Raw genomic sequence first — 100,987 nt, forward strand, 5'->3', positions numbered from 1 at the left:
CAAAATCCACTTAAAACAATTTACGACGGAATGTAAAATGACCTCAAAATATAGAAATAGACATAAAATTGCCACAAACGGGAAGAAGGGGAATTAGATATAAAGCGACTATAAACATGCAACAAGCACCAGAAAGATATTTAAAGAAAGCTGAAGGTGCAAAACATCCAAGGAGGCGAAATAACCACACAGAGGCACATAAAACCACAAACGCATGTAAATCAATGCAAAGGGACACAAAACAACCGCAACGAGAAGCAAAGCAGCTAAAAGTACATGCTGCGTTACTAAAAAGTCATAAAAACAAGAAGGAAGAGACAAAAAGATGATAAACATGTTCATGTCTCTTCTGGGTGTTTTGCTCCCTTGCACAGAGGAATAATGTGTCTGTGCCCTATGCTCAATCTTCTCATAATTCATTAATGATCGGGGAAAGTTATTTGGAAAATAACATTTTCAAGTATAACTTTTTGTGTAGTCCAAGTCAATTTTTAATTTAAATAGGTCATAAAAATAAATGGGGTGAACTTATCATGCATCTGAAGCAGACAACGCCAGACAATGTGTTTGGATTTTAGAGTGTAAAATCTTTTGTTTCATGAGACCAGAGAATCTTTCCCCCATTCTCTCAGAATCATTCAAATGCTTTTTTGGAAAAGTCCAAGGAACCTTTCATATTACACACTGAGTCGTTTCCATCTAGTCATTTTACTATAAAGTCTTGATTGATGGAGTGCTGATGAGAACATCATCCTTCTGGGAAGTTCTCCCATCTTTGCAGAAGACTTCTGAGGCGCTGTTAGAGTAACTTTTGGCTCCTTGAGCACGACTCTTCTTGCCAGGTTGCTCATTTTGGCTGCACAGCCAACTCTAACCACTAGTCATAGTGGTTCTTGGTGTATTTTTCCTGACTTACAATGTGACTTGTGGGACCTTAGAGGTATGTGCTTTTTTTAAACTATGTCCAGTCAGTTCAGTTTGTGATCGGTGAACTCCGTTCAACTTCTTTACACATCTCAGGAATTAAAACGAACAAGATACACCATTGTGGAGAATGGTGCGTCACAGCAAACGGTATATTCAATTTATCATGATGGGTTAATGAGGTGAGATCAATGGGAATTAAAAAAAAAAAAAAAAAAAGAATTTATAACAGCTTTTAAAGTAATTACTGGGAATTCAGGGAACGTCATTGATATTCAAGTAAAACTTGTTTGTGTAAATATTATGTTTTTAACTCAAGAAAGCAGGGAATGACGTAATTCCTCCTGGCTCAAGGGGATTGCATAATGTTGTGTTAGGGTTACCTATTACTTATTTGCCCCCGTTAACCAATATAACTGACTCTGGTGGGTCAGAACTGTTCCCTGATTTGTTTGTATTGAATGTGTCTCAAAAAGTATACCAAAAACTCAGTCTAGGACAAAGACACTAAAGCTAGTGGAAAGGAGAAAGGAGGAGGACTGGCATTATTACTGTCAAGGAGAATATGTGCTGTCCAGACATTGAATTATTGGCAGTTGGTGTGACACCATACTATGTACCAAGAGAATTCAGTCATATCATAACAATACTTGTGTACATTCCACCCAAGGCAACTGATGAAGTTCCATGTGAAGTTCTCCATGAAACTGTTGTCAGGATACAGAGTAAACATTATGAGGTACTTGTATTAATATCTGGAGATTTCAACCTCTGCTGACTGGATAATGTTTTGTTTTTTGTTTTTCACATTTTTTATTTTTATTTTTATTTTGATGAGCACCTGACTAGGTGAATTTCCCCTTGGGGATCAATAACGTTATAACTATCTATCCATTTAAATAGTGCCTCACTTACCATAGGTTGTAACTTTGGTGACTAACAAAGTTAGACTGTGAGTTAGCATGTCTCATCTTTTGACCTACATCAATACCAGCTTTGCATAAATATATAATAAATAAATGCATAAATATACCCGGATACACAGCATTTCAAGCATCAGAGTCATAAGACAAACACCAGTTGTATACACATCTTTGGCAAAGCACATCACATGCACTCACATACAACACAGTCTTGTGAAACAGACCAATTGATGTGGCATGGTGTTTGACAGCCAGCTTGATGCCTTAATGTTATTTTGAAACAATAAGTAAACATTAAATCATTACATTCATATGATGATATCATCATATCATATGATAATGATTATTTTGCTTTTAGCAGTTAAATGTTGGAGAGTAAAATACATTTGGTAACAATGATAATGTACATATCTTCAAAATAAAAAGACTTAACCAACAATTTGGGAGAAACAGCAGCTGCTCTTCAGACTTTCTTGTCCTCCTTATAGCTCTTTACTGTTTTTGTTGCTGATGTTTGTATGGTGAGAAGTGAAATACATAATATTTTGATTAAGATTGGTTGATTAAGTCTGTGATCATGTTGACTGCAACAAGGACCTACATTGTCTGTGGCAGAAATAAATGTTTCCTGCATATCATGAATGTCACACTACTTCACCCATCTAAAGTCTATGTCCAAGCAACTCCTTCATGCACTACTTGAAAAATGCATTCTTACAATACCTGATGTACTGAGCATCCCCACCCTTCATGTTATTGGATAATCACTGATGCGTTATGCATGGGGCAGTCAACCACATGAAGGACAAGGTGCAAAGGGTGTGGTGACTGGTATTCTTGTAGCCAGAGGCATGTGCAGCACACCTGCAGCACATATAGAAGCTGGGCTTGGATTACAAGCAAAATGTGATTGGTGCAGCTGCTTCACCCACCAGAGGCTTGTCCAGAAGGTGTATAGAGTATTTCAACATTGTTAAATTATATATTGCTTTTCACCCCACACCGACATTGGTAAACTAATATTGTTAGTATAAGGCGATGGGTGGCACTACATTTCAGCTAGTTCATTTCACCATAGATGACAAATTGTTCCTGTAAGAGCTAACTCACTCCAGTCAAACTAAAGAGGAAAAGTCGTGGCATGATGCATAATCTCCTGGACTGAATGACTGGAGAAGCTTGTCTCAGATGTACTGAAAAGGAATAAAAAGCATACATAACCCTGTACTAAGCCCTGAGTTGATTTATTCATTCCTTTCATGTAGTTGTAAAATATAGATTATTTGCAAATAAAATAAAAAAAGATATATATGATTGCATTCAGAACTTAGTTCCATCAGGGATAATAGTGTTGGTATTTTCTCAGTCCTCCACTTAGCCTTTATAATGTCCATGTTGTTAACCCATTGTTCAAAAAAACTCCATGATCTGAACAAGTGAGTAGAGGACAGATTTTTGATTTCCAATTCAAGAAATATATGCAGTAAAACATGGTATTCTCATTCGGAGAGGGTACATCCCTACACAGTACATGAGTGAGGAAGAAATCAAAACAAACCCAGTAGTTCTCATGGTCTTTTTATTTTGGCCCAATAGATCAACAAGTACTAAGGACCACGATTATTTTTGTGAACTACACACTGTACAAATTGAGTAAAAGCACACATAAATATTTTTTTATCATAGTTTCTTTCTTAACATAGATGTAGGTGTAGGTGGGTTCTTTCGAAGAGAAACACTACCCCACAGTGGTTAGATTTTCTCAATGCTCCAAACTATTTCTCTTTCACACTCACTGGTCATAATTTTTGCTCCCCATTATGGTCCCATGCGCAAAAACTATATCAGCTTTTCGAGAGGCTCATGCCTGCCCTCAGAAAAAGAACAAAGGGGGAAGAATTAGCTTTCAAGAGCATAACTGGAAAGAAAACAGAAACATGAAATATCAATAATAAAAAAATGAAGTAATCCCATTTGGTTAAAGCACGGCATATAACTAAGTGCTAACTGAGTACATTAATATATTGATAGACTTGCCTCCCCAGTTTGATGATCAGTGGGAATTATTTAGCTTTTTCCTTCACTGCAGTAATTTGACATCTTTAACACAATGTTCAAAGCATTGATTATTCCTATAAAAATTAGAATTGCACTAATATAACAAGTTCTTGTGAGCTGAAAGTATGCAGCACCAAATTAGTTCCACATTGTCCAAGCTGCAGCATTTTGACATCAATGTTCCTATGATCAATATTTTGTAACAGTAGGATGAAAGCAGTTCCTTATTTGTGACAAATGCCCGAAGGATCAACCCAGTTTGTATGTCCCCTCAGCTGTACAGAAGTTTATGGCAACTTTGGACTGTAATTTTCGTTTGCAGAAGGCAGCAGACACAGAGGGTGCACACAGTCAACACAGTGGACCATTTAGCAGCTACAGGGGCATCATGCTTCGAGAAGATAGTGGAGACAGAAACAGAATTGAAAGACAACTTAAGTGTCTGAAGCATCGAGAACCCTAACCTGTTTGTACATAGAGCTTGTTCGTCCTTACTGTGTGATATGCCCCATTGGAATGTGTCGTAAAACAAGAGGACGGTCTGATCTGGAGTCTGCATGGATTCACCTGCCTCCCTCATTTCATTGTTTAAAATGAAGAGCATGCAATATACATTATATGCTTTGAAAAATATCATTTACTGTCACCTTTTGTCTATCTGCCAGACTTTTTCTGATGTTCAATAAGAAAGGCAAGCTCTAGGGGGCAATTTGATTCTAGGGCTAGAGGAGTTATTAGCCAGTAAGGGATGGTGTGTCCAAAACGCCAGATGACGCTATGTGTCTGTCCTCAGAGAAGTGTCACTGCTCACAATGATTACCTTCTTCTAGAACAGCCTTAGATGCCCAATGTTCGTCACTCTCTATAATAAAGCTTCTTTTGTGAGATGACAAAGCTGGCACAAATAAGGAGCATCTCGGGCAAAAGGATCAGGGAATAGGGCAGGGTATGAATTGAACTTATGAAAATTAAGTTTTCACTAATATTCAAGGTAATGAAGCATCTCTCATTTTGTTCAGGAAGTTTTACATAAATAATCTTTCGACATTGCTGTTTTTGTGCCTGTGAAAGGATACATTCAAGTGTCAGTTTTGCTTGTCCATGAGTATCATACACAACAAGTTTTATATCCGCCGAATAAGACCTACCACACTTACAATAAACTTGTGGTCATGGAACTAAATACAAACTGAATCAGGTTGAGTCAGATAGATGAGGCATGTGGATATGGTGACCTAAAAATGTTAACTATTAAGGCCTACAGCTAACATTCTCATATTAAAGGTTACTCAAGGATATAATTCCTAAGCAGCAATGGAGGACAAATTGCTCTAAAGAAACGTCTAAGTCTTAACGCCTAAAGCTACCACTCTCATTAAAAGTTACTCATGGATATAATGCCTCACCAGCAAAGGAGGGCAAATTGTTCTAGGTTTTTAATCAAAGAGCGGGTGGTATAAGTTGATAAAGACACTTATGAATTAAAGCTTATGTTTCAGTCGTCATTTTTCTTGAAAGACTTTTTACAGAAGGAACATTGCGGCACCAATTTCCTGTAGGTTAAGATATTTTCTCCCCAAATTACCATTTAAAATCTTGTAGAATGCATGTCCAGTAATTGCATTCTTGCATGATCAGCCTATGTGGTCCTGTCATTCATCCTTTCTGTCTGTATAATCTGCTCATTGTGACACAGTCCCCTCAAGCCATATTCTACTATCTGAGCATGCGAGTGTCAGTACAGTGCTCACTGTTGTTCCCCATCAGTCGGTGGCATATGTCTGATATAAAATATTGATGCGCCTTCATCAGACTGACTTATGTAAAAGTTCAGAAATGACAGCATAAAAATGATGGCGTTTATTGTCCATACCATGACTATATTCTAATTTTCCTCATTTGGGGAAGTTGTGCATTTATTGAAGACTCTATGGGATTTCCTAAATGAGGTCAAATGGTGTTGAAAAGATGCATGCAAAAAAGACAATCAATAGATAATAAAGGGTGTACGTTTGTAAAACAATAAATTAATTTGAGTTTATTTGCAAAGTTAATTAAGAGAAGAACACTGAATGCTTTGTCTGTTGGCATGTTTCTTATAATTATTATGTCATGATCAAAATAGTGGCAGATTATTTTTTCTTTGTGATAAGTAAAAGATTAACTGACTTATAATTTCACCTCTAAGGAGTAATTTTTCTTCATTAACTTTACAGTCCACCACCTTGTTATAAGAGGTGTGTTATAGTTATTACAGTTGAGGGTCTTAAAAATAAATCAGCTTTGGCACATTTCCTGGCAATAAAATATTTGCCAACTGTTACCAATAGAAAATACTCATTGTAAACCACAAGAAAAGCAGCATGATAAATTAAATGTAGACAAAGCGCAACCCAGTGTGAAACTCTTCCCAAACAGTCCCAAAACATAATAATTGAAAACCACAGAGGCAAGAGAAACATAAAAACAAATATTAGCCCACGTGTGTCCTGTAGCTCCAGGCTGTTTTTTGAAAGCATGCTGTCAGATTAATTTTCAACCTCTCAATCTGAAAGTCCTGTTATCCTGTCTGTTTATTGTGGAACTGATGATGGAGCACCAGAAAACCATGCTGCTTTCCTTTTGTATGCCCACAAAGTCTACTGGGAGTAGACAATGAAAAGAAGCTGTAGTGCAATTTGAACAGTGCAGTATGTTGGGGGTGCGGAATGAAAATCATTTGAAAGGTTGCCAGTTTGGGCTAATATTATTGACAAAGCGAATCCCATCTTATTAGGTTTTTACTGTTACTGTTTGACAGAATTATCTGACACAACTTGTCTAATTAATTGCTTAAATGTTGTATTGTTAGAAGCTGAAATTATGGACAGTTTGCTAATTCTTCCTGGAAATAAATCTCATGACTCATACAGTGCAAATTTATTCAATTTATAAGATCTTTTAACTGTCTCTCATGTGTCTGATTTTAAGGTCACATATTACAATGTATTGTGTTTTACATACTAAAACAAAGTTTTAGTATGGATGCAAACTAATCAGTCGTATTTTGCTGTATGGCTAATTGTTATACGATCCTGATCAAAGGGAAATCTGTGAGAAAGTGTGAAGCCGATACTACAAACCAAAAATACATTTTTACTGTCTCCCTTGTGAATACTAATGTTAATATTTGGTGGCTAAATTCCAAAGGCAACACATAGAGTTTTCTGTAAATTTCTGTTTACCCTGAGTGCCACCCACTTAAACAATTTGAATTTGTAACGTTTTGACGAACATATTTTTGTTCTTGTAAACCATTTAAGAAGCTGCTTTTAAATGTTTTCATTTCATAAATCTTATATCATTAAATTCTTCATAAGTCTGGCACCGCATCAACTGACATGCTAACTCATTTTCAAGGTTCCCAAAAACATGGTTTGCCTTTTCTCTTCCTACATCATACGGCAGTCTGATGGCTCATCCCCTTACCGTACCCTTAGGTACTTCTTTGAAAGTACAGATGTTCTGGGTACCATCTGCTTTGTCATGTTGCCACAAGGGCCTTTAAACAAAATCCTCACTCTGTAGGCATTGAGTCCCAACCTTTTGGTTCTGTGACCCCCATCATGAGTCAATATATTCTACATATGGTATATCTAAGTGCTAAGTGAGCAGTTCATTTAAGTCTTTTCCTTTCTTTTAGTGAGCCCAGAGGTTCCTTACAGGGGCCCTTGTGGAGAACCAGTGGCGTCAAGCAACACAAACCTGAAACACAATACAGTTTTCCTCCATCAGTCAAACTAGATGCAAAGGTTTACATAAACAATGTTGACTATATCATGGACTTCTGATTAAACTGATCCAATGCAATGAAAACATAGCATCGTAACATCGTTCATTTGTGGGGTTTTTTAACAAAATTTTGGGTGTGGCTCAATTTTTAATTGTGGTACCAAAAGTGCTCAAATTCATCCAAGGTTTGGCATTAATAGCAGTAGGAAGTTTCTGCGCTATCCAAAACTTTTTTTAGACATTCAGAAATACAACTGTCCATTTAGTGGTGCATCCAAAGGAAACGTCAGAGGAGACTTGAGGATTCATCCTCTGGGGAAATAGAGGTGTGCTGCCAACTTAGCTGAAAAAATGTTTTGCCTCTCACTTTGTCAATAAGATCATTACTGTTCGTCCAGCAGGTGTTGACATGTGGCTGCTATGACACATGTGAGCAGTAAATTTCCAACAGAATCTCACCTCATCTACTTGATGTACCAAATCCTGAAATCGCTCTGCAGTAACCCTGACATGCATTGCGTAAGAAATTCCTTGTTGTTTCTCAAATCACCCTATTTCCTTTTTGTCCTTGCAGAGTTAATCCACTCCCTTCTGAGAGAAAACAAACGATTTTCTATTAGTTCTCAAGATTCAAACAATGACTGTGACTCACCGTTGGCTTATACAACACAAATTTTCATAGTTCTCTAAGCACTCCTCTCCTACCCTCTCTCTTTCGGTCACTATCTCATTCTGTCTCTTTCTCTCCATTTTCTCCACCATTGTGTAAAGTCTCAAAGGGTAGCCTGAATGTCCTCTTCCATTTGGCTGCTATTTTGGTCTCCATGTCAACAAGATATGAGTCACCATACTCTCCCAAAACATGAACGCAATATGCAATCCCTAAAACATGTTTTAGTGATATTAATATAGCAATCAAGCAATGAGTTTACTGGTCACACATGACTATGTCTCAGCCAGGATCAGTTTCAGTAGCTGGCCTAATGATGTGGCCGTGAGAAAACAAATTATAGGATCACAGACTCTCTGGATATGTTATTCAGCATCTATTTACCTACCTACCAACCTGCCACCTGAAAACAAGAGCTGCACAGTTCCCACTAGCTTGATTTGGTGTAATGAGGAGTATTAACATTTGTTTAAAGTGCCTAATTAGATATTATTCATGCGCTAATCAGTAGCCAGTTACTGAACACAGACATTATTGCAGCTCTTTTACTTAATTTCATTTGCAAAGAGTGTCACCTTGCCTTGGTTGTGTGATGTAATTTTTAAAGATAAATATGTTTTGGTGATAATGTTGTGGTGACTCAGCAGTAGTCCGCCACACAGAAAGATTGCCCAGGGTGAAATTATGGCCGGATATGGGGACTACTGTTAAGGATTTTTTTCATGCAGGAGTAAACAAGTTGTGAACTCATCACTAACATCCAGCATTGGCTTTTAGATCTTTTTTCAGTTAATTCCAGACAAGTGAAAATGCAAATTAAAGTATTAATGTCCAGTCATTTCTTTTGAATCACAGGCCCAAAACTGTGGGTAGGAAGAAGCAGATGTCAGGGCTGAATCATCAACATTTCGGTCACATAAAAGTTGCAAAAACATTGTGAAGACCGCACTGAAACGCATGAAGTAAATAATGGCCGTGATTATCACAGCTCGGTCCTTGGGCAATGCTCAACGAGCAACTCTGAAAGTGGCAATTAAAAGAAAAGTGCAGAGATAATTTTTTAAGCAGAAAGTTAGCTGTGATGTCAAAAAGTTGGAGTTTCGTAAAATTGCATGCTAGAACCTATTCACTTGAAGAAGTCAGTGATGTTTGTTATTATGGACTCGGGGTAGGCCTTTTATGAGAATTCCACTCTGTAGGAGGGATCAGTGGGTGAAAACAAAGTAAAGCATTGTGTACTGCACTCTTGCTATCAGCCAACAGTTAAGCTCAGAGCAAGTTGAAGACACAAGTAACACCAATTTACAGTTACCATTAATCACATATCTGCACCTCTCTGACCTGTGAGTGTCCTCTGTCACCTCCCACCTCTGTACCTCATTCAACTGAATGACTTTAATTTGGTGAAAAGACTAAACAGAAGCAAACGGCTGCATGTTACTTGACTTTTCAATAAAAGAAATTGAAAAATCAATTGGCTGGTGAAAAACAAATATTTTTCTATTAATTTATATTTATATTTATGCAGCTTCAGTAAGACTTTCTAATAACAGTTTTCACAGGTCGTTTTCTCTGGTCAAGTTGAAGTTGGGTGGAGTTCCGATGAAAAATTTGGCCAAAAAGATTGGCCTAGAAGGTGTGACAAAGCAATCTGGATCATGAAGCACTGTGTCTAACCCACACAGTCCTGAGGAAAGGACAGATCAGGTGAAAACACTGTGAGATTGGAAATGTATTCAGCCAGTCTTTGGACACAGCTGTGGGGGAAGCATGCTCATTAGCATTGCCTCTCATGGAAAGAAGGCGTGGGTTCTGTGTTTGAGTTTGCACGTTCTCCTCATGTCTACACGGGTTATCTCAAGGTGCTCTGTTGTCTTCCCACAGATAAAAGACCTGCAGGCTCGATAAGTGTTGAAAAAGCTGTAATTCAAAGCCATAGAAACTACATCATGGCTCGGACAGACTTTGAGGTATTGAACAAGATTGTTGATTTTTTTCTCGTAGGGACGTTTCATCCTTGAGGTTGTTCTGATTATGAAGCCTCCGGGACATCTCCATACATTCATTCATCTTCTACCGCTTATCCATTTCCAGGTCTCGGAGGGTGCTGGAGCCAATCCCAGCTCACTCTGGGTGAGGGCGGGGTCATCCTGGACAGGTCACCAGTCCATCACAGGGCCAACACACAGAGACAGACAGAGACCAACAACCACTCACACTCAGACCTCAGACAGGTTTAGAGTCACCAGTTAACCCAAACATGATGTCTTTGGACTGTGGGAGGAAACGGGAGTACCTCGAGGAAACCCAAACAGGCACAAGGAGAACATGTAAACACACACAGAACCACACAGAAAGGCCCCAGGCCCCGAACCCTCAACCTTATTATTGTGGGGCAACAGCATTAAGCACTATGCCCCTCCATACATGCAACTAGGATGAAATCCTGTTGGGATTACATGTCCATCTGGGCTGGGAATGCCTCACGATTCCCCAGGAAGAAGCGAAAGACATGACTGCAGAGAAGGATATGGGGGCCAAGTTGTTTAGCCTGCAGTCATCACAAGCTGCAAAAGCTCCAGAAAATAAATGGATGGAGCATAACTAAATGTGCTGCTTATGGAATGTTAGCCCCCTGGGGACTAATAAAGTATTTCATATTCTAATCCATGCTTTTTTTAATTATGCATTTATTTTTAGGGATGACATTTTGGATTAGGTTGTGCTCTGTAAAATCATCACTGCCACTAGATGTCGTACCAGAACACCAACATCCAAGATCATAACAAATGCTTCGTCAGCCTCTCTTCAGGCCTCCATTTTGCCACCCTGCTTCCTTAATTTTGTCAGTTAGCAACCTTTAATGGAGCTGAGTGAAAGCAGCCATTAACCCCCAAGAAGAGGCACAGCTAAACAAAGTTTCCCCATCAAGATGAGGGCCAACAAAAAACAATTAGCCCAGAATTACTCCAGGCTAGCATCCAGACCGTTAGGCAGCGAGAGATAGCAGCACTTGACACTTAGCAACACCAATCCATGACATTGGTGAGACCAAGTTAGGTTACACAATATACCATAGCATCAAGTTACTTACACATGTTGTAGAAAAACACAGTTCTAAGTCAAGCAAAGAGTGTTGGCTGTTTAACTGAGACTGGAGATTCAGCTTTGAACTCGCACACGCACACAAAAAAACCAAAAACAAAGACAAAGATAAACAAGTGGGATCTAACTGGGATCTAAACTAACTGTAGTCTGATTGGATGAGAAATTCACAGCAATTTCTCTCTTTTTCCAACCACAGCTCAGCCAAGAAATTAAAAAACTAGAAAGTGCACTGCTGGCAGAAAAATGATCAGGAAACAAGCAAGAATGAGGCAAAATGGAAAAAAAAAAACAAACAAACTTGGATTTCAGTGCTAATCATGGTGATGGGCATCTCTATGCAGTGCAGTGTCACAGCTTGCCAGACCTGACCTTGCCCAGACCTCCGAAGGACACATTTCTGTGAGTTGGCTCCTTCAAATTACTATGCCTCTGAAAGCCTAGCACCTGTGCACTACAACTGAATCTGTTTTAATAAATTCTATTAAAGAGTCAAAAAATGTTATATTACTGGGAAAAAAATGCCACGGGGTCACATATTTTTCTTGAATCAAAGCCTAACCTGCTCAATTTTTGTTGTTTCAAGATATCAGGATTCACTTATTATTTTTCCTTATCTCTCACCCTCTTTTCTGGCACTTCTGCCCACGATTCAACACCTTGGCTCATGCATCATCCTCTTTTTCTTTGAAAGTCAGCTCACAGTCAGTCCATGTCATGATGACATTTCATACCCAGACTTTGAATACATAATTAATTCAAATTCACATATATCCACATTAATTTCACACTTTATATGTCAGTGATATTTTCAATGAAAAAGTTTCTTACAGATACCAACCACATTTCATGTGACTCATATGAATTTACAAACACCTGTTACATTCAGGTGCCTGTGAGCACTGTGGCTGTACGGACAGAAACATGAAATGTACCATTCCTGTTACTTTAAAATGAGCAAGGGCTACCTTTAAGGTGGCAACTGATAATAGAAAGAAATCTGGCATTTTATGAGTTTCTGCCCTGACGTGTGGCCTGAGGAAGAAACTGGCTCTCACCTGCACTGTGAAAAAAAGAACAAGAGAGATTTTGATCTCATAATGATCTAGATTTCCAGCTCAAAGACATCCAAATTAACTGAATGAAAATCAAATAATTTAAGCTTAAGCCAATGTAAAAAAAAAAAAAAAAAAATGTGTGTATACTATACTGGCAATGCTGATGAATAAACAGCCCAGCTTCACTAGCTTTCATGCATTTGAAAAAATAAAAGAAACCCTAACATTTTTATTTTTCTCTCTCATTCTCATTTCATTTTATATAACTTCAACAAGTTAATAAATAAACCATTCTGACTTGTCATAACAGGAAAGGGGCACTTTGTTGTCAGCGAAGAAAATGTACAAAGACATGTTCATATTTGGATATTTTCCTAAAATGTAGTATACCGTAACTTTGTGTTGAGCCTGGAAGAAAAAAACTATCTTTTGTACACTTTAACAGCTGAAGGATGTCTTCTAACATATTTGGTATCTCTGGTTCAATAACAGGAACAGGAATAGCTTCAGTGTTATGAATGAAAATACCACACTGTCTAAACTGTGGTGTGTCACACCCAAACAATGTCACTATAGGCCTCCGGCAGTTAAAATACAGTCCACTATTTTATGGGTCTATAATTAACATTAGATTTAATGTAATGTTTGAAAATAAAGACTTCAGCCCACCGACGAAACACAAGCATGGAAAGCTTCTCCGTCGTAATGGTTTTGGATGGGATATGGAAAGAATGCTACAGCCTGTATCGTCAGTCTGGCTTCATCAATCAGGTCGATAGGAGGCATATAAGTGTCTAACGTGGTCACTGCATTCTTGAGGAAACTTTTTCAACATTTACAGTACATTCAGGTTTTCCCCGACCAAGTATAGCTGCTTCAATAACACTTAGCGAACATGACTCAGACAAGCTTCCTCATTAAGGAAAGGCATCTTTGGATTGGAATGCAAGCTATGTATGGAACAAATCTGCTCATTTCAAAGATTTGTGGTCATGCTGGAGTTAAACATTTCAAAGAGGACAATTAATGGAGTGTTTCAGCAGGTAACAGTCTGTCTGCATTCCAGGAATTCTTAAACTGTATGACTACTACAGAAAAATAAACACTGCCTCGTTCGTTTATTCACAATGGTATTCCGCATTCCCTGTGTCTTTTCTGTTTCTGTTTTCTCTTTGTCCCCGCCTTCCTCCTCCCCACACTGTTATTCTCACCTCCAGCTCCCAAAACTGCAGCCTGGCTGACTCATCACTGGCCTTCCATTAGGCTCCTGCCAACATTCACTGATTAAATCATAAAGGAAGAGAAGATGAGGGTTATTGAACATACTGAGCCCTATGCATGTGCCAGCGATAAATAAGGAGAATACAGTAAACAGAATCTGAGCCTGAACAGGCAGCAGTCAGCAGTATATTTAAGGCATATTTGGAAATTTAAATTCTACCACGTCTGCTTAGTATATAAAATGAGCAACTGACGTGTATACAGAGTCCAAATTGTGGGAGCGGGGAGTCTCCGCGGTGGCTTATCACTGACCATTAAGATGATGAGCTCTATGCTTAAAGCTGCATCAATTTTCAGTCACCAGAGGACAGAAAAGCTCGCAAACTGCCAAGTGGATGCTTTGTTGTCTTGAAATATTACCAAAGTTGAAGATGTGGCTGAAAACGCTGTCATCCCATTTGAGACATATTTCTGTTCAAAGCTCCTCCAGATTAAGCAGCTAAATTCATTGTAAGCGTATGACTTCCACTCACATAATATGCCACATTAAAAAAATTAATTGGGTGCGTCAGGTGATTAAAACGATAGTTAACGAGGCTATAATAAACATTTTCATAACAGTGTATCAAACGGAAATGAGTAATGATCGCAGTGATGAACCAGAGAATTATGGCCTTATTCTGTAGCTCCCTTTGGCTTTGCCGATCATAACAGCAAATTTAAGCTCGTTTCAACTAATTTAACTGTCTGCCTGACAAATTTACTGCCTTTCTCCACTCGCACCACTTCCACAGTGTTGTTTTTCAGATGCAGCAGGCACCTAAGTACTGAAGTGTAAACTATCTACTCAGCACAAAATATCGAAGAGCAGCAGTTAGCCTGGTGAACATTGCAGTATATTTGTGGCTGAAGAACCAGACAAATCCCTATGGATTGGTAGAGACCAAAAATAGAGCTAAAAGAGAGGGAATGCTGGACTCATGGGCATATCTTGGTGATGGAAACTACTCCAAATAAATGATAAATATACATAAGTGTTTTCTGTTTTCCAACAATAATGAGATCACAGATAAATATGTGCTCCGTTAGCGACGAGGCAGACTGTAAACTCCTCACATACAGCATCCACTTGAAACGGAAATTTAGTGATCACTCCAGTTTATTGGGCTGGCACTGCTGCTGTCAGATGAAAATTGGAAAAATGTTCATCGATCTGTCCACAACATCCTGTCTACTGCATGTTGACTTTTGTGCTCTATGACAACATCAGTTGACTTCACCTTTTTGCTCTAGTTATGATGCCTTTGTCACCTGAAGGTCAATATATGTTGTTTTGAAAAATATTTTTTGTAGATTTTCCCCTCTTTCCACCAACAGTTGAGAAAAAGAGCTTGGCTGAGGGGAACCAAAGAGATTCAAACATTTCATAATCACGACAAAAGATTTGATATGTTAATGTGGAGAATTGTGGCAGCACTGTGATGCAAACAGAGGATGTTTCTCCAGTGTGTGGCACTGACAAGAGTAATCCATTATAATGCACCGGGTCCACCTCAGCTTTTCACATCTTTCATCGCCATAAAACAAACGCCACACAGAATTGCAACCGCTTTACATGTTTCCAGATCTTTTTGGAAAATTGATTTGAGTATCTGCTTTTGTGATTTAGAAATATTATTTCTTCTCTGTCATCTGTTTTATCTAGAAGGCATATGTTTTCCTGCTGCAGGGTAAATTTTTCTTTCTGTAAATTTCAGCAAATTCACCTCTTCATGACATCTGAATCCCCCTGTCATATTCAAAGATATTAAGAAACTGTTTACAATCAGTTATTTGACTCTCACTGGCTTTTGCTTCGACTTCTCCATGTTATTAAAAGGTGTGAGCAGTAAAGTAATCCTGTACTTCAGCGGCAGGGAAGGAGTGCTGCTGCCTGTAATAAGGCAGGGGAGATGAGAAGTGAGGCTTGGAAAAAAGGTATGTGAAAACTGTGGCTTCTGGCTGAGATGAAAACCTCTGGTTCTATGTAACAAACACACTACTGCACAACTAATGCGACCCACCAATATCTCTGTATGCTCGTTTGATCAGCGAGCCTTTGCTCATTTAACATAAATCAATAATGTGGCTCAAAGAGAGTAAATCGCTGTACTTATAAATAAATATACTATACCAGTTCAGACACAGCCTCTTCGATTTTCTAAATAAGCAAACAAGTAATCACATTTTTCACTATGTGCCCAGTATGCTGCATACATGTTTGTCAAAAGTATTGTTAACAGCACTGCCCTCAGCAGCGTTTCCCCTGTGACGATGATGGAGAAATTATTTACAAATACATGACCACAACTAGGAGAGTCATTAGAGGGCAGCTAGTGGTTAGCACTGTTTCCTCACATTAAGAAGGTCATGGGTTTGTTTCCTGACCTGGGGCCTTTCTGTGTGGAGTTTACATGTTCTCCCCGTGTGTGTGGGTTTCCTCCAGGTACTCCCGTTTCCTCCCACAATCCAAAGACATCATGTTTGGGTTAACTAAAGTGTCCGTAGGTCTGAGTGTGAGTGTGAGTGGTTGTTGGTCTCTGTCTGTCTCTGTGTGTTGGCCCTGTGATGGACTGGCGGCCTGTCCAGGGTGACCCCGCCCTCACCCAGAGTGAGCTGGGCGATGACTGAAGATGAATGAATGAAAAATGAAAGTCATTATATATGTATTTTTATATCTGTTGTGATTTGATGGATAGATGAATGTGTATTATAAAGTGCACTTAGTTTTTTTTTTTTTTTTCTGGAAACCAAAGAATATCAGGACTCAGTTTAATGTCAAAAAGGTGGAAAAGTCATTTGAATTCAAATACAATTTCGTTTGTCACATAATTTCCATTTACTTTCCAGCATTGTAGCCATATACCTCTGCATGCTCGCTGAGCTGTTCATAAATGAGAAAATGGTGCCCCTCTGATATGTTTACCACTGCTAATATCAGCCGGCCTGTGTGGGAAAAGGGGAGGACAACAGGTCAAAGTGAAACAAGATGAAATTGAAATTTAAGAGAAAAATATGACTTATTAGAACTCATTTGAGGCTGCTGTCACAGCTCTGTGTGACTCCACATCTGATATTTGGACGTGTCAGTTTTCAGGTTTACCAGAATTTGTTCTTTTTGGCATTACTCGCACAAGGATTTAATGATGGCCAATGGACCAGCATGGCTGCATTAGTTTGTTTCCTGTGCTTGCTGTGATGCCCATGATGGTCATAGCCATGCTAATGATTACCTTAAGTGTCAAAAGTGAATAGCTTTGCATTTCAAACCAGAACCTTAGGAGGAATTTGGCTTTACATTATTTGGTTGAGTAAACATAGTATGTCATCATTGCACGTGATGACATCCCATCTCTTCTGGAAATCATACATAGAAGCCCAAATTTTAGCCCATCAAGGGCTAAAAAGCCCTTGATGGGCTAAAATCCTAAAAAGGATTTTTTTTTACTCAGTGCTTATCTAGTGAGAGAAGATGTGCAGAAATAGGGGTCGAAACAGACATATTCTTTACGAATAAGTTTGACTAAATTGACTCAATTGATCAATTGAGAGAAATATATATTTCAACTAAAATATTTCTTTCAATTCAAGACGTTTTATGCACAGGTCTACTTAAAAAAGAAAAAAAAAGATGTGTGAGTACAAGCTGCCTATATAGCGTTGCTATAGGATCTTTGGCATTCACAACTATTCAGCCTGACTTGTGAATGATGTTCCATGAAAGCTGAAAAACCCAAACTACATTTTGGAATGTATTCAGAATTGGAGGAAAATAATAGATTTTGATCTTATAACCTGTGCATCTTCTAGAAGGGATCATAAAGGCAAAGACCATTTTGTGGTAGAATTTTTAAGGCTAAGATTGAGATTGAAAGTTTTCTTCTTATTTATGGGTCTGGTGCTTCACTCGGAACAAAACATTCCCTTCTAAAAGCAAATTTACATTAAGCGACTCATAAAAGTTGATGTGTTGTTCAGAGGCATACCAGTCCTCTGACAAAAGTCACTGCATTGACTACCTCACTGGGGTGACGTCAATCTCTGTGTTGTATCACGCAGGGACTTCAGCCAAAACCTCAACCACTCTGTAGAGGCTGGATAAACATGAACTGGTTCTTTTTGTTCATCACGTTGGAAGAATGTATGCACAGTATTCTGCCAGGTAGAAGTCAAGGTCAGTCAAGGTCATGCATATGCCATTTACAAGAAGAGGGTGAGATGATAAATGATGAAGAGCCAGGGGTTTGCCCTCAAACCTTCTAATATGATGCTTCACTATTAAGGTAATGTAATAAGGGTTTACCATGAGGATAAAGGGGCTGGTGAGTCATAGGTCAGCAGTGGGTGTAAGGTGAGAACATCGGGAAGCCTGAGGCGTTAAGGGAGATAATGAGGCCTCGTGCATCTCCCAAGTGCCCAACATTAAGAGTTATTACTTCCTCTTCTGCTGTAGCTACAAGCAACTTGTTTCATACACAGACTCTGTATCTATACTAGCAAAAAAAGCACACAGGTACACACACCTGGACAAAAGCACCCTTGATCCTCACTTTTGTCAAATTTAAAACCAGCATTAAAATTTGTAACTGTTTTCATAGGATTTCTTATGTCCAAGAGTTTTCCACAGAGCTTTTCAGTATTCGATACATGCTAAAGTATTTCAAAAAAAGTGTGCATTTCATTTCTTTTTGCAAGGAGAAATTGGGTAGTCAGCCATCCTATGTTTTCCTACAGTTATGATATGACTCCATCATAAAACCTTAGACAAACGTCTGAACTCAAGACATTTTCTTGATCTCTGTGTAGCCAATAGGTTACCAAGTCATGTAGCCATTAAAGGAAAAAATATTTCCGGGTTATGACGTGAGGATACACCACACCAAGCACCCAGTACCGCGCAGGTTGACTGTATTCATTCAGGCTTGCTCGTGGAATTGCTGGAAAATGTTCACAAAACTTCCTGAAACCAGTCTGACTCACACAGCTGAACACTCCACTTGAGATGCTTTGCTGTGGTGTGTCTCTTTCCCCCAGCTGATGATAGATATTTATGTAAGACCCATTCAGATATATGTTTCTCTCAACTAGGAAATGTAAACTGCCATTTGCTAGCCAACACTGGCTCGTGCTCCCAAAGCAGTTCATGACAAGTTTCAATATTTACATTTTTCTGTGGCATTAAAATGCAACAGACTTAACAAAAGAAGGATGACGACGGAGTAGAGCAGCTTTTGCTTTGTTCTTCAAAAGGAAACAGTTCCTCATACTCAAAATATTTGAAGTGGTGTCACTTTGACTCTCGGTGGCATCTGAAGCATTTGCAGGCTTACAGGCCAAGTGAATACCTGCTCTGCTGTCAATATTTCCATTCATTTACTTAGCATCACTTTTAATTGCTAAAATGTGCTGCGGAGATGGCTGCGTCTGCTGCCACTTCAGCCTCTCATCATGGGCTCTGCAGGATACTTGAGTATTGCATGTTCATCTTTGGTTTATTTCTGAAATTGTGTCCCTATAAAACCACTGCCTCCACATGCAGCTGGTGAAAATATACCAAAAGCAGCATTTTCAAAGCGCATTCATAATATTGGTAGTAATGGTTCACCAGAGAACAATCTTAAGCACATGCTCATGAACGTCCCATGTTCTCAGTCCAGTCACTTAACTTAGCATGTCCTTACTCCACAATATCCCTGCATTAATAATTATTTAGCGCTGTATTATTGTTTAAAACCTGCTGACAAGTTGCTGCAGTTGTTTCATTGTTTCATTGCTTTGAGCTGCATCCATATTTGGAAGTCAAAAGTTCAGACTGCATGCTGGTTTAGCACGGCTGGTTTTACAAACATCCGTGTCACCAAAATAGCATGTATGCATTTATGCCTGTCTCTTTTTTTTTTTTTTTTTTTCTACTTTCCTGTCGTGTCAGAAAGATGCCTAATGATCAATGACCTACTGAACTTTATGAATATCAGACAGATAAGACAAAAGATGCTGACACCTGCACGCTCCTGGTACCCGTACAGATAAAGAGGTCAACAGTTGTGTGAATCTATTTATTGTCTATTTATTTGTACCATTCAGGGTTATTGACTTGAACTGAGTTTTAACATACATTTGTTGTGGAGTGTGAGCATCTTTCACCAATACTGAAGCCCAAAGTGAGTGGAATGTGGAACTGAAGGCAAGTTTGTTTCCATACACTGCCTTTTGTTTGAATTATTTGTCGTCTCTTTTGTTTTATTCAGTGTGTCACACCAGTAGATCCTAAACTTTGAAGACATGATGTTAACGTTTGATATTGATGTTGTTAAGACTGAAGTTCCAACAAGAAAAGCAAACGTTAGACCACAAATTAAATCAGGTACGAAGTCTGAGGATCATGTCCTCGTCTGTGCTTCAGGAAGGCACAGTGGACCTGAGCAGAAGAAACAAGATTTGGTGCAGACTAAAAATTGGAGTTGAGGGGGTGCAGGAATGTAGTCGGACTTGGTGGAAATGTGAATTAAACCTCCTTTGGCTTTGCCAAATACTTTCACACTACCTGTACCAATGGCAGACACAGTGATGTCGTCATTTGGGGACAATAAAGAGGCAGAATTCAAAGCCAAAGAATTTTTTCGAATTGAAATAAATTCAGCATGGGGATTTTCGATCAAAAGCGCTGTCATTTTTTTATTTTAAACTTTGCCATTAAAGTAAAAATTAGAATTTGCAATTGTAATTTAATAACTATGACATTGGCTTATTTTAGCCCCCGTAAGATTAATTTCATGTCACGGGAAACAATGATCATTACATGAGTCCAGAATATATTATTGAACAGGTCTGTTTGGAAACTGGCACTGGTTCCTAAATTTTTATTTGGCACCACTTACAGTTTAATTTAACATTTTCTAGTATGTAATACATGTGTATAGGTGTCCTAACGTTTTCTTTAATTTGGCAGTTCCTAATCTTTTGTCCATAGTCATTCAGTTACTCATTAACAGTATTTGTTTTTGGCTGGGTGGTAATAAAGCAGCAGTCTGTTAATGTGCCCTCCTACCATTCTAGACTATGACTCATATCTACGCCTCACTGCAGAGAGTTATATGTGATCTGAATACTTATCAAGTCAACAGTCCTAAAATTGTTTCTACACTTTAGCCTCATAGAAACAAATCAATCTTTTATGAGTTGCCTAAATCAGTGGGGCAAGAGCATATAGCGTTTGCTCTTAATATACATATATATATATTATGTGGCCCATGACAACAGGAAAAAGGATGTTAGTTTATATGGAGATAGAATATATATATAAAAAAATTGAAAAATAGAACATGTATTTGCACAAAAATGTTTGTCTTTAAGAATAGCTATCTTGTTTGGATCTTATTTCCGTTACATAGAATACATATTATAAAGAAAGACAAAAGTGTTAAACAGAACATTCACTTGATGGTGGCATTTTGTGTGCTATTTGCTTACTGAGAACCAGTTTCATACTTGGATTCTTTTAGCCTGAAAGTTATTGAGTGGGTTTTGAAAAGGGAGGGGGGAACCTTAGCTGACCAACTAAAATAACTGCCGTTTGACGTCATGACTTTATTTTTAGAGGGTGTGGTATATGGGTGTGGAAGTGCCTTTTCAGGTTAGAATCAAAATACAAACACATATCATACACTGATGCACCCAAGTGCACACAGGCAGACAAAACAACATTGTGTGTGTATCTGTGTGTGTGTGTTATTCCTAATGCATGCATATTCACACCTGCTGATGAGCACATGTACTGGTAAGCAATGACTCATATGGGTTACTACTTTCCCAAGCCCTATAGAAATACTCCACGGCTTAATATGTGAAAAAAAAAAAGAACGATTTAATCAGACAAGGATTTATAATATGCTTTTGCCTCTCAGCTGCAGTATCACCCAGTGTGAAAGTATTACAGAAATTAGAACTTAGGCTCCTGGTCTGTCATCAGCATATAGACGTCTGAGTTTATGTGGATGTGTGTACACTAAGAGTATAATACAATCTGTAACAAAACTGTAGAGGGGAAAAGGTGTCGTTGGGGAGGAACAGACTGAGCAATTTGTAGTTGCATAGAAATGCATTTCTATACGATTTTTCAAAACCAAAGGAACATGCTTCACAGAGTATACATATAAAACTGCGTCAAAAACTAAAAATATAAAGATATTTAGTTTGTGGGTCATATACATTTCTAGGTTTTATTTTATTCAGACAATGTTTTTAACACCTGTTAAGTTTGACTTTTTGTTGAGTGGTGAAATAGGTTTCATAGAAAAAATACTGATAATTATCAAAGTTGAATATCAAAATAATATATTGTTTTGCATCATTATCAGGCTCAGAGTGTAAAGTTCATGTTTACATATATTATATATTCATTTCTTTGCCAGTTTCTTTGGTTACCATATTACCCTGTTGCACATTGCTTTGAATTTGAATAAGCCTTGTACATTCAACCAGATGTTGAATATATTTCTGTTCTACTTTTTCTACTCAGCTAGAACTGCAACCAAAGAAAATCTGCAAATAGTTGAGATACACAAATTCAGCAAGCACATTCATCAATTAACACAACAACAAGTTTGTTAGTATGTTACCTTTTGTCAACGTTTGAGATAATTAACATTAAAGTAATTTATCTGAAGTTGCTCCTTACTTTCTCTTTAACCCTCTCTTTCGTCCATGACCAAGGTCACCTGGGATCAGAAATCTGTGCTAACTGGGACAGATATTGTGTAGCTCACTCAGGAACAACGACTTTTACAGACAAGCCAGTAAAACGAAGCAGCTTACTCAGCATTTGGTCGACAAACATCCTGCAGGGCGCAAACATCGTGCTACACTACGTCCACAGCTGATAACTAACTGTCTAACTCCACAATCCGGCTGCAGGTCTTTCTCTTCTGCTTTCTCTCTTTCAGTGTAATGTGTAGGTTACATTTCATGATGCAGCAATATCATAACTGATTTTGGCACGATAGAAGCTGAGTCAGGAGCAGCTTGCAGCGCTCACTTGGGCTGCAGCTCGTCATCATTTGTCACAGATCATTATCTTAAGTGCATTAACCTCGATATTAAACTGCTCTGCTTATTGAACTCGTGCTAATTGGACATGATCACACTCACAAAAATGACAGAAACAACCGCTGGAGGTCACGCTGGCTTTCAGAGACTATACCTTTCTACTGTAGCACCACCAGTAGGCACTAAATTACATTAAGAACAAAAAGAGTCAAGAAGTCCTTCATGAGGCTGGTTGGAAGTTGTGGAAAAGTTAGAGTAACTTGGATGAAAGAATGTAAGCAGAAGAGCTTCATGGAAAACAACATGTAGCCTGATGTCTTTTCAGGCACAGGGAGAAGAAGCTCACACTTTGTTTTCAGTTGGTTTCCAACCTGCTGTGAATCAACAGGTCTAGCCAGTTAGCACTATAAATGCTATCTAGTGTACTTGTGTATGCTTTAGGCCACATCAAACCAATCAATCACCACGTGAAGAAACACTAAATACCAGATCTGGATTCTGTAGTTCTCCTTAAGGATGTGGAAAAATGGAGCACGAAGGGGCTGCTCAACAGAAATTATCTTGTGCGATGATATAACATGGATCTCATGAAACTGTTTCCAACATATTGTGAAATTTATGAAACAAACTGAGGCGGCCCTGAGTGTTTTGAATGATGTTTGACATTTTTACATTTTAGAACTAAATTATTTTTCTCTTCACATTTTCTTTATTTCTTACATTTTGCGAAAATAAATATTATAGTTCAATAGCGATATTCCTAAAAAATTAAATCAAATCAAAACTGCTCCACTCATCTGTGATAGTTCAAGAAATCTTAAAACAAAACAGAAATTTAAAACATGAATGTATGTGAGTTTTTTGACTTAATCTGCATTATGTGAAATTCCAACTCAGTCAGTAGGGGGAGAAAAAACCTCTCTGTGTGTGAGCTCCAGTTCTCTCTCTGTCTCTCTCTCTTAGTTTCCCTCCCCCACTGTAGGCAACACCATGAGTCAGAGAATGGCACATTGACATGAGTGGCATGGTCAGCCTCACACAGACTCAAAGGCACAGTGTGGACTTTTCACTGTCCACATTTTGTGCCCTGACTAACCTAAGATACACATTGAAAAAAAACAAAAAAAAACAAAAAAACAACAACTTTCAGAACCAATCATGGCTGAAAAAAGATGTATTATTTGCAGTCAGGGCCTTCAGGAACTGCCAAAGGCACAACATTGAAAGATCTGATGGACAGGTGATTGGTGTTAACTGTGATTATTCCAGTAAGTCATGGGAATCAAACCAGCAACCAGCGGGTCACAGACTTAACATACTACTCATTCAGTCTTCCATCTTTGTGTCAGAGTGTGTATCTTTTTACTTCTGGTCAATATGGAAGTTGTAATCATATGTAAGTATTTCCTTTCAATAGTTGGCTCACAGTGAATTTATCAGATAATCTCTGACTTAGTAATCAAAAGCAAGGTTAAGTTGAAAGTGGGTTGAATTCATGTGCTGAATCAAACATGAAATAATGCCGTGTGATGGAAGAGTTTCCAGTAACTCTGTTTGTGCTACCAATCTGAAACAGTAAATGCCTTTAGGAGAAGTATAATGCAAACTACACTGTTTCTGCTCAATATCTTCCAGAATGAAAAAGCTTAATTTGGAACTTTTCAGCAAAAAAAAAAACCCCAAAAGACCATCAAAACCACATTTTTTCAGCTGCAGTATTTCACTCTTAAAATAAAATACACCGTCTTTAAAGCAAAAAATATCTATATATAATTATTTGCAGATGGCGAAAATAGACGTCTTGGATTTGTTTTTGTTTGTGTTTCTCTTTCTCTTCAGACAGCTCATTGTGGCTAATACTATTGTTGTGTTTACTTCAAGCATACTTCACTACAATACTGTTGTGTTATGTTTTGTTTTCTTTAAGGCTTCACTGAATTTTTTTGTTTTTGCCTTCCTGTGATTTAGCTTGAAGGGTAAGTTACAGTGATGTCCTCTTTTAAATAGAACTTTACTATCAGATTGTGACCATAATAATGACATGCTCTCATCCCACAGAAAGAATATACGTTGTCTTGGGAGGTTCAAAGGGCGAAGGCGAGGATGGTCAGGGGCAGCCCGAGTGGGAACACAAAGGACATGTCTGGAAAGTTAATCAAGTTAGTGTTTACATTGTAACACACAGCCATCAGCTCCACTGTTCATACAAATCATATTTGTTTCCAGAAATTTCAATAACATATTCTTTATCTAATAGTGAAAAGTCATTTTAAAATAACAGTTTAAAATCTGTGGATATTGTGTTTCCAAATACGTGTTTGCAGGATTTGTTGGTTGGTTAATAACAATGAATTACACCACCATTAAAATGCTTTTGGAAGAATTTAAGAAAAAGTATTTGACATGAATAAATGTCTATCATATGTGTTCAACTTCAGAATTAATGAATACCTGTGCAAATGTAATACAGGTAACAATGCTACTGCTGGTATAAGAGTAGAACTTTCTATTGAATCATATATGGATATTATATGTGTGTGTGTGTGTGTGTGTGTGTGTGTGTGTGTGTGTGTGTGTGTGTGTAAATATCCTTATAAAAAAGGAAAAGCAGCCCATGGAATATAAACGAAGAGTTTACTGTGCTTAAAGCCTGATAGGTGGGATAAGTGTAATGTCTGGATGCACCTTAAAACTAATCAGAAGGCACAAGCAGACAAGTGGGGGGAAAAAGTGAGTCACAATTTCTACACCTGTGTTTCCAATATATTGAGAAATGCATCCTTAATAACATAAAGCTATAAATAGAAAATTGTGTAAATGGCATTAAACGGAAACACACAACACTGACGTGCATTTTAATTATTCCACCATTTGAAGTAACTCAAAGTGAATATGTGATTTGCCAATTGATTCTTTTTCTCCCAGGCTATGAATAAAATACTTTAATTATTGATGTACTTACGTCAGATGCCCGCTTGAATGTTATATGTGGTGCAGACCTCTTTCTCAGCTACTTACCCCACCCTCTTCTCAACCCAACAGCAACCCCTCTGCTGCCGCCACCACCCCTCCCCTAGCAGACACCCTCATGCTCCCCCTGGCCGATGCCTCTAGCTGGCATGAATGGAACTCGAACGTGTTGCAGGCAGCTTGCAGAAAAACATCATCCAATTGGAAGAAGGTTAATACAAAATTGAAGTGTGTTTCTCTTTATCTGCCACCCCTGCCCTGCATTTACTGCAATCCTCAGCACCAGACGCTTGTCTGTGCCATGCCATTGGATGAATGCCACTATACAGAGCAACTGGTATCTGTAGTAAATTTCATTTGGAGAGCTGGAACTATGTGTTTATATATAGAGAGCAGAGTGTTTAGTTTTTGGTATAGATGCTTTTGGTCAGCAGTGTTTCACAGCTCTTTAGGACCATGAACTATGAACAATGGCCAGGATCCAAAGAATCGGGCCTGTGTCAGTGTAGAACATGTCCTCACCTACTGGAAATACTCAGTCTGGTTTGGGGAAGGGGTGATGTCTGACGAGGAAGTGCAGGAGGTAGCAGACTGAAAGTATGCTGCAGAAATCATCGTGTTTATAGCACATCAGAGGTGAGCGGATGATTTTGCCGCTGCCTCGTTCCAACACAAGTTCAGGAATCGAATTGTTTCCGCAGTTGGACATTCGCATCATACCAGTCACATCACAGAAATGTCATCAACATTGGGCATGCAGCTTGGCTCTGAGTGCTCCAGACAATGACCTACTATGACATACACATTGGCTCGGTTGAATGTTACACTGACATTGTATTAAGGCAGCAGGGTAAAGTGTGTTTAATGTCCTGCCCAGCTGATTTGTGTTTTCACACAGCTGCTCCAGGTAATATTGACAGAGGTTCAGGGTCATACAACATGCATGGAAGACCTATCAGAGCTTCGCACTTCACACCAGTCTGTTTTTTACGCATTAAAAAAGGAAATGTGGTATTGACTTTCTTCTGGTTCTGCACAACATAGAGAACCATCGAAGCATTTAGAGGAAAACCTGGCCAATAGCTGAAACAACAGGCACTGAAATTCATTTATCATTTATCTATACATATTTAGAACAGGTGTTTCACTCATGTGAGGGGCTATCTTGTCTGTGGAGTAACATGGGCCAAATCACTTCATGTATTCCAGGATTTTATTTTCAAATTAAAGGACAAGCCTGTATTAAATGCAATGAGTGACAACTGACTAGCACCTTTTTTATTATCATGTATATGCTGTGATTTTATTTAGTTTTATTGAAGGTTCTGTAAATGAACAATAATAATTAAACAGTAATATAGAGGCATAGAGTGATTTGGGAGCGTAAGGACATCCTGTATCTCATGTATATGTTGTAATCTTGTAATTTGTCAGACAGTATAAATATTACGTGCTGTACATTCATGTACATGCTCGTGATCGTGAACGGAAACTGTTCCTATTAAACTGTTGGCCTTTCCCACTTTTATAGACACACAGGCTCCTCCCACAGGTAAGATGGGACAGTGCAGCATTCCAGTGAATGCCGAGAAAACAACTAAGAAAACCCCATTTCCGTCTAAAAGGAGCAACAAAGAAAGGTGGACTGGCCACAGAGACTCAATTTCTGGCCAGCCAGGTGACCTTAAAAACATCAATGAAGCTTTTATGTGCATCTTCGGTGTGGATAAAGCTACTGGTCCCAACAAATAAGTCAGAGGCTGAATTTCTTTGCCAGTTTGACCGTAACTGAACTGGTTCTGCTTTAAAGAGAAATTTAATGTGTAATTTACTTAACAGCTACTGTCAAGCTACTCTCAGCTACATTACTGATACAGGAGGCTTGATAACGTAAACTTAAATAAATGGTATACCTTACACTAAAATGCAAGAACTTTAGAAATTGGTCTGTGACCAATAAATTTTACTTGGGGTTCTATTCGTCCTTGCTTTTAAAATTTGTCACCAATCGGTGCTCGACAGACGACGACTGGGGTGGCCCTTGGTTGCGACATTACAAGCCATTCAGTGCCTGAACGATTCTTGAAATTTGTTTAAAGTGTTGTTGTGCTAGTGATGGGTGAATCATCACAGCTCAGATCTGCCAGCCCCGATCCATCACTAACGGTATGCCCTGTGCTAATGAACTCCTTATCCGCCTAAACCTACACTGCTGAGATACCGAGGCACTTGCTCTCTCAACCTGTACACGGTTCGCTTTGGAGGATATTAGAGGATGCTGGTCTGCTGTGTGGTTCTTTGGCTAACTAACAGTGTTGATCAAAGGTGTGACTCATAATGCTTGCATCACCAAACACTGCTATGGTACATTATCAGAACAAAACTGTTATCTGCATGTCAAGGTTAAAAGAAATCACCCCATTACCGAATGACAAACCTTTGAGCTTCTCTCGCATGTTGCCTCTTTTTTTTCCTGTGTCCCTTTTTCGACTACATACAAAGAGAAAAAATGTTTTCACCATCATCACATAGAAAACAGTCCGTGCTTGATGAGTACCCGCCCCAAAGTGTGGGGAGAGACAAAGACAAACATGCATAGCTGGGACTGGCGTATGGCATGGATGTGAAGAGATCCTCTTGAGGAGGCGGAGGGATGGAGGGAGGCAGAGGCACATTGAAGCAGATGCAGAGAAATGTGAGAGGGTGTCAGTAAGACTGGTGATGACGCGCTCATGGCTGCGGAGAGCTGGCGAGGCCGCGGCCCTGGCTCTGACTCACCTCATCCCCACGGGGCCTCCTGGTTGACGTCACTCAGTGTGCGCTGTGGCATTTCTCTGCTTCAACTTATTTGTGTGCAGCAGCCACACTTGAGCCTTTCTCACATCTGAGAGACTGAAATGTGAATTTGTCTTGTCTATGTTTACAATATCTATCTATCTATCTATCTGTCTACACAAAGATGTGGCTTATTGCATTAAACCAAAGAATTGAAATGAATAAAATTATGCACAACAACAATACTCAGCTGTATATCTCACAACACTTAAGAATCCTTTGCTCAGTATTTATTTGCCTCTGAACAATGCGTGCTCAGCTGGTGAGTCAGATGAAAATAGATTAGCATAAGATTCATTGAGCAGACGTAGAAAACATGCTAATTCAACATGTACTATATTGATAATAGTTAATAGTAAGTGAGTTAGATTTCTACATGAGGGGTGGCTGCACCGAGCAGCACACCTTGTTCAGATCTGTTCTCACCGAAGAGGCGAAGCAGTGATCTCAGTCAATGGTTGGTGAGCTGCGTTTTGAAATCTGAAATAATTGGCCACTGCCATCTTGGGTGGTCTGAGGAAGAACGGTGTGTGAATGTGACCTGCTCTGTGCTCTGTCCTGATCGTCAGCCATATCACCATGCTCGATATAGTCTGTCAATCACAAGGTCGCCACAATTAAGGTGTAGAGAAATATTGCATTGTTTCAGTTTAGAAGGGAGGAATAACGCTGGAGATGAAGAGAAAATCCTTTTGAGGGGCCTAGAACAGACATTGCTCTTTGTTTATTTGGGAGACCCCCATGACTGATGGGTGGCAGATTTGCTTTCTGGATTTACAAGTAGAAGAGATTGGTGGTTGTTTTACTTAAGTGTATCATTGAGTCCTACACAAAACAAAGCAGCCAGCCTGCTTTCCACTTCTCAAATATCCCAATTGATATAATTCTATTTGTATATGTCATTAATGACATTAGGAGCAAAGTCATCTACTTACCCATAACCATAAGATTTAGAGTTATTGTAGTAGATCTGTTAGAACTTGTGCAATAAAGGCAGACAGCGGTGGCAGCCAAGGTTCAAATCCAGCCAGCTGCCCTTATATTCATGTTATCCACCGTCTCTCTCTCTCACTCCACTCTCATCAAACGTTTGACGCACATGTCACACATGACAGGTTTGTGATTGAAATTTATTGAAAAATATTCTCCTCTTTGACTATTTCAACAGCTGCTTGGCTCTTCATCAACCTAAACTCAAGGCTTGGGCTAAATCAAGTGAATAATACCGAGCAATAGGCCAGACATCACAATACAAAAGAAGAAATGTTCTACAAGCTTAAAAATCTCAAATCATGATACTGTATTTCAGGTTGCACATCACAAAATTAAACCCTGACTCAAACTTGAACACTTAATATTACATGTAAAACATTATCCAAGACTCCAAGCACTGACAAAGGAGGACGGCTAAGGAGGTTGTAAAGCGGTGGAGAGGGGGTGGATAGGTGAAACACTGGGAGACGGCTGCTTCTCAAAGAACAGCCACAGTCTTTTCCTAGACCGTGACCTTTTGGTTACCAATGTAATTTTCTGTGAGCGGCGATGCCAACACATTTTTTTTTTTTTCAACAGATTAAAGAAATGTACAAAAAAAAATATCAAGAGCATTTCAATTTTGTTAAACTACTCTTTGGATTAACATCAGTAATTAAAAAATGAAGAATTAACATTCAATTTGACGTAATGAGAAACGGTCTTAAATGGGGAATGGGGAATCATGTTACACAATAGCGGCCGCTGAGGTGCCAAGGTATTTACATGCTACGTTCCTATTGCTGAGTGAAGGTCATCTGTAGTCTCCGGGCTGTTGCTTTAGGTTAACCTTAAATTCTTAAGAAGTTAAGTGTTTTACCTCCCGAGATACATGCACAATGCTAATGGCAGGAATAGATAAGGTCGTCAAATTATCCCATCAAATACGCAGCTGCCAGTTTGACCCGTCTCATCATGTAGACCTGCACTTGACTGTGATTGGTCTTCAGAGAAACTTGATTAAGCTTTATGTAATCTAATAGTGATTAGACTTAACATTTGATCTGCGTAGACTTTATCAGAAGTATGTGGTGATTGACTCATATCACCATTTCATGGTGATGTAACACTGTAGACAATACATTTCACCTAACCTAGCTTCAAAGGAAATGCTTGGAAATCCTCAGAAATGTCAGCTTCCCTGATATACAAACATATATATGTAATTTATCATTATTATTATTTTTATATTTATAGGACTTCCTCTTGCCCAAGATGACAGCTGGATCTTGAGTAAGTGGGCTGACATCAGGTCACCGTGTACACCACCTGACACACCAAGTGGTACTCCAATGATTGCTGACACATAATGAAGAAGCTGTGATCAGCATTAACTCCAGGATGCACTCCAACTCCCTCTGGAGCAGACACAGATAACCAAGACTTGGACTGAGAGCTGATGGCATTCTGAATCAGGTCAGGCCTGATTTTCACGGTCAACATGGTCAGAGGAGAATAACAGCTCATCAAACATGACACCCAGGCCTCTTGCAACTGTGATTGGGGTAAGATGAATCTAATATTGATATTGTGGTGAAGACACTGATAGGGCAGAATCACCGGGGGTGAAGTCTCAGAGAGTAGCTTAGTTGAGCCTTCATCCATGTGGAAATGATCAGGGAAGCAGACTGAGATCTCAGCTGAGTGCCATCAGCGTGGCAGTGATAAGAGAGCGCTTGACTGATTTGGACAGATATTAAGGACTGTATTACTGACAGCAGGCTATAACTAAAGAGAATAAACATGGAGCAGCACCTCTAAATGACCTTTCCCTGACAAAGGAGGACGATAGCTACAGCAGAGACATCACATGGTTAACTCACGTTAGACCAAGTAGGAAGAAAGTTGGAGAACAATCTTTATGCTCTCTTCAAAGGGGTACACCAGCACACAGGCTGGCAAGTGGCTCACTGGCCCCTCTTGTATGTCTCCGCCAGCTTTTCAGCTCCAGCCCTTGATAAGTGATTTCAGCATAGGTGTGAATCACCCCCTGCTGCAGGATAGGGAATGTGTGTGTGCATGCACGTACACATGCACACACATGTACGTGTGTGTGTGTGCGTGCACACACACAAACACACACAGTCAGTGTTAAGGTCATAACAACACCTTTGATTTATGTTTGGCAGCTCAAAGGTGATGAGTTTGAGTTATGTCTTATTGTGGTAACAATTGAAATGAATGTTTTCAATGTCTGGTTTTAATCCCTTGAACTAAGTTTCAAATTGAAAGTCAGCAAAACACAGGAGTAGCCCCTGGCTGCACATTTGCACTGTTATCCAACATGACTGTCTTCTCTCACAGTTGGATCTTCTTCCCATGAGACTTGCAGGCCCTACGTGAATCACAAAAATTATTCAAAACAGCTTTGACCTCAGTGTTTTTCAGCAAGGGATCTTTTTATAGCAGGCAGAGCAGCAGAGATGGGCGGGGAGGGAAAGCAGGAGGGAGGGAGTAAAAATGTAGATATAATGAGCTTTTTGTGGCTGCTTCAATCTGTTTTCTGATGCAGTGAAACTCATACATTCTTCAGTCAGTTGAAGCGGCGGCGGGGGGGTGTCCCTCCCCTCACACACAGTTTATGGCCCACACTACCTGCCTCACTTCTCTCCAGAAACTGAGAAATAGAAAAACTCCAGTCAGGGGCAGATGAATATCCTGTGGCTGCGCACAGTCATTCATTTTGCTGAGAAGAAATATTGACCCACTCCCTTATTCCTTATTCTACAGCACATATTTATTCTTCTTAGCACGGGATAGTTTTTGTCTTGGTTTGTTGTTTTAACAGCATAAGCTTTTTGTTTCGTTATTCATTTAGTGAATTTGATCCAACTTCATAAATTTACATCAACTTTTATACAATTAAAGTTCGGATAACTATTTATTTTCAGAAAAGTCTGAATAATTTATATCACCATTGACTTCTTTTATCACATTCTCAATGGTTCAGAAGTTTAAATACACTGCTTATATTTGGTAGAATTTTGGGTCAAATGTGTCAGATAGAGTTAACCAAACTCCTTATAACTTGCAAAATCTCTGGCCCTTTTCTCTGAACAGTGTTGCTGTGAGTCTGGCTTGTCAAAATCCTTGATTATGAATGCCTCTTCAAACAAATTTTAAATTGGTTTGAAGTAGGGGCCTTGTGATGGCCATTCCACTTAAACACTGACGGATACGCCCCTACTTCATTCAGATTATATCCATAATCCTGTCAAAAGGACCTAGATCTTTGACAGTTTCAAGGCAATGATAATTACCTAATGCAAACTTTGGAACTGTTGTTATTACTTGATAAAATGAATTAAACATAAAACAATGTGCCAATGGCGCAAAAAATTATTTGTCATATGCAAATAAAAGATTCATTTATGGACTTGTAAAATCTGTTGTGTTTGAGACCAACAATAAAATCAGTATAACAGTATCATTGAGAAAGAGTAATAATCTGCGTCCTATGTCCTTTTTCACAAGTGTAGCTCTGACGTGCTCTGTGTAAGCTAAGGTTAGGCAGCTGTCACTCCATCAGTACATGACCAGCTACCTTGCATTTAAAGGCTGCGATAATTGGGTTAAATTACTCAGTCATCACTGCAAGGCTATTATTCTACCTGTACATTTAGCTAATGATACATTATGTTACATAAATAACCAAAGAGAATTACTACTTTCAGCAATCTGACTGAAGTTGTCGATTGTCATGTTATAGCCATAGACATAGCTTAATTGCAGGGTTTGTGTCACTGAGCAGTTTTAAGTGAGCCTCCCACTATTTGATTTGTAAAAATCCAGTGTGGTAGACAGCTTGAGTTAAGGCCTTTCAGTCCAAACCATCCTCATCATCTGTGAAGATGGCTTAAAAATATGTGGTCCCATTGTTTCGTGTTACTTAGTTGGCATGAACCAATTAAACCAATGAACAGTGAAGATAATATTTGGTTTAGTATGTTTGTTGCCGTATTGAGTGAAGCCATTCCTGTGTATCCAGTTTTGTTCGCAGCAGGGTGGATGAACCTCACTGTGTCTGCCTGCAGTTCTGGAAACATGATTAAACAACAGTAGCTATTACTTGCATATCTGTTCAATTTATGGATTGATCCAAGTCTACAATAATAGCATCGTCTCACAGTATATTTACCGTTATCTCAGCTTACTGTTTCCATGGTGATTGAGAATTTGCAGTTGTAGGTAATAATTTATAACTGAAGTCACACTGATGTCCCTGTCTTGTCTGTTTCTGCACCCAGCAACAAAAAGCAGTTGAGAAAACAGAATAAATAACAGAATAAGTAATAGATCCAATTAAAAAAGGGAAGACTTAAATGACACTTTACTATATTACACACAACTATCATCTGCCCTGACACAGGTTAGACTCAATATAGATAATAGACCTGATATATACGATTCTCCAAACTGTTTCTTGATTAAAAAAAATTGTACAATAATAATTAATAATAATAGCTGCCAAAAAATATTGTAAATGATTATTTGTATCTGATTGAAAGGTTTCATTTACTTTTCTGTATATTGAATTGTATATACCTTCATTTTCCAAGACTGCAAACAGACTTTGTTTGACTTCTTACTTGTTGAAATGTAAAATATATATTTTTCAAGCCTGTGCTTCTTAATAATTTCATATTTACCTGAACTCTGCCACACATAAAATGATGACGTGAGTAAAATTCCATTTATTTTCTTTCTTATGTTCGCCTCCTGCTAAAGGCTAAACGTGTGATTCAGTAAACATCTAAAGGCAATGAAATAGAAAAACTGTCTCAAAAAGATCAAATGCCATATTTCGTCAGCAGGGACGGACAACAGTTTGCATTCAGTGACATCTACTGATATCAAAAAGATGCTCAAACTCATAATATGGCATCATTTCATTTTAGGTAAAAACTGCATGTCATTTTAGACAGTTGAACGTTACTTGTGCTATTTAGTTTCCAAGGTAACAGGAAGAGTATATTTAGAGTGCACTAAACTGAGAGAGAAGAGGAAAAAAAAAGTGTTAATAATCCTGATAGAGCAATTACAATTAGTCAAAGTCAAATAGTACAGATCAAAACACCTCCTCTGATTACAGGCGAAGGTGAGAGAATGCTCAAGAACAGCCACCCATCTCATTCAGCACCACTTATGGCACTTGTGTCATTCAGTATTTGCCGGAATTACTGATTCACATGATACAGTAGAGGTTTTACTTGAGTTACTCATCAAGGGAAGTTTAGGGGAAATACAAACGTCAATGGAGAAAACAGTTTCTTTCTCTTTTCTTTCGTTTTTTCAGCTATTTATGTCATAACCGCCTAACATAAAAGTGATGAACCTGCCTGAGAACAGAACACACTTGTTGCTCAATGCTTCATGGCTCTGTGCCTGAATGCATCCTAGTCTGGTCCACTTCATTGTAAAGCTCTACATTTCAATAAAGACAGTGAGACAATCTTCATGGTACACAATCTTGTATTTTTATCTCCAGAACCTGTGTGTATTTTGTTGTGTTGTGAGTACCCAACATATATCAAAAAGTAAAGTAAAAAAGTGATGTCAAATACTTTTATTTAGGTATAAAATGCTTTTACTGCATTACAAATGTTTATGTTACTTATGACTGTATGATTTTGTATTCACTTGTGACTGGTTTTTCACTGAATAAGGAAGATTAAGATTTAGACATGACATGAAATTGTCGATTATTGTTGATTCCTGATCATTTGCAAACAATTTCTTGTACCAAAAGAATGTTACCAGTTCTCAGAGCTTTCAACTGCATCTGTTGGTCTTTATTCAATGAATTTACATAACCTCACTCACTCACTCATCTTCTACTGCTTATCCGTTTCTGGGTCGCAGGGTTTATGTAACCTACATGAGAAACATGCTACATTATATGACCAACGTTAAACACAAAGGTCTCGACCGATCCTTGAACTAAACCCATTCACTGAATGGAGGACAACGATACAATAACAAGCTTTATAACATATGTAATAATTTTATTTTCCTTATATAATACAGAAATGATAAATTCTGTTTTGTTCGTTCTATCCCTGAGAGTCCCCCCACCACTGTCTATTGCCTTAGTAGCCAGTAAACACTAATGAAGGAACAAAGATAACCACCATCTGTAATCTGGAACAAACAACTGAACAACAGGTGATCAGGATTAACAGCTGGATTGCTGCTGAATTTAGAGTAAAATAAATAAATAAGAATAAAAAAAAAAAATCTTTTTTTTTTTTTTCACCTCCTGGGCCCACCAGCAGCTTTCACCACTGCAGCTAGAATGGACAGTGTCACAGCTACAGCCACTGTTGCAGTGGCAGGGTGGAATGTGGGGTTCGAAGTGCAGCTGCTGCTCCTCTCCATTGAGAAGAGCTAGTTGAGGTGATCCGGGCATCTGGCCAGGATGCCTTCAGGACATCCCCTAGGGGAGGTGTTCCTGGCATGGCCATCTGGGAGGAGACCCCAAGACAGATCCTGGACGGGCTGGAGGTTTTGTGTCTTTTGGATGCCTTGGGAACATCTCAAGATCTTCCCAGAGGAGGCGCTGCTGTGGGGTTTCCTCTTAAGGCTGCTGCGGCAGCGACCCATAACGGGATAAGCAGATGAAGACCAAAATGAAATCAGGTTTTCTTCTATGTCAGTCTCAGAGAAAAACCTACATTGATAATGTAGGTTATAAAGACCCAGTGGCATCCACAACAGACAAAATCAGGACGGAGTTAAAATGTTTAAGCATCACACAGTTTATTGAACTTGTGTTCGATTTTAATAGTAATCATTTTCTCAGTGCTACTCTGAGTTTCGCTGACCGTCCTCGAGGATTATCTTTTATGCTGTCCTTTTCTGGGGCGATGACTTTTTTACTCAGTGGAAGCCAATGAACCATTCCACCATCTCCTTCCTCCTCCAGTTTTGCCCGTCTGGGGCCTTGCTTCCTCGGGCTGAAGTGATAATGATCGAGATTGGACATCTCATCTCCGCGGAGAAAACGTTTGACTAGTCTGTCTTCTAGAGAGTGAAAAGTGATTACGCAGAGACGTCCTCCAGATCTCAGAGCTACCTGGGCAGCGAGCAAACCTTTATGCAATTCATTCAGCTCATCATTCACAAGGATGCGCAAAGCTTGGAAAGTTTTAGTGGCCACATGTGCAGGTCGGTGGAGCCGGTCTTTCCGTGCATAGGCAACAGCAGCAGGAAGTGCTCCTAGAGACAAAGAAATGACAAAGAATAAGAGCAGATCCTGTGACATTAATTTTTTTTTTTTTTTTTTACTTCAGTATTTTTGGTATATATTTTCATAATAAAATAATAAAACGCATCAAAGCATACAGAATAGCAAGAAAAAGGTTTGAAAGCCAGATGGATGAAGAAGTAAGGTCCCTTTTAGGGGAGTAATGATAAAACAGCTTTCAGTTTTTTTTTTCTTCAAAGCCCTGGTCCATTTAGAGTGTCAGTTTGAAGTACTTGACTAACTCAAGAGGATTTACTGCATAAATACTGCATCGCCATGTCTTTCAAAACACTAAATGTACAGGTGCATCAGATTTCGCCTCCCTTGGGAGTATTATTTGTTTTCGTTCCACTGTGAGAGTAAAATTCACCTGGTGAAATCTCACTGCACCCTGAGACACAAATATATCCACTTTAAAAACCATACAAATTGACCCATGGGGATTAGATGCACAATGGAATTACAGCAACAGTTAATGTTGCTTTTTTGAACACAAGAAAAAGGAGCGATTAAAGATTGAGCAAGAGGGCCGACTTCTGTCTGGTACGCTCTCTGCTCTTTCTCATAAACCTTGAATAAAAGGTAGCAGGATGGCAAATACAGTTTTGCGCTTTGGTAAAACAAAAAATGGCCACCGAAAAAAGGTACATTTAACTATATTATATAACTATAACTGTATAGCTATATACTGAGCATAGGCAGGAAGTTAAACAGCTGTTTAAGGACACTGAATCAGCTGCAGTTGCAGTATCTATAAGCACCTGATGATCACCAATCACTATCACGCCGCCAATTCATACCTTGACACCTGAATAATTTATCTGAACTAATGACTCACATATGACCTCAACCACCCACAGGTGTTGCCAGTATTTCAACAAAACAAGGCTCTTGAATGAAAACATGACTCAGTGTTTGACTTTGTACTTATGAGTATCCTACTGCTCCACTGAGAATCATAGTAGCCTGGTTCTTATTAACACTAGTAAGGACTTTAGTTGAGTCTACTGAATATATACTACATAAAATATGGATGATTAACTGCCACATGGGGGGAGACAATGGTGTTGATGTGGTGGATGGTGCTACCAAAGTACCAAACAAAAGTAAATGCCTCTTTTGAGCTGTTACTTTGCTGAATGTCAAGCTCAAATTGAAATCTTACTGAGCAAAAATGGCCACTCCACTTACTGTTCAAAGAAACACAAAAGTGTAGTTGTTTTTTTTGTTGTTGTTGTTGTTGTTGTTATTATTGTGCTCAGGTTGGTGCACTCAGTCTTGATCTGCTTGCCGTAGCACTTTAAAAAAAAAAAAAAAGGGATTCATGTTTCTCTCCCATCTCATCTTCTCTCTTTTTTAATACTCTCTGCAACAGCCTTTTAGGGGCATGCAAAGCCTTTTCAGCAAATTCTCACCACAAAATGCATGTGTAATAAAGAGACAGGTGTCGTAGACATGGTGAGAACATGTCAGACAATGAGAAATAATATGCAGGGAGCAGAGGTCAGACTAATAGCAATGATTAAAAATGTTCTTAATCATCAAACTAACAAACTAACTACCCAGGGATTTGGTGTGAACCTTTATAAACAGGCTTATTTTGTTGCCATCATGGAACTCAGGTTATAGGTTGAGTTTTTCAAAATACCTTTTTAATTGGCAATGATAGCCTCTCTGCACACGTATAATTAACTTAAGCAGGGCTTCACACATGTTTTACTGTTGACTGTCGCTCTGGGTGGACATTTTCAGTTTCTGGTATCTCTAAATCAATAGATCCATGTCCTTCCCTGTGGACACTAAAACACACACAAGCTTGCACACAGTTTTAATACTGTGCAGGGTGATTATGCAATTTACTAATTTGCTGCACCGAATGATTTTTGCACGATGGGCCATCAGCATTATAAACACACTTTCTATTTAGTTCACGGCTGTGAGACTTTTTTTTATGATTTTTGCAGCTATATGGCACAGCTAATTGTGTTTCAATAGTTGCCTCCGCAATCCGAATGTAATTTTATGTTAAGTCTTTAGGTCACTTTTATCATTTTTGTTGCCGAATTCAAACCATTAGCATATAAATAGAAAACACCTGGACAATTCATATACAAGAAAGCTATGGTTACAGCAAAATGACACATTCATACATTGTAATCTTTTCATTTGAGTAGGAGAACAACCCGGTGGTCCTGTTTCAAGTGGGCTCATATGCAGCACAAGATTATCATGCCGGCCTGATTTACAAAGCTCATGCTGATGAGACTTTAGCAGAAACAACAAAGTGCATCATGATAAAATGTGACATGAAAAGAATGTGAAAGAAAAGAACATGAGTTCACAAAGATAATTTACAATGTTTAGGTTGATTTCTTATCTATTCTATTATCTATTCTTCTTTATTTCTTATCTATCCACTGTGCTAACCCGCCATAGCAAGATATTATCAATGTAATCCAGGTTTTCATATTGACCATGATCTTGGCGCCAAATGAAATTTTGTAGAATCATCCACAAACAATAACATCCTTGGCGAAAAATGTGCTGAAAATATATTAGCAATTCATGGAGCACTGCACATGCAAGCACTCGAAGTAAAGTATTGATTTTTAATACCATTGTTATAATTATGACAAATATGTAGTTTAATCAGAAAAAATGCAGCATTTTGAATATATATATTTACTACTGTGCAATACCTAACATTATAACGTCATGTATGCAAGACGTAGCCTCAAAATCAAATCCCCTGAGTGTTCTCCTCCACACTCTCACGAGTCCTTATGATTTGATCCTTTACATTTTCCCTGTCAGTGTCACTGTCACACTTGGTCACAGAGACACCCCTGGAACTTTCTTAAATCAAGACTTCTGGAAGGGTTCCAAATCAGCATCAGTGGTGACTTGCTTTGCTCTTCAAAAAAGATCAAACAGCTGCTCTTACTCACACCAGTTCTCCCAGGGTAACACTATTAATACTATTAAAATGACATCTCATTCATTCAGGAGCTCAAATCACAAGGCATCCAGCTTAAAACTTGATCACTGAAGACAAACAATGCAATCTGGGGTTAAGCACAACTGTCTGATATGTGAACATGCAGGTGTTTTATTTGTGGCAGGTCTATGTGCATATTTGTGAGCAGAAACCTAGGGAAGAAGAGAAGAAAAAAGAATAACAAAATGTAACGTGACTGAAGAGAGAGACAGGCTGTTGTTTGTGAGATAAAGGTTGTTTCAAGGTAGTATTCACATATTGTTCCAGCCACATCCAGCTCTGCCTCGGCCTCATACTTGCCTCTCAGAAGAAGGTGCGTAAGCCAGACAAAAAACCAGAGGCAGCGAAGAGGATGATGACTGAGATCAAAGTCCGCGTAATTTTCTCAGGCAAATACTACACATGGGGAAGCAGCCTTAATAAGTCCACTTGTGTTTTATTTTACCTTCCTGCCTCCTGAATGCTGCAGGGAATTAATCAAGGAAATGTTTAGCTACCTGCCACTATGCTGGCTAGCTGCTGTGTCCGGGTGATGGGGTTGACACGGCGTGCCTCCACAATGGCTGAAGCTATTTTCCTGGCATGCCTTTCTTCCCCATATGCAGTGAGGATGGATGCAAGAGCCTGTTGATCCAAGGTATTCACAACGTCAGCAGCGCAAGGCATGTCGAGGTACCTACGCACAAAGAGAGGCCCAATTAAACTGCTTGACGCAATGTCCTTGCTGACAGTGGCAAATCCTGACAAATCTGAGATACAGCTGAAAACCTTTGCAGCTGACAGTTAGGGATAGACTTATTGTGAGTGATTTGAAAAGAGAGATGCATCTTATGAAATAGTATATAATAGGGTTATCCTCACTGGTTCCTTCTGCTGACATAGTAAAATAACACAAATATTTCTGACAGAAACATTAAACTACAATACCTGAACACAAGCTTGTGCACACGCACACGCAGATTTAAATGACACGTTTATACTTCGGTGATATGGTATTACAATGGTGCCATCATTTAAAGAAAGGAAAAAACAGCATCTGCATTTTGATCTTGATAAATGTATAAATTATAACTAAAAATGTAAACAAGCAGAAGACAAAACAATCAACACAGTTCATACAAATTCACACTAAATCAAATAACGATTGCAAAGATAAATTTAGCCAGGCTCGTCAACCTAAAACAATATTAAAAAGGAAAAATTTATAAATAGAACATAAATCATAATTTAATAAAGATTTTCCCAACAAATAAATTGTCATTTGATAGAAATTTTACTCACAGCAACAGATCTTACTAAATCTTACACATTGTTCTTTCAATGAAATGAGAATTATTTTGTTTTTGAAGTCAAAATGACCATTACTAACGTAAAAAAAAGGCAGCCCATGTGGTTGGCAGCCCATTCGGGATACTCCCTGTTTTATTAGCTGCAATTTGACATGACTGCTCCTGTGGGTACTAAAGCAATTTAAAGGAAAGAGTGACTGACTATTTCGCAAATCCCAACATTATTTATTAAGAAACTTATGTTTTTAATGTCCGATTTTCTTAATCAGATTGAGCACGATGTAGCTTTCCCAGACCTTTTATCTGTTGCACAACTCTTACCTTTCTCCATCCATTCTCATATCCAATGGCCCATCTTTGCTAAGAGAGAAACCTCTTTCTGGCTGATCCATTTGCATAGAGGAACAACCAGCATCCAACAGGACAGCATCAATGCTGCCTGGCTGAACATTCATGTTTGATAGCAGGGCCTCAACCTCACTGAATCGCCCAAGGATTGGTTTCACACGACCCCTGGAAAAACGATGAGTGAAAGGAACAGCACAATTAGACGTGTGCATCATTGTATGTGTCACAGCTGCTCTCAAAATATTATTAAAATCTTAGTTCTTGGAATCCAACTAAATGTCTTAGTTAGCCTGTTGAGATCATTCCCATTCTCTGGCAGAGATGTTTACGCCGTCATTTCCTTATGCATGAGTGGTGAAATCCTCCAGCCACAATCATGCATTTTTCATGTGACCTTTTAACATGGTGTGAACAAAGATGATGGCAGAGGAAAGCAACAGGAGTTAGCATCTATACATTAGGAGCAAAAGATCTTCAACAGCTTGGTTCACAGATAATGAAAACATGTTACGAATAAAGATATTACTCTTCAAGCAAAAGCAGCCAAATTCTCTATATTTCAGACAAACTGCAAAAGCTAGATAGCTTAAGTTGATGGTGCTCTCCTCATAAAGCATTCAGTTCAATGTATTGTCAGAATTTCATAATTTGTAGTGTTGCTCATCAAAGCAGTTGTTGCTCTACTGATAACATGACCAACGATGAGCTTCAGTGGTTATCTTACTCCCAGAGTAACATTAACCAGTTGACTGCATGTCGGAGGAGCAGTCCAGAAAGCGACTGGCCTCTGCTTTGTCCCCTTCTCGGATATGCCCACTTAAGGTTTAGAGTTCAATGCATTTGGGTTGACAAGCACTTCAGTACACCTCCAAACAAAAAACAAAGAGGTTACTGTAAGTACTCTAAGCATTACAACAATAAAACAATTCTTTAGTGATCGACTTTGGGGACAAAGTGGTATGCTTTTAAAAAAGCTGACTTAATCTCAGAACACCAAGCCAATTTATTTATCTTTTTCATCAGCAGCACAAACCAAAATAGTGAGGAACCGACCCCCCTCAAAAAAACAAAAAAACAAAAACCTGGATAATAGGTCCTGTGATGCTGCAAAATGGTTCAGGAATGGTTTGAGGATGCACAACAATCAGTTCAAGCTGTTGACTTGGCTTCCTTATTCCCAAGATCTCAATCCAGTCTGTGGGATATGCTGGACAAACAATTCAGTCTGTGAAGGTCCCATCTCACAACTGAGGACTTACACAATCTGCTGTTAATGTCTTGATGCCACACACCTTCAGAGGTCTAGTGGAGTCCAGCCTTTAGTGGTTTAGGTTTGTCAACAAGAGGGGGAACAAGACTGCACAATATTAGAGAGGTAGTCATAATGTTACGGCTGATCGGTGCTTATGAAAACAAATGACTTAATTCAAGTCTGTGTCCACCAACAGACATGGGAAGGACCTACCTTCCGCCACTAACTGCATCTTCTTCTATAACATGCTTTTATAAGGCACTGAAGGATTTAAAAATATGCAAAACAGTTACATAACATTTTTAAATTATTAACATCTTTATGTGGCTTAGACACAGAGTTGGAGATATAAATGCCTTATGTAAGGTCTTATATTATTAAAGAGGACAAGTTTCAGTGGTGTATGTGCTGAGGTACAAATGTGGGCTCATAATTGCTTCAGAGATTCTTACTATTTTTAGTTGTATAGTTGTTACAGTTGTTATTCTGGCATCTCACCGGATCCAACACTCAATATGAATTTCCCTAACTTCAGACACTGACAGTTCAAGGCTTTGGAGATTGAATTTCAGAATTTGGGAACTGCCAGGACAAAGATCACACCTCCTTTTACTACTGTAAAACAATGGCTCAAAGAAACCAGACAGAAATCCTATATATTGTTCTTTCAGTGTCTAAACGGGACACCTGGAAAAACAAAAAGTTATTAGATGATACTACTGTAGGTTTAACTGATATTTTAATGCTCACTTGATTTTTCAGACACACTGCTGATGACAAAATTCTCATTGGTCCAACGCTCTCCAGATTATATGTTAATTAATATTAATGAAATCATCCTCAGCTACCAAAACATAGTTTGGTAGCCCTTACCTTAACCCTTCTCCATTGTTCCACAGTTTGTGTGTGTGTGTGTGTGGGAATGTGTGTGTGTGTGTATGTGTGTGTAGGTGTGGGGGGTTGGGTGGCAGAAATGTATCAAAAACAGTTAGACACTCTTTTCAAGGCAAGAAATCCAACAGAAAAATTGACGTCTACTCGTCTTTTAGACCCCAGGTTAATTCAAACCATAAAGCACTCAACAGATAATTAACAGAGGAAGACGGTGACAACTGCCCATATTACAGTTTGTGTCTTTACAAGTAAAAAAAAATGTTTACCAAAACCAGAATTTAATTCTTAACACCAGCTCTCTTACTGTATTTTTTATTTATTTATTTATTTTATTTTTTTGGGGGGGGGGGTTCAGCTAAAATATGCTAAGATTATTTTGTCAGTATATTGTCAATATTTTATTTGTATTGTAGTAATTGTTTTGTCAGTATTTTTCCATTATCCATTTATACATGAAAAAATTTAATTTGCCACACCTTGATATTTCCTCACAAACCATTTGCTCCCTAAATGTATCCTTAGATTTCCTTGTTCTTGTCCATCTGGAAAAAATAGTACTCTCAGGGAGGACATCAAGCACCTTCACAGCAGCTTCAGTTTGAGTGCATGCTTGTTCAATACTATGCTGCCTCTTCACATATCAGGCCTGAAATATTCCCATGTGTTGACCTGCTCAATTCCTCTACCTGCGTCACTGAAGCCTAAGACAAGATGCTGAGTGATTGCTTTCAGCAGGGGAGTTGTGATGAAAATATCTACAGTCCAGCAAAGGGAAAAAAAAGAGAAAAGCTACAAACAAAACAAACATGTACAGGCTCGTCTTTAAAAAGGCATGCTGGTTAAGATTTCCATTTTTGCTACCTCTGCTGACCTAAGAAACATGATGAGTTATTTGATTACCATTTGAACAAAAGCATATTGTGAGTTTGTGACTAAACTGCTAGTATCTTGTTGGTTGCCTTGCCACCTAGAAAAAACATCAATAACTGTTAAATGCTTCCCTGTTGTTTCGCCACCTGAATTTTATCCTCATTTAGGAAATGTTAGGAAATGAGCCACAGATCAGGAACATTTAGAAATATGGATATTGACACTCCCCTGGATGCCGTCAATGAAGTGCAATTGATTAATTGAGCTCATTAATCAGATGGTTAGAGCTGACAGGATGGCCTCTTGTGTATTGTACCAAACAATAGTGGTAAGTAGTATTAATTGTAAGGATATGTTACTGCATGATTTATAAAATTCAGTCAGTGCAATGCATATGTACATATGTGGAAAACACAGACTTTGTGTGGCTCTTCACTGGGAGGTTGTGTTGGTGCATGTAAGGTTGGACGCACTTTTGCTGCTCGTATGTCATTGTCCAAATTTTACCCATTTCAGCCACACAGATTTCTGTTCATGCGGTCTGTGTCTGGGTGCTGTATTTGACTATGTTAGCCTGGCATCCTTTTTTTCAGATGGATTTGTTTGTTTGTTTGTGGTCTCTAGCTATGCTCTGGATAGAATCTCTTTGTTCTTGAAAACACATTGTAAATAAGCACACCACATTTTTTTGGTGGCAAGTTGGGACTTGGGGAAAATGGCGTGACTGTCATGTTGTGTTTTGGTCATCCCAAGGCAGGCCATAATAGCGTTGTGCCTCGGTAACCCCTCAATGGGACATAACAGCAGGGTTATGGTGGCAATCAGATCATTTTGGGTCCTCCATGAAAAAATGCAGCCTGCCAACACAGTGGGTACCAACACAGGGCACTCTGGTCGAAACAATGCAAGGTCACCCTGCAAAAAAACTTAACTTTGTTTTAACTTGCTTAACTTTGCTGCAACACAGCATGATTTGGCAAAGCACTACATGGCCAATCACATCAAAGCCAAAGCACATTCCTGGTGAATTACCTTGTTATATGCATGTTATATTGTTGTATATGTGTGTAATAGCTATAATTGCAGAACATCTATGTATCAGACTATAACCCTGACCCTTAATAATAATAATAATAGTACATTTTAATTTGCAAATTGAAGACAGAAAACAAATGTTTTGAAGAAAATGGCTCCAAAGTAACAAAGTTTTCATATGCTCCTATCCTTGTGTTAGAAGCAACATGTTACTTGATTTATAATATCAATTGTCCTTAATGCAAACAGGCAGTTGGAATCACATCTCATATTATATCAGTGTGCGCTACCCACATATGCTCATATGCAAATCCATGCCTGGTTTGACATATCAATAATGCTTGGTGCCTTTTCAGATTTATCACATTCATTGCGGACACTACTGCTGCAGTGCTTCTGCACAGGGAAGGCATAGCAACAACAAGAATGATAAAAAAGCAGAGAATAGCAAGACTCAACATGCAGGAGACAAATCCTGTTGAACACAAAGGTGAATATCATTAAGGGACTGGATGGCTATATTCTTAAGATCCTACTTTTAAAACATAACTGATTCTAAAAACGAAATAAATTTGAAATGACATTCAGAAGAACGCTCAACAGTTTGCACTGAGGTTATAGTTTTCCTTAGACATGAGAGTAAAGAGGAGGGAGAAAATCCTCTCAGCCTGTTGTGTGGATGCACTGTGTAGAATACCAGGGTCTTTTACTCAGGCTTCCAATAATATTTGTTAATTGCTAGATTTCTCTCGCTTCTCTCAACTTGCTTCATGAGTGGGTGTGGAAGAGTTTACAGCAGGGATATATTGCTGCTGACAGAATACAGTGTTCTCATTCTATCTCTCTTAATTGTCATTCCCTGCTCACAGGCACATTTCATTGGCAGATTCCCTTGAGAGAGGTTTCCCCAGAATCTACGTAAAAGGATTCCTTCCCACGCCATAGTTTTAGGAACATCTCATTTTCATCCTCCTGCGCCTTGCTCATGCACACACATACTCCCTCTCACCCTGGCATTGTGTCCTCGTGTCTCCCTATTCTCTCACGCTCATGTTTTCCTTTCCTTTTCTTTTTTTCCCTTCTCATTCTCTCTCTCCGCTTTTTTAACTTCGCTGGGCTTCACTCTACTTCCCTCCCCTCCCTCATTTCTTATAGATCCTCTGTGGGAGGCAGCATCTACCTCACATTACAGGCGTGGGCCCTTACTCTGACAAATGACAAGCCAAGCCCACCAGCTTTGCGTGGGGGGAGAAAAGCTTTAAGTTAAGAAGGAGGAATGGATTTGATTGGATGGTGAAACTCAGGGGTTGTATCTTGGCAAGCAGTATTTGATTGGGCTCAGGCAAGAAGTGAGAAATGCAGGAAGAAGTCCAATACTATATCACATCTTCAGTATGTTTTTAAAAAATGGTGACCACAAACTAAACACAGCTCAAAATGGTCAGACTTAAGACTTTTAGCATTGCGTAAAATAAACATTTGCTTAAACAGCTCATAGCTTGAACTTATGTTATGCTTTAGCCAATTTTTTTTCTTTTCTTTTCTTTTTTTTTTAGCAGATCTTTTTCAATAAATCACTCACGAGTGTTCCTTGTCTAACTGCTGGGCCAGAGAAATTGCTGTGGGATCTCGGTCTAAGGCCAGGACTGTGACTTCAGGAACCATATTCATGATTGCTTTGGTATGACCACCGCCTCCAAAAGTCATGTCCAGGACCACCTACAATCAAGAAAGCAAAAAAGCAACACATTCATCTCACAACAGGACTATATGAGTCATCATCATCATCATCTTATCACCACAATGTCTTTATCCACAGAAGTCACTGTGGTTACTTCACCATTTTATTTACCTTCCCCTTCCAAAGTGCCAGGTCAATAGCTTTCAAGATAAAAGTATGAAGTATAATATCTCAACTGACTAAACTAAATAACTAAATTTAATAACTACATTTCAATGATGTCAACTAATCAAGTAGTATGTCAAGTAGTGTACAGTTAAAAATCCCTGACAAGTTCTTTTTATGTTATTTTTCTTCTTCCCTTTGCATTTAAAAGGTTGTGACAGATTAAAAATTTACTGTTGGAACATTTAATCTGGAAAAACCTACTGACGCAAGATAAACATGACATTTGCTAAGTCATTCTTTGAATTACCTATGATGCCTTACAAGTTCTGGCCAATGTCAATTATTTCCTTTGATTTACTTTGAAGTCCCACATCAGCATCCCTCTGTCAGCTAAACTGCTATTTATTGAGCGACCAACAATACCACAGAAGGAAAAAAATTGGTTCTCAACTTATATAGCTATAACCTTCACTTTTAAACATTTTGTTATTTCCGAATAATTATTTCAAATCAAGTGAAGCTGTTCTAATTCAATATCTTGATATAGTGCCAATTATTTTGTGTTATGCAAAGGGTTCAGCTTGTACATATAAAGAAGTACTATCCAATTCTGCAGTTCCCTTTAATGCAAAGTGCATATTTGCTTTTGCTTCTTCACCTTATTGTTTTGGTTTTACGCCCAAAGACTTTGTATCACTCCCATTGGTCTGATCAGTAATTTCTGTCAGTAGGAGGCTGACGTTTTTAATGGGGGCTTCAATCAGGAAATCTCTTCACACCAGAGGGAATGCTGTGTTGATGTCATATCACAGTTATCAAAATTATTGTTTTCCAACTTGGAAGTGCTGTTCCCATCCACTTCTAATACATAATTATCAGCAGGTAAGTCACTTTTCTCAGAGTGCCTATAAATCTGACAAATATTATTACATTCACATTCCTGAATGGCAAACACATAAGAAACATCATATGTACAAAAGACTGTTGAATGACTGATCATACAGGATTTGCCCCTCAATATTGATCGTGTTTCTGACTCTGTAACTGAAACATAATGTAACGTAATGTAAGATGTTTCTATGTTCATGCTAAGTATTTTAATTAAGTTGTTAAGGAAATCAATTTTGTTCTGATATTGCAACAGATCGCAATGATTAATTAAGTGAAAGTTATCATTATGGGATTGATCAGTCCCCTGCTGAGTTTCATTTACTGGCCTGAATGAATTGCATCTTATGACCAATTTAATCGTGAATTCATGATATAAACTGTCATCTCAGGTGATGGAAGTGGAGTGCTCCATGTTTAAAGTTTTGACCATATTTATTAAATCATGTCATGAGAGGCAGGCAGGAGAAAATGTTTTATCAAGGAAATGTCTAATACCTGCCAACCATTGTGCAGCATCCTTGCTGTTAGTCAGGTAGCTGTTAACTCAGCTGTATCCATGACTTGCAAAGCAGAAAAACATCTCTTGTCCAGCTATATTTCTTATGTGTTTCTTGACTGCAACTGCTGCATCAAAAAAAATAAAAAAATAAATTAAAATAAAAATAAAAAATCCCAGCGCTGACTGCACTGGTTTAACAGTCTAAGATACTCTGAGAACTGGCTGGATCATGCTTTACTTTTAATGTTTCTCCTCCTTTTTATGTATTATAATGTGAGCAAATGGTGGGGAACAGATGTAAAAATGACACAAAAGGAAATTCCAGCTATTCCCCACAAAAACATTAAACCTGTCGATCGATAGTGACGTTGAAGGTGGGGTGTGTGCGTGCATTGTGAGGGAAGAAGTGATCAATGGCGGTTCCCTCTCCTTTCCAGCGCACAGCAGCAAATGGGGAGGGGGTGTGGGCTAGTGGGATGAGTCACACACATATTGAACTTGCCTGTTGTGCTATTCAATACAAAAAAAGGAAAAGGAAAACAGAAACACAAACAACAAAGTAGGCTGTCTTTTATTGAAACACTCGACACAAGCAAGCAGGAGACAAACTGGTTCCTCTACTAGAGTGTGCGACACTTGTCATAACAATCTTCTTTTGTCAGATCTTTGGGAATCTTTGGTCAAAAGAACACAGATAAAACCTATTTATTACTCTGGTGCAAATGACAGCACAGACTGTCACTAGACGCTCAATATTGTTAGAGTTGGTTGGTATGAAATCCAAATTCTGTATTCTGTATTTATTAAAATTTGTATAATTGCTGCAATGAGCACAACAAATATCGATCTGTATGATGTTTAAAACAAGTTCAGGCTTCACTTGCATACAAGCACAAACACACTGAATGAACTAAGCTAAAATGTTGTTGCCCAAAACTGGATTTTGTCTTTGTCTTTACAATGTAATGTATGAGGTAAACTGAAAATCTTATTCCTTCACCCTGAGGAAAAACAACCTTTGTCAGGAGATCTGACTGCTGTCTACAAATCCATCTTTTTTTCAAAAAGACTGCCACTTTTGCCACCAGATGGACAAAACAACTTCTTGAAAAAATGTTGTGATAATGGGTTCAGCATTTGCAATGAGGATTGACACCGAACTCATTCATGTTGATATTTCCTACCGAGGGGTGTGAGCGAGGCTCTTACTTAGACTAGGTCTTGACATAGAAAGCAGCAGGCTAGAATTAAGCCAGAACATAACTCATCTCGGTCTGTTAAATGCACAGGTGATATTCAAAATAAAGCTATTTACTGTAATCTATGTTTTGAACTCTGTTTAGAGTGTGTAATATCTGCCTTTCCCAGCAGAGGGAATAGGAGAGTTAGGAGTGGTCCAAGTGGTGCAGTCCAACAGTGAAGCTGCAAGGTGCTATATTGCAGGACATTTCAGCACTCTCCCCCCAGCATTCTTAAAGAGAGCCTTTTTTCCCAAAAGGAAGCAGTTACCACCTTAAAGGATCTCATTTAGTATGCTACCTCAAAAACATTGGTAAGAGCACGTTTAGAAAGATTTTACAAACGTGATGTGAGAGAAGTGCAGTTTTTGCAATTCTGACATTTTTCAAATGTAACAGCTCATATAACAGTCAATATTACCCTGGCCATATGGAAAAAAGAGCATCATCTCAAGTCTTATGGTTGAATTTATTAGCAAAAGGGGACAGGAACCTGAGAGAAGTCTGAGTACTCACCTAAATCCTACGTGTGACTCCCCAGCCCAGGTCAGTTACAGTGGGGGATCTAAAATGTCATTGAGGGGAGTTTTTACAGATCTTGTTACACTAACACACAGACCATTAGGGAGACAGATACACAGGTACAGGATCGCTTTTCTTGTTGCGTCCGTTGCCATGGCAAGAGCGGAGCTAACCGGTTTGCATTTCTTTCTGTCACACAAAGTTCATGGAGAGATACAAGTGTGCAGTAATTTGACAGGTTTATGGCATTAGAGCATTGTATGAATAAGTGAAGGTGGATGCTGTGATTATGGGAAGGGACACTAGTACTAATGAAGTGTCTTGATTACTGAGCATTTTCTTTGGGGACTGGACAGTTAATATTAATTCCCCACTTAAAACTACCAGTATGCTCAAACTAGATCAAATGTATTTTACGTTTACTTTCTAACAACATGTTGATGCCTGAACCTCCTCGTTGCCACGTCAGTTTGTGTCTCTACAGCTTACCTATGCATGTTGATTGTATCATTACTTTAACAGGGCAGTAAATACAGTTTTCCTTGGTTTACCCCCCCCCCCCCCACACCAAAAATGGGTGTGAGCCTTGGGGTTGCAGGTAGAAGGTAAAGGTGGGGGTGAACAAAACAGATGGCCAGTGAGAGCAGACAAAGTCAAAAGGCATGAAAGCTTCCTGCAATTACTCTGTCAAGAGCTTATGTTGATGGTGATTGGTGATGTCTGAGACTCCTGCAACCTAAATTTAAAGAATACTAAACATACTACCTGTGTGTCTGAGAGCTGGGGAGACTAAGTGAATAAGTGAGTAGGTGAATAAGTTATACAGGAGCGTACCAATGTTGACAAAACACGTTGCCAGAGGGTACCTTCCAAATGCCTCTCTGTATGTTAGGATAATCTCTCTTTTGTCAAAGGAATGCTGCAGTTATGACAAATACTTTCATTCTTAGGTCTATTCAGTTCTGTTTGCACTCTTTTGGCTCAAGTTTAAATAGAAGCACCTCAAGAGGTATTTGCATTAGGTGGGACACGACACATCTACACGCGTAACAACAGTATTTGCTCAACTGCTTCCAAAAACATCCATATAAGGCATGACTGATGTAGGTCTAAACTAAAACAATATTGGCTACTTATCCCACCAGATGAGTTGATATGACAGATGAGAAGCTTTTTTCTTGGGCTTACTTTTAGGATTCTCAAATAAGTTCTTACATTCCTCCTGTGAGATGGTGGAGTTATTTACTTAGGAAAGCATATGAAAGTTGTTGGATTTTTTTTGTAAAATGTATCATAATTTGAGGTAAACATATGAATTCAGAAGAAAAGAAAAGAGGCATCTATTCATATGCATGCATGTCCATGCTAGTCTATCAGTCGGTCCCCTCTGACCTCCTGTGGATCAAATACTTTAATATGTCATGAACATGAATGAACGGATTATTTCCATTAATATTAAATTTCATGCTGGGTCAACCAGTACCTTAGTGGGCAGTCTGTGGACAAGGTCCTCATCAGCAACACTGGTTCAACTCCAGCCAGTATCATTCCCCACTCTCTCTCCCTCCCATTTTCTGTCACTCTTCAAGCTGTCTTATCGAGTAAAGCACATGCTTGTAAGCAAATGCGGGAGTGAGTTGAATCAAAATAATCAAGAGCTGGCCAAAGATAAACATGCAGAATGTTTTTTTTCTTTTTTATAATATTTTCCTTTGTTTTGAAGTAAGGTTATTCATTTATGAATATACTCAAACAAATAGAAAGTTATAACACATGACATGATTTTGCACACTTGTTGCATCACTATAGACGTGGATCCTCATGGTTTTTAAAACCAATATACAAATTTTAAAAGGGTTGAGGGGAAAAATCTAATAAATGAAAAGTTTGTGAGCTGGACCCACTGAAAATTTTATCCCATTTTATTTTTCATGAGATTGGGGGTGATATAATCTACAGGATTATTGTATAAACATAAGTGAACTGCTCACAGACATTCTTCACAGTTATTGCACTATTGATTCATTCAACATTTTTTTTTCCCACCCATCAGAAGATGCCAGACCAGACAGGAAGGTATGCAGTCCAATTTCACAGCAGAAATAAATTTTTTAAATTTTTACTTTTTTTTTTTTTGTTAGATTGGAGATTTGGAGGGAGGGGTGTAACATTATTTAAAACAAAAGGAAGAAAGAAAGACAGAAATCAGAATTGAGTTTCAACATTTCATTTTTGATTAATCACCGCTGATCTGCAAATTAACTTTAATTAATTAACTAATTAATTAACATTAATTGACTTCAGTTGATAAATGTTTCTTCACTGGCAATGTATGGCAGCATATCAGACTCACAGATAGTAATGAACAATTCTAACTACGGTCTAATGCAGTGCTTTTTTCAAAAGCATACCATTTCTGCATTAGTTGCAACAGAACGTAGAATGTTGGTGGATAACATTCATGAAGCTGGGTCATCTGTTTGTCATGGTGTGTCTCCAGATCACATATTGTAAATTTTAGGCCCAATCTGGGCAGTTATGAAACACATAGGCATGTTTAATGGTCTTTATGCTGCTTTTGATATCAACTTTGCTTTAAAGCTACATAATATGTAAAATTTCAAAAATGACTAAGCCTTTGGTATATACTTTTTGTTGTGTACTTCAATCTTCAATGTTTCAAGCTATTTTCAAAACATAGCATAATGCGTTATTTTCAATATCATTGTGGTCTTTTTCACTTGGCATCTCTCACATCCAAGCCTTAACAATGTGATTGCCACATTTAAAGATACAGTTTTTGCATCGTTGTTTTCAACTAAGCATTTTAAATAGATGAAAGATTTTAGCCATTGCTTATCTTTTTTTTAAGCTATTAGAGAAAGGGATAAGTAAATAGGTAAATGCTAAGCTTCACAGCACCTCACCTTCACAATCCTCCTGAAACATTGTTTGTCCAGCAGAGAGGAGAGGGGATAACGTAAATGATTTGAGTGCCATTAAAATTCTCCAACCCATGATGCTCTGTGCACAATGAAACACTACCTGTTAATCTGAAACTACAGGAGACCTCGGGTAAAAACCTCCTGAACAACTGCCACTGGAATCCAAGGTAACACAGCAACTCCTACAATCCCATGCTTTTTAAAAATGTCACATTCATTTTTAAATGAGATACCTTCCTGTGGTAGTTCCTGTGCATTTAACTTTAGGGAGGATTCATAAAAATTTAGTTTACTAACTGTCTCTATAAGAGAAGGAGTCGCCCTCTAATGTTGATTAAATATGACAAGTAAAATCCTGACTGGGGCTACCATAGTAACATGTTGACATGAAATATTCCAAATATTCTTACTTGACTGTATCACTTAACTGATAAACAGCACAACTGTAAAAAACTGCAAGATATATATGAAACAGGACAATACCAAAAGCATTGCATAACATCGAATTTATATGATTTTATAGGAATTTATAGTTTTTGGCCACTGTCCAAGGTGCTGATTCCAAGACAGTCAAAGATGGTAAAGCTGGTAGACCTGATCCCTCCTAATTTAATGGATAGTTAGGTGGGCATTTGTCTTACTAGAATGATTGCATTTAGAACTATTGCTTTTACTCACCCTGTAGCATGGAGGAGGAGATGAAGATATACTAGGGTCCTTAACTTCTTCCTACATGCTGCCATTCCCTTTAAAGACACCAGTCCCTCTTGAGCACCTTCCTTTACATGATGTGTTACTCAGTTTTGGACTGATCTTAAATGCTTTCTGTATGGATGCTGATATATTATGAAGCTTTTTGTAATACTCTAATGTAATCCCCCCATCCTCTCTCTAGTAACTAACTCTACTCAATTCAAATCATACACCCTCCTCCCTTCCGTTCCTCTATAACTTGTTTTCCTCACTGCCACTTTCACATAATTCATCCCAACTCCATTTTTGCTATATGGTTACATTTGTTATGTTTTTCAATAAAAATCTGACTGCAAAGAGGAAAACCCTAGATCCTATCATCCTCAGCATAAACCTCATAAAGTTCATGTCAAGCATCCGCCCACTCCAAGGAGTCCTGAGACTCGCTATTACACCACAGTGTTGCTGAGGAGATCCTGGGAGAACCAAAGCTGGGAGGCACTTGTATCTTCTCTGAAACTATAAGCCAATATTTACTATACATGGACAATCCAAGACAAACGTTGGTTTTTTCTTCATATTTTGATGGCTGCTTGCATTCTGAAGAAGTACTCTGAAAGTAATTGATTTTTTAAAAAAGATTTTAAAAGGTTTATTGGACTGCTGGATGATAAATTTGATGAAGAATTAAACTTCTTTTCAGCCAAAATCTAGACATTATAAAACTTCAGAAAACGTCTGCGTGTGTGTTTAAGTTAGCATTGGGTTCCTGCATAACAGAGCCATCATGCATTGATACATGGGACTGGCACCTGTTCTACATAGTAATGACATTATGAAACATCAACCTGTAGCTGAAAATAACATTAATAACATTTTTATTTAGGATGCCTCTTCCAGCCTTTCCAAATAAAGGGATTTGCAGGGAACAGTAGCGCATTGTGAGGAACTGATTTGGAGGCAATGAGTGACAGCTGGGGAAAAACTGATTGGACACTGAAAGAAATGGAAAGGGAGGGACCTCTAATGTGTGCATGAGTCATCACTCTCCACCCACACCCCCCGAGCCAAACTGTCTGTTTTTGTCTTGCAGGTTGGAGATTTACTGAGGTACATTTTCTTTGCTGGAGAGATCATTTTTGCATAAAATGCAGACCATAACAAGCAGATTGAAACAAATAAACAGTGAGTATCAGACTTCATTTGCAAGATGGGAAATGTAGAATTACAATAAAAGTCTGGTATCACATCCTATATCATAAATATAATCATATGTATCGGACTATAACAATCTTAATCTTATTGTGCATTATAATACTCAAATCTGAAGGTTACTGAATCTGCTAAAATATAGCTATGCTAGGATTTAATTTTGAAGTTTATAAACCTGCATGTCTCTCAAAAATTAACTACTACAGATTTAATCCCTACAAATTCATGAAAATTGACCACGATCTGATCCATAAAACAGCAACAGCATGAATTCTTAGTGCAGTGGCTCCCAGTATAAGAATCCTTGTATCTGCCTACCACAGTGTCTCTTCTGTGCACTATAGCTGCAGCTGTCTATGATAAAGAAATGTTTTTCACAGTCTAGCAAGTTAGTTTTGGGTTGAGAGGGTTGCTGTATATGAAATACTCCTATGTTTATAGAATATAAACATTCAGTTAGTATATTCATACATTATTTGGCGTTTTGTTGAGAACAAAAAAATTATTAATTTACATGGTTAATTATAAGATAAAAAGAAACATATGCCAAATTACTGAAGCAAAAAAGCTAAAAAGTTATTTGCTTATTGTCATTTTACTTGGCTGTTTGACTGTGCAGAATAATGTGTGAAAGTCCATGTGTATGTGTGGTCAGGCCTTATTTCAACAACATTAGTAATTTGCTATTTGCTAAATTTGCATTCAGTTAATTGGCAGCCACTTTCATCCAAAGTGAAATCGGTGACTAGAGGACATTGGTCTTATAGGGAAGTAAACCACATTAGTTTAAGCATTGAGTAGTATATCAATAAAATAAGTGCAGGAGATCATCTAAAAAGGTGCAGCAAAAGTGCATAATAAATGCCAAATAAAATTTTAAATCTACTTCTATTACTACATAGGAAACACCACAAAGTGTAACAGAAATGCCAAAAGGCTATTTCTTTGTTTTAACAGGAAACAAGAAATAAGGTCAAATATGGTGTGGTGGATCTATTCAAAATGATTACATGCTTCATTGGTGCCTGCTCTGAAAGATTTCTCTTAAGTGTGACATTATTGCCAATACAGTGCAACAAGGAAACAATGTAAACTATATAAAGCTTAAGAGAAACAGTTGTGAAAAGAGGAAACGGAATCATCTAACTATATGCACAAAATGTAAAGAAGCATCAGAAAAGATGGCTTTCTCTCCTGAAGGTGAATTTCATGGTACCAAAGGAAGACAAAAGAAGAACAGGGCCAAGTCCATTAGGGAGTGCAAAGAAGAATCAACCTAAATGAAGGCCTTGTGGTGGAAAGCATGGAAATAGGGAAAAGACATCTAGGGGCATTCGAGAAGATGCTTCCAGTAGTTTAAAGACTGGGTTGACAATACAATACAAAATAAAAGGAACTAGGAAATGGGGTATGGGCAGTGGAGTTGTCTTGGGGGTGGGGGAAGGCTAGGAGGAAATAGTCATGGTGCAGTGTTATGTGCTAATTTCTGATTAAAATGCCCTGGGCCTTTTCATGACCAGCACTAAGATCAGTCCATCAATGGTGGTACTTACAGTACCTGTTTAAAAGGGGTGGAAGTACATGCCATAGACAAACTGCTGGCATACCAGTGCACCTTGTTTTGTTTTCTATTTGTCTTGTTTATTGGGTTAGGGTCAGTTTCAATAGGTGGCCATAATATCTATCTGTTAATCAGGCAGTATTACCATTTCATTTCACTTCAATATCCATCTGACACTGTGATTATGTTGTATTGTGTTATGTGAGGGAGATTTATTTTTGCCCTAAAGTGATTGATGTCACCTTCAGCCAAAACTGAAGCTGTTGTTGGGTTGCAGAGAACAGATACTTAATGTCTTGTAGACTGAAGCAATTAGTAACACTTTGTGTTTTTTGGGGGGGGGAATTTTCGTGTGACCAGATTATCAGAGTGTTAATGTTCAGTGGTAGACAAATAGCAATTGTCACAACTTCAATATGGCCTCACTGGCCACCCCATGCTTAAATTGCTACAGTAGAAACTGTAGTTTGTAAGGGTGGAAATGACCAAAGTTCAGGTGACACTCAGACAAATGACTAGCAGCCACCTCCAGATTTCCAATGTCTCACATCAGACAGTGAAAAATCTGAGTTTTTAACATTTTGATGGTAGTGATAAGTCTTAGAAGCCTTAGGATGGTATATAGCTAAAAGTATATATATAGCTTTGTGTGTGACGGCTGGTAGCAACACATTGCTGATACAGGGATGGTGAAATTTGCCATATTTAAAAATACTCAAAGTATACATTTCTTTCTTTCTGGTATTCATTATTAAATGTATTAGCTAAGGCATAACTGACCTTTGAGGCATGATATTAAGTGTAAAGGAAAGAGGAAGGAGCAAAAGACAAAACTTAGAGTGAGCTGATGCAATGGTTTCTAAAGACTTTCTCACAAATGTTTCAGCTATGAGAAGTCATGACATCAATGTATTCATAAAAAACCAAGGTATTAAGAGATTCATTTCAGAAGATGCTGAAAAAGTTTATACACAACGAGCAAGCCCAAGCAGGGTCACTCTGGTTAAACTGTGGAGGTAGACATGATGTAGGAACAATGGGCGGGAGGCGAGGAAACTTCAGTTACTTGTTTAGGTCAGTTGTGTCATGTAGTGTCAAGCAGCCACGCTCTTCCCTGCCAAATTAGTCAGGAAACAGTAGGCAAGGAGTGGGAGCGCCCATCCGAGTATCGCAAACCTTCATCTGGCTGCTACTAGGAATATAGATAATGTTAGTTATACAGATAAGGTCAGTGCAACTGACTTTTATCAGAGAAGGTCCAGCAACAATTTAATAAAGATCCTTTAGATGGAGAAACATATTGAGAAAGATTAGTGAGAGAATATTTATACTGCCTATTTTAAATGAAGTTCATTTTACATTGGCAATATCACCACACATGCATACCATATGACACTATTGGAAACTATTGCTGTGGCATGGCTTCACAGCAGAATAATATCATATACAGCAAAATAAAGACCATTATTCCATGCATGAGGAGGTGCATGCATTACATGACTGTCAACTCACTGCAGTTAGATACAAAAATGCCTCATTTAGTGCTGAAGTATTAGCATCTTAAAATATTCACCTTGTGCATGGCAAAATAATAGTTTTCTTGTCTTTGCAATTTCAGAGCAAAACACCAAAATATCTGAGCTAAAATCTCCTGAAAGATAATTTTTTTATAATTTTATCGTATGACAAAATGAGGACCCATTTGATACAGTAAAATAAAATATATAAAATATAAGCTAAATAAAATAAAATTACAGTCCTAATATAAATGATGACTAAAACACAAAAGTAATAAATACTATTTGGCCTTTATGATAAATATTTTGTAATATATTTATCCCGAACATATTTAACAAAAAAAAAAAAAAAACAAAACACCAGAGATAATTCAGTTGGACCACACGCAACATCAATTGAAGATGTGTTACAGGAATGAGTCATCTCAAACCAGCTGTATCTGATTAGCATATCCACTCATACACAAGCTCCAAATGTAAATATTGCAATAAAATCTGCCGTAATAGCATCAATTTGGTATGTACGATAGATTCCTGTTTATTTTTGCCATGTTTAACAATATTGGATCCATGTGAGCATCCATCCGATACAGAATTTCAATAATTGTTATCAAATCCATGCAAATATACTTCTCAGTAATTTATGTTGCATACATTTCTCCAGTTTACCTTTGTGCAAGCACTTTTATCTGGTGTTATCTGGATGCATCGACTTCTAATAGAGAATTCTCTCTTTGTCTTTCAGGCACGCAGGCAAGCGCACACACACACACACACACACACACACACACACACACACACAAAATAGTGTTATGGCAAAGTCAATCAAACATTAATAAAGGGCAACATTTGGGAAAATTTGATCCTTTATGTAAATATACTGTGCTGTATTGGATATAAGGTGCAACATACAGCTTTGTAAGCAATGTAAGCAAGCTGTAAGCAATGCAGCATAGCTGAATCCTCAATATAGTCAAGAGGTTTGGAGGGAGGTTTACTTTGGCTAAACTAGAGACACCATCTGCATGGGCGGATACTTTGTTTATTTAAGTTGTTGTTCAAGTGAACCTGAAGCTGAAGAATGCCTAAGATGAAAGGACTAAAACAACTCTACAGGACAGGATGGTGAAGCGCCCACAAAGGGGTTGTCTGCTCAGCTTGGCTGACAATTTGGCGCTCTGTAGACTGAGGCACCCCATTTGGCTAATGAAGTTCCAGACTGTCTTCACACCACACCCCCACCCACCGCTCCACTATGAAATGTTCTACTCATGAAAGTAATGAGGCAGGGAGGGAGAAAGACTCTTCTGGCCACTGATAACCTCAGACTAAACTTGCAACCTTACGAGACAAGGGCCTAATATCTGGCCGTCAATCAGCCCCAGCATCCCTAGCTGGAGTGTTTAATTACAAGGATCAATTATTTACCAGCCTCCTCTTTCACTACTCAGTGCTCCCAAAAAAGGACTGTTAAAAAAAAAAAAAAAAATAGAAAAAACATTGGCAAGGCCCAGAAGAAGTTGGTGTGGAAACTTTAGCACAGAGAAAACTGCAAATTGCTCAATCTGGATTTATATGCTCTTTTGTTTGTACAACAGATAAGTGAAAATATTACTATACTACAACTTTATTTTCATCTTAACATGAAAAAATATTCATGCCATTTCAAAGCAGATCTAACTTTTGACAATTATAGCCACATTTAGTATTTATTAATTGTAAAAAATAAACTGAAAATAGTAAATAACAGATTACAGTAAATTCCTGATTTTGTTGTCAAATTTATCCTGTGTAGGAAACTCTAAACAAATAAAATTTCATTCAGGTGTTGCTTCTCTACTGTTTTTTAGTTATTTAACATCTTCAGAATGCAGCTACTGTGGTTCCTTGCACTTCATATTTACTCCTGAAGTCTTAACTTCAGCTGCATGTCAGAAACATCAACAAGGCTTTTAACTAATTTGAAGAGACAAGCTCATGTTACCCCTTTACTTGTATTCACAACAGCACTTCATGCGGCCGAGGCTGTGAAATATACTGAGGAATAAAATAAAATAATACAGAAATAAAATCACAATCACAATCACAATCAAAAAGACCTTTAGCTGAAATAGGCTACATTTTAAATGCTGCAGTCCATGTGCTCACAAAAAAGAGATATGTGGAACATATTACAAGAGGTTTAATAGATTGCATTTTCATTTTATAAGCAGCAGCACAAATATAGTCTTTGGTTAAAAAAAAAAAAAAAAAAAAATATATATATATATATATATATATATATGCAGCAAAGAGGATTTATTTAATATATATATTAAATAAATCCTGTACTTACACTATCATTCATTGGCACTGATGGATTTTTTTCCTTTGAGGACCCTCACAAACAATATATTCCAATACAACTGGGCTGTCCATACACAGGCATACATGTTTTAAAATAAAAATTTGAAATAGAACTGATGGTAACTGTACTTGATGTGAGACTAGTTCACACTACCTCTCCTACCTGATGTTCTCACTTGCAAATAAAATGGGGGGGGAAAACTGAAGAAGCAGCTGGTGGAGTGTTGTGTGGTCATCTTTCGGTAGAGCAGAGTGCCTCTTTATGTTTCCAAATTACTGCCAGCCAAATAACCCAAATAACTGGGGAGGTGAAAAATGCAGCACTCAACTTAGTAGTGGTTCAAGATACAGTACCTGTGATTTGTGGTTTCCTTTCTTTGCTGCATTTCTGTATTAGTTTTCCATTGTCATCATGATTCCAGCCTCGTCCCTGCAATTTATGCCAATCAAGCTCCACATTGGCGATCATCTGCTTTTGAATAATTTTGGATTGAATAAGTTTGGTCCAGACCTGCTCTATATGTAAAGTGCTTTGATGTAACTTTGTTATGATTTGGTGTTATACAAATAAATCTGATTTGATTTGAACGATTCAGAAAGAAATTGAGTAAATATGATGATAAACAATTAGAAGACATTCACCAATGTCTCCTGCTCCTTTAAGAAGGAGAGTTGAGGGTTCACGTATAGTCCGAGCTAGGTAGTTGTTTTTAGCCAGTTGATTGGTGTGTTAGCTAGAAGTGAGCAGTTGCCTCTTAGCAGCACTGTAACGTAATGCTTATTGTTTTGATGCGACAGTAAGAGCGGTTCAACACACCTCCTTCTCTCATCACTCACTCCCACACAATAATATAATATGTAACTGTAACTGTCTATCTAACTAACTAATGAAATATTTGGTATTTGTCTGAACATATTCAAACGAATGTAAAATGTTGAAAAACACTAAGATTGATCCCAAAAAGTAGGTCTCACAGTTATGGTCTTAATAATGCCACAAGGGGGAGTGTAATGAGACTGAAATGTTAGAGTAAACAGCTCGTCTCCCCTACAGTAGCACAGGGTGTCTCCCCTGGACTCAGCTGATGGCTCATTAATCTGTTCTAGAGGAGGTCCCCATGCAAGCAGTGTGCACTAGTGGAGGACTCCTCATACTTTGTCTTTTCAGCACAGTTGTTTCATTACGCTGTAAGTACAAAGAAAACATTACAGCAAAGTTTAAAAGCACCATTTATATAGTTTTTAATCATTGATTTTCTGTATGGAGCTCCATCGACACTATACTGTACACTTTACTGTAACAGCTTTCAGCTAATCATCTTGGTTTGGTAGTTGACTCCCTCCAGCTCTCACTGGCTGATTTTTTTTTTTTTTTTTTAGAGAATTTAAAAAATATATGATAATTCTCCAAGACTCAAAAAATATTAAACAAAACAAAATATATAATATGAACTTCATTCCACTGAACTGCATTTTCAGTTGGCTAACTTTTGTGTTACTATCAGCAGGAATTTGTAAATTTGAGGGTGCATGTGTTAATGTCAGTGTTTACGCATCTACATCATCCTTGCAGATGTTTGCGAAAGAAATATCACTATGTCCCTTCTCGAGCTAAACCCACACAATAAACAGTATTTTAGTGAATATTTCAGTCAATCAGCTTCTAAATGATTTAGACCACAGGCAGCTATTGTTTTGCATTGTGAGCAGAAATAACCAAGAGAGTGGTTTTGTAAGACTGGTTTTGTAACTGCATTTACTGAGGGGAGTGAGTAAGTTGCATTCCTGCAGAGCAGATTGGACTGGACACAGTCTGAACAAATAAACAGAACCTATTCAACCAGCTTAACGGCAAAACATGGTAAGTATGCACAACAAAGATGACAACGGGTGCCCTTAAAATGCTATTAAGACATAAATAGAATAAATGCATGGCATAAAAGACACCAAAATGTATTGTGCATTTTTTGACTAAAATTAAAAATGAAAATAGTAATAAGAAGAAGAAGAAGAAGAAGAAAAAATCTGGCCCTAAAATTAACAAGCCTGGCTAATTTTTTAGTAATCATGCTGTGTTCTAAGATCTCAGAAGTTTCAAAATTCCTTACCTATCTTTAAATGTAAAAAAGAAAGATTACCCAAACCCATTAGGGGTATTTTTATTTTGCAATCATTCTACTGACGTTAACATATTGTCTTGACAGAAAAACAAATCTGGGGACCACGAAAATAAATATTTCTTGAACATCTGAGAAGTAGTTGAGCAGCTAAATTTCCTGAGACAGCAGGTACTTGGACAGTCAGCATTTATAGGGTGGTATAACCAGGTTACTAAATAGTAGTAAATCCTTTACAATTAACTATTTACTTAACACCACTTCTTGACACTGTTACTTCTACAGCAGAAGCAAAAAGTAATGCCATTTCCTTTGCAGACTGGAGTGCAAGAAAAGATATTTTTTAGCAAAAATTTGATCTTAGCTTTACTACTTAGCCAACCTTTACGATCACATATGGTCACCTCACAGAGATGTTAGTGGAGCTTATACATTTTTGTCGATTTTGAATATAGTAAATGTTGATATATTGGCATTATAAGCAAAACCTTTGCTGGTGATGCTAATAATGTCAGGGGCCCTTAAGATTCTTCTTGTGTGGAACATCATTGCAAATAATTTCATGTAAATCCATCCTCTTTACATATTTCTATCTGGGCTAAAGCACTGGATCCATCAGACCTATAAACAACGAACCAAGGAAGTAAACCACTGCATGGGACCTTTAAATCCGCTCGTACTGAGATGTATACTTCTTTGTCAAGTGGATATACACTTTCAGTGAAGAAATATGACAAACTATGAAGCCAGATCCAGCAAAGCACGGTGGCCATTTGTAAAACTGAAAATTTTGTGTAGGCTACCAGTGCAAATTAGCTACCTGCATACACATTCACAGCCAGAAGCAGTGTGGGAGGCAGCAGGGCACTGAAAGGCTCCATTTACACACTTTGGTTTAACTGCAGTATTTTCTCTAACAACCATCATCGCTTAAGTACTCCATTCATACATATTCTGCTTAGGCTGACAAGAGTAATGACATATTACTGATTATTTTACAATAACCATTGATATTGTTAACATAATGACCTTCAGTGATTTCAGTGGATCTCTGCCTGACAGGAAGGGTAGGTTTTTGGACTACAACTAATCTGTCTGTGGCACTGTGGCTTTACCACCACACGTTATTGCCAATTGTCTGACAGAATAATACAGCCTGTGGCTGGCCCTACAGAGCTATAGATTTGCTACATGAATATGTGATTTGACACTTAGTAAGTAGAGGTTTAACAGCATAGGTTTATAAAGTTACTGAGGTTAAAACAACTAGTCAACTAGACACTAGACATGACTTTTGTATCATCACATAAATAAATAAACAGACATCTGTAATGAAGAACATTTAAAAGATGATTTCTGAATGTAATCATGTAACAAATCATGTAACATTTCCACAGAGCATCACACTAAGCAAGGTCTACAGCTTGTACAGTAGAAAAAAACAAACTCTATCAAACTGTTTTTAATAGCATCTGATTGGCAAGCTGTCTTGGGACAGTTGGCAAATGGGCGGGCAGCGGAGGAGTTTAGAGGTGCTAAAGTTCAGGCAGGAGCGACACAGCACCCTTTGTCCTGCCAACAGCCTTACAGTGGCGCAATTCCTGGCTAAGTTGTTGACCCACGGCCCCCACCTGCCTTGACCGTGCATTAAATTGGGGAGCCATCACTTCCCCTCCTTTGCTGCCTGCCACACCAGAAGGCTTTTGACTCATGCCCATCTGTCCTGGTAGTACATACATTAAATGAAAGCCAAGGATAATGGCACTCTGTCCAATCCATGCGTATCTATAACAAGTTGTGATTTAGCGTGTGAACACAATCTTTACCTTAGCAACAAACATCTCAGTGAAGAGAATGTATCAGTAAGATCTTAGCTTCAGATTGCAATTGGATAATATTACGCTGTTAAAATGCACAAATGATGAAAACTTGACTAAATTGTTTTTTTCTTTCTATTCAAGGGCGTTTTTTTGTTGTTTGTTTTTCAAAATGAAATTTCAAAATTTCAATATGAAGCCTCTCTGCAAAAAATATTATTTTGTATATTTATAAAATATTTAAGTGTTGTACTTTTTTTAATTGCAGTTAGTGGTGGTCTTGTAACTTAAGGTATGACACTGGTAAGGTTTCATACATTATGAGAAACAGAGGGATAAGAAACACCTCTCAGTATGAGTTTGTGTGCCTGTTTCATTACCATAGCAACCAAGGCAGACTGGATAACAATGCCTGAAAATACAAATATGACCTAATCACCAGTAAATATCACTGTGGATAATATAGAGATTGGTTTCAGTCACTCAATTGATTTGCCTATTTGAACATATTCTGAATTGAATGAATTTGATATTCAAATACATCAAGGGATTAAATTATTCTATTGTCAATAATGGTAATTAAAGGAGGACAAATTTCAAAAATCCTTTTTTTAATACTTTTACATAGCATTAATTTTATCTGAATTAATCTTGGAAATGTTTAAAATCACTTTCAAACAAACAAATGTGATTTTTTCAAAAGAAGTTAATCTTACACATGTATGTATTTAGGTTATACTAGCACAAAGATAATCACATACCTGACCAGGTTGGACGTTCAAGTAATGAAGCACCTCTTTGAGCATGACAGGTGTGTGAGGGGGCTTGTCAGTTGAAATAGATGAATGTTCTTCAGATCTTTCCCAGTGACCAGGACCAAAGGATGCATGAACTGTAGATGTGTGTAGGCTTAACTTCCATGACCTCCATGTTCTCCACACAGCCAGACTGGCCTTCTGTAACACTGGGTTGACGTGCAGAGACATGTGGAAAACTATGAGCCTTATAATGATCTGTGTGGAAAATAAAAGCAGTTCAGTATTGAAGCCACTCCAGAATTGCAGGGTTTTTAAAAGAACTGATTATCTATGAATGTTTTGAAAAATGCAGTGAGATGGTGATGAACAGCATGTGAGAGGTGATTAATGATTTTAAACTAAGTTTTAATTACAATGCTTTTATCCTGACTAATTTGCTGGCAACTATACCAAAATGATTAACAAGCATAATATGTAACAACTATGATAAATAATATTTAACTGGTCTTAGCCTCATATACCCAGCCAATACGAGAGAACATCACTGAACATTTCAAGCCAGTTGAAAACACTGTGAAGGGTTAAAGCCTTTAAACAGCACCTGTCTGTGAGTCGTATTCTGCATCACTACCACGCCCACGCTAAGGGTATGTGCATCTTTGGCAAATTTGTTCAATATTTTGGCAATTTACATGAATAATAGTGCCTGCCCCCGGCACCAAAGTGAGCTACATGGTTACAAAGGTATTCAGGTGTTTCCTGGCAACAAGATGTATTGAAAATTAAGGGTTCAGTTCGTGATGTATGATTCTGATATAGTAAAAATGTGTTCAGGCTGAGAGCAATTTAACAAGGCAAGTTGGTACAAGGCAGTGTTGAACACAATGGAAACATTCAATGGCAGCTAACAATCGCACAGTATATGAAAATGTCGAAATAGAAATATAAATTGATTCATTAATTAACATATATGAATTTGAGGCAATTTAAAATCATCTTTACTGGAAATCTACTACAGCTTAATCTTTTTTGATGATTTGTACCAACGTCATTGCATTCAATTCTCGTAAGATGATAAGAATTTAAATGTAATTTTGTCTCTGAACATGCAAGCCTTTGAAAAACCTCCTTGCTCTCTATTCTGTCCTTCCCATTCAAATAAACTCAGACAAAGGTAGGGAATGATCCCAAGGATAACTGGGCAGTCAAATTTAAAGCCCCCCCCCCCCCCGCCAAAGGTCTCATAGTTCCTGTTCCCCTTCTTTTATTATTGAAATGGCTACTTAGCTGTTAGCCAGACAACTAGGAGCAAGTAAAGGTTGACAATACTACAACATTTCAGCTGCGGATCGATGGGATCTGCTAAAACACCACTTCGTTTAAGCAAACTCCTCTTCGACATCCTGTTACGTTACGGTGCTGTTTTGAGAATAAAAAACATCGTTTTGATATGAAGCAGGTTAGCTAGCCGACATTGCTGATAACACCATAACAAGGAGCAAGCTTGCAGGGGTGGCTGTGTAAGAGAGGTGCACTCCACACATGTATACATCAGTTTAAAGAAGGTTTTTGTCTCAGGTTGGCTCTTCTCGACAAGTTTGTCACCATTTACCTCAAACGTGTAGAGTAGCTAAAACGGTACGTGGATTAGCATTGGATGAGCGTTTTACAACTGACATGTGGAGTGACAACAGGTTAGCTCGACATTATATCAGCGAATACGAGGACGGGGACGCAACAGGACGTTATCCTACATTTAGAAAGAATGTCTCCTGTGTGTCCCTTGTTTCCCTCCGCGGGGGAAGTTGCCTGTGTCTCTTACCTTGGTGGCCGGCGGAGTGGCTCCACCTTCAGCAGCGTCACGCCGGTCCGCCGCGTCACCGGCGGCTAACGTCCAATCTGCTGCGACAGGGAAAGAGGGCTTGTTTTTGAAATTGTTGGCGCTTGTCGTGCTGCAATGACCGTCTAGAAGCTTTGTTAGCGACACCTTCCCAAAAACGAGTTACTTTTGCTTCTCAATCGAGATTTCTCTCTTCGGTAATGAAACGAAAGGGGACGTTAGCCGACTAAACGGTAAGACGTGATATTAAAACGACATGTAAGCCAGCCGACCGTTGGAAGTTGAGAGCGCTAGCTAAAAGGCGTCAGCTCTGCCAAGCCGATCCATTAAAAGGTCCATACAACTGAGGTCGTATGAACACACTTTTATCATGTTTTTATATATAAAGGTTTGTTTAGGTCTTCGGTGAAAGCCTCAAACATTCATAGACAGACATTTAAAGAGCAGACAGCGCTATAGTCCCGAAGTTAATTTCCCTTCCTTTGTATTTCCACACGTTTCCTCAAAATGTAGCCGGATGAGGCTCTTTTGGTTCCAGGATTTTGGTTGGACCTGATGCTAAAGTCGTCAATGCTGCATCACTGTTGACCTGCAGAGCGTGTTGTTCGTGTCATTAGTTTTATATTTATTTGTAACAACGTCGTATTGCACCGTGCGATTGAATTCACGTATTTACCTGATGCTAATATGTTTAAAACGGCACCTGACTAACAGTAACACTGTCTCGTATGCAACTTTGACCAAGACCTTTTTATGACGTGGGATTTATTCCTCAAACTGTTTGCCGAGATAGACAGTATCCAATGATAGGGATAAACACATCAGCATCGCACACCCTTGACTGAAGCTTGATTTTTCTATGTTTGCAAATTACAGCATGCCAGTTTGTTAGGTACAACCAGCTAAAACTAATGTGTTGTGTTTGTGTTTTGTGTGATGTCCAGAATTTATTTATACCAAAAGCAAAGTATTTAATGATCGTGGATATTAGAAAGAAAATACAATATAAAGTATCCATTTGCATCTCACAACCCTCTCAACAGGTTGTTTTTGCTTTCTGTTTGGTAAATTTGGTTAACTCTTTGTTTTTGCAGAAACACTTGAGCTGATGTACAATGACCACAACGGAAAGTAGTGTGTGCAGCCATGTAAAGGTGGTGATTCGAGTGAGGCCAACCAGCGATAGCGAGAAGCGTGAAAACTATCGAAATGTGGTTCAGGTTGTTGATAACCACATGCTCATATTTGACCCCAAAGAAGAGGATATGTCATGTTTTGGGTCACAAAAATTACGGAACAGAAATGTTAACAAGAGGGCTAACAAAGACCTCAAGTTCGTTTTTGACCATGTCTTCAGCGAGACCTCAACACAAGTTGATATTTTTGAGAATACCACTAAAGGAATTTTGGATGGCGTGATGAATGGTTTTAACTGCACAGGTAACACTTGAATGAATACAAGCAGTGTGCCAAAGCTACACCACGTTTCAAATTATAATTTGAGGTTATGCTGTATCCAAGGCAATTTTAATGTTGCTCTCAGCAGTAATATTATACAATATTAAAAGTTGTATCTTCTAAAGCTGTCACCGAGTTGTCTTTAATTAAATATTTTTTGGTTGCAGTATTCGCCTACGGTGCTACTGGAGCAGGCAAGACACATACAATGTTGGGCTCACAAGATGACCCTGGGGTCATGTATCGTACCATGAAAGAACTGTTCAAACGCATGGAAGATGCCAAGGAGGAGAAAGAATTTGCTGTAGCATTCTCCTATCTTGAGGTGAATATACAAGTTTGTATTGTTTTTATTGTATTTGTTTTATTCCTTTAGTTATTTGTTATAGTGTAGGACCTGTTTATTTTTTAACCGAGGTGATTTTCAGACTTTCAATTTTTTTAATTTTATAGAAAACTTAATCACAATGTCTTTGTCTAAACATTGTTGCATAAATCTCACATTGCTCTGATGCCCTTTAAAAATTTTATTGTTTACCATTATCCTGCATAAACACTTGACTTAAATTTATGATTCTGTTTTTCAGGTCTACAACGAACAGATTAGAGACTTGTTGTCTAATACAGGTCCTCTTGCAGTGAGAGAAGACAGTTCTAAAGGAGTGGTTGTTCAGGGCCTCACACTTCATCAGGTTAGTAGCAACAGCATCATACACCACAGGTTGCATGAGAAATGGGCTTTAATGCATGGCATAATTACCAGTTGTGTGAAGGTCATACAGTTCATTTTGGATTGTGATTTCATCAATTAGACAGCTTAGTTTAGACATCCATTTACAATAATGCTAAAATAAACTGTCCAAATATCATTCTGTATAACAAAGTTACATATACAATGCTTTCAAGTTAAACATTTTCACTGTTATTTTTTATTTATTTATTTATTTATTTTTGTGTGCAAGTGCTCTGCATTGGTACTAACCCTTTTTCTATTCAGCCCAAATCTGCAGAGCACATTCTTGAAGCTTTGGATGCTGGCAACAGAAACAGGACACAACACCCCACTGATATGAATGCTACTTCCTCCCGGTCCCATGCTGTTTTTCAGGTATTTCAATCCAGTCCTATAGAAATTCCAAAGTACAATTAGGCCTCTGCTTATGAATTACAGTAAGTTAACGTAAAATAGGCAATAATGAACAAGAGAAAAAACTAATGCAAATGCTTAACTGCAACCTGTTTCCACTCGATGCCAAGGATGCAGTTACCAATATCTTGATTCTCTGTAAGATAATAAGAATGTAAAATATTTTGTTACAAACATGAAACAGTGTATCTCACTTTACTTGTCTTGAATTGACTTTTTTCCTATTTTTCCCCCCCAGATATATTTGAGGCAGCAGGAAAAAACTGCTAGCCTGAATCCTAACGTTTGCATCGCCAAAATGAGCCTGATTGATCTAGCAGGCTCAGAGAGAGCCAGCGCTACCAACGCTAAAGGGGCACGCTTCCGAGAAGGCGCTAACATCAATCGCTCACTTCTTGCCCTCGGAAATGTTATCAATGCTCTTGCTGACCCAAAGGTGAGTTTATCTACACTTATTGTACATTGATCAGCCATAACATAATGACCACTGACAGGTGAAGTGGATCACATTGATTATTTGATTACAATAGCATCTGTCAGTGAGCGGGATATATGAGGCAGCAACTGTACATTTTGTCCCTGAAGTTGTGTTGGAAGCAGGGAATGTAAGAATGTAAGCAACTTTGACAAGGGTCAGTTTGTGTTGGCTGGAAAACTAGGTCAGAGCATCTCCAAAAGTGCTTGTGTTGTGGGAAGTTCCCAGTCGGCAGTGTTTAGTACCTACCAAAGTGTTCCAAGAGGGAGGATCTACTCAATATTAAGCAGGTGTACTGTTGTGGAATGTTAGAGCTGATTAATGTATATAGTTTATACACTATATTGAGTATTTGAAGAACAAAAACATGCTTGAGTTGAACTTCAAAGTATTGCTTACACTATTGTTTCCATGTCAATAAGAAACCCCCTCAAACAAAGTAACTGAAATCAAGTAAGGAGCAATTTATGTAGGTAATATCATCTCACATGTTAATGATGGGGTTTTCTGATCATGTAAGTTTAACATTAGGTTCAATACTGGTTCTGGTCTCAATATGCAATGTAATTCTGTCTAAAACAAGTAGAATGATGATTTACTTATCATTAACGTTTACATGGCTAGCACTGTTGCCCCACAACAAGAAGGTCGGAGGTTTGGTTCCTGGCCTGGGGCCTTTCTGTGTAGAATTTGCATGTACTCCTTGTGCTGGCAAGGGTTTCCTCTGGGTACTCAGGTTTCCTCCCACAGTTTAGGTGAATTGGTGACTCTAAATTGTCCGTAGGTCTGTGTGAGTGGTTGTTTGTCCATCTGCCTCTGTGTGTTAGCCCTGTGATGGACCAGCAACCTGTCCAGGGTCTACCCCGCCCTCACCCAGTGTGAGCAGGGATTGGCTCCAGCAACCCTCCGACCTGGAAATGGAGGGTTAGGGTAGAAGATGAATAAATCAATGACTAAAGTTTCCAAATAATGCTTAATTGTAGGATGATGCAAGATGTTACTTCAAAAGAAAATTTCAAAGAGTAAAACTGAAAATATAATTTGATGGTAATTAAAGTTTACATAGAATCTTTCTCTCTGTTTCATTTCTGCTGATGTATTTTAGCTTCGGGTTGCCCATAGACTTTTATTTGTTCTATGCCATGGTACAATTTACATTAATAAAAAAAAAAAAAAACGTGAAATGAGGGGCTGAGTCAAGAGACCCTTTTTAAGTGACGTTATTAAACTATTGCATATCTTGGAATGTATCATCAAATATTGGCCCAAGCATAGGTCTGTTCTGCTCTTCACTAAACCACCAGCTGCGGATATTAAGAGCATGTATACAGCAGGGATGCACCGGTCAGATTTTTTGGGGGCAGTCACTGATCACAAAATGAGTGGGGTGATAGGACTCTTCTGTTTAAACTGTTATATACTGTCTAGCATTATGCACTACTTATAAAAATAAAACCAACTAGTATATAGTAAACTAAAATATCTTCAACAATAGATGGATGAGTTTGCAAGCTCGACTGGCTTTGTCTGGACTTGTATCTCTACTTGTATCTATACTTGCAGATCATTAATTAATTAATTCATCTTCAACCACTTTCCAGGTCGCGGGTGGGGGGGGGGGGGTGCTGGAGCCAATCCCAGCTCACACTAGGTGAGGGCAGGGTACACCCTGGACAGGTCACCAGTCCATCACAGGGCCAGCACACAGAGACAGACAGAGACCACCAACCACACACACTCAGGCCTACACTCAGTCATCAGTTAATCCAAACATGATGTCTTTGGACAGTGGGAGGAAACCGGTGTACCCGGAGGGATCCCACACAGGCACAAGGAGAACATGTAAACTCGGCGCAGAAAGGCCACAGGCCTGGAAACTGAATTTGCGACCTTCTTAATGTGGGGCAAAATTGCTAACCACTCTGCTGCCCAGCTGCCTTCTTGCAGATCAAAGAATTTATAACTAGTATTGCATTTATGCTCTTTCCCCTCCTAAACATATCAACACTGAATATTGATATAATGCATTATATTCAGAATATTATTAGTGTATAAAGCTAACCACAGGCTTTGATATCAAGCTGCCTGAGAAGAGGAGAGTCAACTGAGTATTTGGGTAGTCGCTCAATCCAGTTGCATACATTAAACTGTCTTCTCATTTTACACACAAATCTCAAGGGATGAGGTGCAAGCAGGCCACTTGCATTTAGGAAGTCCTGTGCAAATATACCATGGCCAGGTTGAAATGCAATCCCTCTTCAACAGGTTGCTTCATTCTTTGTTCAAAACTTTGTTCTTTCATGAACACTGCCCAGTTACTATCATTCCTTGTTTTTCAGTCTTGAGTATCAGAGCTGTAGAATAGAATAGTTTAATTTGCTCATGCTCGAACGCCATCCACTATTTCCCTCTCCTTCAGCACTCTATCCTCATGGTTATTGGTGCTCCACTGTGCACTGTGCATAGGCAAGTAATTCATGTTGTGACCATTGTTTACAGGAAAGAATGTCCCCACTTGTGTCTGGGCTGACATGCCTTTCATTTGAGTGATAAGAATGTCTGCTACTTCTGTTTGGGCTGTTCAGTATGTCATCTTCATGCTATGTTGCACAGAGGTTTTTGTTGTAAGTTCCTTGCCTGAGGCGATGTCCAAGCTAATGCAGATACATTTTATGACACATATTTTCTCTCCATATTGACCTTCCATCCACACAAGGCCTGTGTTTCTCACCCACGAAAATGGGGCTTTCTGAAAATGTTGTAAAAAGAGGATACATTTGATCTTGCCACTCTTGCTCAATAGAGAAAGATGAATCTTCTGAAAATGCTGATATGCAGTTATCAACCTTTTCTGACATTTTCAGGTTAAGAAACCTGCTTTCTCTCATATTTAACAGTCATTATGGCATGCCAGAAAAAGTAGGTACTGTCACAACAGTAGCTATTGGGGAACTAACTAAATACATAAAAAATAACTTTCTTGAATAACACTAAAGCCATGATTTACCTTTCCTAATGTCAAACTCAAATGTTCACATGAATAATGGTATCAAAACCAAATCAAAAGTATTTGAGTTTAATGATAGATGGTTGTCTACAGATTTTGCTAAAAGTAGAGGATTTAATGACTGCTATTATTAAAATAGAAGATATTTTAAATTGGCACGACACCCCTGACTTCCTGCACCTGAGATGAACTATAACAAAGGGTTTTTGAATGTAGTTGTAGAATTAGGGGTTTTCTAGAGGGAGTGCCAACACAGCTGTGCACCCCAAAACATATGGTTTTCCACTCCTTTGTTACTTTACTTTCAGTAATTGTAATGCTCCTGAGATTGTGACTTGTCTGAGCAGCTGTAGTTTTTCCAGTGCCATCATTACATACTGAACAAACCAGCTGCTGACTCCCAACCAGTATTATGGATGGATGATCCTTACTTGGAATATAAAATGACCTCTCCATAAAGAGTTCTGTTCCCCTTTAGGTTTATTGGTCCCGACCAAATAGTGTAATGTGACTAAGCTCTTGTGGAGCTTGTCCAGATGGAAAATGCATATTAAGGCACACCTGACATGTGTGCTCCTCTGCATACCATAGAAAATCTATTCCTTTAATTTTGATTTGCATTATGTTTGACAGAAGTGCTAGATTCCCAGAATCAGTATTTTTTTCCTTCTCTTTTTATTGGATATAAACCAAGTGTTTTAATATTTCCTGGTTGCCTTTTTGTGTACAATAAATATCCAAAGTGTTCATATTTCTTGGTAATATGTACTGTTCTTATTTGTTTCAGAGTAAAAAAGCTCACATACCTTACAGAGACAGCAAGCTTACACGGCTTCTTAAAGACTCCTTGGGAGGCAACTGCAGGACTGTTATGATTGCCAACGTTAGCCCCTCATCCAAGTCATATGATGATACCCACAACACACTAAAATATGCCAACAGAGCCAAAGAGATTAAGTCCTCGGTTAGTATAAGTTTTGTATTTTTATTTATTTTGTTATTGAATGTAAAATAACTGCAGATATTTATGTTTTTCCTTTTAAAATGTTATTTTTTTTTCTCTCTACCTTTACCTATCAGCTGAAGAGTAATGTAGTAAGCCTGGACAGTCACATTGGCCAGTATGCAGTGATATGTGAGAAGCAACGGCAAGAGGTAATATGAAGCAATCAACACCATGATGACCTAAAAAACAAAATAAAAAGATCTTGTGGAACATTGTCATAAACAAAAGTCATACTGATATTTTTTTCAATATTCTGTTGCATTTCTACAGATTCTGCAGCTGAAGCAGAAACTAAAGGAATACGAGCAGAAGAACATGGTGCCTGGGACATCTAACACAAACTCTCAGACATCTCAGACACAAGCAGAGTTCAAAAGGTAAGCATGAACATGAGAGCGATTTGGAGTGTATTTTGAGACATAACTACACTAGTTGTCTCTTAATGTGTCCCAAATCCTTTTACGTCCAAACATTTAAAAGACAATACAAGCACTAATTGCAGACGGACAGAGTATGAGCATATCATAGTGAGATGATGTGTTCATGAGACTTTAAAAGTGATAGTAGTGGTTCCAGATCCATTAAAACTCATAATGAAGTGAATTGAGCTGCCCAAGATATAATTCTGTATGCTGATCTAGGTTGTTAAATTAATGCTGATATTCCAAAACATATTTTTTAAATGGTCTATATTTATTTATTTATTTATTTTGGCGGCGCTACACATTCCAACTTTTTAGCCTTTATAAGTTGCATTTTGCTCTAAGATCAGGTGAGCGATAAGTAAGCATAATATTTACAGAAGGCACACAGTGTAAATGCTGCCAGTGATGGTCAGGATTCACCCTGTCCCTAAGGGGCCTAAACGCTCAGCTAAAAGCTCATTTGGCCTTTGTTATGACCCAGAGCTCATAAGAGTCTGCTGTAACATCTGTGTTACATACCAATCCGTCTGCAAGTCTGATGCTTCACACTCACCTCACTTACATTTGACTACAGACCTTCACCAGCTTCACGCATCAAGGTATTGAAAGCACTGAAAAACTGTTGTGGCTCTAACTTTTTTGACTCTAATTTTCATACCATGTGTAAATAACTTTGTTGTTTCCCTAACCCTAACCCTAGTTTACTTGATATTTCATACTTTTTAAAAGTAGTAGGAACAATTAATTGCCCCCTTTGGGAAACTGGGTTGCAGCCGATCACACAGGGCATATCATTTAAAAAAAGATGCACACGTAATTTAAAATAATGATCAGAAAATATAGTAATGTCACATCTTTTACAGCGGAAGATGAACTAAATTTAGTTTCCTCCGGCCAGCTGGACAATTTTGGATAGGACTGTTTAACTATTAAGGATCTTGATGTTGAACAAATGGCCGCGACTGCAATTAAAAATGAAACCCTTCTACTACAACGCTTGTTAGAATATAACAGTTTTCATGACATCAGAGATTTGAAAAATGGGGTGGCTTCTTTTTAATTTTGTATGCTGAAAAAACCCTCGTAACTCAAGTTGGTCAGCTATCAGTTACTTTTTAGTTTAAACTTTTTGTGTTTTGTGATACATTAATTTCTACAAAATAAAAGATACAACTCTGGATTTATTTATTTTATTTTTTTAAACTTACTTCAAAGTTAATATGTGATCTAAAAATCCATTTGTTTATTCAGTCCTAGACGATGCATTTTTATTTTCCTTTAACTGAAACAGGATGACAAGCTGCAAACAATTACTCAGGGCTGAGCACTGCTGTTTTTCAATCTAGCTATCTAATCAGGGACTGTTATACTTCTTGGATTAAAAACCAGATGTACTTTGAGGCCTAAGGATTAGTTTGGAAAGCAGCTGGTCTTGGCAGTTTTGTGATTGGAGGGAAAAAATGCCAATGAAAGTTAGCGCATCTCCATGTACATTTTTTATCAGCCACAAATGTACAGTATGTAACTGCTTGAAGGGATACGAATGCACCATTATCTTAATTATAACAATTTATTTAAATATTGAGCTTTCGTTTTAATGATGATATCTGTGTAGTGCCTTTTATTTTAATTCAACTGATGTAAACATGTTTATTTCTTTTTCATAAATCCAGTCATTGCATCCTATCTAATCACTGTGAAGGCATATAGTGGCATCCGTCAGGGTATTTGGGTTGGGGGCGGGGGACACAGAAAAGCTGAATGAGTCTCACTCACACACATTTCATTCACTGGCATCAGAATTCACAACTCGCACAGTGAGAGGCTCTGAATAGAGGCTGCACGCGTCTCACACTATTAAAAATTCAACAGTCTAGCAAGGCCACGGCGTCTCTTACGTCACTGGAGTTACATTGAAAAGTGCAGTCACATCTCAGTGACAGCTCTCCAGTCTTATTTACCTGCATGCCTCTCCTGACTCTCTCCTCCTCTAATTCAACCAGACAGTCACTTGCATTCAATCTGGATATCATCTGAACTATTCTACAAATTCATGTATATATCATATAGCTAAGAATATCTTTCTAGACCAGTTAAAAAGATATGGCATCTTGTAGAAGCTCTAGAATATTATTGTTGATATTAGCACCACGATTTTAAAATTGACTAGCCTAAGAGCATCAGGGAGTTCATTTTGATTTAAAGTTGTCATGCAAACATTTGATATAATTAATTAGTATAGTTGTACATCTCCATATTTAGTTCTAAACTGGTTTACATTATTGAAAGCTATTAAATAGCTCATGTCTTTTTAGGATGCGTTAAATACTTGAACTTGAACAAGTGAGTTCTAAGAACTTTTGGCACAGTAATAAATTAAATTTGCTCCTCACACATTGCACAGGAGTTTCTAATCACATCTGACGTGAATCCCTATGGTGATGTTTTATTGGAATGCATTATACTAAGAAGTGTTTCTAATGTTCTGTCCCCCTCGTGTGAATTGGAGAGGAAACAAGGGGGGAAAACACTTTTCAGTATAATATACTTTAAAAGTCAACTCAAAACAGAATATAGATCTACGACTGCCTCCGAAAACCAGTGATTGCTAACAATGCCATTGTGACACCAAAGCCGATGTATTTTTATTTAACTATAAGAATTACAGCTGTATTTGTAAAGAGTGAAGCTATTTTGTTACAGTTTTCAATTCAAATTCCTCTATTTGTCCCACAGTGGGGAAAACATTAATTTAAGTGTAAGGGAGAAAAAAAACTAATCCTAACCATAGCCTTGCTCTTTGATGTTTGTGAAATGAAATTGCCATTAACTGAACTTTCATTGTGACATAAGACACATCGAACATGCCCTCTCTCTCTCACTCACTCTGTCTCTGTCTCTCTCTTTCTCTCTCTCACTCACTCTCTCTAGGGTGTCTGAAGCTCTGCAGCAAATTTTCTCGAGTCGGGCCCAAATCAGGAGAGAACAGCTGGATCTAGAGAGACAACTGAAGGAGAATGAGCTGCGCCAGCGCTACAGTGAGGAGGACAACCTGCAGATCCAATATTTCTGTGCCAAGGAAAAGACTGAGAAGGTAGCTGATGCTTGCACTGCTATCCACAGATTCCACCATCCCTGCAGAAAAACAGCTGCTGAGTCATCATTTCACCTCTCTGTTCTCCATAGTTGCCTTAGTCTCTCATTTACGCCACTAAAGGACAGGGTCACTACTCCCCAGTTCCTGGCTCTTCTCTGCTATTTGAGTGTTAATCCCAGTGCAATTTAAAGTCTAAAAAGTGAATTATAAATAAGATTTTTGACCAAACTTTACAGAAGAGTCCAGTTGTAGTCAAAACTGACTTGGAAGTAATTTTCCAAAGTTGCAGCCAAGTAAGTTGCATTGTATTTTCGATTTGAAATATATGTCTTATATTTTTAAACTTTAAGATAGTTTTTTGAAAAAACTGCATTCTCCCACCACACTTTTAAAACAACAAATACTTCCTGGGCTGGTTGTGGCATTGCGTCTTGTATCCATAATAATTATTTATTTAGATCGATACGCAGGTATTATTAGTAGTAGTATGCAATACAAATACTAGCACAAACAACATATTATTCGTCAGTATCAACCACATGACCTTGTGTTGTTATTGCTTTCAATAGGCTACTTGTAAGCACGAGCGGAAGATTGCCAGCTTACGCACTCAGCAGCAACACATTAGCAAACGTCTGAAGGAGGCAGAAACACAGTTCCTGAACAACGATGGCTGGCTTCATCGTGTTGAAAATGAGATGAAGCTGCTGAAGTCAAACGATCAGAGTTCACTGGTAAGTAGAACTCATTGACCTTTTCACATTCAAGTGACAAAAATTTACTTTTTTTGGTTTGTTTGTTTGTTTGTGTTTGTGACAGACACATTTTGGGAATTGATGAGTAAATCAGCATTTTAACTTTTTAACTTTTTAACTTTTAACTACATGTAGAGATAATGTTTCCCGTTTTTGGGGTATTTGTTGATGATTTTTCTTCACTGAAATTATTCTTGCATGTTTACAGAGAACAACCTGATGTAAATTTAAACAATATGTCAGTAGAGGTGAACAATTTTAATTTAGAGTTTATAAATTATGGAAGAAGAAGAGTGTGATGAGGTTCACAGAAAAAATGTGACAATATGGAAGACATCTGTCACATTTCATTACTTGACAATGTTTGGTGGTTGTTGTTTTTTTTTTTTTTTTGTGTGTGTGTGTTGTTGTTGTTGTTGTTGTTGTTTTTTCTGTGTGTGTGTGTGTCTGTCTGTCTGTCTGTTTGTTTGTTTATTTTGGAAGGTAGGCTATGCCTCCACTGGTGTCGTGACTGTCTTTGTATTCTTCCCATCTGTTCTCCCAGTAATTAGAACCGTGCTCATTTTATTTCTCCAGCTCATTTGCTGGATCACTGAAGAGAATAAATCAATACCCTTTACTCATCCCTCACACAGCAGCCGGTTACCTAAAACCATGTCCATGTTATTTTTTTCTTCTTTATCCTTTCTTCCAGGAACTGACCCAGAACTATGACGCACCCACCAGTCAAATGTTCTCTCTGCTGTTGTTTCATAGTTTCTTTACGTCAGAGTGTTTTTTCTCTGCTCCCTTTCCCTGAGAGGATGGCTAGTCTGATGAAACAGTGATGAAAACAGAGCTTTTTATTTTATCTCTATTATCTGAACCCTATACACCTGCCAATTTAGTATGCATATCTGTAATAAGAATTCATTTCTACTTTCTGACCCTACTTCTCCTACTTGTTCAGGTGTTAGAGAAAGACCTATATTGCCACAGACTGGAGTTGCAGGTAAAGGATCTCCAACAACACATCAATCAGATGGTCAAGCTCACTACACTGCAGGATCAGGAGAACAAGCGCATGAAGAAGTAGGTTGAAATTACTTGGAATGAAGATGTTAAAACCTCTAACCTTGAAAAGAACTCTTAATAATATTTTTGTATTGCATTTCAGAATGGTGAATATATTGTTGCCAGCGTATAGTCGGCATTATGCTGCAATGCGTGGGGCTGGACTGATCACAGCAGCAGATGAGATGGAGAACCATGAACTACAGCACGTTGTGTTGAGGGAGAGAGGTGTGGTATGGGCAGACCAGGAGGAGGTGGGGCAGCTGCTGAATGGTGGAGGGACTGGAGTGGAATCGCAGACGACAAATGTGGCAGGAAATATTGAGGCCCGCAGCGAGTTAGCACCGTTGCTGTCCTTCTCACATTTGCTATACCACCAGAGTAGCCCCTGCAGTAAGTTATATTACTCTTATCAACCTGCTATTCTTCTGATGTTCTTTATTGAGCATAAAGTTAGGTTTGTCTCAGACTAAAATAATCAGTGAGTGCTGGAAGGCTACATTCTGATATATATGGCTTGTTCTCTGATGTATATGTATATAAAAAATCAACAGGATTTTGTAATTTGAGAAGCAAGAACCAGTGAAAGTTGGGCAACAGCTAGGTTTGCAAGTTGTTCCTCTCTCAGTCAGCAAATTTCAGCACCCAAGTTTTATATAAAATAAATAACTCACTCGTGCAATTATCTTATTGGTGTAGACAAACAGACTTTATGCACCAGAGGAATAAAAGAAAATGATTTGTCTGCTTTAATTAACTCTTTCAGATGCTTGTGACTAAACCTTCCCAAACGGACATAGGGGCTTTGCAGTGAATGATTTTTATTTATTTATTTTATTTATTTATTTTTTTTTTTTGTTGCTCTGCCATTCATCCAACTGGTATCCAGAATCTTAGCTGATTGCTAGCTAATGTTTTTAAAATAACAATATTAAAAGAACTCTCTTATTTATATTTGTTCACTTGGATTTGACTTCTGCCATCAGAGATGCTATAACTGCACCTTGGCAAAGAGGGCCTAACATCAATCTCACAGTCAAAGAGAAGTCATCAATTTCACTGTGTTGACTTTACAGGGAAAACACAAAGATAATATTGAAAAGGCAGAATCTGTAAGAGGTTTCCAAAGCACTAGCCAACTGATGTGAAACTATGTTCAATGTCTGTTACAAATATTAATCTTTTTCTCAAAATTTTTAAGTATCCTTTGATGTAATATTACTACTATTTGGAATTTATTTTCTAGTTTCACTAACCACGAACTAACCTTTGAGCAACACTAGAATCATAGTTACAACTAACTTAATTTTCTACAATATAACAGAAAATCCTAAGAAATTACATTTTCCAGTTAAATTAAGTGTGAAATAGTCATGAATATTATCCTATTAAGCACATGCTATTTTCATTGAAAACAATAATTACGTCTTCTCTGTAAACACTTCTCAGAGAATGTTTTGACAAACCTAAAGAGAAAATCATACCCTTGCGGTATTTGAAATTTAAAGTATTGAATTTGTTACCATTTAAATGAGGTCTTCTGTATCTCTTTCATTCCTGGGTTCAGTATGGTGGCGGATTTAAGACAAGTATGCAGGTTTGTCCCCTGGATATATGATCTTTCTTACAATCATTTGAAATATGTTAGGATGTCATGTAGTTTAAGGCCCAGTGTATCTGGCATTCATCCAGGTCTAAGGGTGTAATGTGGGACCCGTGAGACTGCACAGTTCATTTTTAACTGTCATATCTGCATGACCTAGCACACCAATCCCTTATGACATATAAGCCATAGCAGACAGTGGAGCATGAACCAAAGCTGGCCAGCAACACTCGATTACTATGATGGGGCCATTTGTTGGTTGTGAAAGCTGCAGTAGGCCTTCTAGATGATTTAATTAAATATCAACTCAATTATTCCTCATCTGATTTTTATTTTTTTATTTTAGTTGAGCAGAAGAATTTGATGTGCCTGGAATGATTTTTTTGATTGTCAGCTTCCTAAGGGTCAAGGTTTTAAAAGATTGCAAGATGGTTCCATAGGATCCCAAGTACTCCAGGTTGACTCAATCTTTTGGGAGTTCATTGGAAAACTGAACTTCTAACTCCATGTCTCTCCCACATTGCATCCTGCCTCGATAATTTGCTTGAGATTTTGTTTACTTAAACATTTTACAAAAGTTTTTTGTTTTTTGTTTTTTTTTTTTAAACATCAGAATGTGTTTTGCTTTTTGGATGTCTTTGCAGTCTGCACAATGAAATCTGCTTCTATGTCTAATCTATGTGTAGTGAAACTGTTTAATTTAGGTAAAGTTTTTGTCAAACAATATAAGTTTTAAAAGTTTTTAGTGAATACTGTTGTAAGCTAGTTTAAATTTGCAACTCAAAAAGTAAAACCAAAAAAACCATAGCATCTTTCAGAGATTTAGTGATAATGTAACATTTTCAATCAAAGAAAGCCACATCAGGGCTACCGAAGCTTTTCTATCTTTCTATGTTGTGCTGTGATGATGTGTTGATATTGCTTCTCCTTGAATCTCTGACAGCTTTTTTTTTCCCCCCCTCAGGCGCAGAGAGGTACACAAAAAGAATGTCATTTTGTAAAGTTGTTCCATCACCCAAAGGTAAATCTGCTGTCTTGCTGACTTACTGTCATAGTCATTAATCTAAAACCCCTGCATATCTGATAATCTCTCCTACCCCTCAGTTATTCACCTTTTTGCTCTCTCCTTGTAACCTTTAACTTAATCCATCACACTTACACAAGCACACTTCAAAAACATATTTTATTGTAGTAAAAATTCAGATCCTAGATTTGGTTGAAATGTTTCATATTAATTTAAGACTGATAGTATAGATTTTCACTTAGCAGGTGTTGTTTTGTTTTTTGTTTTTTTGCAAAATGTGCTTGTAACATTTTAGCTTTAAAAAGAACCTACACTGAGTAGTAAAATGAACAATAAAAATCAGACATGTAATATAATTAGATTTATAGTTGTGCTGTAGACATTCTATCCAAGCCAAAACTTGAATAACAGAATGACGTGAATACTTGTAACCAGTTTTATAGGGGGAAAAGTGTACACGAGGAACCTTTGGGGAAATGAAACACAAAAACCTTTGTGAAATATAGCAGTTCAAATTGGCTGTAATGATATTTACTGCAGGTGGTCTACAGTTCATTGAAGCATATTGTGGGAAATTTAAGTTTTGAAGAAAATACTTCTTCCAGATGACCGGAGCTCCTTAAATTAATTAAATATGAATCCACCACGGAGGTTGTCACTACTGCTATTAAATTTCACAGGAACTTAGAGTAGTAAATGAGCTCTGATCAAGTATTTAGTTCAGAACATTTTTCTGATGTGAAAAGGCATATCCTCTGTATTTCTGTCTACGTGTCTGACCCATCTTTACATCTTACAAGTATGGCCAATTGTTTAATAGTTTTTCCATTTGGTCATATGTTGTTTTTCAGGAACAACTGGACTTGTCTTTGCCAAAACATCTATTGTCGGTTATCCACAAGTTTCAACACCTGCATGCACTTTAACTTTAATACTGGTGTAAGGCAAATAAATTAACACATAAAAGCTTGAATGGCCAAATTTTGCGTCCATTCAATTTAATGCTACATTTGACACACCCAGAATAAACGTTAGGCTGATTTTGGGATTTGAAAATTCTTTTGTTTTTTGTTTTTCTCAACAGTAGTTGACAGGTGTACATAATATATCAAAATGTGTCTGACAAACAAAGCTTTATGGCAGCATTATGTCAGTATCTACAAAGACTGCTGCGTCATGGTTAAATTGTCATAGCTCTTCCTACAGCTATAGCTTATCAAATAATTTATTGTCCCAAAATGCATCCCATTTTCATACACCATACATGAAAGACCTTCATAACTTTAACAATACCTTCACAGTAAATTACCATAAAGTGATAAAAAGAATAATGTATTCATCGCTTAAATAACCCTCGTTGCAACACTAATTTACTGTTATTAGGAACATGCAGCACAGTAAGATCTCTAATAAAAGAATAATTATGTGCATCCTCTTCAGTTATGCATTCACTGACTCAGACCTGCATCCTTTTAAAACCTCCCTGTCCATCTTGATTTTTAGAGCTATCAGTCTTATGTACAGTTTTCAGTTACACTAAATTACTGGATAATTACTGACAAACTCTACATATTTGGCTTTGAAATAGCGCAGATGTTTGAATAAATAAGGTTTTTATTTGGCATTCAGACAAACTGCTCTGATGTTATCCTGATGCTATTTGTCATCCCTTTACTGTTTCCTCAGCTCTTAATGGTAGTCACTGCAGCATGTTATGAGAAATGGCTCCACCCTGCAGCTTGCAAAGCCAATCAAGTTTCATTGCTTTTAGAAAGGGTTGGGGTTTTGAAAGTGCATTAACTCTTTGTGGACTGTTTAATAATAGCAAATCACACAATTGTGATGCCTTTGATAGAACATTTCATCATCCCAAAACAGTATTGATTAAAACATGTCCACACATCTATTTATAAATTGACTTTATGATTTTTCATTTAACTTTCTCCCACTGTCCCCTCTATGCTGTTCTTTTTATATTTCTATGCGATCTTCCATCCCTTAATTCTCTCACTTTTTTCTCCCAGGAGTCTTGCTGTCTTTTTTAATTAAAGCATCTTTTAATCTTGCTTTTTTTTAAATCCTCCATTCTACTTTTCTTTCCCTCCTATCCTCAAATGTTTTTTCTCTGTGTCTAGCATCTAACCCTCCCAATCCCTCTTGAGCTTCATTCATGAAAATGCAGATCCACAGCAGGGCAGGAAAAAACGTCAACAGACGTAAACTCCCCTGCTCCACCAACCAGAAAAGGCCTGCTATAAAAAACAGGCAGCAGCAACCAGGCGACCCTAATTCAGTGCAGCCTCCACCAGAAATAGCAACTCATGCATGTATTAATCCCCTACAAGCCAAAAATATGTGATTGAAGGAACTCTGCTGCCATTTATTGCTAGGGACAACTCCTCTGCCACAGAAAAGGGCTATCTATCCCTGTCTCCTCTCTCATTGTGCTATCTGAAGTCTGACTCACATTTTCTAAATATTGCATTCCCGTATTTAGGGTAATGTTTAAATCAGTTATTCACCCTTTATTTTTAGTGTTCTCACTTCCTTTATGAATAGCAATTTGCAGAGAGTAATCAGAATCCTAATGACATGAAATTTGGATTAAGTTTGTCCCATTTCTTTTGGAATATCCTATCCTTTTCATATGGGATCTCTGGAGCACAGCCAAAATCACCATAGCAGAGGTAACCAAGATAGACATTGTTTCGAAACTGTTTCAACGTATTAAGACTGTTAGCAGCAAAAATCTGAAGCTGTGATCTGTTCAGAAAACATGGCCATGCAAGTTTTCAGTTCCATTCATATGAAGGCTATGATTCAGTAACAGCTTGTGGTAACTTGAACAGAAACATTCACTCATACTTCAGGATGCAGAGGAGAGCATCAATTGAAGGTGAAAACAGGTGTTTTGTTTTGTTTTTTGTTTTTTTTAGATGTCCAGCTTACATTTTAAATTAATTTGTGCTCACTTTCAAGACCCTGAAACATAATCAATACATTTACTTGTTTTGTATAATATAACAATAGGATCGTGAACAGCTTCTTTAGGACATAAAATGAATAAACTGATCAAATGATCCGACTGTCTAACCAGCATAGTGGTTACTGAAGGCAAATTCACTTAGTAATTTTGTATCAAGTCAGTACAAGTGTCATAACCTTTCCTTGCTGGCCCAATAATATGTATTCATAAATTAATTAATATTCATGACTAATTAAATAACAAACATAAAATTCCCAGAAATAGTTTTAACCATGGTTTGGAACAGGCAAAAATTTAATATTCTGTGTTGGTTCTATTTATTTCAATATTGACTGAAAGTGCCAGCCACAAAAAAAACTCAAGTGCAAAAATCTCTAATTTAAAATATACCCTTTTCAAACTTTTTTCAAAATATGTTATGATCAGACCTTGCCACTCATAATAAGAAGCGTATGGATACAAATGTTCATTCTTGTTTTTCAATAAATTTGTTGAAACGATTTCCAAACTTTTACTGATGTTTTTTTTTTTTATTTGTTGATTGATTGTAGGTCAAGATAATCAGAGCCAACCAAACACCCGAAAGCCCATCAGAAGAAATTTGTCTGCATCACTGTCACCGCAAAGCCCCAAGAACATCACCAGGGCTCAAGTTTTTGATGAGGGCATGTTCCCAATCCAGTGCACACCAGAAGCCAACGCCCTGAAGCAGAGTTTGCCCGGTGCCATGGATCCAAACATGACATTCGAAGTTCTGGACAATGATGATCAAACTGCTAGTAACGCAACTATCATAATAAGCACTAGTAGCCCCTGTCAAGAATCCAAATCCAATGAAGTTTTCCATCAGACCCAACCAATCCAACCTTCGATGTCCAATAAGATGAGCCAGATAGCTACGAAAAGGTTAGAAGACAAAATTCCTCTCTCCATATTGCAGATATACATTTTTGTGAGTCAGCTCCACAGTGATCATTTGTCAAGGAAGCATGATAATGTTATCTATAGAAAGTGAACCAAACATAAAACAAAAGAAAACAAATTGAATCTTTATGTCAATTATGGTGTGGGGGGATTTTTTGTTTGTTTGGTTAGTTTTGGGGCAGTATGGCGTCATAGTGGTTAGTGCTGTTGCCCCACAATAAGACGGTCGCAGGTTTGGTTCCCAGCCTCAGGCCTTTCTGTGAGCATGTTCTCCTCGTGCCTGTGTGGGTTTCCTCCAGGTACTCCGGTTTCCTCCCACCATCCAAAGACATCATGTTTGGGTTAATTGGTGACTCTAAATTGTCTGTAGGTCTGAGTGGGGGGTAGGAGGAGGGTAGTAGGATTTCGAGCAGCATAGTGGTTAGCACTGTTGCCCCAAAACAAGAAGGTGGGTTCGGTTCCCTGCCTGGAGCCTTTTTGTGTGGAGTTTGCATGTTCTCCCCGTGCCCGTGAAATCACAGAGGAAAAAAAAAGTTCAAGGAGAAATGGGAAGAAGGAAAATGGTCAAATAAAATAAATATAATGGATATATGTTGAGGCTTAATAGTGCGCAAATTATAATTCCTATTTTCACTGCTTTTATGCCAATCTTATAACAGCTCAGTACCTAAATTAGGGTAGACAGAGGAATTTGGACTAATCAATTAGTCAATAACTTTTAAAAAATCTCATAGTGGTGATTGGTGTGACAATCATATGGTCGTAATAAAGGGGACCATTTATAATTCCATTGTTATCAGCAGCACCCGAAAATATCGTGTTTATTACATAATATATTTAATAAATTAGGTTTTTATTTTCAGATTTGTGCCTTACATGTGCAATTTCAGATACTTGTTTTTTTGTTGTTTTTTTTTTTTGTTTTTTTTTTTTTACTTTGTGATGCCTCAAGTCAGGGCCAAGCACTGGTAAAATGAAGTGTACCTGAATCGTTCTGTGGAAGAAAAATAACCCTTTCTGTGTTGTTCTGAGTGTTGTTGACAGTAGAGATGCTTAGTAGAATATTCTCAATTAAAGAAACCAGTGAGCAGCTTCCCCCTTTCTGCATCAAAAGTGTGTGAAGCAGGCGATCATCAATTAAAAGCTGAATAGTTACTTGCAGGGCTCAAACAGCATTTTGGCTGGAAATGCACACCCCGAACCTAAATAGATCTGCAGCATATTTGTTCTACATGAACCTTGTCTGACCCTGAGAACATCTGGGATGGGCCTGTTGGTCACCCCAACAATTGGAACTAAACGGAGCTAAGCAGCATTTCATTTTTATGTAACAAAAACCTGGCATAATTTAAGATGGTGTTTGACAGATTCCAACTCTCACAATTTTTAAGTCCAAATTAAAAACTTTTATTATTTTGTAATGGTCTACACAATTTAAAGTCTTAAACATTTATTTGTTCCGTTTCGATTTTAATCATTTTTTTATTGAATGTCCCTTTTAATGCACTCTAAATTATTTAGTGTACGGATTTTGCTATACCAATAAAGTTGCCTTGGCTTGTCTAGCATAAAGTTAAGGCCAACAACATTTATGGTGATGCCATTTCCATAGGTAGATTTTCTTAACCACCCATTATGTTTTGTATTTAGATTGCACCAGCACTTTTCAGGTTTCCCTCAGTCACATGAGTCTCTGTCGGTATCGGTGCCCTTTGTGGTTTTATGCACCCACAATTGTTTGGTTGTTAATTAAAATCTTAGCACAACAAATAAGGATCTCCTGAAGGATTTTAAGCTTCACACTGATTATACAGGCTTAAAATATGTCCAGAAACTTAATAGAAAATCCATCCTTGCCTGGTTATTGAGTGGTACTATTGGTTAATTTGAGTTGTTTTGTTTGTTGTTTGTTTTTACATATTAATATTTCTTAATGTTAGTACGTTTAATATTTATGTGCATTGAATATTGAGCTGTTTTTATTTTTTCCCATCATCCCATTTTGATTATAAATTGAAATGTTTTATTTCACACACTGACCGTTAAGAAGTTGTGGTAATATAAACCTTTGTGCTCCAGACAACAGATCCCATCTTTACAAGAGGTGAGACGAGCCAACCCGACATACATGGACATGACATCTGCTGCACAAGGAAAGCGCAAATTTAACCGGTAATGCACAACTTACTTTTTCTCTCATACTAATGTAAATATAAATTAAATAATTACATTCAAACAACTCAACTGGATTTAATTTTGATAATGCTTAATCTGCTGTGAGTATATTAAAATATTTCCATCATTTTTCCTGCTTCTATTTCACCATGGCAGCATCAGAGAAGAGTTAACACAAGGTCTCTCTGCACCAAAGCGTATAAAGAAAGACTCCTCAGTGGCCCAGAGGCCACTCAGAGTGCATCGGTTTGTTGGTAAGTATGGACAAAAAATCAGCAGCAAAAGCATTGCCACACTAGAGACAAAATAGCTATTCTGTAATATAAATATGCATCATTCTATTCTACATTGATTAAGGGCAAATGTATTGCATTTATTGATGTATTGAAAATCACAAACTGAAATCCCTTATTTATAGGTGTGTTCAGACTTTTTATTGTACACTCCGTACAACGTTACGGTGCACCTGTTTACTTAAATTGTTCTTCCAATGTTTGTCCGGAGCTTGTTTGGAGTTCAGCTGGGACCACCAGGGTTTACTGTACATAGTCTAGAAAATTACACACTTCCTACGTATGTTCTCAGAATTCACAAGAGATTCCAGGACAGGTACATATTCCAGGCCATTGACCTTAACAAGTAGCCTTGCATGAAGCGCCAGCAATGCAACAGGTATGGCTCTATTGTGCAAGCATCTCACTTGCATCTCACACGCAACTAAAATAGAAGTGTCTGAACTGTAAAATGTTTTTCAGGGCATCATCTGCGAATAAAAAAAGTCTTGAAAATTTCAGCCTAACACACCGTGACAATGTTGTGGTCACTGCAGCTAGCCAGTTTCCCTACCCCTAACTGAGCTCCAAACTGGCCAGATGACCTGCCCACGTAACTGGTATCCTGCTGCATAAGCCAGTAAAACTTAGCAAGTGCCAGGAAAAAAATGTATTTGGTGCCTGAATTCAGAAACTGAAAAGTACACAAGTTCACTAAGCTCCAAAGCTAATAATCATGTGCAAACTAGTATAAAGGTAATCTCTTACTCGTCTTAGTGTTAAGTTTTGAGCGTCATAAGGGGTGGTTTAAGTAACAAACATCATCTGGGTTACATCACTTAAATGAAGCTTTGCTACTGTTAATTTCTGTGTTCTCTGCACATCACTCATAGCACCTGACAGTAATTTAGGCTTGTACACTTTGTATTTCTGAACCACGACCTTCAATATTTGTTCAGTATCAACTTCAATCATTCAATCATGATTGTTGCATTGCATAATTATTTCATAATTAGAATTATGCAATGTCTTGTCTCCACTGTGGGAAAACACTCAATAATTTTTAAAAAGCACAAGTGCTCTGAAGCATCAGGAAAAAGATTCTTCAGTTTATTAAAAGCACTGTTTCCAGTAGACACCAGGCCGTGGTAATGCATAGTCATGGTGGGATCAAGCCAAGGCCAGAGGACATGCTCAGATGATAGAAGCTAGGCAAATAGTGGCCTTGAAAGAAAATCTGCTCCTGAGTGTACATGGTGATTCACCTTTCAGCACAACAATGGCATGAAGCATATAACCAAGTTGTTGTCTATTTTTGTTTGTTTGTTTGTTATGGGCAAAAGTGAAAAGCTTTCCAACTTTCAATTTCACGTGGGATAATCTCTGAATATATTTTATATATGTGCAGTATATGTTGGATTTTTTGGGTCTCTTTAAGTAATTCTGTAAAGAGTTAATTTAGAGTCTAGAGCAGCTCTGTATCTGAAGTGCCCTGATGCAAGTCTTCTGATTTGGTACTTTAAAAATAAATTTGATTTGAATAGTTTTAATAAATTACGCAATATGTCAGTCTCCAACCTATACCTATTCTTCATAACATGTCTTGTTTGATGTCTGTCCTCAGGTTCAGAGAACAAACCTCGGAGAGTCGTGAGGAGCATTTCTGAAGGAAATCTAAGCCTCCTTGAACCTCAGAAATCCAGGTCCATTTTCTCCAAAACAGCCCAACAGTTCAAACGAGTAACCAAGCGCATGTAAAGCAAAGCTATGTTCAAGCCAGGTCACCTTGTTTTATACATGCTTTCACTCCTGACCTTTCCCCTCCAGATTCATGATTTGAAAATATTTTTCTCAAGACCTAAAAAGACTTGTATATTGTGTGAGATTTCCAACGCAATTTGTTATTTAGTAAGATAAAATGTCATTCTTCTCTTTAATTCAGGCACTGAAGTTTTACTTGACTGTATATAAACTTTGTATTATCTAATCTGGTGAAACTATTGTTGTTATAGTTTGTCTCTGGACTGATTTATTTCCGATCCCTCTGTAAGATTTAAAATGCTCATGGGAAAACCTACAGTAAAAAATAACTTCCTGTGGATTCTTTCCGTTTTACATACATTATGTGCTGATAGTGATAGCTGCTAAAATCAGTCGTCTTTATTCTAAGCAGTTTTTGTCATTTTTTTTACTGTATTCTTTATGTACAGTTAATAAAATGGTTTTCTAGAGATGTCATAATAAAACCTTTTGCCTCTTTTGAGGTTACGGTGGGGTTTTTTAGTTGGGGTGGGGCTTCGGGGGCTATTGCTATTTAGTCTGACTGATTTTAAATAAAGGTTGGTTGTTCCATCAATGGATAAGTGGCAGAGAAGAGGGCTGACTCAGCCTAACTCACCTTGTTTTCTCCCTGTTAAATAGCATCATTCATTAAGAAAAGACTTAAAATTCATTGGAAAAACTGAAAAAATTCACGAGTTTGAGTTTTTCGGGGGGGGAGGGGGGAAGCTAGCTGAAAGCTATCTTAGCTTCATTCTCATGGGGGGGTGGGACTGACTCAAAGTGATAACTTAAGCATCCATGCAGTCCTGAAACCTTGCTTGTGATACCCAATAAAGAACAGAGGGGAATTTCACATGATAAACAACCTTAATTAACAGCCAGTGTAATACTCATTCACAAAAAGTACAATGTTTTCACTGAACTGGTATCAACTCATCTGTTGGGGCTGTAGGGAAAGCACTGCATACCATTTTTGAACTGAAATATTTCAGAAATATTTTAGGCTTTCCTATGTTGCATTTTTAGTATGATCCAATATGGAGAAGTGCTGGGAACAAGCTTTTATTAGACTCTATACTAAAAACAAATGTCACCAAATACCTCCCGGATCTGTCTGTGATGAAGGTGGGACCTCATTTCGCTGTCTGGTGGGAACTAGAGTTGTCACTTTGAATTCAGTCTTGCAACTTTCAGTGGCACAGCATTCGGTGTGATCTTTATTTTTAGCTCAGGAGCTCAATGCATATATCAGCACTGTACTGCGCAAGCACTGACACCCTCTCCTGCTCTCATTCACAAGAATCTCTTCATTGTGTGTGGGAGAGGGGGAGAGTGTGTGCGCACACAGGGAGGCAGGTCTTGGCTAAAGTTTATTAACTTTCTCTTGGCCAATGGGGTGCCTTGTGCGTTTTTTCCTTCTGACCAATGAGAGAGATTGAGGGGTTGGAGGTGGGTGTTGCTTAGCAACTGCAGGTAGAATCTCAGATCATGTCAGACCCATTGTTTTATCTTGCCTCCATGAGAGACATTATATGCTATGTGTTGTGATTTGTTAGTTTAAAAAAAAAAAAAAAAAAAAAAAAACACCCCTGTGCAAATGCGTCACAAAGTTGTTAACTCTATTTTTGTGTTGTTAAACAAAGATCACAGTCACTTAAATGGCATTTCACCCCATAAGTTCTCATTTGTCAAGTGACATATAGATATTAAAATATGTCTTGTTTTTTGTTTTTTCCTGTTTACAGCACAGGTAGCCTTTTCTGGATTTCTTGCAGATTGACTTGCAGCAATAAACAACAGGCAAGGCTGCTGTGAACAAAGATGCATAGAAAATATCAGTGTCTGCTACATTAAACCTGCCATAACCCCAGATACCATCAGACTAAAACGCAAAGCAGAGTTGCCATTAGTTAGGATTAATTTATTTTTAGGATTTTATTTTAGTTTATTTTTTCCCAAAGATTAAAATAACCTTCAGTGTTTCTACAAGAAATTCTAATTATTTTTCTGGTCAATGCAGTAATTGGAATTTGCCCTTTAAGAGATATAGACAACCACATACAGTATACAGTCCCTCCTACAGTGTTCCCGAGTCCCACAAGGTAGCATGTCACAGCTGTGAACTTTTCGTCCCCTGTCAAATTAGATGGCCTGATATCTTTAAGCAATATGTCACAGTGGAATAACTCATGGAGAGCTGACAAGCAGCACTGTATGCCCCTTTACCACCACACTGCTGTTGGCTTTTGTTTTATATCTGTTGACCTAGAAATTGTTATAAAAGTCATCTGAAAAGAGAAATGAAGTTGCTTCATGTGCTCACCATCTCTTGTGTTGATGTGAAGGACCTGAAAAGTGAAATTAGGGTTTCAGGTTGAAATTTGAGTTTAAAGATATATCAAGCGCAGCCTTGGTATTTAGTATTTCCTGCTCCTCCTCGCTCACCTTCCTATTTTTTGGGAGATGTGTAATGTAAAAAAAATTGAAAGGGTATATATTTTAGTGTTATAGAAAACTAAATGCATTTTACCTATTTATTGTTTATGTTTCAGTCATTTATATGACATTGTAAACGACATTGTAAAAGAGCGTTTCTTTGACTGATTGTCCTGTCCCGTGATGCTTAATGCAAATGGGCTTTATGGAAATTCTTTGGATGCACCCTGGATTTGGCATGTAAAGCAGAGCCAAGAAGATTTTTTTTTTTTTTTTTACAACACAGACATTTGTGCCCAGTAACTTGTACTGTGGGAAGCAAAGGAATAGATTACAAAAAAAAAAAAAACACCGTGCAAATGCATCACAAAGTTGTTAACTCTATCTTTGTATTGTTAAACTATTTCTAACTATTCCAAAACTACTTCAAAATTATATTGGGACATTTTGGAGGGCGATATTTCATCTCAGAAGGCTGAAAATAAGAGACTCTTGCTAAGGTAAGCTTTGATTGTTTACACCTTTACAGACTTTTGAACTACTTTTAAAAGCAATCATGAAATGAATTGCCGATTATTTTGATCATCCATTTCTCTTAATAGTTTACCTTGCAAAAAATTTGGTCGTGGTTACTGCGTGATGAGCATTTTGTACTTTTCTCTTTTTTTCTCTAATAATCTGTAATAATCACCTGAAGTCAAAGTTGATTGCAATGGGAAGTTTATGTTTATGTGTATTTTGTAGACTAAATGGTTGATTAAGTTAGCAAAAACTAAATCAGTAGATTCATCAGCAGGACAGATTTTGGGAGCCTGGCAGCCTTAGATTTTTATTTGTTTTCTTTTTCTTTTTTTTTTTTTGTACTCAAATGCCTGAAATTTTCTGGCTTTTGTCTGGTTGACTTAGTTGGCTGAGTTCAGTTTGAGGTAATAATTAACAAGGGACATTATATGTATACTGTTGATCACATACCGAAAGGAAAGCAAAAAGCAACTGGCTAGTTTTTTCATGGTGCCTACAATAGAAATCTATACGATATGTTCATTTCAATTTGCATTTGCTTTTATCTTTTTGCACCCAGTGGTTTTCCCTTTATCCAGAATTATTTCATGATCTCCCTCTACGTTTAACTCAGCAAACACATTTTGAACAGAAACAATATGGCAGTAAATACCTGGATCCCTTTATCAATATACAGCTGGCTGCTGACAGGACCTTGTGCAGTGGTTATAGCAGGGATGGGTGAGATTTACAGTTTCCCTTACCCAGTAATGTCTCCTGTTGTGAAACAATGTGACAGAAAATCAGTACAGCTGTGATGTCTCAGCAGTGTTCTTTGCCCCTCTACATTCTCCTCCAGGAGCTTATCCAAAGCCCGCCTCAAATGTACTGTATGTAGCCTACGGATGACTCATCCTCAGGAGAATGAGCTGTACGGTGCAGGTAGCCTTGTAAATAAATGTTTCACAATCTGCAGAGTCCACTGAAGTACCTGATAAAACCTGAATTTAAAGAATGAAAATGCAAAGTTGAACAAGCCAGTTCTGTTATATTTATTCTTAAAAGCACAAAGTGTGAAATGTCCTCCTGTGTTTGTTGCACGCATACTTATTACTTTTACTTTGACACAAAGCCGTGAGAAATCAGATGAGAATCCAGAATTTGAGTCATTTAATTTATTGAAACACCAAATTTGTCATCATTGCAGCAATTGCCATGGAGACTGGGCTAAAGGTAGAGTAAGCAGCGATGGAGAGAGACAGTTGATATTTGAACTCAACAGCAAAACAAATACACCCTCCCCTCAGCGCTCCTTCCGAAGCTCCGCCTCTCATCTTCATGCCATTGCCAAAGCAACGTCATACTGATGGAATCCAGATGATCTCATAGAGCATGGAAGGCGATATTCTTACTTACAAATGAGGCAAAACAAGCTTATTATATAAAACATCAAACAAATGGCATACAAACAGCACAACTCAGCAGACTAGCGAGGGAGAGAGCTTTGTGCTTTAACTAAAATATCATTACCTGACATCTCATTTGAAATGATGCACCCTACCGACACTAACATCCTAAAAGGTGCTGGTAGCTGCCGACATTTTTTCCTTTCCGATGCAGTTACACACATGACAAAATCTGTGTCCTCTCTGAACCACTTGGAGAGATTGTGCGGTTCCAAAACTCAACTGGATCTGAAGGCTGGCTTAGCTTCATTCTCATAGCCAGGCTTGTTAGCTTAGCTTCATTCCTCCTCAGTATGCTTCTAATGTGGTTTAGTTGTGTCCACGTAGTCGGGAAAAAAGAACTCATTCATAACACAAGCCACATGTGTTCATACATTGATTACAGCCTACTACATCCATGCTATCAGCTGTTATTAACTGAGCTGGAGTTTGTGATTGTGGCGTCATTTGTTGCGCGTCAACTCCAGTCTCTGCAATCTCCAAATCAATCCCATTCATGATTTCATACCGTCTGGCAGCAGTGGAAGGGCAGAGTTATATTGGTGCAGTCCATTTACATCTAAGAGATTAGCACAAGTACAAATGCTGTTGCTGATTGGCTGGAATGTTTTGTTGCAAGCCGCCTCGCTGTGTTTCTTAGTTTATTTGTTTTTTCGTTTCATAGGAAACGCCACACACTAAATGGATGGAAGACTCCAGTACTGTAGAATATTTACAGAATAGGCATTCAAATTATTTTAGTTTCCCAAGCGCTGTTGACACCTGTTCCCCTCAAACACCCTGTAAAGCCCTCATTCGCTTTTCACAAGCCAGTTTTCTGCTGTCTTTGCACTGTTGACAAACTCAAATTTGGTCTTTGTGCTACTTTGTTTCAGACCTAAAATGTGGCCCTGTGGTATGCTGTGCTTTGTCTAATTATAATTGATCTAAATTTGACTCCTAATTTTGAGGGCAGGCCTGCAAATGGTAACAACGCTGCCCATAATACACAGTGTGCATGTCTTCAAGGACAAATGATATGAGCACAGCTGTGTTGCATCCATTTGCAGCCCATTGTCACAGATTGCATCTGTCCATGTGATAATTACCATGGAAACCAAAGAATTATTAAACCCTTTGATGCTATTTTATCAATAATATAATATCATGCAGTTATTCACAATAAATAAAAAAACAAAACAAAACAAAACAACTGGCCCAGATTTGAGCAAAAATTGTGTGGAAAGGTGTAACATCAACACCGATCCACTCTGAAATCCTTTTAACGACACAACAGGCCAACTTTTCATTTAAACTTGCTCAGACTCATTCAAATAAAGTTGGAGTCACAGCTCATCTCTGTTACACTCACAAAGAGGTTTTTCATCTGTTTAGTTTGATTCAACGGCCTCTTCAGACTGTTTGTCTTGCTATCCAATTTAACACCTTTCTGGCCCTTAGTTTAGTAGTTTAGTAGTTTAGTAGTTTAGTAGTTTAGTAGTTTAGTAGTTCAGTATTAGTATGTGCAAACAGTTAAGTCACCCCAGAAAACAGAGCAAGAGAACATACAACATTAAGCTTTTTTAAATGTATTCATTTTTTACAAAAACTGTATTTTTCAGTGCAGCACCACACATCTCTTTGAAAATGCAATAATATTTGTACTTTCTTTCTCCATCTCTTCATTCTGAGTTCTTTCTCTTTGGGTCTTCCCACCACAGTTTACCAGAGTGGATCATACTGCTGTATGAGCCTCATGTTTGATTTGGCGGAGGTTTTATACCAGAAGCTCTTCCTTTCACAACTCTCCCATTTATCCAGGCTTGGGACGGCACCACTATTGCAATAGTTTCAGCATCCCCCACGAGCTGCCAGCCATGAGATGTCCTATGCCCTGCTCTCACTTAAGTTCAAATAGAGGTGCGGACCAATTATCGTTGGTTTGAAGAAGTTACAGATATGAAATTGACCCACATTCTCGGAAGATGTCTAGATGTCTGGAATACACCATCTTTCTCTTCCACTCAACGTTAGCAGGCGGTGCTTCATGCAGTATTTGTGTGTGTTTATGTACACAGGGTAATAAATTTGACTGCTTATGAAAGAACCAGATTTTTATTGATTAAGCAGTTGAAATAACAGAAATAAAAGCCAAATAATTCTGGATTACAGGATAATCATTTCTTATATTCTTAAATTGTATAAGTGTACCATTAAGCTTTAGGCACGAAGAAGGACTGGCCGTTTTGGGAAACATTGTAATATGAGTTAAAATAAATGGTGCCATGGTTACAGTTAGAATTACATGGTTAAGTTTCAGGGACGTATGTGATTATGCTTTTAAAGAAACAGCGTTATATTTCAGCTTCACGGAAATCTGTGATTCACCTTCAGTCCACATGTCATGTGGTCTTCAACTTTTATGCATAGCATTATGCACAGTCAGTGCACTAAGTGTGCATACCACAAATAATCAATTGTTTCGTGCTGAAGAAAGGTTGTGCAAAGAACTATAGCCCTGCCTGACTCATTCTTCCCGCTAAAACAATCTTGAAAACATCTCAAAGATGTGTATAGTATTTTCTGATCAGTGTATTAATATGAAATTATAGTGTAATCATCCCTTTCTCAACTGAATCTTGCGCTACAAGTTGACAAAAAGAAAAAAAAAAAAAAAAAAAAGCAAACGCCTAATTTATAGCCTTTTCCTGTTTTCACTAAACGTAAATCCTAAACTTATCCAATTCATCATTCGTATCATATCATTCATGAGTGTAACATTGTTACATTGTCGGACTCAGTGGAAAATTAAAATGTATAAAAGCTAAAGAGGTCGATAATTTATAACTCTGTACAGTACACAATGGAGCCCATGTTATTATCATATTAATACAGCTGAGTTATCAGTCAGGACAAATTACCAGTAGCCAGGACACTCTGATAATGCTTTTATGACTTTTTTCTGAGGTGATTTATTTTGAAATGGAAAAGATAACAATTGTTCAGATATAATTGCATTGCTGCCAGTCAGCACACATCAATAGCTTATTAGCCGCATAGAGAAAACAATAGCTACTACTATCCTGTCCTGTTCTGTAATACTTCACAATAGCTCCAGCAGTCAGCCATCAGTTCAGCATGAGAGCGTTACAGAAGCAGCACTGCTCAGAGGCCATATTTAAACCTTTTCCCTTGTATATACAACAATGGCTGAAGCGCTTGTGAAGAAAACTCTCGATGACTGCTTTCAGCACAAAACCACATTCAATGGCGGAGAAAACCTAGAGTTAGCATGTTTGAGGCATTTGGCAACATTTGATGTTGGTTACTACTGAATGACTCTTAATGACTACCATCTTAAACTAGTGTTAAGTTTGATAATTTGTCAGCCTGATATCCACCCATTAAAAAGTGTTACCGTGGGTATTATAGCAGTTGTATGTGGGCTGGATTTCTGCAGATTGAGCTTAATTAAATTGTCCTCCTGCCTACATCAGCCTTTAACCTGTAAAAAAAAATTGCACCTGCTTTCTGTAGATTAAACATTTTTCATTTAAAACTAAGTCAGAGAGTGCCTTAATGTTAAGAAATCAGTGCACAAATAACCACACTTATAATAGTTCCTCCCACTTTAGGCACGCTTCTCCCTCAAATTCATGTGGGTGCGAGGCATGCTTCACTGCTGACACACAGAGGGTTTCTCTGTCAGCTGAAGGAAGCTGCACTTCCAGGCCGAAGCACCAGTTTGATAAATAATACCCGTGGCTACGGGCGTACATGTGTTCCAGACCTAAAATTTGACCCTCAGTTTTGGTCTCTCTGGCATAAACCGTAACACAGTAACGCTCTTTCCTTTTATGTTTACTGTACACACAAACACTAGGTCTCTCTCACTCTTTCTCCAATGATTAAAAAACAATATCCAGCTTATAACTGCTAGTTAGTCAGACACCCACACTCATTTGCAGTGAAAGGCAAATGACCCCGGTGATGAGTAATTGCATTCACTCAGAGAGTTGCTTTATTCAACACACTGAAATCTCTTAAGGCAGTGAAGCAGTGGCCATGGTGAACCATGGTGCCTCTGAGTGAGCCCAGGTGTGCTTTGCCTAAGATAAGCAGCGCTCACTTCTCCAGTGATAGTGACAACTATATTTTATTCATTATGCATCTTAATTGCATATGCAGTGAAACTATGGTTAGGAATGTTCTGCTGCATTTCTTGTTCTCCTCAACAAAAAATTTGCAATAACTAAAGCTAATGTGTTAAATTTCCATACTAACTTTCCCACCAAACACTTGATTGTCTACTCGTGTTAAGGTTGTTTTGTTTTTATTAACATTTTTTGATGTGGAGATTAAAAATATGTCAAAAGTTAGCAACAAACAAATGATCTTTAATCGTACAAAATGGTTTTGTGATCTCATGCAGTGAGTCTGTGTTTTGTAAAATGTTTTATGCACTTAATGCTAGACAAAAATGGCAAAGTTTTAATCGAAAAAATATAATTTGTCCGGCTTATGTGTCATTCTGAAAAAGAAAAATCTGTTTCTGGTATCTTCCCTAAATATCCCCATGATGTCTTGCCTCCAAAATGCATGAAACGTGGTCAGCACTGGAAGCTTTATTTCTATCAGAACAAAACCTTCGTTTGACTGCATCCATTTCCATCCAATCTTTAAAAAGTCCACATTATTTAAATTTGTTCAAAACACAGCTAATGAATCACGAGCTGTGTTGTGATTTTTAAAAATTGTCCAGTATTTTGAAATAAATTTAGCAACCTTCATGTGGCAGCATTAGATTTTCTTCAGGCCCTTGAATCATTGTGTGACTCCTTTAAGGGCTCCCGACCCACAGGTCGGCATAAATTACACATTTGCTGATATTCGCGTTGAATGATTTTTTGTAAACATAAACTGAATATCTTTGAGATTTTAACTGTAGCTGGGACAAGCAGATGTCGATGCAAGTAGATAAAGAATGATCTCACAAAGAAAGTCATATTTCTTTTCAATTTGTTTTAGTTTAGTGAACTTGAAGGGAAATTGGTTGAAGAAAATCAGCAGAAGTGCATGTGGTTAAGGTGTGTGTGTGTTTGTGTGTACGTGCGTGTGCACGTGTGATGGTGGGGCAGGTAAAACCTTTTCCACTCTTTTTCCCTGATATTGAAAATCGTTCTGAGTTATTTGTTATACAGACATGTAAAAGATCCAGGTGACAGGTGTTTAAAGAAATGGACAATCAAAACAGATCCAGATTTCCCGAGGCAACAGTGAAATGTGTCCAGTCTGACCACAGTTTGTATGAGGCTCTTTCCTAAACACAAAAAAAGAAAACACCTGAATGAACCCGAGACTCATTTTTAGGCCTGAGGGCTGCAAGTGTTATCTGGCTGCATCAAGTTTGCTTTGTTTAAGAAAAGAAAGAATTGTAGAGTGTATGGGGGGAGGGTGTGTAACGGGAGTCTTTAACAGGGAGTAAAAGGAACTGAAAGGATTTTGATCCGGTGATATTATATATCTGTTCTGGTCAGAACAGACAAAAGCACACAGCAAACCACCAGAGAGCAAAGCATGTCATGTGAATAGTATGTCTTCTTTGCAGTGTTGTACATCCAAAGGCTTTGTGCGTCTGAATTTGGCTGGTAAAAGGCACAAAGGAGGCAGTTTGTTCGCCCCTGACAAGTGTGCTTTTATTTGCAGCAACCCTTTGATGTATAGAGAAACTCTGGCCGGGATATCCCTTGCAGACAAATGCACCAGAAATCCCACTCCTTTGTATTATCCTTAACAATTCCCTCACCATTGACTATGAAGCTTTTATTCCCTTTAAGACCTTTATTTTAAACTTTGTGGCCACTGTCTGTCCGTCAACTGTAATGGGGAATCTTGTTTGACTTTCCTGTACCAAAGGGGTGGAGGTTGAGGGGGAGTTTACAGATATGAAAAAACGTCCACAGACCACATGAAGAAGTTTGATGTTTACAGCATTTGGATTTTGCAACAGTTGTTGACTAAATAATCT

The 100,987-nt window shown here is 38.0% G+C and overlaps 2 protein-coding genes across 5 annotated transcripts; one reads left to right on the forward strand and one right to left on the reverse strand.

Annotated features, from left to right (window-relative positions):
* Positions 1–35,140: 35,140 nt before the first annotated feature.
* On the reverse strand, positions 35,141–67,386 carry mettl15 (methyltransferase 15, mitochondrial 12S rRNA N4-cytidine). Of its 3 annotated transcripts, none has more exons than XM_029498099.1 (6): positions 67,303–67,358; positions 65,552–65,803; positions 47,166–47,302; positions 41,506–41,697; positions 40,393–40,571; positions 35,141–36,869 (listed from the first exon to the last, which is right to left on the reverse strand). In XM_029498099.1, the coding sequence occupies exons 2-6, from the start codon at positions 65,774–65,776 to the stop codon at positions 36,442–36,444; spliced, it is 1,161 nt and encodes a 386-aa protein (XP_029353959.1). In that variant the 5' UTR covers positions 65,777–65,803; positions 67,303–67,358; the 3' UTR covers positions 35,141–36,441. The 3 variants fall into 3 exon arrangements, with proteins under 3 accessions (XP_029353959.1, XP_029353957.1, XP_029353958.1); XM_029498097.1 differs by lacking the exon at positions 67,303–67,358 and adding an exon at positions 67,371–67,386 and having other exon boundaries at positions 36,442–36,869; XM_029498098.1 differs by lacking the exon at positions 67,303–67,358 and adding an exon at positions 67,161–67,292 and having other exon boundaries at positions 36,442–36,869.
* Positions 67,387–67,489: 103 nt separating this feature from the next.
* kif18a (kinesin family member 18A) lies at positions 67,490–91,018 on the forward strand. 2 transcript variants are annotated; one of them, XM_029498544.1, is made up of 19 exons: positions 67,490–67,621; positions 68,483–68,828; positions 69,014–69,171; positions 69,434–69,538; positions 69,844–69,954; positions 70,232–70,429; positions 74,263–74,439; positions 74,556–74,630; positions 74,752–74,858; positions 77,838–78,000; positions 78,573–78,737; positions 79,708–79,829; positions 79,915–80,204; positions 82,379–82,435; positions 85,976–86,330; positions 88,428–88,520; positions 88,680–88,777; positions 89,109–89,195; positions 90,420–90,528. In XM_029498544.1, exons 2-18 carry the CDS (start codon positions 68,504–68,506, stop codon positions 89,174–89,176), a joined length of 2,667 nt encoding a protein of 888 aa, XP_029354404.1. In that variant the 5' UTR covers positions 67,490–67,621; positions 68,483–68,503; the 3' UTR covers positions 89,177–89,195; positions 90,420–90,528. The 2 variants fall into 2 exon arrangements, with proteins under 2 accessions (XP_029354404.1, XP_029354403.1); XM_029498543.1 differs by lacking the exon at positions 89,109–89,195 and having other exon boundaries at positions 90,420–91,018.
* Positions 91,019–100,987: the final 9,969 nt, after the last annotated feature.

Source organism: Echeneis naucrates, chromosome 3 (assembly GCF_900963305.1).
Source record: "Echeneis naucrates chromosome 3, fEcheNa1.1, whole genome shotgun sequence".
Taxonomy (NCBI): domain Eukaryota; kingdom Metazoa; phylum Chordata; class Actinopteri; order Carangiformes; family Echeneidae; genus Echeneis; species Echeneis naucrates.

What these genes read in the sequence shown, in the direction of transcription:
- mettl15 (XM_029498099.1), bottom strand. Translation starts at nt 65,776, where the DNA reads ATGTCTCTGCACGTCAACCCAGTGTTACAGAAGGCCAGTCTGGCTGTG. An exon ending in CAGTTAGACAAGGAACACTC is followed by an intron (nt 41,698 to 47,165) that starts GTGAGTGATTTA and finishes TCGTTTTTCCAG; the next exon opens with GGGTCGTGTGAAACCAATCC. An exon ending in GCTAGCCAGCATAGTGGCAG is followed by an intron (nt 36,870 to 40,392) that starts GTAGCTAAACAT and finishes CTTTGTCTCTAG; the next exon opens with GAGCACTTCCTGCTGCTGTT.
- kif18a (XM_029498543.1), top strand. Translation starts at nt 68,504, where the DNA reads ATGACCACAACGGAAAGTAGTGTGTGCAGCCATGTAAAGGTGGTGATT. An exon ending in GTGAGAAGCAACGGCAAGAG is followed by an intron (nt 74,631 to 74,751) that starts GTAATATGAAGC and finishes GCATTTCTACAG; the next exon opens with ATTCTGCAGCTGAAGCAGAA. An exon ending in AGTTGTTCCATCACCCAAAG is followed by an intron (nt 82,436 to 85,975) that starts GTAAATCTGCTG and finishes GATTGATTGTAG; the next exon opens with GTCAAGATAATCAGAGCCAA.